We start from the raw sequence: 112720 nt of genomic DNA on the forward strand, positions 1-112720 counted from the left end.
TGCTTTGTCAGCAATTTTAACTAAAAACAAAAAAAAAAGCACCAAAAAAAGTAACAAAAGCACCAGAAATACACAGTCCTTCATTCAGTGCTACATGTTGTAACAATTCAAGGACAAAAGCTCAATATTTGACTTGGACTCTGTAACTATTGGTAATTCTACTGATGAAACTATATGAGTTAATGTCTTTCTGGCTAAATTTAGATATGTAGATATCATGCTAATGCTAATAAAGTCGTCAGTTAGCCTCAGGAGGAGAAAAAAAAGATTATGACAGAGCAATGGAAAATCTACCCAGGACAAGGTTAGTTTGACTGATGTGCCCTTCCGACTCTGGCAGTCACTTATCCCATTGAGTTACTATTTCTTTTAAGTGGCAGTTTGGAAGCCAGCTCCTAAATGTAAGGCATTTGTGAGTCTCCAAGGAGCTCCAGACATAGGCAGAGGCTTACATCTTAATTACCTTTGGCTTTTGTGTGACACCTTCCTTTCTAGTAGCTTTTTATTTCATAAAATCCTTGCACAGTTTCAAAACTTTTACCTTTTAAATTTTCAGTCAATCATACTATAAAATGAAGGAAATAATTTATTTTTTCTTTTAAAAATAAACCTTTTATTTTATATTGGCATATAGGCTCAGACAGTAAAGAATCTGCCTGTAATGCGTGAGACCCAGGCTCGATCCCTGGGTTGGGAAGATTCCCTGGAGAAGGGCCTGGCAACTCACTCCAGTATTCTTGACTGGAGAATCCCATGGACAGAGGAGCCTCGTGGGCTACGGTCCATGGGGTCAGGAAGAGTCAGACATGATAGACTACCACTTTCACTTTTCATGGACGATTAACAGTGTTGTGATAGTTTCAGGTGGTCAGCAAAGGGACTCAGCCATACAGATACACGAATCCAAAATGAAAGTGAAGTCGCTCAGTCGTGTCCAACTCTTTGCGACCCCATGGACTGTAGCCTATCAGGCTCCTCCGTCCATGGGATTTTCCAGGCAAGAGTGCTGGAGTGGATTGCCATTTCCTTCGCCAGGGGATCTTCCCGACCCAGGAATCGAACCCAGGTCTCCCGCATTGCGGGCAGACACTTTACCGTCTGAACCACCAGGACACGTATCCAAACCCCTCCCAAATTCCCTAAAATGCAGGAAATAATTTCTAAATGGCATTTGTGAAGAAATTTATTAGAATGGTAACATAACCCCAAGGATGAACTATCATAATCATCACCTCCTACCGGTCTCTGCCAGCAGCCTTTGCTGCTTTGACCCGATTTACAACTTTCCTGCCTTAAAGAGATTTGGCTTAGAGCATCTTCCATATCCAATCTTGGTCTCCCAATCCCACTTCCTTTCTTGCCTTTTTTGCTTGAGTGTACTCCGTGTTCCTATCAGCCTGGCAGTTCTCCAAACTCTCTGCTCTGTTTCAGTGACTTTTCACAGGTAGATCCACTGCTCAAAATAACTCATCCCCAGGCATGTCACCCCTTGTTTGTTTCTTTTCAATGTTTCAAGACGCAGCTCACACGTCACCTTCCCTGGGAAGATGAACTCCCTGGGGAAAGCTGACCCCTTTTGTGCCCTCAATCTCTGGTCTCATGTCTGTTACACAGATAGCAGAGGTTATTTTCAACGGCTGCCTCTGTACTAGACTCTGCTAACACCTCTTTCTGGAAGAACATGGGCCTTGTGTATTGGTCATCTTTCCATCATTTATCCAAGTGTCAAGCACACTGCAGAGATGTAGTTGAAGTTCACTGAATTAACTTGAACTGATGCTCCAGGAAAACCTGGAATGTACTTGGAGACTCATTTTATTGGTGATCATGGTGTGAGTTCTAAGAAAGCATTGTGTATAAACTAGTTACAAATCATGCAAACTCTGAATGAATCATATCTCTTGCATAGTGATCCCTAGCTCCTTATTACTGGGAAAAGGATGTATAACATTTCATTCTGTTATTTTTTATAGTCTTCTTTGATGTACTTCTTGTACAATAGCCATGGTTCCCTAAAGATTCTGCGATCTTTTGAAATGTTTGACAGAACATTCAATGAAAACACAAGGCTAACAACGTGAAATAAAATAGAACTCCCTTTGCTATTGTTAATCCAATTAACTTTTAAAGGTATATGACCATCCTTCCAACCTTTAAAATGTTCAGAGAACTTTGATGTGACCAATTTTGAAGCCTTAATGTAATGGATTCCCCATTTACCTATCTGATAGTCCAAAATAATAACTGTCTATATATGAATACATTGCCCTTTAATCTAAGGCCTTGAATTCTTTAATGTCTGTAATTACATTTGTAGCTTAAAATTTGTATAAGTATGATTTTTACAGAGAGGTCCTCTGAGATACAGACTGAAAATTTTTTTGTTTTTATTTGTATAGCAAATAGAGTGAATTCATTTCATTATTCTTTCTGTTATAGAAATCTGATTCCCAGAACTGAATATCTTTTTCAAAGTATGCTCTTTTGTTCTAATGCTAAAGAAAAGCCCTTGAAAAAAATAACATAATTCAAAAGGTACCAGTGTCCAGTTATAAGCATGAAGGATGTACTCTATAACATAATGACTGTAGTGACCACTGCTGTGTGATAGATAGGAAAGTTATTAGAGAATAAATCCTAAGAGTTCTCATCACACGGAGAAATCTTCTTTCTCTTCCTTTTACTGAATCTACTCAGGAAGATGGATTTTAGCTGAACTTATTGTAGTAATCATTTCACAATATATGTAAGTGAAACCATCACATTGTATGCCTTATACAGTGATGTAGGCCAATTATTTCTCAATCAAACTGGGACTAAAAAGCATATCCCAAAATGTCCTTTTTTATTTAAATACTTGTTAACAGATTTTCTTTAATCAATTATGTGGAGCTATTTATGAAGAAAGCTTAACTATATTAAAGTTAAAATATTAGAAGCTGACTTCAAATGAAAAATAACATTATGTAAAAATGGTTGGTATGCATAGATAATTCAGGAAAAGACCTTTGATTATTTTTTTTTCATTTTTCAACTGATCTTTGATTATTTTTGTTTTACATTGTTAAACTATATGCTTATATTTAAAATCTATACTTGTATATTAACTGTACATTTAATTATATGTAACTTTACTTTTTAGAATCCACCATTCCACATAATAAAATGACAACAGTCTGTGTACAACCGTGGCATGTTGGACAGCTACAGACTTAACAGACATGAAATTAGGAAGTTAATGGATATAAACATATTTTGCATTCCTGCTGTATATTTTCAAATTGCGTCTGAAAGGGTGATACTGATTTACAGTATCACTCATAATGCATCAATATATAAATTAAAATCTGCTTTTTCCAGGAATAAACATTACTAGGTAGAAAATTTAGTAGATATATGGTACATTAATTTAGTAGGTATATGGTACATATTTAGTGGGTATATGGTACATTAACCTAATCTACATTCCTACAGAGTTGAACATTTTCCTGTAAATTTAATAATTGGACTTTGTACATGTGAATCATTTGTTTATATTTTTTGGCTGTTTATCTATTGAACTCAGTGTTTTTATCATTATTCTTATGAGCTATGTGTTAAAAGCATACATATATACATATTTTATCCTTTTATTTTCTGTATTTGTTGTTTTTTCACTCTGTTGCTTCTCTTTTAAAGGTCATTTAGTTTGTTTACCCATTATTTTAAAAAACAGAAGATACTTAAATTTGCCATTTATATGTAGTTATATCTGCTGAACTTTTCCTCAATAATTGTTTTCTGAAACATCTAGAAATTCTTTTCTCACATCATTCCTCATATTGATAAATATGCAGCTCCATTATTTTCTGGGTTTTCTAATACTTGTTTTAATATAGAGTCTCAGCATTTGATTAGGATGAGACTCGGTGTTGTTTTCATCTTGTTTCTTGTGTGGGTGCTTATTGAGCTTCCTGGATCTATGGATCATCATTCTTCATAAATTTGGAAAATGTCCAGTGATTGCCTTTTCAAATATTTTTCCTACCTGCCCCATTTCTTTGGGGACTCAAATTACAAACACTTTAGTCCACTTGAAATTGTTCCATAGTTTACTGATGTTTTGTTCATTAAACAAACAAACAAAACCTCTTTTCTCTGGATGTTTCATTCTGATTACTTTCTATTGCTATGTTTTCAAGTTCTTTTCTTCTGTGATACCGGTGTGTGTGCTCAGTTGCTCAGTCATGTCCGATTCTTTGCGACCTCGTGGACTGTAGCCCGCCAGGCTCCTCTGTCCATGGGATTTCCCAGGCAAGAATACTGGAGTGGGTTGCCATTTCCTCCTCCAGGGGATCTTCCCTACCCAGGAATCAAACCCGCATCTTCTGCTTCTCCTGCATTGGCAGATGAATCCTTTACTGCTGAGTCATCTAGGAAGCCCTCTGTGGTATTTACTTTGTCATTATTCCCATGTAGTGTATTTTTCATCTCACACATTGTAGTTTCTTTCTCACTGGTGAAATGACTGAGATGACAGCCTCATGATTGGATAGAATTTCACTCCTGGTCATGTGTGAATACAGGTATTGTCCCCTCTGACTCTTTCAGACTATTCTTTCCTCAGCTTGAGGGAGTTCCCTCATCAGCAAGTGCCGACCATTACTCGAGGGGGCCCTCTGCAGGTCTCCAGAGCCTTCTCTCAGATTCTCCATACTCTTATACAAATTTCAGCCGCTGTGTCCTCCCTGCACTCTTAGGTCCATTTCTTCAGCTCAGAGAGTCCATCCTGCTCTGCCTGGGTTTCCTCTTCTTGGGCTGCAGCCAGGAGACTCACCCAAGGTGATAAACTGGGGCAACCATGAGGCTCACCTTGCTTATTTCATTTCTTTCTAGGATCACTGACAACTTAGTTGCCTGACATACAGTGTCTTGAAAAGCTTTTTGTATATTTGTCCACGTTTTGGTTGTTTCCAGCGGGAGTATAAAAACGGTACCTGTTATTCCATTCTGTTCAGAACTATAATTTCTTTAGGTATCTGGAGTCCCTTCTTGCATATGGATTGAAGAGATTATACATTTTGTTTTTTTTTTTTACTCCATTCAAATAATTTACCCCAACATCAATTAGTGAAAATTTTCTTCCCAGATTGTTTTTGATACTTACATTGTACTATTTTAAATGCTTATTAAAATTGGGGTTTATTTCTTGATTATCTAGCTCTTTGGGTAGTGGTGGCGGCGGTGGCTTAGTCACTAAGTCCTGTGCAACTGTTTTGTGACCCCATGGACTATAGCCAGGCTCCTCTGTCTATGGGATTTCCCAGGCAAGAATATTGGAGTGGGTTGCCATACCCTCCTCCAAGGGATCTTCCCAACCCAGGGATCAAACCCGCATCTCCTGCATCCCTTGTATCGCAGGCAGGTTCTTTACCATTAAGCCACCTGGGAAACCCAGCTCTTTGGGTACTGAGGATCTATTTGTCTAATTTTGCCCCAGAGCTATACTCTTTTACTGGCAGCTGCTTTGTCATATATTTGTAATATATTATAATGCTAATCTTCCCTATTATACTTTTCCATTAACTATTCCTCTGAGAATTTTTAAGATGTATTCTTTTATATCAACTTAAGAAACATTTTGTCAAATTAAAAAAAAACATTCTGGGATTTTTTCTTAAGACTGAATTAAATATGTATATTAACTCAGAGATGGCACACAGACATTTTACATAATATTTGTCTTCCTATCCAGGGGCATAATATAGCTATCAATCTTCTCCATTTCATTCAAACCTTTCATTTTAATTTTCTAATGGCTTTTATAGTTTCTTCTCAAGGACCTTATATATTTTTCTCTCAGGTACTTTTATGTGTGTGTTTTGCTTTGGAAATTGGTCTTTATTTTCTGTTTGTTTTTGTGAAATTACAGATAAAACGTTCTAGACATCACATGTATGTTTGTATGTGTATATGTACTTGCACTGATTTAACGTCCTGTATTCTATACTATATCCAATTGTTTTCAGAACTGAATCCTTGACTTTTCAAGTATATAATCATATCACTAGGAAATAGGTATTTTTGTCACTTTATTTACACTTAAATAACTCCAGAAAACTAGCCTGGCTTATTGGGTCGTGAAGCTAGCTACAGCATAGTTACACGACAAGAATATTAGTCTGGATCCCAAATAGAACTGAAAATAAATTGAATCTTCATAGAAGTCTTTTAAAAATACCAAAGGGAGAATTCAAATGTAATACAAATCAAATAAATTGTATTTTTTTCTGTTTACCTCTATCTGTCTAATATCATGTCATACAAAGAACTGGTCTTCTCTTCAATTTATCCCCCAAACTGCTCTCTCTGCCCCAAGTTCTTCTTCAAATTCGACTCACATAGAGCCAAGTCCTTCCCCCCATCCCCACTCCCACCCAAAGTTTTCTGATAGCTATTTACTTCATTTTGCTGGCTTTCCTGGTTCTCTACTTCACCATTACTCTAATAAACAAAAAATCTTTCCAGTGGCAAATATTCAATGGAATTTAACTTAGGATGGGGTGGGAGTAAGGGGACTCAGGCTACCCACACCTATCATTTAGGGTACTTCTTAAACAGATGATTGTGAATGCTTCTCATTAGCTAAGAAAATATAAACATGTGAAAGTCCCATTGCTTTCCAAAAAATGTTTAAAAACATTATTTTTATTAAAAATCTTAATTTATGTGGAAGATTTAATGAACCAATTTTTATCATTGTACATCACATTCAAACCTTAAGTTTGGAAACCGTAGCTCCTTTAAGGCACCTGGAGATACAGCTGAACGCACTCTGGGGGTCAGAAAAATGCTCTGGTGTCATCTGCTGGTTGTTAAAGATATAGCAGGTATTTGCTATAGTTTGATTTCCATTTTTTTTTCTTTTCAACTTCCTACCAGTGCCTTTCAAAATAACCAGAAAAAAATAGTTGTAATTTTGGGTGGCAAGATCACAAGTGCTCAGATTCATAATAATGTATATGACTTTGTGCAGGACACAACATGAAGAAACAAATTCTTCTCAGTTCTCACTGAACCAGTCATCTATTTGTTGGCACTTGGCTAACATATAGATTTCACATGATGCATTTACAGTGTTAATTATGTACATCTTATTTTGTTTCTCATCAATAGATACATTTTCAAGGAGACAGTATGCCATCAGTCATAATACAGTGAGAATAATCCTATTTTAAGTTATTCCTGTAACAATGCTACTCTTACTTACTTGCATTCTGATACACATTTCTTGAACAGGAAGGAGATAGAGCTAGAGCTTACACGCATTTACATTCATTCATTCATTCATTTGTTCAGTTAATAAATATTTACTGTCAACCATATTGACTATGCCAAAGCTTTTGACTGTGTAGATCACAATAAACTGTGGAAAATTCTGAAAGAGATGGGAATACCAGACCACCTGACCTGCCTCTTGAGAAACCTGTATGCAGGTCAGGAAGCAACAGTTAGAACTGGACATGGAACTACATATTGGTTCCAAATAGGAAAAGGAGTACGTCAAGGCTGTATATTGTCACCCTGCTTATTTAACTTCTATGCAGAGTACATCATGAGAAACGTTGGGCTGGAGGAAGCACAAGCTGGAATCAAGATTGCTGGGAGAAATATCAATCACCTCAGATATGCAGATGACATCACCCTTACGGCAGAAAGTGAAGAACTAAAGAGCCTCTTGGTGAAAGTGAAAGAGGAGAGTGAAAAAGTTGGCTTAAAGCTCAACATTCAGAAAACGAAGATCATGGCATCTGGTCCCATCACTTCGTGGGAAATAGATGGGGAAACAGTGGAAACAGTGTCAGACTTTATTTTTGGGGGCTCCAAAATCACTGCAGATGGTGATTGCAGCCATGAAATTAAAAGACGCTTACTCCTTGGAAGGAAAGTTATGACTAACCTAGATAGCATATTCAAAAGCAGAGACATTATTTGTCAACAAAGGTCTGTCTAGTCAAGTCAAGGCTATGGTTTTTCCAGTGGTCATGTATGGACATGAGAGTTGGACTGTGAAGAAGGCTGAGCGCTGAAGAATTGATGCTTTTGAACTGTGGTGTTGGAGAAGACTCTAGAGAATCCCTTGGACTGCAAGGAGATCCAACCAGTCCATCCTAAAGGAGATCAGCCCTGGGTGTTCATTGGTATGACTGATGTTGAAGCTGAAACTCCAATACTTTGGCCACCTGATGCGAAGAGCTGACTCATTTGAAAAGACCCTGATGCTGGGAAAGATTGAGGGCAGGAGGAGAAGGGGACGACAGAGGATGAATGGTTGGATGGCATCATCGACTCAATGGACATGGGTTTGGGTGGACTCTGGGAGTTAGTGATGGACAGGGAGGCCTGGTGTGCTGTGGTTCATGGAGTTGCAAAGAATCGGACACAACTGAGCGACTGAACTGAACTGAACTGAACTGATATGCCAGGCACTTTTCTTTGGAGCAGTGATTCAGCACCAACCTTGAGAAAGTCCTGTCTTCAACAGCATCCTTGGACCAGCCTAAGGTATCCACATCGGTTCAGTTCATTTCAGTCACTCAGTCATGTCCGACTCTTTGCAACCCCATGAACTGCAGCACACCAGGCCTCCCTGTCCTTCACCAACTCCCAGAGCTTACTCAAACTCAAACTTACTCAAACTCAGTGATGCCATCCAACCATCTCCTCCTCTGTCATCCCCTTCTCCTGCCTTCAGTCTTTCCCAGCATCAGGGTCTTTTCCAATTAGTCAGTTCTTCTCATCAAGTGGCCAAACTATTGGAGTTTCAGCTTCAGCATCAGTCCTTCCAATGAATATTCAGGACTGATTTCCTTTAGGATGGACTGGTTGAATCTCCTTGCAGTCCAAGGGACTCTCAAGAGTCTTCTCCAACACCACAGTTCAAAAGCATCAATTCTTTAGCACTCAGCTTTCTTTATAGTCCAAATCTCACATCCACACATGACTACTGGAAAAACCATAGCTGTGACTAGACAGACCTTTGTCGACAAAATAATGTCTCTGCTTTTCAATATCCTGTGTAGGTTGGTCACAGCTTTTCTTCCAAGGAGCAAGTGTCTTTTAAACAAGCGTCTTTTAATTTCATGGCTGTAGTCACCATCTGCAGTGATTTGGGAGCCCAGAAAAATAAAGTCTGTCACTGTTTCCATTGTTTCCCCATCTATTTGCCATGAAGTGATGGGACCAGATGCCATGATCTTAGTTTTCTGAATGTTGAGTTTTAAACCAGGTTTTTCACTCTCCTCTTTCATGTTAATCAAGAGGCTCTTTAGTTCCTCTTTGCTTTCTGCCATAATGGCGATGTCATCTGCATATCTGAGGTTATTGATATTTCTTCCAGCAATCTTAATTCCAGCTTGTAATTCATCCAGCCTGGGATTTTCCACAATGTACTCTGCCTAGAAGTTAAATAAGCAGGGTGACAACATACAGTCTTGACACACCAGTCCATTGTTCCATGTCCGGATCTATCTGTTGCTTCTTGACCTGCATATAGATTTCTCAGGAGGTAGGTAAAGTGGTCTGGTGTTCCCATCTCTTGAAGAATTTTCCACAGTTTGTTGTGATCTACATTCAAAGGTTTTGGTGTAGTCAATAAAGTAGAAGTAGATTTTTTCTGGAATTCTCTTGCTTTTTCTATGTGTTGGCAATTTGATCTCTGGTTCCTCTGCCTTTTCTAAATCCAAATTGAACATCTGGAAGTTCTCAGTTCACATACTGTTGCAGCCTGCCTTGGAGAATTTTGAGCATTACTTTGCTAGCGTGTGAGATGAGTGCAATTGGGCAGTAGTTGGAACATTCATTGGCATTGCCTTTCTTCGGGATTGGAATGAAAACTGTCCATTTCCAGTCCTGTGGCCACTGCTGAGTTTTCCAAATTTGCTGGCATATTGAGTGCAGCACTTTCAGAGCATCATCTTTTGGGATTTGAAATAATTCAACTTGAATTCCATCACCTCCACTAGTTTTGTTTGCAGTGATGCTTCCTAAGTCCCACTTTGCCCTCCAGGATGTCTGGCTCTAGGTGAGTGATCACATCATTGTTGTATTCTGGGTCATTAAGATCTTTTCTGTATAGTTCTTCTGTGTGTTGTTGCCACCTCTTCTTAATATTTTCTGCTTCTGTTAGGTCCCACAAACTGCACAACAATTATACCAAAAAAATTCTAGCACTGTTAAGAAAGTTCTAGGACTCACAACAGGTTTCCCAACGTGGGGATCTAGCAAAGGACTGAGAAACCATCCCCTCCCCCCACCAGGGAATTTGACTTTGGAGGCCAGTGGGATTTGATTACAGAACTTCCAGAGAACTGGAGAAACAGACTCTTGGAGGGCACAAACAAAACCTTGTGCACCCCAGGAGCCAGGAGAAAAACAGTGTCCCCACAGGAGACTGAGCCAGATTTGCCTGTGAGTGTCCAGGGGTCTCTGGTGGAGGCATGGGCCGACAGTGGCCTGCTGCAGTCAGGGTCACTGAATACAACAGTGTGTGCACAAGTCCTTTTGAAGGAGATCGCCATTACCTTCATTGCCCCTACTTCAGTCTAGCCTCAGGCCAAACAACAGGGAGGGAACACAGTTCCACACATCAACAGAAAATTGGGTTAAAAATTCACTGAACATGGCCCTGCCCTTCAGAACAAGACCCAGTTTCCCCTACAGTCAGTCTCTCCCATCAGGAAGCTTCCATAAGCCTCTTATCCTTCTCCATCAGAGGGGAGACAGAATGAAAATCACAAGCACAGAAAACTAACTAAACTGATCACATGGACCACAGCCTTGTCCAACTCAATGAAACTATGAGCCATACTGTGTGGGGCCACCCAAGATGGGCGGGTCATAGTGGAGAGTTCTGACAAAACGTGGTCTCCTGGAGAAGGGAATGGCAAACCACGTTAGTATTCTTACCTTGAGAACCGTATGAAAAGGCAAAAAGATATGACACTGCAAGATGAACTCCCCAAGGTCTGCACATGAATATCACAAATACATGAGAAATTTGTTTTAAAATGTAGAAGTCTGTCCTTCAGAAACTGCCATTTAGCACTGCTGTGGCACATTCCATAACTCTGAATCAATCTCCAGTCTTTGATTTATATACTTAAGCTTCAGGGAAACAGTTTCTCGCCCTGTGTTCTCAAATAAAAGACAACCTTGTCTGAATGTTCTGAAGGTTTGTGAATTGCACTATTTCTGGACACTGCTTTAGTATAGGGGGAGGATTCAAATCCAGAAGTGCTTAAGTAAGAGAAAAGACAAATTGATGAACTCGTCACACTTTTCCTTTTAGACTGCATGTACATACTAGATTTTTGCATAGTAAAGTATAAAGTATTATTTCTAGGTAGTACCAAACACGCAATTTCTTGTTTCCTTTTGTTTTCCAATTTATGGTTCTGGAGGTACAAATGAACTACTGTAGTACATACTCTCAACAATTGGATGTGGTAACTAAAGATCCTTTAACAGCATTAAACGATTCATATGATCCTTAAATTTGAAAATAGGTAGATATAGATAAGGGTTTCCCTGGTGGCTCAGACATAAAGAACTTGCCTTCAATGTGGGAAACCTGGGTTCTATCCCTGGTTGGGGAAGATCCCTTGGAGAAGGGAATGGCTATCCACTCCAGTATTTTTGCCTTGTGAATCCCAAGAACAGAGGAGCCTGGCAGGCTACAGTCCATGGGGTTGCAAAGAGTTGTACGTGACTGAGTGACTAACACAGATATAAGTATAGAATGAATGGAAGGGAATTCTGATCTTTCCTTTTTTTGGCAGAGGGGATGTGGTGGGATATTGATTCTTTACACTGGCAACTAGATAGACATGGAATGACAAACTTGTGAATAACTTTTATGAATATTTTATTATAATAAGGTAATAATATTTTCCAAAAATAAAAATTAGCTTTATTTAATTTTAGTTAAAATGTTGACATTATAACCTGTGCTTTTGCCTTGTTGAGGATAATTCTTTTGAAAACACTGAGAATAAGTGAAAAATATAATCTTTGGATTTTTTACATAATTTATATTTTTATGAAAATACATTCAAATTTTGTACACTTTGAATGTAATTACATTTTATTTTTTAATCTTTTCATTCATTTTTGTCAATAGGACACAATTTGTGAAAGTCTGAATTAAACAACATAATTGATAATTATGCTGCTATGAAGGCAAAATTCTATGGGCTAAATATATAGGAAATCCATTAACCCTCAGTCAATCAATATTGTATCCAGTGTGTATGCTTAGTCACTCAGTTGTGTCCAGCTCTTTGCAAATCTATGGACTGTAGCCCACCAGGCTCCTCTGTCCATAGGATTTCCCAGGCAAGAATACTGGAGTGGGTAGCCATTTTCCTCCTCCAGGGGATCTTCCCAACCCAGAGATTGATCCTGCCTTTCCCGTATTGCAGGCAGATTTTTTACCGCTGGGCCACCAGGGAAGCCCGTATTGTATCCAGACAGGTATGATAATAATTAAATGCTGTCATATTTTGTATTTTGCTGTCTTTCAGTCATATGAAAATATTTTTGTTTTGTCATTATACTTGTTTTTTTTTTTTTTTATCAAAGTTAAAGTTTATATCATATTGGAGGTTACCGTGTGTTAGGTTGATTTATATCTCTTAAGTACTTTACACTGACAGCTGTGTTTCCCTCTGCACCTTTGCCTTGGTTCCAAAATCTTAGGGATGGGCTCCATGCCAGTGTGAAGACAGTATTCTATGAGTGGATACAAGAAATAAATAGGTAAGCAAACAAATCAGATCATTCCAAGTAGTTGTAACTCTGTGAAGAAAATACAAGCTTGGTATACTTGGTAGGCAGAAAAAAGCCTTGCTGTGATTGGAGTGAACATCAAGACTGATCCTGTCTAGGGTATTTCCAGTTTATCAAGACTGGTCATTCAGGTCTTGGCTTAAATGTTCCCTCCTCAGAAGGTCCTTCTCCAAAACACTGAAATTAATGATGCCCTCCCTCTTTTACCCCTATCCTATGGCTTTTTATTATTGCCAGCAGAGCTTTTATTACATTACCTAATGTTTTTCTGATTTATCTATTTGCCTTTTACCTGTCACTTCCTGGTGGGATGTAAATTCCACAAGAGCAGAGAACTTAACCTGTCTTGTCCACACTGTATGCCTAGCTTGGTATAAAGTGCATATGGAATGAAAGTATCTGTGCTCTGGAGTAAAGAAGAATGGGGTGAGGGAGGGCTTTCAAAAGCCCTTTTAAAAAAAGCTCATTTATTCAAGTCACTCTTATAAACTTGTTTTTTGGGGGTTAGAGTCCTTGCCATGAATAGTGATTGAAATAAGCAGCAGAATCGATCACTCTGCCATGTGACATTTCCCATCAAATGAATGAATGAATGGTTAATATACCATGTCTGAAAACAATGCTTACCCTTGCGTCAAAAAATACATATCACTATGGCTAAAATTTTGGATTTAATGTGTGTAAAATGGCAAAATGCATTAAAAGGGTTATTAAGAGGAATTGCAGAGCAACAGGTAATCTATGACCAATATTTTAAATTCAAGTAACAACAGAAAAGAAGTTTGCTCTGGTCCTCAGCTGAATAATCAAACCAGGAGATAAGTTTATAATCACAAAAACCGAGGAGGTTGTAATCAGAAAACAATCAGGAATACATCCAAACAATTCTTTTTAAATGGAGAAAAATACACAATTCAAGGTCACAGCATGTTTTTTAAAACAGATATTATATTTACGAATCTCTGTCTTGTTCTTTTTACTTTTCTAGTTTAAAATTTTTTTTTCTTCTCATTTACTTCTAAAGTAAAATTCAGCACAGTACCATATATCATTGGAACTAATATAAACATGTTGAACCAAACACTTGTGGCATCTCTCTGTTTATTTGCATGTTGATGAGGCTTGTAAAAATATGAGGATTTTTTTAGGCGAGAAAACTAATATGTCTTGAGGATAAAAATAGGCCTGATTTTCATTTCTCACTATTTTCATTTCTCCCAAAGCTAATCATTTTTGTAAAGAACAACAATAAAAATTCCTTTGAGAGATCTGTTTTTAAGGATGAAAGAGATATCCCTGGAACTTATAAAAACCACATCATTCTCTGCAAGGCAGTCAATACCCCATGCAAAAGATGATTAGCTATCTCTGGAAGTAACTGAGAAGTTTTGGTTGTTGTAGATGCTGTTAAGACAAAACAAAAATGAAAGGTTGTGTTCACAAAAAAGAGAGATGTGCATGGAGTAGAGAAGGGAGCCCCTCAAACTGTTTCCAACAATCTTCAAGAAAAAAGACTGACACTCTGCATCAAAGAGAGCTCCACATCCTAAGAGAAAGGAATGCATCTAAAAAATATAGGTAGGATATCCGATCTCACTCCCGCATCCTGTGCAGCTTCTTGGAGGGGCCAGTTCACTCCATTTGGGCACATACACTTGCTTGGGGAACAGACTGTGGTATACTCATATAGGACACTCTTTAGCAGCACCAATCTATAGTGATACTAAGATGTCTAGTGGTTATCTGGGACCAGGAGTGGGGCGGGCCACACAGCAAAGGGACCAGAGGGAACTTTTGCGAGTGACGGCAACTTTTTAAGTCTTGAATGGACAGATAGTGATACCCACTTATTCCTTTGTTAAAACTCATCGAACTGCTAAACGGAAGTGTGCGATGTAGTTTGTAAATTGTATTTCACCAGGGTTAGTGAAAAACAAAACAACAAAACACACAGGGCGTGTACTCCGGAAATACAGTGGCTGGCCCCAAGCTTCAGGATAGTGGTAGCCAACATTTTATTTGCAGAGCGGCTCGCGCTGCGATCAGTAGGTCATCTGATGAAATTCTCAGCCTGTTTTCATTTTATAGAGGAGATACCGAACTCCGAGAGATGAGAATTCAGTGTAGCTCACACAGCCCAAAGACCCTAGAGCGGGTATATCAACCCAGGCTCTGACTGCATGGTTCAGTTTTAACCACTGCACCATGCTGCCGGTATGTAGTAAAAATCTGGATAAGTATGTTGAATGAAAGATTCCTGCTGCTGCTGCTACTGCTGCTGCTGCTAAGTCACTTGAGTCGTGTCCGACTCTGTGCGACCCCATAGACTCCTGCTAAGGAACGTCAAAGATCACAAAAGGCCCAGTCAGAAACTGAGACCCAGCACCGAGCCAAGTACAGACCTCAAGCCTCCAACAGATCAGGACCGCGCGGCGGAGGGGCGGGGCTTCGCCGCCTGGGGGCGGAGTCATCGTTTCACTTTCCGGCAAGCTTGTACCTCTTCTCTTGCCGTAGTGCCTGAAACCGGAAGTTCGCGCGAGGCGTGCTCTACATTTCCGGCCGAGAGCTGGGCTTCTTGGTACCCATGTGGGAGCTGCTGTGAAGATTCATTGGCTTCTGAGTCCAGTCCAGAGTCGAGCTCTGGGTGAGCAGGGGCTGTGAGTCGGGGCGGTATGCAGGGGAGGGTAAGATGTCCTCGGCTTTTCGAGTCTCCGCGGAGTTGGAGCTGAGAAACGCTTGGCGCGGCCCTCGGGGATGTCATTGTCTATTATCGCTGTTGCTTTAGGGTTTGCACGTTTGGCGTCTGGGGGTTCCTGGACAGCAGGTGATGTGTCCGCAGCCGCGCTGAGTGCGGAGGAAAGTTGCTTATACGTGAGACATTTGCTGTTTGCCCGTTACGCCGTCTTACTATTTTGTAGAGGGTTCTCACGGTGGATCTGTTTCTTAACCTGTGTTTTTAGAAGTCTGCCAACGTGAACGATGACGTCCTTAGCGCAGCAGCTCCAACGACTCGCCCTCCCTCAGAGTGACTCCAGTCTCTTATCTAGAGATGAAGTTGCCTCTTTGTTGTTTGACCCCAAGGAAGCGGCCACCATCGACAGAGACACCGCCTTTGCCATTGGTGAGCTGCCTTTTAACTTAGGAAAAGCCCTGGGAAGCTTGCGTTACCCGGATGTTGCTGTGTTTTCTGATCCGCTCTCTTAGCGGTTTGTAACTTGCTAACTCGACTTATGTTGTTAAGGGAAAGAGAATGGCAAATAACTACGTTCTAGATACATAAAATGTGTATAGGTAGCCGTATCTGAATTTCACACCAAGGTTGGGGGGAGTCATCTAAGGTGTAGAAAGGAAGAGGCTAGAAGCAGAGGTTAGGGGGTCAGGGAGGGGTCTTCCAAGGACTGGCCTAGTTATTGTACTGAAATTGTATTGGAAAAAAAGAAAAAAGGCCCCCTGCCTGGAGGTACTTTTTCTTCTCCTTGGTGAGATGAAATTTATTTTTTATGTTGGATAGAAATCTATGTTTGGGACTGTATTATTCTAAAAGAGAGAGTGTTAGAGAAAACTAAAACTGTAAAAGAAGTGCGAGGTGAGTTTACTTGCTAAGAATTGTTAAATAAACTGGAGTTTTCCTAGGATGCACTGGCCTGGAAGAGCTGCTTGGAATTGATCCTTCCTTTGAGCAATTTGAAGCACCGTTGTTCAGCCAGCTAGCAAAAACCTTGGAGCGCAGCGTTCAGACCAAAGCAGTGAACAAACAGCTGGATGAAAATATTTCATTGTTTCTTATTCACTTGTCTCCTTACTTCCTGCTGAAGCCTGCACAGAAGTGTCTGGAGTGGTTGATCCACAGGTAGCAAATGAAATTACAGAAATAATTATGGGATGATAACATTGATGTTTTTAAGTAATGAGAACATTTATTAATTTAAATATTGAGATAAATATGGTTTGTATTGGGTGAGATAAGCATGTCCTTCTATGTTGAACTCATTTTTATTGATAGTGAAAAGTAAAACTACTTTTTAGAAGATCTTGAGTAAATAGTCTAACCTCATTAGTTCTAAGGGGCTTATGTCACTTCGCTATTACAAATTGCTACTGCATATTTGGGGCAATGAGTGTTATTGAACTTCTTGCCAAAATAACAAAAATGGTGGCTTGGGAAGAGAATAATAACTTAAGAAAAGCAATAATAGCTAATGTGTATGGAACACTTTACACCAGGCCGGATGGTAAGCATATATGTGTTACCTCAGTGCTTACAACATTCCTCTGGGGGAGGTGCTTCTTTTTTCCCTATTATACAATTGAGAAAACAGGTGTAGAAAGTTAAGCTGGCAGAGCCACATGACTGGTAAGCGGTGATATAAATTTGTTTCCAAGGCCTGATCTTTCATCTCCTTTTGAAATTGTCTTAAGTTTACTCAGTTTATTTTCTCATTTATTTACATCACATTGGTATCACATCATAGTTAATACATTTTTTCCTTATGTATGTTTTAAAAGTAGAAAGGCTTCCACTTCATTAACTGGAGGCATGGGGTTAAGGGAAGCCAGTGAGTCACTGAGAAAACATAGTTTAACGTGGGTCTTCTGATTATCACATCATTAGATTCTTCAGACAAAAAAAGAGTCAAATTTATACTATTTCCCTCTGTCTTCTAGCATTTAATTTCCCCCAAATAGATCATTATTGTAAGGAGTACTTTTTGCCTTTGGTTTTGTATTTATTTATTCATGTAACTTATTTATTTAGCAAACATTAAGTTCAATACCAGGATAAATATGCTGCCCTTTCTTACCATTGTGAAATAAATGCCACAGTAAGGGTGTATACAAGGTTTTGGGAGTGTATGGTGATGCCTAAAGTAGTTGAAGAAAGTTTCACGGAGGAAATGATGTCTTGGCTAGTACTAAAGCCCTAATACAGAACTAATAAAAGGCAAGAGATATGGTGCTATAAGAGAGAAGGGATAGGAGAGCTTAGACAGAGGGATCACTTGGCTGGGAGAATTAAGAAAAACATCTTGAGAAAGAAGCCTGGAAAGGATTTAGATCTTAAAGGCTGCTGCTGCTGCTAAGTCACTTCAGTCGGATCTGACTCTTTGCGACCCCGTAGACGGCAGCCCACCAGGCTCCCCCGTCCCTGGGATTCTCCAGGCAAGAACACTGGAGTGGGTTGCCATTTCCTCCTCCAATGCATGAAAGTGAAAAGTGAAAGTGAAGTCGCTCAGTCGTGTCCGACTCTTAGCGACCCCATGGACTGCAGCCTACGAGGCTCCTCCATCCATGGGATTTTCCAGGCAAGAATATCTTAAAGGCTAGAAAGGATTTAATGAATCTGACAGAATTAATAAAACTCTTATGTTAATTAGGTGGCATGACCAATATCAAGTTTTGTAAAATTCATGGACAAATTCAATATGCTTGTAATTACATAATTTTTTTATTCAAAGAAGGCAATATGATTTTGTATGTAATTAGTCTTCTGGTTTTAGGATCATGATATTAATAGTCAGGTAAACTGAGGAAACAGCTGTGGAAGGTGGACTTTGGAGAACAGAGAGGAATTGAGTGTTGCCTAGTTGACCCAGTTTGGTTTTCTGTTGGTTTGACTGCAGTGATCCCAAAATCATGTTAATGTAATAAGTAGGTTTTTTTAAAGTTGAGAAAAAGTGAATGGATGTCAATTTTGATATTGAATATTTAAAAATATTACTGCATAAGAATTGGCCAACCCTATTGAATACTTTAATGCCTGTGCTTTAAGTGTGCTATACCTTGCTTCTAGTTTTATCGTTGTTTTAAGTGGGTTCAGGTCACTGATGTACCATTTGGGCACGTAAGGAAATATATGCTTGTAAGTTTTGTATCAGTTTGAATTGTTTGCTTCTTTTTTCTCCAGGTTCCATATCCATCTTTATAATCAAGATAGCCTCATTGCTTGTGTTCTGCCATACCACGAGACAAGAATATTTGTGAGGGTTATACAGCTTCTAAAAATAAATAATTCAAAGCACAAATGGTTCTGGTTATTACCAATTAAGGTATGATTGTTGAATGACATGTATCTGTATTAATTGCAAGGCTTCATAAAAGGTATTTGGAAAAAATAAAGCCATTGGTGTTCCTAAGAGTACACCAAGTATTACCTCCATCACTTTTATTTCCTAGCTTCCATTTGAAAGTATGGTAAAACAGCTGGCTAGTATGAATAATAGCTGGCTTTTGTTTGGTATGTGATAGTAGAATAGGCAGTTTGTATTTTATTATCTTTGATTCTCACACAAAAAAAACTTTTTACAGATGAATAACAGGCTCAGAGAATTAAGTTACTCACCAAAGTTCAAGCAGCTCTAAAGTGGCAGAGTCAAGATTTGAATCTAGATCTGATTCTAAAGCTTGTCTTTCCATTATACTATGCTGTCTGGCATTTAGAATTTTGGAACTGAAAAGCTTAAAAAAGCCAGGTGAAGAAAAGCATAAAATACTTAGAAAAAGTAAAAAAAAAAAAAAAAAAAAGACTTGAAGGACGTCAGGAAATTATTATTGTGAAGAAGATGCTAAGAATTAATTTACAGATAAATAATAGGATGATTGCCTTACAGGAAGGCTCTGGCTGAGATCAGATAGTGTAATTTTGTAGGAAAACAACTGACTTGCCATTACCACCTTGTTTGTAACTATAGTAAAGAAAGTAGATGTATGTTGTTAGCAAGAATTTTTTAAATGTTGAGTGGTGATTTGGGCCAGCAGGCAGCAAATGGGATGAAAGTAGGCTAATAGGCTGTGACCTTGGGATGAGTAACTTTCTGGTTGATGTCAGATCGTCCATGATCAGAATAGTAAAGAGAAAGGAATGGGAATTTTAATTAAAGAAGAAAAGAATTTGGATGTAAAGCATTTAAAGAATATTCAGGAAGAGAAGGCCAATCTGTTGTAAAGCCTATCAAACTTTTACTCATTTTGCTAGTAACATTATTTTTTTCCCTAATCTACACACAGACCCTGCTGTTCTCTAGACACACTTGTTTCGGGTATCCAAACCACACTTATCTATTACAATTTGCTGCAAATTATCTTTTCATTGATCTATTCAAAATTTGTTGAGCACTTATATGTGCCATGCCCAGTGCTAGGTCGTGGGAAGAGCAGTATAAGTTGACTGGGTTCCTGGTCTATTTCTGTTACTAGTGTTACTGTAAAGCAGTGACAAAACCATACCCCATTGACTGAAAAACCAAGTCTAAATGGTAGAGTTACTAAGAACCTAGAGAATCTGGATTTAGATAAATACATATCAAAATGCAACACATGATAAGTAACCATTTTTCACTGAGTACCTCCACACACATTGCTGGCCCTTCTCTTTTGAATTTCTTAAGTTTGCACAATTTTATATGTTAATCTCTTCTTTACCACCAGTTATAATGGAAGACTATATTTTGTATTAATGAACTGTAGCAGTTTGAAGCTGTTACTTTGGTAGGTACTTAAATGATGAGTTGGTGAATTATCCTTAGTTAACAGTTGGTTCTTCCTGTCTGTAACAGCAATCTGGAGTGCCCTTAGCTAAAGGAACTTTGGTTACCCACTGCTACAAAGATCTTGGCTTCATGGATTTCATTTGTAGTCTGGTGACAAAATCTGTGAAGGTGAGTAGTAACACTGTTTCATGAACGTGTGATTCCATTAGAAGGTTGTTTCCTCGGCCTGGAGAAAGCAAATGGCCGTTTGTAGTAATAGTGGGACTTTGAAGAAGTGCCTTTTGTTAAGTGATCTCCTCTTTTCTTCATCTTTCTGATGAGCAGCTTGATCAGTCTTTCATCATCAAAGCTGTTTTTCTGCAAAAATAAATTATTGTCTTCCTTACCAAATTCTTTACAATGACTGTTTAAACAAAGACACCATCTAAAAATGTCAGAAAGCTTGTTTATTCTTGCCATGTTTAATTGAACTGTTAAATGTATTTGTCTAATATGGTAAAATTAGTGTCAGCCTGAAGTACTTGAGAGCTATAAATATTTTTATACTTATATCTCATTAGCTTTTCACTCCTGAATGTGTTTGGTTTGTGGTTTTTGTTCCAGGTTTTTGCTGAGTATCCTGGGAGTTCCAGTCAGTTGAGGGTGCTCTTAACTTTCTATGCCTCTACCATCGTGTCTGCTCTGGTGGCTGCCGAGAACTTATCCGACAATATAGTTGCCAAGCTGTTTCCATATATTCAAAAGGTTTGGCCCTGCTTATGTGTAAAATAGATTATTTTGTACTGGAAGAAATTTTCTTGCTTTTGAAAATTTCACTTAGGCATAAATGTTTTTACATTGGCAGTTTATTTCAGATGGTTTATGAAATTTAATTTTTAGGTAAAAAAGATGACTTCTTAAAAACTTAGCAGAGTGGAATCTTGGTTAGGAAGCTCCTTAAGAATGAACGTTGGGGACATCCTGACTGGTCCAGTGGTTGAGATTTGGCCCTCCAACCCAGAGGGTGCAGATTCAGTCCCTGGTCAGGGAGCTAAGATTCCACATGCCTTGTGGCCAAAAAACCCAAAACAGAAGCAATATAGTAACAGATGTAGTAAAGGCTTTAAAAAATGGTCTAAATCAGAAAATCTTTGAGAAAAAAAAAAGAAAAAGTGAAATTGTTTTTAAAAGAGAATGAATTAGAAAATTTCTTCAAGGCAGAGGCTCTCTTTTCATTCCTTTTGTATTGACTTCTTGATGTTTCTCCTGCCTGAGTGCCTCATAGCCTCCTGCCTTTCCAGGTCCCCCATAGACGAACTGCAAAAGCCCCCCCACCAGAGTCCCCAAATTATTGTCTTTAATCAGATACTGTTTTGTTTCTGAAGTCTCCCTTACACAGGTGGATGTTTGCAAATAAAAGAAGACTCCTTTGCTCCTTTTAGCATGTGTAGTGGATGTTTGAGTTAGGAGACCTTCTGAGATCCCTTCTGTCATCCGAGAGTCTTGTCTCATTTCCATGTCCCCTCAGGAAAGGGGGCCAGCATCTTGATTTTTCACTTCTGAGGAGTGTTGACTCTCAGTGTGCATTAGGTTGTATTCATCTCTAATTTATGACACTTGGAATTTGTCAAAGTAGAGTAACATTTTCCAGTAGGCTAAAATAACATAGTTTGTCGCTTTTCCTTATATTTTAAAAAATATTCAGGGATTGAAATCATCTTTACCAGATTACAGAGCTGCAACATACATGATAATATGTCAGATTTCCGTGAAAGTGACCATGGAAGATACCTTCGTTAACTCCTTGGCTTCACAGATTATCAGAACACTGATCAGAATTCCCTCTCTGATCAAGGATGGATTGAGTTGCTTGATAGTGCTCCTTCAGAGACAGAAGCCAGAGAGCCTGGGGAAAAAGTACGTACAATTGAATTGTGAATGATGATAATTGGAGGTGAATGAAGTTATTTTGAGTAGTTTTTTTCAAAGGATAAATTTTATGCTATTTTTAAAAATTGCCATTCATTGTCTTCTAACATGTAAAGTCAACATCTTACGTCCTTGTTTCTTCAAAGGCCATTTCCACACTTGTGTAATGTTCCTAATCTTATTACACTACTTCATGGGATTTCTGAAACATACGACATTAGTCCTCTTCTGCGGTACATGCTTCCCCACCTGGTCGTCTCCATGATTAATCAGATTACAGGTAAATGGTTTTACATGTTGTGTCCAAAAACTTACTTTCTCATATTTAATTTTCTTAAGATAAAATCACACCCTGGTTAATATCTTTTAGATATCTAGAGTTTTCTGCTGTCCAACTCTTTTTGTGTAATTTGTCTGTTTTTCTGACATGAGAAACATTTAGGGTGGGGAGCAGATTGGTTGAAGGGAGAACCTTGTTAATTGAGTAATACACTCAGTATTTTTTTAAATTAATTTTTATTGAAGTAAAGTTGCTTTACAGTGCTGTGTTAGTTTCTCCTGTACAGCAAAATGAATTAGTTATAACTGTACCTGTATCCTTTTGGATTCCCTTCAGGTTACCACAGAGCATTAAATAGAGTTCCTTATGTATACAGTAGGTTCTCATTGGTGGTGGTGGTTTAGTTGCTAAGTCGTGTCTGACTCTTGTGATCCTGTGGATTGTAGCCTGTCAGGCTCCTCTGTCCATGGGATTCTCCAGGCAAGAATACTGGAGTGGGTTGCCATTTCCTTCTCCAGGGGATCTTCCCGACCCAGGAATCGAAAGTGGGACTCCTTCATTGCAGGCAGACGATTTACCAACTGAGCTATGAGCGAAGCCCAGGTTCTCATTCAATTCAGTTCAGTCGCTCAGTCGTGTCCGACTCTTTTCGACCCCATGAATCGCAGCACGCCAGGCCTCCCTGTCCATCACCAACTCCTGGAGTTCACTCAGACTCACGTCCATCGAGTCAGTGATGCCATCCAGCCATCTCATCCTCTGTCGTCCCCTTCTCCTCCTGCCCCCAATCCCTCCCAGCATCAGAGTCTTTTCCAATGAGTCAACTCTTCGAATGAGGTGGCCAAAGTACTGGAGTTTCAGCTTCAGCATCAGTCCTTCCAATTAGTTACCTGTTTTATACATAGGGTCAGTAGTGTGTATGTGTCAGTCCCAGTCTCCCAGTTCCTCCCACCTGCCGCCTTTCCCCCTTGGTATCCATACATTTGTTATCCATATCTGTTCTATTTCTGTTGCAAACAAGATCATCTATACAATTTTTCTAGATTCCACATGTATGTGTTAATATACAATATTCGTTTTTCAGACTTTACTCTGTGACACCCTCTAGATAGTACTTTTTTTTAATATGTGTTCTTTTACATGTTTCTACATGAAAAAAGATGATGGAATTACTTTAAAATAGTTAAAACACATTGTTGAGTCAAACTTTCCCTTTTCATGTAGATATTTAATAAACTTTAGTGATTCCTTTATAATAAATATCTAGTTGCCCGAAAAAGTTTTTCTCTCTTGAGTCATTGAAAATATAAGATGAAAAATCTCATGTGTGAAAATCCAGATTTAAAAAAAGCCCAGAAGTTAATTAGAAGGTGATTATTTGCAGTATATGTTTTTCGCCTTTCAATAAATATGGAAAGACAAGGAAGACATTCTTGGTGCTGTTGCTACTAGACTAAGAAAGACGTTCTAAGAAAGTTGTCTCTAAAGTTACATCCATTTATTGGAAAACAAGGTTTACTTAACCCAATCTCAATTTAAACATGAGTTTTAGAAACATGACTAGCACAAAAGAAAGGGTACATTTCCTGTTCAGATGGTGAGTAATGAAGTCAGGGCCAACATTCATTCTTACATAATGGAAGATGACAGCTCTTGCTTCAGTAAGGAGGCATTGAGATGAAAGTGTAGCCTGTATTCAGGTAGTTTATTGAAGTGTAGATTCAGGTCCCAGCTCCACCGCTTGTAATGTGGCTTGGGGAAAGACTGTATTCTTTGGACTTCTGTTTCATTAATGAGAGAGGCATGATAGTACTTGTTTTTAAAAAATTTAGAGGATTTCAAGTAAAGGATAAATGAGAGTGATGTATACAAAATGATTTTAAAAGATACAAATGACCAAATAGGTGAAGTAAACTTGAAAATAGGTATAAAGCTGGATGTGGATATATGTCTTAAAGTTATTCCTGTAGAAAGATTTTCTGCTATAAAAAACCTAATAGCATGCACATGCAAAAACATTTTTCTCCAGTCAATTTTAATTTGTTATGTATGCTAAGGAGAAGAAACTGAAGAGATGGATGGTCAAGTCTATAGGAGACTCTTAGAAGCCATACTTACAAATATATCGCTGAAGAACAACTTAGACCATTTGTTGGCTGGGTAAGCTCTTACTTTTGACATGCTTTTGATATTTGTATTTCTGTGGCTAAGTATACTTCTCAGGGTTGGTTAACAGTTTTCCAGTATCCCTTTATAATGTATTTTTTGCTTTGTCCATGTTCATTTAATTGTAAGTACTTAGTCAAGTGATTGTGGCAACAGAAAAGAAGTAATTTCTCTTGTTTATCTTTAATGTATATATGTGATCATGCAGAGTTAATAGTGAAGATAAATTTGGGTTATATTAAATGTAATTTGTGGTTGTTTAAAATTTCCTCATACTAAGTGGACCAAAATGCAAGAAACAATATATCACAGTTGGTAATCAGTAAATGTCATTAAGAAACTTAAACCACTAAGTAAAGATAGTTGAGAGTCTCCCGTTTTCTTTTCTTAGTAGAAGGGCAACTTGATACAATGAAAAGAATGTAGTCATAGTAGTCAGAAAAAAAGTGGAGGTGTTAGTTGCTCAGTCACTCTTTGTGACCCCATGGGCTATAGCCCGCCAGGCTCCTCTGTCCATGGAATTCTCCAGGCCAGAGTACTGGAGTGGGTTGCCATTTCCTTCTCCAGGTGATTTCCCAACCCTAGGGATTGAACCTGGGTCTCCTGCAGTGCAGGCAGATTCTTTACCATCTGAGCCACCAGGGAAGCCCAGACATAAGTTAAATCCTTCCTCTTATCACCTCCAGGCAAGTAGAGTAGTAAGTTCTGAAGGTCAGGCTGTGTGGATCTGGTTTTGTCATTGTGTATCGTTGGGCAGGTACCTGTCTACAGGGTGTGTTATTTATTTGTGCACCCTGCTCCCATGTTGGCTTGTGAATTAAATGAGGTTAAATATGCAAAGTACTGTTGAGAGCTTGGCTGTGGATTCAGACAGGGCTTGAACACTGTGCTCCACTTTTTATGATATAATAGTGCTCACTGGAGAAGGAACTGGCAACCCACTCCAGTGTTCTTGCCTGGAGAACCCCAGGGACAGGGGAGCCTAGTGGGCTGCCGTCTATGGGGTCACACAAGAGTCGGACACGACTGAAGTGACTTAGCAGCAGTAGCAGTGCTCACTGAGTATTGCCTCTTGTTGCTCTTCTTGTTTAACTTCAGGCAAATTAGAAGACTTCTTAGTCCGAGTTTTTGTACCCGTAAAATTAATCTAATTTTTACCCTGTGGAGGTCTGACAGAGATAATACATTCTAAAGCACGTAGTATGTAGTAGGGTTCAATACATAGTAACTCTCATGCCTGCTAGTATTTGTTTTGTTTTGCAGCCTTCTTTTTGAAGAGTATATTTCATATAGTTCCCAGGACAAAGTGGATTCTGATAAAGTATCTTTGCTTAATGAACAGTTTCTTCCACTTATCAGACTTTTAGAAAGCAGGTAAGCTGTGTGTATATGTGTGTGTGCGCACTTATTAATGTGTACCTCTGGTTTTATAAAGAGATGATTTACAAGTTACTTAATAAAGTGAAGGAATTATAAAGGGATTGTTTTTCTTTTCTACCTTTCAGGAAGGGACAATTATAGGATTTAAATATATTTGAAATATAAGAGGGAATAAAGGTATGGGGACTATGGAGAGTATAATTTTTTATATAGACTGTTGTTGAAATAGTCATAATAACAAACTCAATTAGTGTCATTTGGTTTTACATATTCCGTTTGTCAAAAATTTGAGTCTTAATCTCAGTAATTTTTTAAAAAGTTAAATTTTTTCCTTTTATACCTGGATGGTCTGTGTAGTTAATAACTTTATTAAGAATAATGAACTGACTCTTTAATTTCATCCCAGATACCCCAAAACATTAGATGCTGTGCTAGAGGAACGCCTAAAGGAAATTACAGACCTGAAAAAGCAGGAGCTTTTTCACCAATTTATCTCTCTTTCTACAAGTGGAGGAAAGTATCAGGTAACTTTTTCTTCAGGGGATTTGTGACACGGATATTCATGGGATTATTTGAAGAGCTTGGGAAGGAAATTTGCTACTTCACTCCTCTGTTTGAGAAGTTCCATGGAGAGAGAAGATTTACTCAGTTTGCCTTAGTTACCAGAAGTAAGACTCTGAGGCAGGAATTAAGTAATTGCAGAAAGGTACAGTAATTTTTAAATAACTGTGAACCTGATGCTTATTTCAGGAAAAGTGTTATTTGGAAATTTTATGTCTAATGCTCATTAGCAATCACCAAAAGATGGCCTAACTTAGATTTCTAGAGATCCTTATCTTTCTCCTGCATCTTCACTTCTTAGCACAGCACCCACCAGCCACATGTGGCTATTTAAGTCATTGATTAGGAAAAGGGAAATAGATTTTATTTCATGATTATGTTCGGACTTCAGAAATTTTCTAGGGACAATTTGCCCCAAGTCTTTATGCTAGAAGTTAGACATTTATGTAGTTCTTATTGTTTGCCTTGAAAACAATTGTTATGAAGAGAAATGTGATTGTTTTGGTTTTTCTCTTCCATAATTAGACTTTCATCTTTAGTGGTATTTCATTTCCAGATCACAGGTTGATAGACTTCCTTCTTAGTCTAATTACATAAATAAATGAAGTTGTCAACAACTCCAGTGTCACATCATTTTCTTAATAGATGAAATGCAGTCCCTCTTAAGTGATCAATTTTTTTGATACATATTTTCATTTAGGTGCTAATACCCAGTGGTTTATCTTAGGTGTTTTTCACCTTGCCATCAGACATACATAAAGAACACAGAATCACTTCATAAGTTACTTCACTGATTTAAACCTACATATAGACACAACTATAAACGAAATCCCACTCCAGTACTCTTGCCTGGAAAATCCCATGGGTGGAGGAGCCTGGTAGGCTGTAGTCCATGGGGTCGCTAAGAGTTGGACACGACTGAGCGACTTCCCTTTCACTTTTCACTTTCATGCATTGGAGAAGGAAATGGCAACCCACTCCAGTGTTCCTGCCTGGAGAATCCCAGGGACGGGGAGCCTGGTGGGCTGCCGTCTCTGGGGTCACACAGAGTTGGACACGACTGATGCCACTTAGCAGCAGCAGCATACACGAAATCACAGCATTCACAGTACAGATTTTTGTATCTATTTACAAATCATACTGTGTTTTGGAGGCAAAGATCTTGCTTTACTCTTTACTTTTGGTTTACTTTACATTTTGCTTTCTGAAATTAGATGGTTATTGAATATGTCAGCGTGGTGTGGTTTTCTTTGATTCTTGATTATATGCTGCTCAGATTTAATGGTGAGATCATTTGCTAATTATGATGAATCCTATAGTTTTTAGCAGATTCTGATACCTCCCTGATGCTCAGTCTGAATCATCCGCTTGCTCCTGTGAGACTTCTGGCCATTAATCATCTGAAAAATGTCATGACAACACCAGAGGTTTGTGTCAAATAGCTTTGATTTTTGATGTTTTTATCCTTGAGATGAACAGTGTAATTCTAGAGTAAGAAATTGAAGTTACCACCTAGAATCAATATTGTTTAATTATAGAGGTAAAGCTAATAAAGCAGATGCGAGTTCATTGGACAAAGATTTAGGACCATACGTACTGGAAGCCACCATTTTTAACCTGTATATGTCCTAGCTGGTAAAGAATCCACATGCAATGTGGGAGACCTGGGTTCAATTCCTGGGTTGGGAAGATCCTCTGGAGAAGGGAAAGGCAACCCACTTCAGTATTCTGGCCTGGAAAATTCTATAGACTGTATAATCCAGGGAGTCGCAAAGAATCGGACACGACTGAGCGACTTTCATGTCCTAGTAGCAATTTGTTATCAATATGTTTCCACATTGCAGATGATTAGGTTAGCTTTAATTGAGAGTTTTTCAAACTGGTATTAGGGATGAATTTATAGAGGGTCACAAATTATCTGAGTTTTCAGTTTTGAAATTTGAATTTGACAGTCTTACTTAACATGAACATATTTGAGGATATCAGAATGATAGCTTTTGGGACCCTGTTCAGTTTTGGTACCTGCCAGTCTCATTTGTGTTTAAAATTTAAGTACAGAAGCTGACGTAATTTGTAAATAAAGCTTTTATGCCCAAATAGTATTTTACAAAGACTTTGCAGTGATTCGAGTAGAGTGGTATTTTCCAAACTTTAGTCATTCAGCCACATTTTTTTGCTGTATTAGCTTACAACTGATGTTATTTTGTAGCTTCTTTTAAATGGACTCACTGCTTTTCACATAGCCTTGATTGTTTGTTTTCTTAAAATATGGTGGATTGGGGCTTCCATGGTGGCTCAGTAGTAAAAGAATCTGCTTGCCGATGAAGGAGACTTGGGTTTGATCCCTGGGTTGGGAAGATCGCGTGGGGAAGGAAATGGCAGCCCACTTCCATATTCTTGCCCGGGATATCCACTGGACAGAGGAGCCTTGTGGGCTGCAGTCCATGGGGTCACAAAGGAGTCGGACATGATTTAGTGACTAAGCTACAACAATAATGGTTGATTTAAGTATTATATTTCTTTTTTTTTTTAACTTCTGATTTTGTTTTGGGGTATAGCCGATTAACCAACAATGTTGTAATAGTTTCAGGTACGGTATTATATTTCATGTGAACAGCTTAGTAATTCAGTATTTTTATAGGTTATGCTTCATGCAAAGTAAATATAAAATATTGACCATGTTCCCTGTGCTATGAATTAACTGCTTGTAACTTACTGAATTTATGCCTAGTAGGCTTGTACTTCTTTATCCTCTTCATCTGTTTCACATAGCTTTTACATCATGAGTTTGAAGTGCTAATTGTATGTACATTTTATTATAGTTAGTACAGTTGGAAATAAGAATGTGCATCTATGTAATATCTAAAATCACCTCATGCTCTACCGCTTGCATATTTGGGAAATTTTTGGACTAGAGAAAAACAGTAGGAGAAATTTCTTCACAGCACATAGCAGTGTGAACAGGCTGAACTCTATAAACTTGTGTCGTGGCCGTTAAAACCAGATTCATAGTGCACGTAGAATTTAATTTCAGCTAATCATAATTACTGCTTTAAATTTATTCACGACTGGTTTTTTTTTTTTTTTTTTTAGTTTTTTAGCTTTTAACTTACAACTTTATAAATATTTTGAAAATGTTCTAATTCAGATTTTTAAACGGTTATACTTACTTTTGAAAATGGTTGATCTACTCATATTTGAAAAATACTGCTTTGCTTGATTCATTCCTGATCTGGTACAAATTATGTTTCTTTCATAAATTGCTGGTAGATTTGTCTTACTGACTGGTTGGATAAGTAAACTCAATGAATACTGTTCTTTGTTGTAATAGGAAGATTTTAGTGAGTAGAATAAGAAAGGAGTTCCTGAAATCTCCTAATATTCTTGAAGTCATTCGCATCCTTCTTTTACTCTTAATCCAGTCCTACCCTGGATTTGTTAGTTTTTCAGTGAAGGGCAGTGTATACGTACGTTCAACTTACAGGCTTAGGTACTGTAATTGCAGTTAATGTCTGTCTTCGCATGCATTGATTTCCTTTCACTTCTCCATTAATGTCTGGACACAAGTAGGTTCTGTTCTCGAATTCCAGATTGAGCTATTGGGCTACTTGTTAGCTTTTGAGGAAAATTTGACATTATACTTTGACTTAGTTTTGTGGATTTGAAGGATTTTACTTTTTCTCTCCCAACCTTCCCTTCTGATCTACATTTTTCTTCTATAGGATTATTTACTTTTTTTTTTTTTTTTTTAACTACCTACAGGGAGAGCTATATTCAGTTGGGTTCAGTTCAGTTCAGTTGCTTAGTCGTGTCCAACTCTGCAACCCCATGAATCACAGCATGCCAGGCCTCCCTGTCCATCACCAACTCCCGGAGTTTACTCAGATTCACTTCCATCGAGTCAGTGATGCCATCCAGCCATCTCATCCTCTGTCGTCCCCTTCTCCTCCTGCCCCCAATCCCTCCCAGCATCAGAGTCTTTTCCAATGAGTCAACTCTTCGCGTGAGGTGGCCAAAGTACTGGAGTTTCAGCTTTAGCATCAGCCCTTCCAATGAACACCCAGGACTGATCTCTTTTAGAATGGACTGGTTGGATCTCCTTGCAGCCCAAGGGACTCTCAAGAGTCTTCTCCAACACCACAGTTCAAAAGCATCAGTTCTTCAGCGCTCAGCTTTCTTCATAGTCCAACTCTCACATCCATACATGACCACTGGAAAAACCATAGCCTTGACTAGATGGAGCTTTGTTGGCAAAGTAATGTCTCTGCTTTTGAATATGCTATCTAGGTTAGTCATAACTTTCCTTCCAAGGAGTAAGTGTTTTTTAATTTCATGGCTGCAGTCACCATCTGCAGTGATTTTGGAGCCCAAAAAAATAAAGTCTGACACTGTTTCCCCATATTATTTCCCATGAAGTGATGGGACCTGATGCCATGATCTTCATTTTCTGAATGTTGAGCTTTAAGCCAACTTTTTCACTCTCCTCTTTCACTTTCATCAAGAGTCTTTTTAGTTCCTCTTCACTTTCTGCCATAAGGGTGGTGTCATCTGCGTATCTGAGGTTATTGATAGTTCTCCCGGCAGCCTTGATTCCAGCTTGTGCTTCCTCCAGCCCAGTGTTTCTCATGATGTACTCTGCATATAAGTTAAATAAGCAAGGTGACAATATGCAGCCTGGAAGTACTTCTTTTCCTATTTGGAACCAGTCTGTTGCTCCATGTCCAATTTAACTGTTGCTTCCTGACCTGCATATAGGTTTCTCAAGAGGCAGGTCAGGTGGTCTGGTATTCCCATCTCTTTCAGAATTTTCCACAGTTTACTGTGATCCACACAGTCAAAGGCTTTGGCATAGTCAATAAAGCAGAAATAGATGTTTTTCTGGAACTCTCTTGCTTTTTTGATGATCCAGCAGATGTTGGCAATTTGATCTCTGGTTCCTCTGCCTTTTCTAAAACCAACTTGAACATCCGGAAGTTCATGGTTCACATATTGCTGAAGCCTGGCTGGAGAATTTTGAGCATTACTTTACTAGCATGTGAGATGAGTGCAATTGTGCAGTAGTTTGAGCATTCTTTGGCATTGCCTTTCTTTGGGATTGGAATGAAAACTGACCTTTTCCAGTCCTGTGGCCACTGCTGAGTTTTCCAAATTTGCTGGCATATTGAGTGCAGCACTTTCACAGCATCATCTTTCAGGATTTGAAGTAGCTCAACTGGAATTCCATCACTTCCACTAGCTTTGTTCATAGTGATGCTTTCTAAGGCCCACTTGACTCCACATTCCAGGATGTCTGGCTCTAGGTGAGTGATCACACCATCGTGATTATCTTGGTCAGGAAGATCTTTTTTGTACAGTATTTCTGTGTATTCTGGCCACCTCTTCTTAATATCTTCTGCTTCTGTTAGGTCCATACCATTTCTGTCCTTTATCGAGCCCATCTTTGCATGAAATGTTCCCTTGGTATCTCTAATTTTCTTGAAGAGACCTCTAGTCTTTCCCATTCTGTTGTTTTCCTCTATTTCTTAAGGAGGCTTACATTTTTGTTGTGAATGATTTTATGTTTTATTTTCTTTCATAATTTAAAAGAAAAACATGAACTTTTTTTGGCAGAGTGCATGTCATCATCCTTATAAAAACTATGAAAATTAATATGCTTAATTTTAACACTGCTGATGTCTAAGGCACTGTTTTAAGCATTGATATGTATTATTTGATCCTGTAGCAGCCTTTTGAGGGACGTACTGTTTGTTATTAGCCCTGTGTTATAGATGAGAATAATGAGGCTTAGGAAGGTTATGTAACTTACTCAAGATCTCATAGTTTGTCCAGTGGTAGAGCTGGGATTTCAACCTAGACAGTCTCGTTCTGTAATCTCTGCACTCCCAATATGTAGGTTTTCTCTCATTTTTACAAAATAAAAATTGCATTTCAATTACACATGTTATATTTTCAGTGGAAACTGGAAAAAGTTTGTACCAAACAATTATTCATCTAAAAAGGACTTCTAGAGATGGCCTGCTGCTAAGTCGCTTCAGTCGTGTCCGACTCTGTGCGACCCCATAGACGGCAGCCCACCAGGCCTCCCCCATCCCTGGGATTCTCTAGGCAAGAACACTGGAGTGGGTTGCCATTTCCTTCTCCAATGCATGAAAGTGAAAAGTGAAAGTGAAGTCGCTCAGTCGTGTCTGACTCTTAGTGACCCCATGGACTGCAGCCTACCAGGCTCCTCCGTCCATGGGATTTTCCAGGCAAGAGTACTAGTTCAGTGCAAATTCAATTCATGTGTGCTTAGTTTTGAATTTGCACCAGGGGCAGCAGAGCCTGTGTTCCTTGACTGGAATTCTGGAATGCCTTTCACAAAACCATACTTCCTTTCTAATTTAAAGTCTCGAGATTATAGCAACAACTAAATTAATTTTTCCCCATTGTTCAGGAGAGTATCGATGAGTCTTTCATAAAAGAAGCCATTTTAACCCGATTGGGTGATGACAGTGTGGATGTCGTTTTGTCGGCTGTAAGTGCTTTTGAGGTGAGTGACTTTGTTGTGCATGGAAGTGCATGTTTTGCTTGTCAATATTTACTTACCCTTCTCACATGAATCACCTCTAGGCAGGAATATATTTGTAAATTATTCTTTTTTGGAAATAGTTCTGTTGAGATCACAGACTTTTAATTGGGGAGAGCACATAGGAGTAGTTAGATTACACAGCTTTATATATCTGGAAGTTCTTTTAAAATGGAAAAGTGCTTTTTATTAATAGTAAATTCCCGAGGTTCATGGGAAATTGGCTCCTGAGTGCCACTTTTGAGAAACTGCTCACATACAACTTTTAAATTATGGGATTTTAAACTTGTAAATTTGGGATTCTTGGGAGATAAATTCTCTTTTTTTGGAGGGGATAAATTCTTTATAATTCATAATTTTTTAAAGTTTAATAAGACCATATTTGAAGCAAGTAAAAATTTACCCATGGTTATTTTTTTCTCTCTAGGTTTTCAAACAACACTTTAGTTCAGAAGTGACAGTTTCACATCTCCTGAATCTCTTTCAAAGAGCAGAACTTTCAAAAAATAGGGGATGGTAAGTATTTATATCTCCTCTTACAAATAAATTAGTGAAATTCTTGTATGAAGTTCACTTTTATTTGGATTTGTATGGGCCATAATATTCTCTGTGTTCGAAATTTTTCTTAATAAAATGGAAAAAGAAATATAATGTGTGACATAATGCTAAGATCTGGGAAGTAGGATGGGAGGCGACTTTAATTTTTTACTTTATATAATTTTGTGGGGTCTTTTTTTTTAACAATAATAATATACTTTATAACTAAAAACAAATACAAATACATTAAATAAAAAATAGACTCAGAGGCACATGACACTTTTTGTAATATTTGATGAGCTTTTACTATTTCATTTTTGGCATCTACGCTTTTTACATGGAAAACTGACTAAGCTCTTTAGAGAATGAGAGCGTGTCTTACAAGTTTTTATATCCTATGTAGTTGAACAGAACATAATATCTGTTCAGATATTATTTTTTGAACTTAAGAGTGAATCTTGGATTTCTAGTGGAGTTGAGACATAGTATAGTGTGATCTATGTTTTATGTTACAATTAATGATCTGTCAAAAAAAAATTGGGCTTCCCCTGTGGCTCAGCTGGTAAAGAATCCGCCTTCGATGTGGGAAACCTGGGTTAGATCCCTGGGTTGGGAAGATCCCCAGAAGGGAAGGGCTACCCACTCCAGTATTCTGGCCTGGAGAATTCCAGGGACTAAGTCCATGGGGTTTCGAAGAATCAGACACAACTGAGCGACTTTCACTTTCAAAAAAAATATGATTTGACAGAATTGATTTAAAATTCATGCTCCAAATAACCCCTTTGTTAGCATGGATTTTAAGTGATGTCTTGATGTTTCTTAGTAATGTATTTGGTAAAGAGACCAGGATTGTGTCAGTTGAGCTGGGAAAGTATAATGATGAGTTTTTGCTGAACTGAAGTCTCTAATGTATCTCAACCAAATGTGTTTATGTATCTTTTAGGTACAAGGTACTTGAGATGGCAGCAGGCATACTGGTTAAAGAGGAAGTACTGGGTGAAAACGATCAGTTGTCGAATCAGGTGGTGGTGCATCTGTTGCCATTTATGATCATCAACACTGACGATATGGAATCTGCTGAGATGAAAATGGCTGTTTATTTATCAAAATCGGGAATTTGCTCTTTGCATCCTTTATTAAGAGGCTGGAAAGAAGGTAAGAGATGAAGCTGTTTTTCAGAAAAAGTGAACAAGTGACCCTTAAAAGAAGGAAGATAATGACAAGTAAAAACGGACAGTGATTGTTACTTGAAATCGTTTATGTTACATGCCAGCAAGAATTTGGAAACTTTTTGCTAATATGAAAAGTATACTTTGAAAAGGAAGCTCACCCACTGATGAATTCTAAATTGTATGAAAAGAAAAATAAAAAGCACACCTTCACAGGAAGATTGTAAAACTTTTGCCTAAATTCCCTACTCTGCATTCAAGTGAATGCAGACACATTGATGACATAAGAGCCCCTGGTGTTTGATTCTTATATATGCATTCTTTTTTTTTTTTAAACAGCTCTTGAAAATGTGATTAAAAGCACAAAGTCAGAAGAACTAATTGGCGTAGCGAATCAGAAGATGATTGAGTTGCTGGCTGACAATATAAATTCGGGGAATCCCTCTTCAATGTTAAAGATGGTAGGTATGCTATTGAAGTCCACACCCTGGCTTTCCTTCTCAGAAGCTTTCTGGACTCTCAGTGGTTACTTTACTAGGTTCTTCTTTTATTTAAAATAACTTTTCCATTCTTGAGTACTTTGTTTTGTTTTAAAAATATATAGTGTTATTTAGTGTATCTTGCAGATGTTTGAAATCTTTAACATTTTGGAGAATTTATTTCATTGTGTTGTTTATTGGACCAGTAGGAATATAATGTATACTTTTTAATCTTTTTTCCTCTCATTTAAAGTATTAAAGTCATATTTTTCTTAAAAGAACAAAATATAATCTGAAAGAAATTTTCTTTTGCCTTAGTAAATAAACCTTTTAAAAACATAAAAACATTTATCTAGTTGGCAGGTGCAATTATGTTCATTGTAATTTCTCAAATTATTTTTATAATTAGAAGTCAATGCTTATTACTTTTTTAAGGTTTTATATTTATCATCTCTGAATATAGAACAAATGATACCCAGATAGGCAGAGGTTGAGAAAATTGTTTTTATGCAAACCGAAAGCCACCATTAATGGAGTTGGTTTATTTTTCAAGGTAGAGGATTTAATAGGTGTTGGAGAGAAGGAATCCTTTAGCTTGAAGCAGAAAGTGACTTTTCACGTAGTCATGGCTGTGCTTGTCTCCTGCTGTTCGTCCTTGAAAGAAACTCACTTTCCATTTGCAACAAGAGTCTTCAGTTTGTTGCAGAAAAAAATAAAGAAGCTTGAAAATGTCATTACTACAGTGGTAAGTAAGGAGTGCAGAGTCTCTGGAGAGTCGAATGTTGAGACCACTTTGTCAGTCACAGTAGAGCTGAAAATTGGAGGCTGAGATGCTGAGTCTTTGGATTCTAGGAGTAGAATATGAAGTGGCTTTTTGTAGTAGTAGGTAATGAATTAGGCACTCTCTTCCTTCTGCAGGAAATGTGATTAAGTAGTGGGATTTCAGGTTTGCGGTGTTTGTGTCTGATAATTGACTCTACTCTGTGTTATCTCTATTGGGCCATTTTCCGAGTTGTACTTAACTACATCTAGTGATAAGGAATTCACTAGATACATTACTGTTTGAATAATACTGTTTTGTTCTGTTGTTTACTAAAATAGATGTTTTGTATTATTTTTATTTGGATTTTGCAAGCATATTATTATCTTTGACAGTCTTACATATTGATATTTTTACCTACTACCACACCTTGAGGTTACAGAGTTTTTTCTTTTAATATCTGCCATAAATAGCGTCTTACAGTAGTGTCATTTTTATTTCTTGTGTTCCTTGTTGTAGGAGTTGCTCAACAAATCTCGTCTTTTTCACATTCATTTATACCCTTAGGATTTTATAAGTTCTATCACAGCCATTATAGCTAAATTTTTGTAAACTTTATAGAAATGAAGCTTCATATTTTAAAAAAGTGGCCCAGGGAATTCCCTGGTGGTCTCGTGGCTAGGACTTTGCGCTTTCACTGCTGGGGCCCAGGTTTGATCCCTGATCGGGGAGTTAAGATCCCACAAGCCATGAGGCTCAGCCAAAAAAAGATTAAACATAGTTCAGATGAGCCCTTCTTAACTTCTTTATTTTTTTGAATGCATGGTGACCTGGACTCTACTTGTTTCAGTGGTAAAGTATGGACAAATTGAGCATTTTATTAATGGATAGATAACATGTTGTTTTATATCTGATACCCTTTCTGAAAGTTTTGAGCATCTTTTTGGCTGTAGTAGATCCATGGACGGAGGAGCCTGGTAGGCTGCAGTCCATGGGGTCGCCAAGAGTTGGACATGACTGAGCGACTTCACTTTCACTTTTTACTTTTCATGTATTGGAGAAGGAAATGGCAACCTGCTCCAGTGTTCTTGCCTGGAGAATCCCAGGGACAGGGAGCCTGGTGGGCTGCCGTCTATGGGGTCGTACAGAGTTCGGATACAACTGAAACAACTTAGCAGCAGCAGCAGCAGCAGCACATTGAGCCAGTGAAATCCACCACCAGAGCCATTATCTTGAAAGTCTGGCTTTGAGTTATTTTACTTCCAAGTTACTACTCTGCACTTGCCTTGCGGAGTCTCATTTGTCATTTTCCTGCACCACTTCTCATGCTTCCTGTTGACATTTTAGTGTAATTCCTATGCACCTTAACTTTATGCTTCTTGTTTAGAATCATCTGCAAATCTGGGGATTTGACCATGTATTATTCTTCAGATCAGCAGTAAAAGTGTGAAATGAGAAAAGTCTCTTCAAGGATCTCTTGGAAATGCAATTCCTTATCTTCTGTTTAGAAACATGCCTACCCTTTATTTGATAAAGCATAATTAACAGGAATAACATTTGATTTAGGGATGGGTTTTAAGAAAACACAGATAAAATGAAGCCACGCTGAACTTATTTGTGTCTTTTCTTGTGAATAGTGATGGTTAGACATCTTCAAAAATCTAATTAAAACAACTAATCTCCCTACCCAAATACATGTATAGACAAAATTTTGCAAATTACACAATTGTACAGCCATTGCAGTCCATCTCTATAAGTCATGTTCAGGACACCTTTAAATTAGTGCTGTTTTTGTTCTGCTTTAACATTTAAGGAGATCTCCTCAGAATGGCATTTTGAGCTGATGATGGACAGAGGGATACCATTGGAGCTGTGGGCACATTACGTAAAACAGCTCAAAACTGCCCAGCGGATTGCCGTGGAGGACTCAGTTTTACTCTTGTTTTCACTGAAAAATTTTATTCATACTCTAAAGGCTCCTAAATCTTTTCCTAAAGGTAAGACAAGCCATGAATCCCTTGAGTGTGATACTGTGGAAAACTGAAGTATTGATTCTCCAGTGTTCTTTGTCTTGAATGAAAAGTTCCCAGGGTGTATTCACATAAGCTTATGCGCCATTTCCCATTCTCTTCGCGTCCCCATAGATGATACATGGTGGAATCCCGAACAGCTGCAAGAAGACAGCAGAGACTACCTGCGTCTGCTCATTGGGCTCTTTGAGACGGTTCTCAGTGGTGCTGATGCCATTCACTTTCGGGTTCTGATGAAACTCTTCGTAAAGGTACCAGGTCATCTTTTTCAGACATACTCTTCCCTTGAAGATGATGTTATAAATTATTTCAGTTTTGGTAGTTTTTAATGAAAAAGAAAGCAGACCTTTAAGCAGTGAAGTGCGTGATGATGGAGGCAGGCTGGTAAAGCTGTGCTGAATCATGACAGCAGTCCGGAGGTTGGACAGAGACTGACATGGCTGCCGGCCTCCTAATGTATTAGTCCTGCTCAGGTATTTAATAATCACAACAGCCCAGTGTATCTGGCTGACTAATGCCATTACCAGAGAGAAACTGTGGTTCAGAGAGGCAGTTCAGGATGTGCAGAGCCACTCGGTGGAGAGATTTCGTCACAGCACCGTGAGCTCCCTGCTGCCAGGCCCAGTGGTCAGTTCTTTATCCTGTCTTAACCTCTAAACAGCGTTTGACACAGTTGACATGGGTCACTCCGCCCTTAAAGTACTTTCTCAGTGAGGCTTCCTAACATCATTCTTGTCTGCGTTGTCTGCTTGGTGACCTCATCCTTTTCATTGTTTGAGCCCAAAATTATAGAGAAGTCCTCTGAATACCACTGCCAGTAAGTCCTCTGAACTCGTCTATATCCTTCCCAGTGGGTTAAAGTACCCAGCAGAGATGAATTTTAAAGTGACTAGACAAAGCAAAACATTGCAGTAAATTGTTTTTTGTAATTGTACACTAGAGGAAAGATCTGGAACCAACTTATTTGAGTAAAGGGCTTCCCTGGTGGCTCAGATGGTAAAGAATCTGCCTTCAATGCAGGAGTCCCAGGTTTAGTCCCTGGGTCGGAAAGATCCCGTGGAGGAAGGAATGGCTACCCACTCCAGTCTTCTTGCCTGGGGAGTCCCTCAGACAGAGGAACCTGGCGGGCCACAGTCCATGGGGTCGCAAAGAGTCAGACACGACTGAGTGACTAAGACTTTACATACTGTTTGACTAAAATTAACTTCACTATCTTTTATTTTAGGTACATTTAGAAGATGTTTTTCAGTTATTCAAGTTCCTTTCTGTTTTATGGACCTATGGTTCTAGCCTTTCAAATCCACTCAACTGCAGAGTGACAGCAGCGCTGCAGACGCAAGCTCTTTATGTGGGCTGTGCCCTGCTGTCTTCTCAGAAGGCGCAGTGCGAACATCAGCTGGCATCTGCATCTTCTCCAGGTACTACAAGTAGCCTTGTCCTGTTCTGTCATGACCAGCTGGTAATGCTTCCTCTGTGTGAGATGGATGAAGGTTGTGGTTTGGAGAATTTGTTTTTATTAGTGTGAGTGCACACTCTCTCTGTAGGGGTATGTGTGTGTGTATTTGTGTATATGTAGGAAATGGCAACCCACTCCAGTGTTCTTGCCTGGAGAATCCCAGGGACGGGGGAGCCTGGTGGGCTGCCGTCTATGGGGTCGCACAGAGTTGGACACGACTGAAGCGACTTAGCAGCAGCAGCAGCAGACTGTTTGTAGTTTGTTTGCAGTTACTTTTATATTGCTTTTAAGTTCTAAATATCAATTGCAAAATCTTGCCAAAACAGGTAACAAAAATGGTAGGTGATTAATTTTGGGTTTTTACTATCCAACTGTTCATTTTTTGAGTAGTAACAGGGCTATCTAGGGAAACCAAACCATCTTAATACAATTCAGCATTTAACTGATCATATAAAATTGGTCTCCATTCAGGCAACCCTTATGGATTTATCTGTTTTATCTGGTATAAAGTAATTTTCAGGTTGGGCACTCAGTAATGAAACAGCCAAAAATAAAACTTACGTTTTTTTATAAGTGAAATTATAAATTTTGCAAAACATGCAGAATTTCATAAAGTTGATGAATATGATTTTGAGAAGTGGATTGACTTATAAAGTTATTGACAAATGAGAGGATCTGGCAGAATCAGACCCTATAGTGACTGAAGGTGAGAAAGTTGATGAGGATGATGGAATCATTTTAGTATGAGAGGAAAGAGTGGCCCATGGGAAATCTGAACATGCTCTTGATTTTGTCTTCCCAAATCGCTCTTTATAAGTGGTCTGTGAAAGCAAACACTCTTTTTAAATGGTCTTACTTTTTTTAACTTATGTTTTGGCTCTCTGGATCTTCATTGTTGCATGCAGGCTTTCTCGAATTGTGATGAGCAGGGGCTCCTCTAGTTTCAACGCATAGGCCTCTCACTGCGGTGGCTTTCCCTGTTGAGCACGGGCTCTCAGGTGCTCCAGCCTCAGGAGTTGTAGTACACAGGCTTAGTTGCCTTGTGGCATGTGGAGTCTTCTCAGACCAGGGGTCGAACCCGTGTCCCCTGTGTTGGCAGGTGGATGTGAACTTGCTGCACATTTCTTAAACTTTTTCAATGAATACATTGTAAGCATCTTTCTATATTAATATATATAATTATATATTTTTAAATGTCTACAGAATATTTTATATGGAGATATGCCATATTTTATGAAAATAGTTATCCACTGTTAAACTTGTGAGTTTTAAAAAAAAAAGTCACAAGTAGTTAGATTTTTTAGTTAGGTATGAAATAAATGTGCTATCCTTTAGCATCAAAGGCAGTGGCTTGTGAGGGCCATGTCTCTTTGTAGGCAGCACGACAAAGGACCTAACTTTTCCTGTGGTATTGCGGCAAGATGAACTCCCTTCGTACTCCTGCTGCTTTGCTTTCTGTCACCTCCCCCTTCCTAAAGTACTTTTGCATTTATGCTCCCTAGACGTGTCACAGGACTCTGTTAAAAACAGGAGAGGCACGTTCCGTTCTACTTGAAAGCTCAAGGACCACTAGCATCGCCTAGGCCCAGAGAGAGGGCGCTTACTCATTGCACCTGTCCTCAGGCCACTCGACTGCGAGTGTCCGGTGAGCTGCTGCTGCTGCTATATCACTTCAGTCGTGTCCGACTCTGTGCAACCCCAGAGACAGCAGCCCACCAGGCTCCTCTGTCCCTGGAATTCTCCAGGCAAGAACACTGGAGTGGGTTGCCGTTTCCTTTTCCAATGCATGCATGCATGCTAAGTCACTTCAGTCGGGTCTGACTTTGTACAACCCTATGGACAGCAGCCCACCAGGCTCCTCTGTCTACAGGATTCTCTACGCAAGAATACTGGAGTGGGTTGCCATTTCCTTCTCTGCAGTGAGCTTCTAGTCATACCTTATCCATAAGGAATCTTGGCTGGTATTTGTTTTCATATAATTACAAAAAACATGATGTTTGTTTAAAAGAAAAAGAGAAAGGACTGGAAATTCTAGCAAATAGATACCTGGGCCTGAAGCTGCCCTTTGTGTGAATTCAACTCTTCAGCTCTTCATTTCTGGCTTTACTTTATAAATTAATTTTCTGGAGACCAGGAAAATTTAACTTTTATATGACCTCAGAAAGGTATGAACGCTTGTCATACTGTTTCTTGGCATTCCAGAAGTAGTATATATAGAATGGATCATTTCTAGCAAGATAAAAATTACCAAAATTTGCCCCAGTAAATAGCATGGAATAAAGCATAAATAACTAACTACTATAAAAGGAATTTAGTTCTGTTTATCCCAGAGACTTCTCTTTCAAAAAACCCTGATTCAGTTGCTTTCACAGATTCATTTTACCACATCCTTGAAGCCAGTTTATTTCAGTGTTGTTGAGCGGGGCAGGGCATAGAATGAAGGAAAGCCTCCAGATTTTGTTTAAAACCAGCACAACATGCTGACAGACAAAAGGCAGTGGGTGCTTTGAATAATAATGCAATAGTTCTAAATAAAATATTTGTTGGGTCCAGGAGCATTATTTTAGAGAATAAACATTTCCCCAGAGTTCATTCCAGCAGGACAAAATTGGTTCAAAACTAGGAACTCTATTATGTAATTGGCTAGAGAAAACTCATATAATCATGTCCAAAGATCTGAAAAGGCATGAGATAAAAATCAGTAACTGTTCCTAATTAAGTGACAGCAGAATAGGAGTAACATGATGAAAATACTTCTCAAATCAGAAGCTAGTATTTTTGCCACATAATTGGGGAAACAAAAGCATTCTTGTTAAATTCATCATTTTTGTTGAACATGGTTCTAGTTGGCAGAAATAGATGCCTTTCAAGTACTAGTGAGATGTATGAATGATAAAGCTGACGTCCCAGGTCTGTGGGGTTCTTAGGTTGAATATTAAGCAGGACATCTGGCTAGTCATTTGGAAATATTAAAGAAGTTTGACTCCAGCCTTATTCCTTAGACAAAAATGTGAGCTGAACTAAAGATTGCACATTAAAAAGAAAACTTAGCTTTAGTGTTAGAAAATGTGGAGTACATATGATGACTATCTAAATATAGAGGTAGGTACTTTTTAAAGAGAGCACCTTTCTAAGCAACATATAAAGCTAGAAGAAAGTAGTCTTCTGTAAAGCTATAAAGTTACCACGTCCAAAAGAATGTGAAAGCAAACATCAGTTCAGGACAACATATCTGCCAAGCCTGATGCACGAGCGGGTTATTTCCTCTGCACACTTGCTCAGGGGTGTATGTACAGGGCGTTTGTTGCAGCGGTTTTAATGCCAAAAGACTAGAAACAATCTAAACTTTGACTAGTAAGGTACTAGTTTTTAAAAATACGGACCACACGATCTGGCGTTTGTGTACAATTTTAAAAGGCTTTTCCTGTAGCTGTGTATGTATCAGGGGTGGTATGGGAAACACTCCCGGTGTAACTGAGATGTGAGAGCGGCTGTGCAGAGCAGGACGTGTGTGCTCTGGTCTCATGTATTTTCAGACAAGCACACCACTATACATCTAGCATTTCTCTAGGGTAGTGAAAGGATTAAACAGTGACTTCAGAGAGGGGGTTTGTGCTGGGAGGAAAGTTGCAATTTTATGCTGTTTCAGTGTTTTCAATTGTTACTTAAATGTTTTTCCCTTTGGTTTTAGTGGTGATCTCTCTACTCATTAATCTGGGTAGCCCCATAAAAGAAGTGCGCAGGGCTGCCATTCACTGTCTCCAGGCCCTCAGTGGAGTAGCGTCCCAGTTTCATCTGGTCATAGATCACGTGGTTCCTAAAGCAGAGGAGATCACCTCAGACGCCACCTACGTTGTTCAGGTAAACTCAGTGGCAGAGAAGATGGAGTGTGTGCAGACCATTGTGGACACATGAGCCATTCTCCCCTTCGTTGACGTTCTGCTTTGCAGGGCGTTTGATTGGCTAAGTCATTGAATTTAGAAATTGATATGTCAGTATCTGCACATCTTTATCCTCTGATCTTAAAAAGATAGCAGTATCATGTTGCATTTCTGCTATCTTGTCACTGGCTAAAAGACCAGTGTTGGTAGTAAGCTACCAGACGGGTAGTGATACCATTTCCTATTCAGATTTCAAGGGGAAATGAAAAATCGTGAGCTGTGTTGCATCATTTGGGAAAGCATCTTCCCTGAGTAGCACATGGAGCCCCTGCCCCTTTTTCTTTAAGCCACTTTTCTTTTTTGTATCCTAGGACTTGGCAACTTTATTTGAGGAACTGCAGAGTGAAAAGAAGCTGAAATCTCATCAGAAGTTATCTGAAACTTTGAAAAACCTCCTTCATTGTGTATATAGTTGCCCATCTTACGTTACAAAAGACTTGATGAAAGTACTTCAGGACATCAACAATGAGGTATGTGTAACTTAGTGGGCTGTATCCATTGCAGGTGATGTTAGTGAAAATTATTTTAATTAGTCATGTGTGTACAAGACTGCGTGAGAGTTATATATATACACACTCAGGCGTGAATACTTTCATATTAATGTGAGAGAAGAGCTGAGGTGGAGGGAAAAGATACAGGGTACAAAAAACAAGCAGTAGTGCATTTCTGTCCATTTTAAAATTGTGTGTTATCCCTGCCTCATCATTGACTTGATGTTAAATGAATTTTAAAATCACAGGGAGAACTGATGACAATGCATTGATGAAAAACAGTTTGTGTTTATTCTCAGGTGAAAATCTCCACAAAATAATAATATTTGAACATAAAAGTCTATGTATATTTCAAAATTGTTTACTCTTTTTTAAAATACACATGGCTGTACATTTCTAGAGAGGTCGGGGGGAGAAACAGAGCTTTATGGTTCCAGGGAAGCCTGTGTTACGAAAGAAAGAGGTTTATGAACCATTTGTGTGATGGTTTGTGCTTGTAAGCCAGAGAAAACTCCTTATCCTTGTGTTCCAAAAATTCCTCTGGACCTTACCAGTCTTGGGAATTGACTGCAAGTTGGAGAAGTAAGAGAGGGGTAGTGTTGTTATTTAGTCGCTAGGTCAAGTCTGACTCTTGTGACCCTGTGGACTGTAGCCTGCCAGGCTCCTCTGTCCATGGATTTCCCAGGTAAGAATACTGGAGTGGGTTGCCATTTCGTTCTCCAGGGGATCTTTCCAACCCAGGGATCAAACCGGAGTCTCCTGCATTGACAGTTGAATTCTTTACCACTGACCCACTAGTGATGGAGAAGGCAATGGCACCCCACTCTAGTACTCTTGCCTGGAAAATGCCATGGACGGAGGAGCCTGGTGGGCTGCAGTCCATGGGGTCGCAAAGAGTCGGACACGACTGAGCGACTTCAGTTTCCTGCATTGGAGAAGGAAATGGCAACCCACTCCAGTGTTCTTGCCTGGAGAATCCCAGGGACGGGGGAGTCTGGTGGGCTGCCGTCTATGGGGTCGCACAGAGTCGCACATGACTGAAGCGACTTAGCAGCAGCAGCAAGCCACTAGTGAAGCCCAAAAGAGGGATAAAATGGAGTAAAAGACATTTCATTACATTGTCCAGGCCAAGAAAATAGATGGCCTGTGTCAGCTCTGTGTTGTTCCTGATACAGTGTAAACTAGGAGTTGACAGTCTTGTTCTATGAAGCAGTGTCCCCAAGCTTCTTGGCACCAGGAACTGGTTTTGTGGAAGACAGTTTTTCCACAGAAGGGTGGTGGGATGCTTTCGGGATAATTCAAGTGCATTACTTTTATTGTGCACTCTCTTTCTGTTTTGTGGCCATTTGGGGATAGTCCGCCTTGACTTTAAGGTTAGGGTTCATGCTCCTGTGAGAATCTAATGCCACCGCTGATCTGACTGTAGGAGAAATTCAGGCGGTAAAGCAAGTGATGGGGAGCAGCTGTAAATACAGATGAAGCTTCACTCACTCGTCTGCTGCTTACCTCCTACCGTGTGGCCCAGTTTCTAATGGGCCACAGCCCAGCCCTGGTCCACAACCCTGGGGTTGGGGATCCTTGCTGTAAAGGACCAAATAACAACTATTTTACGCCCTGTGGCTGTATAGACTCTGTTGCAGATGCTCTGCTCTGCCATCATATTGCCAAAGCAGCCTCAGACAGTATGTAAACAGAAGAGCATGCTTGTGATTTTCAACAAAATTTACAGAAACAGATGGTCCTCTGAACGTGTCCTGCAAGCCATAATTTGCTGGCTCTGCTTTAGTTATTGAAGACTTCACATATATAATTTGAATTAATATTAATTATACCAAGTTGGAAATATTGTGTGGAAAAGCTTAATTTTATTTTTGTAGTCTAAAACTTCAGTTTGTATTTCCTGTTTTTAGAAAGTCTTAGAATGCCCACAGAGTATTACTGCTGAAAGATTCAGAGCTTTTGATTATTACAGACTGAACTGTCATGAGGGACCTGGGTGCCTTGGTTGGATTAATAGCTGTCCTTATGCCTAGGAGGTCATTACTGTTGGTTTTTTCCTTCTGTGTTAAGCTTCTAGTCTTATAACATCTCTTTGGATGTTTTTGTACAGCAAGGAAAAACTTGCATCAGTGTAAATAACTGTCTACTAATAAACTTTCCAAACTTTAGCTGGTGCTTTCTCAGCTGTTGTCAATGATTGAACAACTTTTAGAAAAGAGCCAGAAGGAGCCCGCAGCTGTCCTGAAAGATGAGGCCATTGCCCTGCATCTCATTCTGGGAAAATATACTGAATATTCAGCTTCTCTTTTACATAAGGACCCGAAGAGTCTAGATATATTTATAAAAGCTCTGCACACAACAAAGGAACTTTGCATGGGAATGCCAGCCATTCAGATTACAGCTCTCGAAAAGGTCAGTGATTTCTTTCAGAGATTAAAGCATGTTAAGCTTTTGAAAATTTGTAATGTTTACTTCGAGAAGGTAAAATGGTCTGAACATGTTTCAAAGGAATATGATCCATTTGACCCATTTTTGCAAAACTGGATAATGTACATGAGTCATTAAACTGACAAAATGGGGACCAATTTCACATTGTAAGACAATGATGGAAACGTCATTTTTAGAATCAGGTTTGTTCATAGATCTCAATTGCCTTTCTTCTACCTCTAGATTACGAAGCCATTTTTCGCAGCTATAACAGATGAAAAGGTTCAGCAGAAGCTTTTGTGCGTGTTGTTTGATTTATTGGTGAACTGTAAGAACTCACATTGTTCTCAGACTGTTAGCAGTGTTTTCAAAGGGGTAAGTTGCAAACTTGTCATTTATTAATATTTACTCTCTTCCAAGTAATGCCATGTTTAAGCCTTCTCCCTTTTGTAATTCCTTTAGGAAGTCAGATATTCCCATTAGCCAGAATCATAGAAAAGTAGGTCATAGAGAAATGCAAAATCAAAAGTTGTAAGTCCTCACTGTTACTTTTATGGTATGAAATATTTAGTTTTGAACGGTAGGGTGTGTGTTAGTTTAGGTGTTACTCACCTCCTAGGCAAGAACAGGAAGGTGTAGTGACTTGATGTTCAGCAGGGTCACGGATTATTATTCTACTTAATTTAAGTTGTTTAATGACACATAGAATGGAATTGAGAATCTGCTCATTGGTTTCTATGTATGTTGGAACCTAGCTGTGGATCTGAATAACTACCTAATTACCCTGTGTGTTGCTTTGTTGTGCTTTTTAGGGAAACTTTCTTTCACAAAAATACATAATAGCGTGGTGAAGTCCTAGTATCCAGATTCTGCAGTTCTCAGAATTATAACATATTTTCTTAGATTTCTAAGAAAATTTGTTCTAAGTGGAACAAATTAAGGTACAGAGCAGTGTGATAATGTGCTCCTGTGTGTGTCTAATCTTTATAGAGCTGTTGGTATATGGAATATTCCCCAGGAATATATAAGGGATTGTCAGTGAAGTTTCCCTTTGGGTATTGGACTGGGCTCTAGGGTCATAGGGAGACATAAAATGGGACAGAGACGTTTGCATTGTATCTCTCTAAATCTGCGTAAACTGCTCTAATGGTATCCGTGGAATCCTATCATCATGCATTCCTCCTTAATATTCTAGATTTCTGTTAATGCTGAACAAGTCAGAATAGAACTGGAGCCACCAGATAAAGCCAAGTCCTTAGGCACAATTCAGCAGACGAGGAGGCAGAAGATGCAGCACAAGTAAGCGTGGCTGTCCCCAGGCCGTGAATGTTTGGAACCATCGTGACTTTTTTGATGCCCATCAATGTGGCATAATTGGTTACAATAGTCTGTACTTAACATTGACAGTATTTGCTTTTCTTTTTGTCTCGTCCGATTCCCAGAAAATCACAAGATCAAGAATCTGTCCAGGAAGTTGGAGGTTCTTACTGGCAAAGAGTAACCCTCATCCTGGAATTATTGCAGCACAAAAAGAAACTCAAAAACCCTCAGATACTGATACCGACTCTTTTTAACCTGCTGTCAAGGTAATAACACTTGCCTTTGATCTGTGAGAGAATAAGATTCTAATTCTTGCCTGTTTTCACACTCTCTTCTTGCTCAGCTAGTCTGTAAAACAGTGCAAGTTGAATACTATAGTTGGAAGATTTAAAGAATGGTTACAGGAACCTGTTTGCCAAGGCCTGAAACTAACCTTCATCCTGTATGTGTGGTAAATGAGCACTCACCTTGCAGCCTGCTTTCCTGCTTCGTGGTCAATACCGTGTCCCTGGGGCATCATTACCTCTGTTTAAGGATGTAGTGTGACACCTGGTTCTTTTAGCCCTGCATCATTAGATAGCCATAGTGTGTGCCTTGCATGGTGGATGTGTGCTCTCGTCTGAAGAAAAATAATTCTCAAGGTTGTCCTCTAAGAAGGTTCAAAATGGGTTGATGGAAAGTTCGGTAGAAAAGAGAGGTAATGTGACGTCAGCGCCTGCCTGCAATAGAAGAATCAGCATTTGAAATCTCACACTGTGTTTACAGACACAATGTTAATATTTTAGTTCTTCGTCATTTAATATATGCTCTGGGCATTGGTCATTACTGCAGAACTGAAACTGTACAACCCTTTCATTTCCCATCGTTTCTCTTCCGGGATTCCTGAAGGTGTTTAGAGCCTTTGCCACCCGAGCAGGGAAGCATGGAATACACCAAACAGTTAATTCTTAGTTGTCTGCTTAACATCTGCCAAAAACTGTCTCCAGAAGGTGGCAGAATACCCAAAGGTACGTACATTGTTGGAAGCAAGTGGGGAAGGATCATCTGCTCTGAGTGTGAATGTACTTACCACTTGCAGATATTTTATTTCTTGCCCTATAGACGTTCTGGATGAGGAGAAATTCAACGTGGAATTGATAGTCCAGTGCATCCGTGTTTCTGAGATGCCTCAGACCCATCACCATGCCCTTCTGCTCTTGGGTACTGTTGCTGGAATATTTCCTGTAAGTGTTAATGATCTTAAGGCTTATGCAGGTATTTTGGATGTTTTCTTCCGTGGACATATATAGGCGCACATGGTTGGGATTCTGTGGGGTTCTGGACCTTACAGTGCAGGTGGGCCTCCCAGGCCTGCCTCTCTAGTTGAGGCAGTGAGCTGGTTGATCTCTCTAAGCTTTGGCTCCACCTTTTGTAAAGTGGAAAATACAGTAACCTTCATAGAATCGTGAGAGTGGGACTGGGTAATTTATGGTTAGCACTTAGCATGGCACTTGGTGCAAGGTAACTCCAGTAAGTGGACTTAAAAGTAATTTGATTATAAACTGCCTCAGTTAAAGAAATCGTGTTCCTTATAGAAATCCATCATTTAAAGATTTTTGAAGAGATGGAAATTATTTTCATCTAAGGGATATGTTCCTAACTGATGATTTTTGATTCTTCATGAGCTTCTGTGGGTCTCTTAATCTACTAAAATGATGTGTAAGATTTAATGTGTATGGGATTTTTTTTTCCCTTGGTACAGGGTCAGTAGCCCTCAAAGGGGTTGATAATCCAGAAACAATTAAGAATCATTGATATTTTTCTTTTGTTTTTATTGAAATATAGTTCATATTGTTACAGAATCTACCTATTAGAGGTGTACGGTTTAGTGGTTTTAGTGTACTCACGGTTGTACAGCTGTTACCATATGTATTTCCAGAACACTGTCATCAGCCTCAGAGAGAAACCCCATATGCATTAGCGTTCAGTCCCTGTTCCCTTTACCACCACACCACCTCCTCTGGCAGCCGCCTATCTACTCTTCTGTTCTGGACATTTCCTGTGAATGGAATCGTATAATACGTGGCCTTATTTGTGTCTGACTTTTTGCACTTCGCATGTTTTCAAGGCTAATCCATTTGGAAGCTTGAATCAATACTCCTTTTATGGCTGAGTAGTTAACCGTTGTAGGACTTTTCCTGGTAGCTCAATGGTAAAGAATCCGCCAGCAATGCAGGAGACTTGGTTCAGTCCCTGGGTGGGAAGATCCTCTGGAGGAGGGCATGGCCACCCACTCCAGTATTCTTGCCTGGAGAATCCCATGGACGGAGGAGCCTGGCAGGCTAAGTCCAGGGGGCCATAAAGAGTCAGACTTAGAGACTAAACAACAGCAACAACAGTAAACGCTTGTATGTACATTGTTTCATTTATCTGTTCAGTAATTGATGGACATTTAAGTTGTTTCCACTTTTTATCTGTTCGTTAATTGACATATTTGTTGTTTCCACTTTTTGGCTGTTCATCATGCTGCTGTGAACATTCATACAGGAGGCTTTGTGTGAACGTGTCAGTATTTTCAGTAGGAGTAGAATTGCTGGGTCTTAACTTCATGAGAAACTGTCAGGCCATTTTCAAAGTGAGGTCATTTTGTGCCCACCACGAAGTGTCTAGGGGTTCTAATTTGCCCACTCCCTCACAGTTATTACTGTCTATCTTTTTTATTATACTTGTCCGAATCGGTGCTTTCTGATTTGGATTTTGCATTTCCCTCATAACTGATGTTGATCATCTTTTCATGTGCTTATCAACTGTTTATTTGTGGAGAAATGTCTTTGTGCATCATTTGCCTGTTTTTAAGCTGGGTTATATTTTTTTATTGCTGAGTTGTAATGAATCATTGATATTTGATGTGCTTAAGATGGAAAATGTTGAAAAATGTGTTTGCTTTCAGGATAAAGTTCTACACAATATCATGTCTATTTTTACATTTATGGGAGCCAATGTGATGCGTCTAGATGATACTTACAGTTTTCAGGTCATCAACAAGACAGTGAAAATGGTTATTCCAGCACTTATTCAGGTGAGTTTTCTACTGTCATTGGGGTTATATTTTATAATTTTTAAGATTTTACATGGTGTGAGATTCAAGTAGTAGTTAATAAATGACATTAAAAGCCTCTCCAGAACGCTCAGGTATCAGTGCCCATTAAATTTTAGAGTGATGAAGCTAAGGAGTAGTCTTGGAAATAACATCTTTTCCAGAAATATCTATAAACATCCCTAGCTGATTGTGCTGTACTGCAAGGGTATAAACTAAACAAGTACCTTAACATTCTTCTGACAAAGTGAATTTATAGTCAGGTTATATCTCAGGACATTGCGTCAGTTTGATGAGACCCTTAAGTAGGTCTGTGCAGATAGGAAGTTTTAAAGATATGGTGGCAAATGTGTTAACATACAACTTAACTGACGTTTACCAAGTGTTCTCTGAAACTTAGTACACAAAGAGATGACTGAGACCTGGTCTCTAACAGCCTAGTCTCAGGAAGAAGTGAAGACTTTGAAACTAAAAAATAGCCTTGAAGATGAACGGGCATGGTTATCCACTTGGGTTTTCTCTTTACCTCCACTGCTGTTACTTTCTTTTCTCATGTTATTGACCATTTTCTCTGTGACCATACCGAGCACCTTCTCCTTTTAATCTTGCTGTAAGGTTGGTATTCTTTGTGTCCAGCAAATTAGCCAGTGTGGGACACATATATAAAAAGGAAAATAACATTATGCATTCATGTGATGTATGCCAGTGGGATAGAGAAACACTGAAGAGTACATTGTAGGGGAAGGCCCATATGGGCCAGAATGACCACAGACTTTGATAAGAAATGCACTTCAAACTGATATGAAGAGGGTAAGATTTGTCCTCTGAAACAGCTGGCGGTCCTGGCCTGGGGTTGTGCACAGTGTGTGTGAGGGACGTGGAAAGCAAAGTCGGGTGGAAGTCGGGGCGCTGGGTTAGCTGGTCGTGTTTCTTTCTTCATTCTTTCATTGATTCAGCAGTTGTCTTTCATGCACCCGTACCAGATGGTCAGAATTGTATTCTGAAAGCAGCAGGGGGCTGTTGGCTTTGTACTGCTGCGCTTGTTAGACGATACCGTCCTTCTCCAGGCATAGCTCAAATCCTGTTCGGTTTTTCTGGACGCCCCCAGAGCAGCCTTGCTCTCAGGGTCCGTCGTTGGCCTCTGCAGTCTTTTCACGGGAGCGTGGTGTCTGGCGGAGATGAGTGCCTCCTTCCGGGCAGGGCTCACGTCCTGCACTGTGTGGTCCCCTCATGGGAACGTAGTCTGTACTCCTTGATTGTTAGAATTCCTTTGATAACTGTCTTGGGGGCACATCAGAAGGCCTTTTCGAGTCTACTTAAAGCTTGTCTCATGGCGAGTTGGCTTCTTGCTGTCCCCTGCTTGCTGCCCTGCAGTCTGATGGTGGCGACTCTGCCGAAGTCACAAGGAACGTGGAGGACATCGTGGTCAAGATCATTAACGTGTTTGTGGACGCGCTGCCCCACGTGCCCGAGCACAGGCGCCTGCCCGTCCTCGTCCAGCTTGTTGACACGCTGGGCGCAGAGAGGTTCCTCTGGGTTCTCCTGGTCCTGCTCTTCGAACAGTACGTCACCAAAACTGTGCTGGCGGCCGCCTATGGAGAAAAGGTCAGAGCACAGAGCGGGGTGAGAAGAGAAAATGGGAGGTGTTTCACATAGATTTTGCATTACTTTTCACTTTAAACTTGTGGCTGGTGATGCTTAATGCGCATGAGCTCAGAAGTGCTTTTAAAGGCATTTTTTTATATTCTTTGGACCTACTTCCAGAGCCTGAGGCACTGAATATCCTTGGGAGTAACAGGACTTCTCCTGAGGGTGACTGGAATTTAAGAAACAATTGGTGCCATGCTGGGTGGGTCTGTTTTAAGCCCAACAGCATCGGGCTGTACAGGAATTAAACTGTGTCTCATTTCAGGGGGCAGGGGAGGAGAGTCAGTGTTAGAGAGGCCAGTGAGATGCAGGTAACTGTTTTGAAGAGCCCTGTTGAGAGAGATGAGGGGGGACTTACAGGTCCAAGGCTGTTTCTAAATGACTTCTTAGACAGTGGGATCCAGGAATAGATCTAGAACCTGTGTTAAGTAATTCAGTTCTACCAGAAATCATAATGCAGTTTATCCTGGACTTAAACCTCTTAATTCTTGTAAATTGGCTTTATTATGTAAGGAACTCACTACCTGATTCTTCTAGTCATACACATGACCATTCTTATGGTCTGTGTGGAGTGGCTTTGTGTGCTGAGAAGTATTTTTAAAATGTTTCCCTTATTTGTACTTGTTAAGTAATGTAAATTTGAGAGGTACAGTTTTATTACTTCTTTCTTTCCTCTACACAGGATGCTATTTTAGAGGCAGACACTGAATTTTGGATTTCTGTCTGTTGTGAGTTTAGTGTCCAGCATCAGATCCAAAGCTTGATGACTATCCTTGAGTACTTACTGAAGCTGCCAGAGGAAAAAGAAGGTAGGTGTTAGTCAGATGTTAATTATTGTTTGATCTGGAAGCTTGAGAGAAGCAGAAGATTATGCACTGTATCCTCAGAACCCATGGCATGTCTTTAGAAGGGTTTTTTAAAGTAAGTCAGTAATTTATATGTCTGTCACCTTCTCAAATCTTTGTAGAAAACAGTAAGCAGGATTTCTACCTGCCATTCCTCAAACGTTGGTTTTTGTGTCTCTGTGCTGGTATGTGGGCTGTGGAGTGTTCTGAGTGGGATGAATTATAGTAAAAAGACAGCAAGTTAGTAGGACCTTATTAGCTGTATCTTAGCTTTCCATTAAAATGCGAGCCATGTGTGGTGACAGGCTAAGTACAACAAAGCCTGAATTTTGATTCACCCTCTAGGACAGTGATTTGTAAGTGGCCACCAGTAAACACATACCCCTTTTATATTCGATACATTTGAGTATGGAATTTTACGGAGTTTAAGGACAAACGTCCTCAACTTTTAGGTTTAAATGTTGAAGGGGAGGGATGACCCTCCTCCAGTCCATTGTGGGCCATCAAAGTACATGCCTCTGTAGCTTCAGAAATGGGGCATGGAGCCAGTTTAGACTCTTTTTGCAATATCTTTGTCTTCGATTTGTTTGTCTCAGTTACCTTGTTTTTTGTTTGTTTGCTTTTGTCTTATATACTCTATTCTCAGGGCTGTTGGATATTTTATTTGAAAATATATCTTTCACTAATTTAGAAGAGGAAAAAGTAGATATAACAAATTATATATGTATATAATAGGGCTTCCCTGGTGGCTCAGACAGTAAAGAATCTGGCTGCAATGCAGGAGACCCAGGTTTGATCCTTGGGTTGGGAAGATCCCCTGGAGAAGGGAATGCTATAATACCCACTCCAGTATTCCTGCCTGGAGAATTCCATGGGCAGAGGAACCTGGCAGGTTACAGTCCATGGGGTGGCAAAGAGTCAGACATGACTGAGCAACTAACACTTTCACTTTCTTTTCATGTATATTATATGGATATGTTTAGTAATATGCATGTGTTTTATGCATAACAGAGTTCTCTCTAAAACTTGTTTGCATTTACCATGCTCATTAATACCTGTATCTATACACTAAAATATCAGGTCGAAGGTGAGTGAGGTCACTTGTTCATTGTTGTTTTTCAGAAACCATTCCCAAATCAGTGTCTAACAAGAGCGAACCACGAGAAGAAATGCTACAGGTCTTTAACGTAGATGCGCACACCAGCAAGCAGCTGCGGCATTTTAAATTTCTGTCTGTATCCTTCATGTCTCAGCTCCTGGCTTCCAACAATTTTATCAGAAAGGTGAGATGTTCTTTAAATGTATGTATGATATAATTTTGCTTGTTCTGAAGAAATTGTGGTTTAGGCTAGTAAAAATAGCTTGGCAAGTGTCTCATGGAAACATGAGGCATGCCTGTAATAGAAAGCAAATAGTGCTGTTCACTTCAACATGAACATGTGTTGGGCACGACCTGCTAAGACTGCATATGCATCAGCCCTGTGGCTCAGCAGTTCTGTCCTCAAATGGTACATACCTGCAGAAGTATGAATGTGTGCACCCAAAGACATTGAAAAGTATGTTAATGGTAGCATTACTGAAGGTGCCTGGACTGGATCAGTCCACGTGTCCATCAACAGTGGAGTGGATAAAGCGGACGGGGTGAACCTCACTGACGCACTGTTGACATTCATCAGTATAACATCGAAGGAAAGAAGGCAGAAAGAATGCATCCTGTGGTTCCTGTCGTATTAAGTTCAAAAACAGGCAAAACACACTTGTGGTTTTAGAAGTAACAACGGTGTCTGTCTTTGGAAGGAGGAGAGGGCAGGGGTCGGGGTCAGGTAGGGGAGGAATTCTGAGGTGCCGATAATACGCTGTTTCTTTACCACATATAGTGAGCTCTGCACACACTATTTGTACATCTTTCTGTTTGTGTGCTAAACTTTAAACAACAAGAGAGAAAGAAGTACATATGGAAACAAAACGAAGACATGAAGAAACAGAAAGAAGAGTCAGGGTCATGACCAGGAACACAAGAATGGCTGAGCATTTGAGTATCTCTGTCCTTTTAATGCATGATCAAGACAGGAAATCTGTGATCACTGAAGTATTCAGACAAACAGCTTAGAGAATTCTGTACTTACTCATGACTTAAGGACAATGATCATCAGCATCATGAGGTAGGTGGATCTCCTTGGCCTGATAAAGACATGGTTTATACCACACTTCATCATGAGGCCTGAACGTGTGCCCATCAGAGCTTGGAACAAGGGTGTTCTGGGTCACTGTTCACACTCAGCTAAAGAAACAAAGTGTAAGAATCAGAAAAGGACTTGGCAGACTTGCTCAACTAGTAATTAGCTAAGCAAGCTTGCTTGAGAGTGACCAGTGTAGACACTGCTTGTGTCAAGCAGAGTCTAGGCCGGTGGTGGTGCCTGATGATGCGAGTGGATCAGTGTGACTGGACATCAGCTGGCCACACCCACGTGATGTAAAAAGCACTTGCCATGTCGGGCGGCACCATGTGACAGTGGGGGGAGAGGAGTGTGCGAGCCCTAGGTCTGGTATGATTTGTGCCAAGTACGGGGGAAGGCTCAGGTCACGTATAAAGTTAGATTAAACAAAAGGTAGATTAAAAACTTCAGTGTGAAAAGGAGTGCTTGGCACTTTGAGAAGAAAATCAAAGAAAACATAACCAGAGGATGGAGAAGAATTTCTTAAAAACTTCAGTAAAAAGCCACCATAAGCAAAATGAAAAGAAAACCACAGGCTAAGCTGTTTATAAGTCAAGAGGCATCTGTTTCTATTAGAACAATCGGCAAGAAATATGAATTCACTGAAGAGGAATCTGAAATGGCCAGTGAGATGAAACAGCCTCCTTAGTAAGAAGGAAAATGCAGGTAAAAGGGGATGCCACTGTGATGTTATCAAACTGGCGGAAATTTTAAAGTTGTTAATACAGGAAGGCGCAAGGCTGTGGGGACACGGTCATTGTTCTGCGCCGTGTTGGGCAGTGGGACTCGGCACTGCCGCTTCAGGAAGCGCTGAGCAGTGTCCCGTCAGGCGAAGATGTTGGCCCCTGTGATCTAGCAGTTCCCTTTCTCTACAAAAACTTGGCTAGGTGCTCAAGGACAAAGGTTCTTTTTAGCACTGTTACTAAAGGAAAAAAGGATGAGGGGGGTGACATAAACTAAACATCCACAAAGAGAGGTGAATGAATAAGTTGTGATACATCAGGAGGAATAGTGTGTGCAGTTAAAATAAGTGAGCTAGAGCACCATGACTCACTGTAGAGAGGCCCCCCAAAATCGAATGTCATCAAGGAAAGCGTGTTGCTGCCTGGTATGTTTTATGACATTTACCTGCAGGTTGAGGTTTGTGGGGCTCGGGGTGGAGGAGATTGGGATTAGAGAGCAGCAAAGTAGGGACTGCAGCTGTACCTTCATGTTTATTACCATCTTAAAGTTAGACACAGGCCTCACAAAAGATTGCCGTTTCATAAAATTAATAGGTAAGGGTTACATCATTTGCTGTATTTTTCTGAATCTTTGTAGTATTTTATAGATAATATCTATAAAATGTAATCAAAATAAATTAAGGGAAGTGGAGTTAATACAGTATGATGGGGGTGATTTGGACCTGATTAAGTTGTAATATTAGAAATCACTGGGGAGTGAGTTGAAGAATTTCTGAAGTTTCACTTCACTTCAACTGATTTTTCATCACTGACTTCCATATTGTTGTTCTTTAAAAATCAGGTAGTTGAAAGTGGTGGTCCTCAGGTGTTGACAGGCCTGGAACAGAGGTATGTTCCCTTTCTTTTTTTAATTTGTATTCGGAAATAATTTCAAACTTTTAATCAGAAAGCTGGAAGAAGTTAAAACTCTCACACGAGTCTCCTGTGTTCCAGGTTGCTAGAAACAGTTCTTGGCTACATCAATGCTGTAGCACAGTCCATGGAAAGAAATGCAGACAAGCTAACTGGGAAGTTCTGGCGAGCACTCCTCAGTAAAGCTTACGACATGCTGGACAAGGTGGGCATTTATTTCTCTCCATCTTCTGTGTTTTGTTGCTGTGCTATATCATTGTCAAGTTATTTATCAGAAAGTTTTACTTTAAGAATAAAGTTAGTGATACCTTCTCTTAATAGAATGCAGCTCAGATTTTTCTTGGAAAAGAATTTGATGCCTAGAGATCATTTTATCTGAAAAAGTTGCTTATCTACTGATTATGAGATTGTGTATCTCAGTAAATTTAAAGCATTAGCTTTAAATGTTGAGTCATATCCTACTGTATAACGTTCCAGTTTATTCAAGTGGAATAAATGATAACCTAATAGGTGGAGTGTGTAGTTCATCAGTAAAATCACTGGCCAGGACCACTGTTTAAAATTGAGCTGAGTTGCTTATCTATGTCGCATTGAGCAGTTAGCTTAATGACAGCATCCTCTTTTGGTGTTGTGTGTTTGATAAATGTGGTTAGTCATGCCTCCCTGAAACGTGAGTGTAAGAACTAGATAAGAATGGGTGTGTGCAATCGCCTCATACTTGGAAGGTGTGCAGCGAGTGGAAGTCTGTCTTAAATGATTCATCTTCCCTTTTGTATTTTATATTTTCCTCTTTTGTTAAATGTGAACCTGCTGTTTAGGTCAACGCCTTGCTGCCCACAGAAACCTTCATCCCCGTGATCAGAGGACTGCTAGAGAACCCACTGCCGTCTGTTCGCCGGAAAGCTTTGGATCTTTTGAACAACAAGCTACAGCAGAAAACCTCCTGGAAGAAGAAAATTGTAAGTGAAGACTACTAGAGACCCATTACCCAGTCCTTGCTTCATCAGAGCTGCAGTTAACTCCTTGTAGTTTCTCTAATGGTACAGTTTAAATAAGTATGTTATTATCCAATAATGCTGTGCTGCCTGTGTGTTTAAATGTGATATGAACTCTGGAGCACTATGTATGTGTTATAAGAGCTATTAGAGTGGAATTGCAACCAAATGGAATTCTTGCTTAATATTGACCACATGTTGCCTTAACTTTGGCATGATTCTAGTCCTTTTTCACTCCAAACTGGTAGGGTGCTTTATATAAATACAGAATTGACTGCAAGCACATGCATTCATTTATTCGTAAGTAACACAAGTGGGGAGATGGTTGCTTGTGTATAATCATATGGCTTAGGACTTCGTGGTCTGATCTCCATTTAAGCAATCTCAAGCAGTAAAAATGGACAGAAGACTAGCATTTCTTTGCAGCTTTAATTGTTTGGGAATTCTGGCTGTCTTCCTCAGATTTACCATTTCCTCGACCTGGTCCCCGTCCTCGTGGCCATGGTGAAGCATAAAAGAAAGACGTTAGAAGACCAACCAATAAACAGACAGACGGCTCTGTATACCTTAAAGCTCTTATGCAAGAATTTCGGTGCAGAAAATCCAGAGCCTTTCGTCCCGGTGCTGCACACCACTGTGAAGTTGATTGCTCTGGGCGCAAAGGAGGAGAAGAACGTCCTGGGCAGTGCCCTGCTATGCGTGGCCGAGGTGGTCTCCACCCTGGAAGCCCTGGCCATCCCTCAGCTCCCCAGGTACGCCGAGGGGACCTGGAGCAGGACCGCTGCACAAGGTTTCTGCTACCAACTGGGAAGTAAAACCTTAGTGACTTTTTTTTTTGCCCGTTAGAAGAAGTTTCATAAAATTCGATTTGTTAAAGAAGTGATCTTTTCTTCAAACTGGAAACACAGCATTCTCATTTACCTTTGTGGTGTGTGCTGGCCCGTTTCTGCTCCCCTTGGACCAGCAGTCCTAGGAAGCAGCAGTGACAGCACCGTCTCATGAAGGAGCCCTTCCATGGTCAGGCCACGACTGGCCCGTGCCGGCCACGCTGGGAGTGGCCTCTCCTGGCTGTCTCGCTGGCTGTGCAGCCTTGCCAGGGTTACTTAGCCTGTAGGGCTTTGCCACCTACAAACCGAGACAGTGCCTGTCTCATGGGGTAATGATGGGGCAGTGCATGCATGGCTTTTTTTTTTGTTTTTTTGAGATTAAAAAAATTTTTTAATTGCATAGATTGCTATTTTCATAAAATACAGTAAAAATAACTAGAAAAATGAAATAACACAGGCACACAAAATTTCTTACTACTATTAGAGTCACAGACATAAAATTACTCTGCCCAACTGCTATAAATGTTTAAGAGCTTGCTGTCTCCTTACTTACTCTTTGTAGACCAGTAACAGTTTTTTTTTGGTCTTTTTTTTTAATTGGAGTACAATTGCTTCCATGCTTACCTGACACGTAGCAAGTGTTCAGCTGAAAGACATTGTCATGTTTTAAGTAAAGTGATACTGAGTTGGTACTGTGGGCCCTGGGAGAGCTCTTGCTCTTGGGAACATGAAATGTATAGCTGTTTCATGGGCTCGGACGTCAGAATGAAAGGGGCACGCATGGCGGTTTGGATTTTTTCATGGTGACTTCTGCTCCGTCTTCCATTCTCCGTTTCTGCTCTAAGTTTTGAAACTTGTGTCCTTTCTTTCCAGCCTGATGCCGCCACTGCTGACAACCATGAGAAGCCCCCGCGAGCTGGTCTCAGGTGAAGTCTACCTGCTCAGCGCCCTGGCAGCCCTGCAGAAGGTGGTCGAGACCCTGCCGCACTTCATCAGCCCCTACCTGGAAGGGGTCCTGTCGCAGGTGAGTCAGTGACCACAGTAGGGGAAGGGAAAAGTTAGAGATTCGATCATTTTATTTGTGCCTGAAGCTTTCCATTTGGCATGGAGACTCTTATTCTGACAAGATGTGCTTCTTACCAAATGTGTGCCTTTCTCACTTTCGCTGTCCCTCCAGTTCAGTCATGAGGTTGGTATGGGCGTTGCTTTGTCAGGAGACTCTTTCTTTCTTTGATTTTGCAGGATGTATTTTACTGCTTTCTTTTCCTGTGAGCTCTTTGGACTTGGGCTGATAGAGCTTCTTGTGGAAATGGGCATGACTGCTTTGTTCCTAACATGAGGGTTTCTTGACCCTACGGTGTCCTTCAGAGTGGAATGCCTGTGCTGCAATTCAGACAGTGGGCCATTGGCATTTCTAGCCAAATGAAAATGCCTGAGAATGGCCCCCATCTGTTGTGTTGTGTTGATCACTGGCCATTTATGAGGTTAGGAGCCTTAGCTGCTTGGACGCAGATGACTTGATTGATTCACATACTTTCTAGCCACACCTTGAAAGTAGACGTCATGAAGAAAGGGACGTCTGCATCTGAGCAGCTTTCTAGATTCTTTAGCAAAGAACGCAGCTTTCCTCGTGGTCCCTGGATCCCTGTCCTCTTAAGATCACTGTCCTGAGCCCTGCCCTCTGTCCTGCCTCCCACCATTTGCCTGCATCCCTGACTCCTCCCTGGAAAGAGGCATCTGTCTGTTTTCTTCCATTTTAATTTACATTAAATATTAAAAATAAGTCTTTATTTTTATTTATTCTTACGTTTGGGGTTGGTGCATGAGGAGTTCTGTGTGAGGCTAAGTGCGCTGAGCGTTCCCAGTCACTGGCACGTGGACCTGCTTCTCCATCCTCACCAGGACTTTCTGTGCGTGTGTAGACAGATGCTCTCGGTGAGGACCTGTGGTGGCCTTAATGGTGGTTGTTATTTCCTACAGGTGATTCACTTGGAGAAAATCACTAGTGAAATGGGTCCTGCCTCCCAGGCTAATGTCCGTCTCACGTCCCTTAAAAAGACACTGGCTACCATGCTGTCACCCCGAGTGTTACTGCCAGCCATCAACAAGACATACAAGCAGATTGAGAAGAACTGGAAGGTTAGACTGTACAGGGTATTAGACTTGGGAGGATGGAGATGTGGTACTTAAATTTTAGATTTTCACTTAAAAGAAGAATATGGTTATTTAATGCCACTACAGATGTATTAATGAACTCTAGGAGTATTAAAAACGGGCACATCTCCTGTGTGTTTTCAGAATCTCATGGGCCCGTTTATGAGCGTCTTGCGCGAGCACATTGGGGTGATGAGGAAGGAGGAGCTCGCCTCCCACCAGCCCCAGCTCACCACATTCTTCCTGGAGGCCCTGGACTTCCGCACCCAGCACGCTGAGGTAGGCATGTTTCCACCCGCCTGTCCTGAAGTTACCACCTAGCTCAGAGCCAGAGAAAAGTCTAGCTGTGTAACCTGCTGTACCTGCCAGAGTGAGACCTAGATGTCAGTACTCTGGCTAATAAATTAGCTCTTCTGTTTTTAGAATGATCTGGAGGAAATCGGAAAAACGGAAAATTACATCATTGACTGTCTTGTAGCCATGGTGGTCAAACTTTCTGAGGTCACATTCAGACCCCTGTTCTTCAAGGTGAGCTTTCTTCCTCCACTTCTCTTACTGACATATCAGTCACAAGATCCATAGAAGAAACTAATATTACTCTATCTTTTTAGCTATTTGATTGGGCTAAGACTGAGGATGCTCCCAAGGACAGGCTGTTGACATTTTACAACTTGGCAGATTGCATTGCTGAAAAATTGAAAGGGCTTTTTACCCTGTTTGCTGGTCACTTAGTGAAGCCTTTTGCTGACACCTTGAACCAGGTGAACATCTCCAAAACAGGTAGGTAGCGGCCTCTAGGTCAGTTGGCACGCTTGCTCTGTGTACATTACACCAGGAATAGTAAGGAAGATATATTTCTTACTTGATAGTCAGTTGTCAGACACTGTTTTAGCATGTTATTAATTGGTGCTTCCCTGGTGACTCAGACAGTAAAAGAATCTGCCTGCGATGTGGGGGATCTGGGTTCAATCCCTGGGTTGGGAAGATCCAGCCTAGAGAATTCCATGGACAGAGGAGCCTGGCAGTCCATGGGGTCGCAAAGAATCAGACATGACTGAGCAACTTTCACACACACAGTATTAATTTACTCACTTGGGAGAAAGAATAAAGGTTCATTTCTTTGCTTCTAGAATTAACTCTAAAACATTAAAATTGATTTATTCTTTAATACTAATAACAAGCAGTCCATTTGCCAGACTAAGCAATCTTAACAACCAAGAATGTTAACAACTCTAAAAGAGTGAGCCAGTCCCCTGAGACGTCTATTTTCCTTCATCCTGATTGATTTCTAGATCATTTTAGAAATACCCCTCTACTTATAGTTCTTATAATAGTGATTTGAATTTAAACACTGGAGATTTGAAACTCAGCTTTTTTTGGTTTTGTTTCCATTTTTACTCTCCCCAATCTACAGATGAAGCGTTTTTTGACTCTGAAAACGATCCTGAAAAGTGCTGCTTGCTACTACAGTTTATTCTGAACTGTTTATACAAAATCTTCCTGTTTGACACCCAGCATTTTCTAAGTAAAGAGAGAGCAGAAGCCTTGATGGTGCCCCTGGTGGATCAGGTAACCAGTGGAACCATTTGCTGTTAAAAGTTGGGACAGTCAGTGGTACGTGCCTGCAGGGTTTATGTTGACCAGAACCACAGTTTGCTGGGTTTTCTTCTTTTTATGAAATTTTAATTTCAAAATTGATTTCATGTTTCTCATGAATGTAACTGTCTTCACAGTGGCATTGACTGAATTTTTAATTTTTCAAATAAAAGGCATGATTAAGGTCTATTAAATTTTTAATTCTTAAAAACTGAGTTTCTTGAGTGTGTGTAAGGGTTTGGCTGCTCTTCTCTCAGTTTCTGCAGAGGAAAAGGGGCGATGCCATAGGCTGTGATTCCATTTGAGTTCCTCGCAGGTGGTAGATTTGCTCTAGAGAGTAATAGAATAAGTAGTACCTGGTTTTTGAGCCTGCTATTAGGAAGGATAGTAAAATACCATATACGTTGAGTATTTTTTTCAAACAGCAAGAGACCCACTGCTCAGTCCTTGTCTCACTGTCAACAGCTGGAAAACAGGCTTGGAGGCGAAGAGAAGTTCCAGGAACGGGTGACAAAGCACCTGATACCGTGCCTTGCGCAGTTCTCAGTGGCCATGGCCGATGACTCGCTCTGGAAACCACTCAACTACCAGATTCTGCTGAAGACGAGGGACTCCTCACCCAAGGTCAGGCGCAGTGGTGCAGCATGGACGCTGTGCGCGTGGCACCGTGGCCACGGCCGCAGGACCTGCACGGCTGCGTTTAGTGCTGGGGGTTGGCCTGTGTCAGGCAGAAGACTGACCCTGAGAAATCTGAATTCTACTTACAGGCCATTTATAAACAGCAGTCCTTCCCACGCCCATGGTGTGTTAGACAGGACCACTAAAATGCTTTATACTTTTAAATACTGTAAAGACTTCAGTTCCTCGTGTTTCTTAAGCACCATTTACACGTCAGTGTACTCCCAGACACATGCTGTGTTTGTCCACAGACCATTCCTTTGAGTTAGAGCAGTGTATTATCCTGTTGTATACACATCTCTGGCCTAGGACTTCGTGGAATAACGTGCATCAGCATGGGGCAGTGATGTGTGGAGGTTTGAAGTTTTCAAGCTGTCCTAGTGATGGATCACCATTTCGCAAGCTGATTATTACACTGGAATTTCAGTGGATAAAACAGACCGAAGCAGAATTCTATTAATAGATTTATTGGTTGAAATTCACAACATTTAGTTTTTTGGAAGTAATGGAAACAATGAGGCTCTTCCAGTGTACCCCTACATTTTAAATTGTAGGTTCTTACAAAGTTTCTGCATTAGATTTATTGTAACATGTTTTGATTGTACCAGATCAGGAAAATCCTGATTGAACATAGGCAGTTACAAATGTTTTTTAAACATCTCACTTTGCTGTATCCAGATATTCTTTAAATTACCCCAAACCAGAAAGAGGACTAAGATGGCTTTTGTTTCAGAGTGAATGACTAACAAAGCAAACAGCTGCTTGGGTTCCTTGTCACAGACAAGACATGTAAGCAGCACTCCAATCTTTAAGTTCCAAAACTAGGACATTTATGACACAGTCAGTGTCTTCTAGTCAGGCTGAGGAGCCTGCGGCCCCTCACCTCTCCACATGGTGACCCCAGTCGGGGTTGAGGGCAGGAGTCCTGCCTGCAGTGGCTGGGGACACACGCCCGCCAGGTGGGCATCAGCCAGGCCAGCCAGCAGCTCCAGTGCAGTCACATTTGATGACACACTCCAATTTGCATGTGGCTTTTTTTTTTTTACTGTTTTTAAGGAAAATGTTATTTTAAAAAAAAAGCATTCAAATGAAAGGCCTGCAGTACTAGAACACAGATTGAAAGGCTGTGACTTACGAGGTTGCCCATGTTATAAAACAGATCTCAAATTGTTAAATGAACTGGTATGCTAAGATGAAGCTTGAATGGAGACAGTGAAGTAACAGTTTAAGATTCAGAGCATGTCTCAAGTTAGATCATAAATTAACAGAGCTATAATAGTTCTTTGGTTTTTAAAAAATGATTCTTCATCTTTTCAGGTTCGATTTGCTGCTCTGATAACTGTGTTAGCACTGGCTGAAAAACTGAGAGAGAATTATATCGTCTTGTTACCAGAATCCATTCCGTTCTTAGCTGAATTGATGGAAGGTAATTCCCAAACTTCTAAGAAGTAATTAAACCTCTGTAGGAATGTGCCTAGTGGGAACGCGCGTTTGGAGAAACTGATGAGCTCTTGGCTCCAGCCCTTTGCCTGGAGGCTGAGCTCCTGTTTTGAGTGGGGTGGAGGGAACAGTTAGAAAGCAAACACCTCCTCCTCATTTGAGATTTGTTTACAGCATAATCCTTACTGTCTTTACCTTTGTGTTTTTTGCTGACAGTACAGACTATAATGTTGTTTTGCTTTAACCTCATACATGACTATGATTGAATATTTTGGCCCATAGATGCAGGGTTATGATGTCAAAACATCCAGTGCCACTAAGGATACAGTGGAGTAGCACTGTTAATGCCCAGCACTTACTCTCTACTCTGTGTGGATGAGCTCATTAATCTTCACCAGGCACATGCCCTTATCCCCTCTTTTTTTTTTTTAATAAAGGAAAAAACTAGAGGCTCTAACAGGATTAACTAATCTGATAACAAGTGTGACAGGTGGAACTGGGGTTGAAGTTCAGGTTTGTGCAGCTCTGCACACAGAGCAGAGTGAGCATGGTGCTACCATGCAGCCCAGGAAGTAGTACAGATACGAGCAGGGGTGGCGGAGGCAAGGACTGATGCTTTCACGCTGGCGTTCACTGCACATCCCAGCCAGGTGCCTGCGCCTTTGTTCCCCCGCCGCGGCGGGGCTGTGTGAATGACTAAACAGAGCAGCATTGCGAGGTGTCTGGAATGTTCATTTGTGCACCACTGTTTGGGGTCTTTGTCTGCTTCGTCTAAGACGGTAAGAAGGGGAGGCAGGCAGGAAGGAGAAAGGCAGGAGGGACTTCAGGATGGCTTCCGCCTCAGCACTGTGCTCACTTCTCTCCTGACTCAGGGACTCGCAGCGAGAGCAGGATGTGCAGACCAGGCTGACGAGAACCGAGGCAGGAAGACTGACCTGATTTTTTTTTTTAGATGAATGTGAAGAGGTAGAGCGCCAGTGCCAGAAGACCATCCAGCAGCTGGAGACCATCCTGGGAGAGCCTCTCCAGGGCTACTTCTGAAACTCTGGGTTTGGGTATTTCGTACTCTGGTCAGAGATCAGACTGCTCTTTCATGTCTTTATTCTGGGTGTTCAGGACCATATTACTTTTGGTGCCTTAACCCTACTTGGACTTCTTTACAAAATTCCCTCCTGATCTATGCGACCACAGAAGCCTTTCCTGCCAGTTGTACAGAATCTACAGAGAGTAAATGATACGTGGTATTTTTATACAGACTGCTGTGTTTGTTTCAGCATTGACTATGTGTGTAGTGTGTGCTCAGTTGCTCAGTCTTTGGGACCCTTTGGACTGTAGCTCGTCAGGCTTCTCTTTCCATGGGATTCTTCAGGCGAGAATACTGGAGTGGGTTGCCATTTTCTCCTGCAAGGGATCTCCCCGAGCTTGGGGATCAAACCCCAGTCTCCTGCATCGCAGGTGGATTCTTTTACCGATAAACCATCGGGGAAGCCCCAGCACCTATTACAGTCTCTCTTGATTGACGTTACTGTCACTACATACATGTTTAATGTTAGCATTCAAAGCTAACCTGCATTTGGACTATAAAACCTGAATGTTCATGGTAAAGGAATAGCTTTTGCATGGTATCCATGTCAGGGATTTCACTCAAAGCAGCTCTTTACTTTAAGAAAATGACAATTAGCACCCAACAAGAATGCTTTCAGCCCTGAAGCCACTGGATTTTAACTTTTCGTTCTGGGTGGATAACACTTCAGTCTTAATTTTTGTGTGTGCCCCACAGAGCAGGTCGTTCTGGAACGCATCTTCTACTCTGGACTGTCCTTTATCCTTCAGTCTCTTGGGGGTAGGGTGGGGTGGTAGAGGCAATAGACTGTTTACAGAACCACCACACCCAATGATCCTACAAATAGCCAGGGCCTTGAAACACTCGGTGGCAAGAAGGAGCCCCTCCAGTTAGATGTGCTCACATTTCCATTGGCAGTTAACCAAGAATTGAGGAATAAAGTAAATAAAAGAATTTTTTCAAAGCTTTAAAGTTCTCTCTATACCATGTCATGGTGAAGCTAGAAAGTGAACACTCAAGCAGAATTAAATCTGCCTTTATTTTGTTTAAGACATTAATTGATGCCTTTTAAATTTTTAAGGCATCTAAGAACTGTTCCATAGCTTTGTTAAAGTCTGAAAGCCCTTGATCTAATTTGATATAGAAATTTAGTGTGGAATTGTGACAAGCAGAAGGCTGGTTTGCGTCTGGAGACAGAGCTTGCTAGGAGTGCGTATTTCTCTTTAAGAAATGTCACAACAGGATTTATTAATAAATGGTAACAGCTTATTTTCTACAAATGATCTTAAGATTTTATATTTATCAAAGAACTCTTAGTACTGTCCACATAAAAGGAAAACGTACTGTGGTTAAGAATAAAAGAAAACAAGGTAAGGGGGCTTTTCTTTTTTTTCTAAGTGGTCCACAGTTTCTGCCATCTGCCAGGCCCTCTGATGTTCTTTTCTGAAGGAAAAAAATAACCCTGGGGAGTCTAGACCCTTCTTGCCTTGTACAGCTTTCCCAACATCCCCACCTCCACTATTTTTTTTTTTTTGAGTTTGGTGAGACTCCACATAATAAATTAACATGAAAAGATGGAAAAGAATTAAGTGCTAAAAGCGTCCACACTGAGTACCTTTAGGAGTAAGATTGGTAATAGTATTTTCTGCAATATATGGATACAAATAATATCTAACCACAAACTGTTATGAAAATATCCCCAAATCCTGGCAGAATTCAGCCCAGCAATTTAACATGATAAAATGATGCGACTGATTCAGCTTTCTCCCTCCCCCACTCACAAACCTCTGAAATTCCCTGTAACAAGATCTGACCTGTAAGAATTCTACAAAGAACTTCTGCCAAACTTGCTTCAAAGAATAATAGACAAAAATTACAGAAATGCAACAGTTTAACTTGCTGATACAGGTCCTGATTTTAATCACTAAAAGCAGAACAACGTTTTGATCTCCGTCACTAACGATGACGGACCCGTCTTCAGACGGCGGAGGCAGTGCTGGTCGCGCTGACCAGCGGCAGAATGCCAGCGCCTCTCCACTTGACTGGTCTCGGCTGCTGCAGTTTACTGATGGGGCCTGCTTTATAAACAGCCATTAAATCTGATCTTGACACTGCTTTGTTACCCACAGACATTTTACAGATTGAGACCGTCTCTTGTCTACCTTACACTCTCTGTAGAGTATGTGCATAGGAGACCTCTGGCTCACTCGAAACTCCAATATTCTAAAATATGCATTTACTGGTACAGAAATCAGTGGCCTTGAGACTGACGTCAAGTTAATTTCAACACCATTTGGTTCAGTTTTGCTTTGCTTTTTGCCTTTATCATTGTGCTGCGTTTAGAGTTCAAAGTGTTAATCATTTGGTAATGCTTCCAACTCGCAGAGCTAGATATTTATCATGCTAAAGAAAATCTCCAGACATAAATCAACATCAAACCTCCCAATTATGGGATACAATCAAACCCTGAGCCAGCACTGGAGGAAGTGTCACCTATAAATTTGTGCCCTTAGGAGACTTAATAGAATAATCCTTCTAAGTCCCTGGTGAGTCCAGTGCGTGAAGGAGCAACAGTGGCCCAGAGCTTGGCAGAACAGGGAATGTACGCGCCCCACTCTGTATCCCTGGCTCCCAGCACACGTGGAAAGATAAATGCTCAGTGCAGGCTGGCTTTCTCTGTTGCAGTGGGCACTTCCTAAATACTTGCTGAATGCAAAGTAGGTTTACAAGAGGCAGTCAAGGTGCAGAGGAGAGCAGGAAAGCCCATTATAGTAATGGCTGTGACTACTGTGGCATCAGTCTTCTCACTCGGCTCGGCAAGTCGCGCAGCAGGGACTGAGGACACCCAGCGGGACTTAAGGACTTTAACAATGTATAGAAAGCATGTCGTGATAGAGGCATTTTACCAAGGCCAGTGTTACCGAGGTCATGCTGTATTTCAGCATTTACAGCCCTCGTGTCAGCTACCAGCTCCGCACTTCCAGTAAGTGGATGTCGCCGTTGATCTCCAGCGTGTCGACTTTACTCAGCTCCTTAAACCTGTGCTTGTACTCCAGGCTGTGGACACCGTTCACCGCGACTTTGAATTCTCTGGCGTCACAGTAAATTATCATCTGGAAGGAAAGCACACACGAGGGTTCCCCAGGCTTTAGAAGGTTTTGTGTCTTGCACACAGAGTGTTAAAAAGTACACCATTTAGTTCTTCTCCCAGCCTGCCAGCGCTGACACCCTGCCACGGTTTCTAAGCTCTGACGAACGCGTATCTGGTGGTGGCACTTTCTGCCTTGTCCCACTCAGGGAAGTGGCTCTCACGTGCCTGGAACCTCACCATGGCCTGAGGCCCGCTGGTCGCTCGGTCCCCCGCTCCTGCCCCGCATGCACCCACTCCTGCCCTGGCTCTCAGTGAAGTGGGAAGTCGCCTTCCTCAAGACACATGGGAACTCAGTTGAAGGAGAGAGAGCTGCTTCTTGCCATGGGCTAGGAACCCAGGGGCTTCGGTCCTCACTTCTCTGCCTCAAACTTGGGTTTGGGGCAGCTCAGAAAATACTAAATCCCAGAGGGTTAGGGCAGCTGGAGGGGACTGCACAGCTGCCTGGTGACTCTGATTCCCACCCCGACTCAGCACACTGTTTCTGTAACGCTGGTCAAAGCTCCTTGTTCTATGAACCTCTGCATTCTGGCAGAGATGCAGTTCAGAGTCATCACTGGTGTTAGCCCTTCAGAGTTAACAGAAGAATCTGCAGTCCTTTTAAATTTCTTGTCCACCTCAACCTATTCCCTGCTACCATCCCCCATGCCAGTCCAGCCACTCACTCTACCCCGTCTCCACCCTCACTGAACAGCCCAGCAGGGCGAGTCCACGGCTCTCCCCTCGCGCCCTGCCTCTGCCCCAGAGGCAGACAGAGGCACAAAGTCTGGATCCTCAAAGCAGCAAACTGAGTGTCTTTTTTCTTTTGATACAACTAGTAGAAATGACTGCTGGGGGAGATTAGTAAGGGGGAAATTCCATGGATAACAGCAGTAACTGACACAGATGAAGGCAGAAGGGTGATGTAGAGAACTGGGGGAGCTATCCGTGACTGGGGGTCCTGTGCCCACAACGGTGGAAACCCCAGTTTGAACCAGGCAGAAAGACTTCTCTGGTGAACATTTAACAATCTCCACAGAACAGAGGACACACCACCCCAACAAGCTCAGAAGGGAAAACAGGCTGGTGTTAGGCAGACACTGTGAAGAGCTTCTATGGGACATCAGAGCAAGTGGAGAGCCAGCATGTTAACAATGGGAGATAAGTGGCCCACAGCCTGCTGGACACGATACTGTGCCAACTGAATTTATAAAAAACAAGAGCTCACAGATGAAGTTAAAGAACCGAAAGACATTTTTAAAATGAAAAAAATTAGCCCCACGAAAAACCACAATGATCCAACATGACGTCAATTACCCTTCCTGAAGTAGAAGACCAGGAAAAGACTATTTAAGAGAATTTATTATTGTCCTCTTTCATACTAATGCAGTACTCGCAAACTTGGGGCTCAAACAGGTCAAAAAAGAAGACACCAGTTCCCAGTCATCAAACACAATCCTCGACCTTCTTCCAGAGCGTCCACCGCTCCTTCAGGGAACCCACGTCACCCACACGCCGACACCTGCCAAGTGAGCAACCCTGGGGCCGCGCTTCCCACCTCCAGCGACTTGTCCATACGTCCGCAACATCTGAAAAATGCAGTGTACCCACATCCTTCTGAATCCCAAACCAGTATCCATCACTTTCAGGAGCCTGTGCTTGGCTCATTTCTGTCTGTTACTCCACACACACCAGGGCATGCCTTAGACTGGAACTTATTAATAAAACTAGTGTCAAATTGCCACCTTTTATTCAGCCTGATGTTCATGCTTTCAGCAACTCTGAGGAGTCTGGCAAGCTCCAATTGTCTAGAGCACGTGACAATTTAAAATGCGGAGGCATGACCGAAATCAGTGACCCTCAGCGACCACATGAGGAGTCAGTCACGTGAGCTATTGAGGGTACCCAGCCGACCACGTGGCATCCGACACATCGAGGAGACTGGGCTCAGCAGCCTGGAAGCACACCTGGGGAAAGGCTGTGCTGTGATACTCCACCTCTGGGGGCTCAGGACTACACGCCTTCAAGTCCTGGTGGTCTAAATGTGTCTTTCTCTGAAGGCACACAAGCAGGATCGCTTTAGAAAGTGCTGCCACCTCAGCTGCATGTCACCAAGGCGACAGGGCAAGGAGTCTCGGCTCCCATGTCCTCGTGGTCACTTAGGGTTCAACATGTTACTCAGCCCTGAGACCAGGTTCCTGTTAAAATTCCTATTAACTAATAGGGGCTACACAGAAACTGTCATCATGAAAACAAACATTGGATAATTCCAGTGTAAATAATGTGGCACTCGACTGGCTTGGCCGTTTGTGCTGATTACCTATGTTACAAAATGGCATTCAAAATAACAGTCTCCAGCTAAACAAAACCACACACAAGCTCCACATATTAAGCTGTACTTGATTTAAATAGTGAAAGTCACTCAGTCGTGTCCGACTTTTTTTGGCCCCATGGACTATCAGTCCATGGAATTTTCCAGGCCAGAATACTGGAGTGGTTAGCCTGTCCCTTTTCCAGGGGATCTTTCCAACCCAGGGATTGAACCCAGGTCTCACACATTGCAGAAGGATTCTTTACCAGCTCAGCCACCAGGGAATCCCAAGAAGATAAGAGTGGGTAGCCTATCCCTTCTCCAATGCATCTTCCCGACCCAGGAATTGAACTAGGGTCTCCTGCATTGCAGGTGGAGTCTTAACAACTGAGCTATGAGGGAAGCCCAGGATGGACAATTTATCCTACCCCTACCCCCAGGATTCTTTTTCCTGTACTGTTTTCAAAGAAGATAATCATCTCACCTCAAAGTACATCCCAGGACTAAAAGGGAAACAGGTAATATTTCTCTCTTCTTCTCCCCAGGCCTCCTGAAGAAAAGAATTTCTTACAAATGCTTTCACATTCAGGCGTGGGTTCAAGTGGAGAGCAATATCCTTGGATTTTCCTGACAGCAGATCAACAGTAAAGCTTTTGAGAGAATTAAAGAAAAAATTAATTAGCCAAGGAAAAGAGAGGGGTGCCGTTTTAACAATAAGGATTAAACTCAAAGACCCAGGAATGCCACCGAAGGTGATGTTTAAAATTGTGAGTCAGTATACCATTGGTATGTTATTTGCAAAATGAAAATATGGAAAGCTTAAAAATCAGTGTTTATAGATCCGACTGGGAAAAAATTACTGGGTTAGAATAAGTGACCCGAAGGATCACATCTGTCACTGGAATAGGGTCCCTCCAAAGCAGAAGCTCTCTCAACATTTACAAGTATTCTGTTCTTCAAAGGGTACTGTGTGTGCTCAGTCGCGTCCGACTCTTTGTAACCCCTTGGACTGCAGCCCGCCAGGCTCCTCTGTCCATGGGATTCTCCAGGCAAGAATACTGGAGCAAGTTGCCGTTTCCTTTTGCAGGGAATCTTCCCAACCCAGGGACTGAGCCTGAGCCTTGTGCTGCCGGCACTGGCAGGCGGGTTCTTTACCACTAGTGCAACCTGGGAAAATAGCTCGCACTTCAAACTTTCAGAACTCTGCACATCTCTGGAAAAGATTATAAGAGTAGGAATTTGTAAGTCCATGACAAGAGGAGTCCTGACAGAACTGATCTGCTCTCGTAGGCTGCCCTGCAGTTCAAGGCGAGGGCGTGCCTTGTGGACAAAAAGCCACCCTCCTGTCTAGCCACAAAAAGCCTAGGGCTCTGCCACCAACTTTGTCCTTAGCAGTCTAACTGCCTCTGGCTTTAACCGTCTTATTTTTCAAATGAAGCTTATGACGCTAGCCCAACTTGCACCTCACGAGACTGCCGTGACAGGGTAAGAGACGCACAGCTGCATCCGCACTTTCAAGGTCACTTAACGGTACTGACCCTTTGGCGTTTGTATTTACTTCTCCTTTTATGACGACGGTCCGTCCAGGGCCCATGGAGGAGTTCAACCTTGCTACGAACGGCAGAGTCTGCAAAGAAACCCCAGTCAGTGCCAGGCAACCTCAGAAAGAGATCTTGTGGGAGAACTGCCTGAAGACACCGGGACATGTTTAAAGGCCGTGACCCTGTGACCCCCGTGAAGGGACAGATGAGTCTGCCTTGGTCCCACGGGGGTCCCCGGCCGTCAGCACTGTGCCGGCTCCCAGCAGACTCTCCATGAGGCTGTTTCAGACCATGAAGTGAACGGATGTGGGGAGGGCCCTGAGCCTCCGAGTGACACTCCCTCTGAGAAGTCACCTCGGCTGGGGTCTGGCGTGTGCTCTGTGTCCAGCCTGGAGGGGAGGCGGCCGAGGCCGGGGCAGTTACAAAAACACACTCGGGGCTCAGGGACCTGCTCTCCGTCCATGACACACAATGCCAGCGCCAAGTGGCTGCTTCGGGCTTGGACTGAGGGTGGAGATTACACAACCAGCTAACTAACACTTAACTCGTTACACAGAATTAGGAAAATTTTGGCTCTTCAAACCTTTGACAAACAGTTGGTAGGTAGTATTTTGGCGCAAGTCAAAGTGTGATTGGCCGGCGAACCTTTGCTCTTGGTGTAGACAGTTCTGGGGACGATTTTAGAAATGTCTCCTCTATTACTAGGCTGTAGGGAAACAGTTCTGCAGTAAGGTATGGAATAAGTGAAGCTGTCTTCCAAGGTTTAAACTTCATTTCCTGGACACTCTTATAAAAAGGTTCCACATGTTATATAGCAAAAATACTTACAAGCTGTGACCCGCCAGACTTTTGTACCTATTGAAAAAGAAAGACAAAAGGAGAATGTGTGACAGGCAAGAAATAAACGGTATAACATGAGCAATCAGATGTTCCTGGCTGTACGACTCAGAGCCTGGGACAGCAGGGCCTGCCCAGCACTGGGCAGGGGACATGTAGGTGCCAGTGCCTTCTGAACACATGCAGGGAGCTGCAGATTGCCACGCAGGCTGCGGACAGTCTGCCTGTCCAGTTCATCGTCTGAATTCTGTAACCTCCACCGTGAGCTAAGCATTTTCCAAAGGCCACACACGGGGTCAAACATGTTTTACTTCTTTCCAGGGTGCTCCCCAGATGCTGAGATTAGAGTCTGCTTATGAACGTGCTGAGATCAGTTAAGACCTCACTTTTCTCCACTAATAACAGCTAAAAGGTCTGAACTGCACTTGTTTCCATGGGGAACAAGTGGAAACGTGGAAGTTGTTTACTGATGCATTGGTTGTGCTCACTAGGTATAAACACCTCCTGCCAGCCCTACTCGGCAGTTAAGAAAGTTTTTTGTACATGAGATTGGTGGGGAGTGGTCAGATGAGAGTTTAAACAGCAAAACTTAATGCAACCGGCACCCTGAAGTATATGCCTCAATTTTCAACTTCCAGCATATTATTAAAAATGTAAGTTTTCACATTAAAAACATGTTTTCATATTAAAAATATGTGTTCATATTAAAAATGTAAGTTTTCATATTAAAAACATAACTTAAAAAAAACTCAGCCTGCCTGCCACCAAATTTACATGGCAACTAAAAAAGACATTTTTAGACATTTTTAAACTTTAAGAGATTTAATATTTACATTTTCTTTACTTATCCCTGTTGGTTCCAGAGTAGATCCTTGGGTACTTCCTAAATCCTGAAAAAAAGTTCAGATTAATGTTTAACATCCATCAGAATTGTAAATATAATCTTCTTGACATATCAAAAAAATCATAAATGGTACTAAACATGGAAAATATGCAAATATCCAAAAAGGCAGGAACATTAGCATCCTTCTCCTACTACCAAACTGACAAAAGCTACAGAGGTAAGAACAAGTGTGAAGACTGAGCGAATGAATCAGAGTCTCGAGACTGTAATTTGTTTTACTGTTTGTGGAGGGCAGGTTAGCAATTTCAACTGGACATCCCACTGCTGGGAAACAGTTTTAGAGAGAACTACTCCACGGTACTCCCACGTCAAGGAAATATACCCCCACTCCAGCTATAAAAGGTTGGTTGGTTGTTTCATGGTTATCACTTTGGGTTTTTTGTTAGAACCATGCTAGATTTGAGATCTACAGGCAATAAAGCTCTAGTCAATGATTAGCATTCTACTAGTCCGAATATTTTGGAGAAGGCAATGGCACCCCACTCCAGTACTCTTGCCTGGAAAATCCCGTGGACGGAGGAGCCTGGTAGGCTGTAGTCCATGGGGTCGCTAAGAGTCGGACACGACTGAGCGACTTCACTTTCCCTTTTCACTTTCATGCGTTGGAGAAGGAAATGGCAACCCACTCCACTGTTCTTGCCTGGAGAATCCCAGGGACAAAGGAGCCTGGTGGGCTGCCGTCTATGGGGTCGCACAGAGTCAGACATGACTGAAGCGACTTAGCAGCAGCAGCAGTCCGAATATTTACTTCTAAGAAATTAACACACTAGTGAGGGATATATTTACACTGTTTTCATCTCAACAGATGATGTTAGTTAAAGATGTTTCCTACCATTTCATCAGAAAATGTCACCAAAGAAGACCCCCAGACCACCCTCCCCCCCGCCCCCTATGGAAGGGCTCTCACCGAGCTGAAGCTGAAGCCCACAGAGTGAATGATGACTTTGCCGTAAATGCCCAGCGTGTCGATCCTCTCTGGGCTGATCCTGTGGGCATACAGCAGGGTATGCCTTCCATTGACAGCCACCTGAACAAACAGAAGACAACAGCCCCCTCCAATAAAGCAGTTAATAAATGAATTTTATTAATTTATCCAAGTTTAAATCTGCTGACTCAGATTTATTTTGAGACTTTTTCCCACAGGTCTCCCCATGACACGTCTGACCAAACTGTGATGAAAGCAACCAGAGCAGACAGCACACTTAACTTCCTCTGAGTTCTTCCTCTGAGCACCAGGGACACTCTCTCCAGATGGATCACACATCGGTGAACACACGACCACATCCCCGTGTGTAGCAGGCCTGTACATGAGACACCCTGGGTGCCCATGAGCCCTGGCAGAGACCTGCCCCACGACCTCATCACCCTGCTGTCCTGAGGACCAGACTCTGGAGACCACCCCGCACAAGGTAGGTGCTCCACACACATTTGGGTAATTTGCTGAATGAATGAACCCAGGCAAATGACCCAAGTTCTCTGAAATTCCTATCTGTGAGCAGGAAGCATGCGCCCTCCAGACGCTGCTGTTGGGAGGAGATGACCCCGTCCCTCTCGTGAGACTCCAGCCCAGTGCCTGACCGAGAGGGCACCAGTGCTCCGGGCTCCTTCTTCCTCCCTCCCAGATGCCAATACACGTGTACGGAGTGTCAGGAAGACACGCAGAACACAGTATGGTCTCAGACCTCAGGGAGCTGCAAATCCCAATGGAAGGCAAAAGAAAGGCAGGAAAAAAAACCAAAGCACAACAGTACAGACAGGCGTTAAAAAAAAATGATACAGACGCAAGGACTCCAACAGCCAGAAGAGGGAGGGGTGGGGGGAGGGGGAGGTTTTGGGGAGGAGGGATGGTGGGAGCAGGCTCTGAAGGTCAGAGGGGTCTGCACCTCGGGTGGAATGTTTCCCTCTGTGCCGTCAAGTCTCTGCTCTGGGAGGCTCCACAGGCTGGAGCAGCCTCGGGACCACATTCCACCTCTGCACACACTAGGGATAAAGTGCTCAGCAGTCCTGACGATACGTGGGCTTTCTAAGATCTCCTCTGGTTAGAATCTCTGGATCCTACGGGACGAGGCAGCACAGGACGGAACTGAACAACCCCCCTGGCCCCGACTCCAACGACAGGATCCCGTGTCTGTCAGTTCAGACTCCCCCACACTCAGGGTTCTAGTGCCTGCAGTTAACTCTCCATCATCAGTGTAAGCCTGAGCCAGTTCAGAACGAACTCAGTCCTGCAAGGAGAACAATCCAGCAAAGATCCAGTCACACTGGACCTGCATGGTGACATGAGCAGGGACACAGGAGCCAGGCTGTGCCCACCTCAAGGGAAGGTACCCGCCGTGCCCTACTTCTGAGGAGAGTTATAAAGCCAAACCCTTCCTCTGGATTTAGGAGATGTATGGGCGAGTTCACGTGTGTGAAGGGCTTCCCTCATGCTCACTGTCATGAGTGAGGAGTCAACCTCCACCCTCCAAAACCTGCCTGGAACTTCTCTTTCAGGACCATGATCACGATCTCGAATGACTTCTCTTTCTTGAAAGGCATGTCGTAGGTGATCTCCTCCCAGCCCCACTTCTCATTTCTCAGAGTGTTGCAGACAACGCAGTTGGCCCTTTTGAAGCGTGGATTGAAATGGAAGGCCACATCCGCTCGGGGTTTCACACTGCTGCCACACTGCAGGTCCACCTGGAACCTGTGGAGGGAAGAGACGGGCCACGTGGGGACTCAGGAAGGCGGCCGCGTGGAAACCCAGGCCTGCTGACCCCCATCCACTCCGCTGCTCACCCACCCAGGGGGCCTGAACGGCCCAGAATAAGCACCTAATTTCCCAGCCTCCCTGCAGGAGGGCTGGCCCAGGAGTCCCAAGCTCTGCCAACGGGGTGGAAGGGAAGAATTCACGGAAAACTACAGGAAACAGCCTCAACAGTCAGTTGACATCTGTCTTCTGTCCACCCCAAATCTTCCCCCCAAAAACCACATATGGACCCAGGCAGCTACAGAAACACAACCTGAGGACCAGAGCCGCAGCTTCCAGGAACCGTGAGAAAGAAGACATCACCCTGGGACAGCGGGTGCGAGCAGGAAGGGGGTCCCGCCTCTGCCAGCTCGATGGCACGGCCTTCAGCCGTCTGGGCTGTCCCCTTTAGACGTCACATTCGCCTCTTATTTAAACCACTGTTACTCGGGCGTCAGTCATACAGAGCCAAGTCCAACTCCAGCTGATACTGCTCATCCAGACTTTGTGCCCAAGGCAAGCATTAGATAAAACCACCTGGACAGGTCTGAAGAGATGCTGTGCGAAAGTTACACTGTAACTAGGCCACGTCCTTGTCATCTGACCACAATTCCCTCCACTAGCTGTGTTTCTAATTCTGCACACTAAAGTCAGACTCACAGCAATAAAAAAATCCAAATCACCTGTATTTCAGTTTTTCATTCCAGGTTCCTCAGCACCTTGGCCAAGGCTGCTGTAAAAGCAAAATCAGCCTCAAGTACCCAGATGGTCTCTCCTACATTATTTGCTGTTGTCCCACAATCACAAAGATGCACTATACTTGTGTTCTCATCTAACACAATGACTTTACCTGTCCGAGTCACTAGGAACATGCCCACGTAGTACAATCAATGTTCCCGGCTCCAACTGCTCAGAAATGGTCCCAACATAGGGGATTACCTAGGAAAAATAATTTTAACAAATGGTCACTTACAAAAAGGACTACACTCTTAAAGGCTGCACATGAATTTGCTCAGACCCTAGCATTTTTCCAAGTCCTCAACATTCAAACAGCTGAGCAGGAACAACGTAGCTTAGAGACAGCAGGACACCTGCAAACCACTCTGGATTCTTTAGAAATAGACACATACTATTTCCAGTACTTTTTATCTGGCTGGAGTGTGTGTTCATGCTCAGTGTGTCTGCCTCTTTGTGGCCCCATGGACTGTAGCCCACCAGGCTTTGTGTCCATGGGTTTCTCCAGACAAGAATACTGGAGTGGGTTGCCATTTCCTCCTCCAGGGATCTTCCCAACCCAGGGACTGAACCCACGTCTCTTGAGTCTCCTGCCTTGGCAGGCGGATTCTTTACCACTTGAGCCACCTGGGAATATCTGGCAAAGGGTTGTATGAAATGCCACACCTTGCCCCTCTGTTTTTCCTAAGGTTCCAGGGATGATCCCAACATGATGTAGGCCAGGCCAGGCCCTACTCTAGCGCTGAAGAAGACAATGACAAGCACGCACTGCCTGCAGAGAGCACTCCACTAAGCCGCTCCACCATACCTGGGACTGGGTGCCTTACCTTACCCACTGGGCTTCCACACCGCACCCCCCATGGGAACCAGAGACCTGCACGGTCAGAAGGATACACTCAGGGTGCCTGTGGGTCTCTCAAGACATGGCATCTGCAGACCTCGCCTGGTCCAGGGTGCAGGCCTGGGCCCTGACAGGGGTTCCCACACAGGATTCGGGTCTCCCACCTGCCCCTTCCTCACCTGGAACCCAGCATTTTTGTCTGGGGCCTGACACATGATCAGATCTTCTCACTCCCCTCCCCTGGATGGCTCCACCATCCTCCTTGACCACTGGTTATGTGGCTGCATCTCCTGCACCCCAACCACATCCCACTTCCATCTGCAGCCTCTGACCGACCGAGACAAGCAGGCCAGACGCCAGCATACCAGCATACCGAGCTCACCTGGGTTATGACATCTATGCTAAAATTGATCAAGGTAGCTTTGACTGTCAAGAAGTAAGAAATGAAAAGAGGCCATATAATCCCATCTCAAACACAATCTTCTGTGTGAAGCTTTTTCCAGACTCCCTGGGCCAACTTAGTCAGCCCCCTCTGAGGGTCATCATGGTACTCATTACTCTGTTCCTGTGCAAACATATGCCTAGATTTTGAGCTGCATGGGGCAGGACCTAGCCATCATCTTTACACCCCCAGGACAGAGGTCAGGCGATGATCAACAATCACTTGGTGAATGAATGAGCTCTCACCATTCTGGAAACTGGGTTCTGACAGGCGTGGCAACTAAACAGCTGCTGAACAGAGTGTTGCTGCCTTAAGCAGTAGCACAAGAAATCACCAAAGCCAGTGACCATCTGGTGTCACAGCCATTGCTGGGGGCAGCCTGGGGGAGATGAACGGGGCATCAAACCAGAAAAGGAAAAATATAACAGATGTGTAGAGCATGGCCACAGCCACACATCAGACTGGATGGTTTCTGTGTATAGAGAACGTGGAAGTCTCTTGGCCACAGGCAAGAATAAACAGCAGCATCTTTCATGATGTATATCTTTTAATAAAATGAGAACCGTTTTTGTAACTTCAATTTTTTTTTATATTTTCAACTTATATTTTGGCTTCCCAGGTGGCTCAGTGGTAAAGAATCCACCTGCCAATGCAGGAGACACAAGAGATGCAGGTATGATCCCTGGGTCCAGAAGATTCCCTGGAGTAGGAAATGGCAACCCACCTCAGTATTCTTGCCTGGAGAATACAGAGGAGCCTGACAGGCTACAGTCCAAAAAGTTGGACATGACTAGCAACTGAGCACAACTTATATTTATGCAGAATATTTAATAACACAGAACTGTTAGTGAAATAATTATCAGTGAGAAAGTAGCCTACAAAACTCCATACAGTGTGGTCTCAACCAAGTTAATAATAAACATCAAAAAGGAAAGAGAAAACACTAAAGAAGTAAGCCAAAACTGTTACAACACTTTTCTTGAGGAATGAGATTTTAATTTTCTTCTTTATATATTTGTATATTTTCCCGATTTATATAATAAGCATTTATAATGTTTATTACCACAAATTTTTTATTGTATCAGTCTGAGAAACAACTGTGCTATAAATTTGGGCCATTTGCTGTTTGTTTTCCATATTAATGCTTTCTACTTAGGAATGCACCCTAATTTATATTAATACCACTGCTGCTGCTGCTGCTCTGTCATGTCTGACTCCTTGTGACCCCATGGACTGTAGCCTGCCAGGCTCCACTCTGTCCATGGGATTTTCCAGGCAAGAATACTGGAGTGGGTTGCCATTTCCTCCTCCAGGGGATCTTCCCGACCCAGGAAATGAACCAGGGTCTCCTGCATTGCAGGCGGATTCTTTACCTGCTGAGCCATCAGCAATACTCAACTTTTTTGGACCATATGAAGGAAACAAAAGCCCCTCAGCCCACTTACTCCCTCACAAATAGGCTCCTGTGGAAAGGGAGAAGGGTGCTGTTTTCAAGGCAATTCCAAGCTTTGAGGCTTTGATGTTTCACAAATAATTTACATAAAACAATACAACACAGACCTGAACACACTGGAGACAGTGTCATAAACTTAAGCCTTAGTCAGGTTTGGCATTAACCTGCCTGAACATCCAGCGGATTCATACTGCTTTGCCTTTTATGTCATTCATCAGATGTCTGCTCTACACCAGGGCTGGGTCAGGCAGCCTGCAGCTGGAAAGAAGTATGAGTTCCGTCCATCCAGGAGGAGCTGATGATACAGCTGGGAAGAAGTCAGATACCCTCCAAAAGATGATTAGTGGAAACGTGACACTCTGTACAGCTGTTCGAATCAGAACCTCCTTCCAGCTGGGAAACCCTCTATCTTATGAACATGAGCACTCATCCAAACTGTGATGAAGGCATACGATGCAGATCTGTCCATCAGCACCTCCAGTTCAGACTCTAAGCTGGACGTCATGACAAGCAGCAGCCAGAATCCTGCAGTGCTCACTTGGGCCGAGGGGGGCAGCAGAGGCGCCGGTGGCGCCGCCAGAGCACAGAGGACGGTTGGTCCGCTGTGGGCAACAGCCCTGAGCCCGGTTTGGGCTGCTGTCTATGATGACATCGGTGACAAGCCTGGTTCTTTGGTCCAGCCTGCTGACATCACTTAATAAATTCCTCTTCTGCTCAAATTAGCAGCTGGCTTCTGTTTTTGCAACTACCAGCCCTGGCCAAGTCCGCATCTTCCCAAAAATGGGGCAGGAAGGAAGTGTTGAATAAATGCTTCAGAAAAATATATAGAGAGCTGTAACTGAGGTGGCCACAGCTGATGAATGAGGTATGATGTGACCTGGGGAAAAAGTATAGTTAGGCAGAAAGGAGAAGGAAGCCAGCTCAGGTAGAAATGTCCAGCTACGAAGGCAGAGAGGCAGGGAAAGACAAAACTTATCCGGGAGACAGTAAACAGTAAGGGAGCAGCTAAAGACAGAGTTAGAGGTGGACTTTAGACTAACAAGACAAAAGTGGGATTGGGAACAACAATCCAGTGGGCCGGGGAATATCGGGGAGGCCGCCTGGCAGCAAGTAAGCCTGGCATAGAGAGATAAGAGCCTGATCCACGCTGATGGCAGCAGACGCTGAGGGGGTGGGGGTGGGAGAAGATAAACACTGAGCTATATCAAAGAAAACTGTCTACGTGGGGCCCCCACCTAAAATGGTAAAACTGTGGAAGAAACAAATTTCAGAAGGAAGATGACGACTTTAGCTGTGAACACCCTTAGTGTGAAAGGTTGGCAAGACATCTAAGGGGAAATACACTGAAAGGAGTGGGAGACTCAGGACCAACATTAAGGGAATGGCCAAGACTCAGCAGTCAGAGAAGAGATGATGACTTAATGAAATGAGAGGTACTAGACAAACTGAGAGAGGAAGTCAGGAGCGAAGTCTCAATGGTGGTCAGTTACGGGCTGTGCGGTGTCAACACAGCAGACCTGGCTGCTGGCTTTGAAAGGCTTCCTTCCAAGAAACGTGAATTTAGGGAGAGCACTCACCACCCTAACTGAGAAGGGGGGGTTACCCACCTCAACTGTTTGTGCAAACATGATTTATGCTGAACACCTGCTTTCCTGCTGGGAGTCTGGAGTTTTGGTACCTGCTAGGCAGATGCTACGGAGAAGGCAATGGCACCCCACTCCAGTACTCTTGCCTGGAAAATCCCATGGATGGAGGAGCCTGGTAGGCTGCAGTCCATGGGGTCGCTGAGAGTAGGAAACAACTGAGTGACTTCCCTTTGACTTTTCACGTTCATGCACTGGAGAAGGAAATGGCAACCCACTCCGGTGTTCTTGCCTGGAGAATCCCAGGGACGGGGGAGCCTGATGGGCTGCCGTCTATGGGGTCGCACAGAGTCGGACACGACTGACACGACTTAGCAGCAGCAGCAGCAGGCAGATGCTATCTACACAACATCTCTCAATAGAGACCCCAGGTGGTGAGTCTCTAATGAGCTTCCCTAGGAGAGAATCTCTCACACGGTCACAGCCAGCTGCTGGGAGATTTGACTCCATCCCCTGTGGCAGCACTGGCAGGATACCCTTGAAATCCTGTTCTGACCCCCTGGACTTGGCCCCGTGTGCCTCTCCCCTTTGTGGTTCTTGCTCTCCATCCTTTCACTGGGACACATCACAGCCACGGGCATGACTGAGCTGGTGAATCATTACAACTGAGGGTATGTGGGAGACTTCAATGCAGGGAGTGAGAAAAGAAAGAAGAAAGAAGGATCTAACAGAGCAGGGCAGGCATGTCAAAGAAGTCAATTTCAAAAAGGGGATGTCTCTAACATGGAAAAATAAGGAAGACCTCACTCCTGCCTCCACCAAAAGATAATGAAATGGATATCATACTCTCTGACACAGTGATTCCACTTTTATAGATTTCTCTTGTAAAATACTAGCACATGTACACAAATTTGCACCTCCAAGGATGTACACTACAGCCCTGGAAAATCATAAATAGATCTAGCCCTTTAACAGGGGGCTGGTTAAATAAGTCACAGTACATCCACACAGTGGGCAAATTACGCAGCCACTAAAATAAGTGAGGAAACTCTATGCTGACACCTCCAAAATGTGTTAAATGGAATAAAGCACAGTATAGCACAGCTTATCCAATATGATACATGCATGTAAAGAAACAGTATACAGAAGGCGATACACACAACATATGTTCTCTCTTGGATATTCACATACAGTCTCAGGAAGGATATACAAAAACCTGGTAGAAAAGTTACCTTTAGGGAGGGTAAATGAGCACCAAGGTAGGAGGAAAATTTATGTTTTAATGAAATCCTGAAATACTGCTTGAATTTTAAAAACGTTGTACATATCTTTTCTTTGTATTTTTAACATAATAATAAGGAAAAGTCATTTGAATTTGGGATAAATGAATTTAAAATTTTGAAGACAGATTAACTTCAAACTGTTGGGGGCTTGGCAGCATGGAAGGACACTGAAAGAAATGGACATCCACAAAAGGAGACTGGCTTGGAAAGAAGATGGGAGTTTTGTTTTGAACTCACGGTCCTGAAGGGCTGGCAGGGCATCTAAGTGAGCTGGAGGTCACAGAACGATATACAAACTGCACACATATTCAAAAGGTGATCAGTCAACACAGAAATAGATGAAGCACAGGCTGGAATCAAGATTTCAGGGAGAAATATCAATAACTTCAGATATGCAGATGACACCCTTATGGCAGAAAGTGAAGAGGAACTAAAGAGCCTCTTGATGAAAGTGAAAGAGAAAAGTGAAAAACTCAACATTCAAAAAACAAAGACCACGCATCCGGTCCCATCACTTTATGGCAAACAGACGGGGAAACAACAGAAACAGTGACAGACTTTCTTTTCTTGGGCTCCAAAACCACTGTAGATGGTGACTGCAGCCATGAAAGTAAAAGACACTTGCTCCTTGGAAGAAAGGCTATGACAAATTGAGACAGCATATTAAAAAGCAGAGACATTACTTTGCCAACAAAGGTCCGCCTAATCAAAGCTATGGTTTTAGTGGTCATGTATGGATGTGAGAGTTGGACCGTAAAGAAAGCTGAGGGCCAAAGAATTGATGCTTTAGAACTGTGGTGTTAGAGAAGACTCGAGAGTCCCTTGGACAGAAAGGAGATCAAACTGTGTTCAGTTGTTTAGTTGTGTCCAATTCTTTGTGACCCCATGGACTGTAGCCTGCCGGGCTCCCCTGTCCATGGAATTCTCTCAGCAAGAATACTGTAGTGGGTTGCCATTTCCTTCTCCAGAGGATCTTCCTGACCCAGGGATTGAACCCAGGTTCCCTGTATTGCAGGCAGACTCTTTACCATCTGAGCTATGGAGAAGTCCCTGAGATCAAACCAGTCAATCCTAAAGGAAATCAGTGCTGAGTATTTATTGCAAGGACTGATGCTGAAGCTGAAACTTCAATACTTTGGCCACCTGATACAAACAACTGACTGACTGGAAAAGACCGTGATGCTGGGAAAGCCTGAAGGCAGAAGGGGACGACAGAGGATGAGATGGCTGGATGGCATCACCGACTCGATGGACATGAGTTTGAGCAAGCTTAGGGAGTTGGTGATGGACAGGGAAGCCTGGCGTGCTGCAGTCCATGGGGTCACAAAGAGCTGCACACGACTGAATGAACTGAAAAGACAGCAAAGAAATAAAGAGAGACACTGAAGACGAGAGTGGTAAAAAGACAAGAAAGAAATGAAACTACGGGTAAAAACACAAGAGGGCAGGGAGGAATAAATTAGGAGCTTGGGATTAACATACACACACTACTACTTACAAAATGGATAATCAATAAGGACCTACTATATAGCACAGGGAACTCTACTCGGTACTCTGTGATTAGCTACATGAGAAAAGAATCTGAAAAAGAATGGATATGTGTATATTTGTAACTGAATCACTGTGCTATACACCTGAAACTAACACAACCCTGTAAATCACCAATATGCCAATATCAACTTGGAATTTCAAAAAATTAGGATTCAGAAAAAAAAGATCAAAATGCAGAGTCATGGTGCAGAAATCAATAGAGCAGAAATCGACTGTCTCAGGAAGGAAGTTAGCAAAAGAACAAGGGAACAAATAGGAAGGATCTTCAGAGATTTTTAAAAAGACATTTTTATCGTTTTGTGTTTTAAGGTTAAACTGCAAGGTAGAAAGGGAGGTCCTTAGAATACTAAGGAAAAAAGAATCAATGTGGAAGTAAGGTTCCTAAGGAAATTGGAATCATGAGCTTTTCAGGGTGGGATTAATATTAGCAAATGGCTTGTTAACTAAAAGCGAGAACCAAATGGATTAATTTCTAAATAACTTCTCAACTCACACCTGATCACATCCTAAGACCTCTATAAACAACAATAATAAAATATTTAAGCAGATTATTGAGTTGCCAAACAAGAGATTTCACTGAAGGAACTTCTGGTATGAAGATACTGTCTTCCAAATTAGTCACTCAATTTGAGTGAAAAGAAAAGTGAGCCGAACTTTCTTAAGTCTTGGAATTCTATCAACTGAACTTGTCGATGAAATATACTAAATAGGAAAAAAATTATACAGGCCAGTTATACAACTGACTTAATCTTTTCCAAGAGTGAATATGAACAGAATTTGTCTACCATAATTTTTAAATATATTTTAAGTCATTTTTATTGAACTGATTTTAATTATACTGTTTTAGCTGGTGACAGCTGCCCCAAACCAAGACAAAGCCCTTGTGAAGGCTACTCGACATCCTCAAGGCAATCCAGTTTGCTTCCGTATTTGGAATATATTGTTGAAATAGTTATACTTTTGAAATTATACAATCAAGCAAACCATGCAGACAAGTGTGGTGGCCAAAATGTTCATTTGGGTTTCTCCACAACATGACGGAAAAACCTGAATGAACTTTTGGGCCAAACCAATATATTATTCAAAAAGACATTATGCATTAAAAAATAATTTTGAAAGAAGCTTCAGTTTTATAATTGACACATTCTGTACTTCATGCTCTCAAAATAAGAAATGCCTTAAAACTAACTCTATGTTTCTTTACTGATGTGAATGAACAGAATTCGTATCAGTAGGAACTGAAATTTAACATATAAGAGACAATACACGTGGACCAAAATGTTAGAAATGTAAAGAGATAAAAATAGAAAGATGGCAGTTCTGTCTTCACAAGCTTAATGAAGAGTATAGCAGAAACTCCATAAACACTTGCCAGTTGAGTGAACTGATCACTAAGGAAATACCCAGAATGCAGGAAGATATCTACTCTGGAAACATGCTGTCATGAACCATTCTCAGAACGGCACCAGGAGTCCTGAATGCAGCATCTGTTCCAAGTGCCCTGTCCTCAGGTAATGAAACGTCAGCTGATTTTTGTTTCAACTCTGCAGTTGACGGTGCTAACCCCAGAAACCACAGCAAACATCAGTGTGCTAGTATCAAGACAGGCGAAGATCTCAGGTTATAAAACTGTTTTCTAAATAACACTCAAATAAGGTGTCTCTGTGATGCAGGGCAGAGCTGAACATTAACCCGACCATCCACCCCTCCTGGCTTGAGCAAGGGTTACATTTCGGTTCCCCTTGACAGGGAGAATATTTCTTTTTTTCTTTCAATCTCTGCAGAAAGTTAAGTCTACAACTTTGAGATGTTTTTAATCCTTGAGATGCACAAAATCTTTTAAAATGTCTAGCTGACTTCAAGTTCAGCAAGTGTTCCTTAAAAACTACTTAAGTAGTTTTTAAACCTACTAGAAATGAAGGCTATTTCTTCCAAAACTGACTTTGCTTTATATGGTGGTTGTACCTCATTCTTACACAATGACAGTAAACGTTAGGGGGAAAAAAAGAGCTAGAGCTACAAAGAAAATAACAAAAAACTGAACTCACTTACACTAATAAGACTGGCTGAAGGCCTTACTTGAAGGACTCTTACCAGGAGTCTCCTACAGAGGGTTTACCAAAAAAAAAAACCAAAAAAAAAAACCAAAAGCAAACCAAACAAGCAGCAACTCTGTCTTGGATGTAAATTCAAGATTCAGTTTCGGACATATAGAAACTAGACATTTCTAAAGATTCTCCCACCACAGGAACTGAAACCAGTTCATTACTGAAATTCTAGCAATTACATTCATGGGTTCCTGAACTGGCCTGAGGTTCACACAAGACTATTAGTTTTTCTCCTTCTCCACCTCACCACTGGCTTTGAACATTCCCCTGCTCAAGTAACAAGCGGGATTTGAAAGGCAGAGGGAAAGCTGAGAAATGAACTTCTCACGAACAGGTCTAGTTAAAAAAAGAAAATGAAAACGTGTACAGAAAGAAATCCATTCCCTCTGGAAATTACATCTTATGATGGTCTAAGCCTTCTTCCCACCACGATCAGAGTGGTTTTCCCATCGCTCTTCCTCCATGTTCTTTATTCACAGCATGTCTCATCACCCCGTACAGCTGACCTTTGAACTACACAGGTTTGAACTGCGCAGGTCTGAATCCACTTACACTTGGATTTTTTTTTTTTTTTTTTTTTTCAGTAAATACGTACTATCTATTGGCGATTGGCTGAATTCCCAGATGCCGAATTGTGGGTACTGAGAGGAGAGCTGAATATTGAATTTAAGCATCTGTGGGGCTGCAAGGGCTGGAAATGGCTTTGAGTCAGCACCCACTGCAGTTCCATCACATAGCAGCTGCTCCGTTTATGTTTACTGAACTTCACTTCTGCCCCCACCCACCCCCTGCAATGAGTAATTATTTGTTGTTGTTCATTCGCTAAGTCGTGTCCTGATTCTTTACACTGCAGCATGCCAGGCTCCTCTGTCCTCCACTATCTCCCAGGTAATAATTGGGTTGGCCAAAAACTTATTTGAGTTTTCCCGTAAGATGTTATTGAAAAACCTGAACTAACTTTCCAGCCAATCTGATATTACTCTTTGGACTTGCTCTCAACACTGCCACAGGCAAAAAGTGATTGTGGAGATCAGTTACCGGGTTATAGATGACATTCTGCAGATTGTTTAAGGACAACATCATTCTCTTCCACCTTATTGTTGACTGGGCTCTCTTCCAGGTATGGTCTAAGATTTTAAATACGTTTCACTTAAAGAATTCCCAGATTGAAGCCGAGGCACGTGCCCTATGTAAAATCAAAAGAGAGGGAAAGAAAAATAAGCATACACCATTTTTCTTCATATTATAACTATTTTAAAATATATCAATTATTTTACTGATATTTATCAAATAACAGGATGCTATTACAACCAAAGATCTGACTCCAACTCTTATCAAATGTACTCTACTAAATAATTTTGTATTATGAGGACAGGACATATTAAATTTAAAAAATATATCTGTAGAACATTTCTAACTTGGAAACTTTATTAGAAATACTTATTACTGGGAGTTCCCAGTGGCTAGTGGCTTTTACTGCTGTGGCCCAGGTTCAATCCCTGGTCAAGGAACTGGGATCCCACAAGCTGTGCAGCACGGCCAAAAAAAAAAACCCAAAAACGAAAACTTATTATTAAAATACTAAACCAAATGGTAGGAAATACCCCTATAAATCATCAGAGATATTCACTTAAACTTTCTCATCTGTACAATGAGAATAATAATAGTGTTCACCTCACAGGTTTATTCTACGGATTAAATGAATAAATAAAACAATGGAATAGCACATGCTTTAGAAGTTTTATATATTGTTATTAGTAGAAGGGAATGCTCTTCCTCCTCCAAATTAAACAAGTTGAAAGAAAAAAAAAATCCAGTGCCTCAAATATTAACTTCCCTGTGGCTTAGAAAAAAAGTGGGGTGTGGAGGATCAGCAACAGTTTTCAAGATAAAAGGACCCATCAGTACTACATTTAACAGCTCCAGGGAAGACCTGAAGACAAAGAACTAAAAGAGAAACAAAACTAAAGCTTCTGACATTTTACTTCCACTAATTCTATCATTATACCAAAGGGCAATACACACTGATCACATCTATCACTTTGAATCTATTAAGAAAAAAACCTGCATTTCCAACGCTGGATGTAACAAACTGAGTGGTTATGTTAAATCACAGCAAGAGGGATTTTGTAGGTGAAATTACAGTTACAAATCAGCTGATGTCAAGACAAGGAGATTGTCCTCCATTATCTAGTGCTGCTGCTGCTGCTGCTGCTAAGTCGCTTCAGTCGTGTCCGACTCTGTGCAACCCCATAGACCGCAGCCCACCAGGCTCCCCCGACCCTGGGATTCTCCAGGCAAGAATACTGGAGTGGGTTGCCATTTCCTTCTCCAACACATGAAAGTGGAAAGTGAAAGTGAAGTCACTCAGTCGTGTCCCACTCTTAGCGATCCCATGGACTGCAGCCCACCAGGCTCCCCCGTCCATGGGATTTTCCCAGGCAAGAGTACTGGAGTGGGGTGCCACTGCCTTCTCAGATTATCTAGTGGGCCCCATGTAATTACATGAGCCCTTAATAAAGAAGGAAGCCAGAGAGATGTGGTAGAAAAAGAAATCAGAGATGTGAAGCATGAGAATTCAACACATGATTGCTGGCATTTGAGAGGGAGTGTAGGTGGGCACACAAGGAAACTGTAAGAAAGAAACTCCGAAAACAAACTCAAGTATCCTGGAAGTGGGCTATTCCCGAGAGAATAGAGCCCAAACTGCAAACACCCGCACTTATCTTGTGACACCCTAATCACCTAACTTAGCTAGTAACACTCATCCTGGTCCCTCTAATTTCTGATCAAAGAGCTGTAAGAAATAAGCGGGTGTAATCAAAACATCAAGTTTTATGCCCTAAATATATACAATTTCTGTTTGTCACATATACCCCAATAAAGTTGGCAAAAAAAAAAAAAAAAACTGTATCCTTCTTGGCTTATAAATGTGACCGCAATCTATTAACTTGCTACGTTAGTCAAAAATCTCAAAACTTTTTGTTTTGCACCATCAAACTCGGGAAGTATCAAGAAGACCAAAAAAGAAAGGATACAGAGTTTCCACGGCCACATTCAGAATTTTCTTGCGACCAGAGAGTGATCCAATTTAAGCCATAGGCCCGTGTGAAACCAATCATTCCCGGAAACATCCACAGGCACGAGTCCTGCTCTAATTAATTAACACTTGGTTCGCATCCCAAGAAGCCATCATGATGCTGAAGCAGTTAAAGGACTTGCGTTTCCCTAACGTTTAATCCTACAGTCAATGACTCTGCATCTCACAAAAAGAGTGTTCAGAGTCCGGGAGGACCAAGGAGGTCTGCCATTCAACTTGAAGAGCCCGTCATTTAAAACACTGGGAAGGAAACGACCGCGATCCCACCGAGTGAAGGCGGCGCTCGGCCCCAGGCAGGGAGGTCAATGGTGCGAAGGCAGCCCCGAAGGAGGGGGTGGTCAGCAGCGGGGCCAGCGCCGGGGGCCCCGGGGCCGCGACCCGGGACCGCGACTCATCCCTGCGGCGCCGCGCGCCGGGCAGTGCCTGCCGCCAGCCGGATCCTCCGCGGTGACAACACGCGAGACGGGGAGACGGGAGCCAGCCCCACCTTCTGACTCTGACGCAGGGCCAAAAACGCCCGGCCCCCTGCTCGGCCGGCGCACCCACCGCGGCGACAGCCCCCCGACGACTCACCCCGGGACTGGCGTCTCAGCGCTGAGCCTTGGAAGCTGTCGGTCCGCAGCGGCGCGTCGTCCGCGTTCCCGGCCGGGCGCGCGCGGGCGGCGACCGGAAGCGAGAGGAGTCAATCCGCCGCCACTTCCCGCTTCGAGCGCCCCGGGCGTCGCCGTCGGCTTTGCGTCTGTGTCCGGGTCGCGCTCCCGGCTCCGCTGGGCTGGGGGCCCGGCCTCAATGCTGCCCGCCACCGGGCTGGGCCTCCTGCACAGCCTGGGGACGCGGAGCGCGACCGGCTTGCTGCGGGACGGCAGAGAGGGAGGGGGCTGAGTGTGTTTACAAAATTCCCAGACTCTTGCCTGCAGTCGGGACTGAGGGGCCGGGAAGTGCGGCAGAGAGGAGAGACCACCTGCTCCCTCCGCCTGCGTGTCCGCGGCCTCCAGCTCCGGTGTGGACGCCGCACAGGCCCCCCTGGACCCGGCGAAGGCCCCCTCCACGCGGACAGGGGCGGCGGGGGGGAGGCGTTTCTGACCTTCCCTGGTCGCGGGGGTCAACGGGGTAGGTGCCAGGTATTTATTTCTCTAGGTTTGCTTCCTTATCTGCCTGGGGTCAGAGTCCAGCCAGTGCAATGAAAGAGAACCTGATTTGGAAGCACCCCGTTTGGGGCCACAACTTCGGGTGTAAGTAAAGTGATGGGGAAATGGGTTCAGTATAGCTGGACTTCGTCCAGTCTGGATCCGCCAAACATTGACTCTAACTTGGACTTCAGTCCCTGCGGCTTCTCCACCAATTTTGTGTGTTGCCGTTTTCTTAGTTTTATCAGGACTTCCCTGAGAAAAATGTCAGCGGTACAGAGCCCAGTTGTAGGTGTTCACAAATAACCAGCTTTCCTGTCCAGGGCCCATACTGACTGCCAGTTTGACCTACTGGCTGTAAAAAAACGTCAGCGACAAGTACAAAGTTACGTAAGCTACCTTGAACACCTGGTCCACTTTGTTTTCTGATAGGGATCATGAAGTTATTATCTTCCTACTTGTCTCTGCTTGACTTTTATCCACGTTTCCTTTGAAAGGCAGGTTTTGCTGTCCCTGCCCTGGACCTTCTCCCCTCGGTATCCTTGGGCTTTATTCTTTTTTATTTAAATTGAGGAATTCATTACACACTTGATACCATCGAACTCACATTCTGATTCCCTATTACATTTCTCTCCTCCTATTCATTTTCCAAGTTTGCTTCACTCTTCAGGATTCAACTTCAGTAGCTGAATTTAACCTTTAAGATACACTGCCTGGAATTTGTACTTAGCCTTGTTCGATCTATTCAACACGGATTTAAATGAGAAGAGGAAAATGTCCTGTATATTCCCCAATGCCTAATGTAATAATGCTTTGCATGAAGTTGACACTCTAAATGTTAGGTTAAAATGACAGGTTATTGATAAAGTGAGGAGCAATTGAATGTCTTCACAACTTTGCCTGGGTTGATTACCTTTCTCCACAAAGTTGAAATAAATATACATCAGTGCTCTATTTCTTTGGTAAATGGAATTTAGGTATAAATGGGACTGTGTAAATGGGCTTCCCCAGTGGCTTTGGCCATCTGATGCAAAGAGCTGACTCACTGGAAAAGACCCTAATGCTGGGAAAGATTGAGGGCAGGAGGAGAAGGGAACAACAGAGGATGAGATGGTTGGATGGCATCAATCACTCAATGGACATGAGTTTGAGCAAACTCCCGGAGATAGTGAAGGACAGGGAAGCCTGGCTGCTGTTGTCCATGCGGTCTCAAAGAGTCGGACACGACTGAGCGACTAAATAACAGTGGCTTAGCAGCAGTGAAAAAAACATCTGCCCACAGTGCAGGAGACTCGGGTTCAATCCCTGGGTGGGGAAGATCTAGGAGGGCATGGCAACCCACTCCAGTATTCTTGCCTGAAAAATCCCGTGGACAGAGGAGCCTAGTAGGCTCTGGGGTCTCCAAGAGTCCAACATGACTGAAGCATGACACAGGACTGTGAAAGGGCCAGAAATCCTGGGTTGGTGCAATAATGTTGGACTAAAAGGTGTGCAAATCCAAAAAATTTATTCTTAAAAAACTTTGGTCCCTGTTTTGTTCAGTGAGCTCAGTATGTTTTTTATATCTTTAAAAATCAACAAATATATACTCAGTGCCCACCATGACAAGGCACAGTGGTGAGGAACACAAGTAGACAAAGAGCTTTGTAGTATTTGCCTTCAGGGCCCTTCTAAACGCAGAGAAGAGATATAATATATGGAAGTCCCACCTCTTTTCCTTGGATTATTACAATAGCTTCTTCATTGACTTCCCTGCTTTTGCCTTTCCCCCCTGCAGTCTGTTCTCAACACAACAGCCAGAGAGATCATGACAACACACGATCCAAACAATGTTACTCCTCTCTCAAACCTTCCACTGCTGCTGCTGCTGCTGCTAAGTCACTTCAGTTGTGTCCGACTCTGTGTGACCCCATAGACCATAGACGGCAGCCTACCAGGCTCCCCTGTCTACTTTTTGCTTATTCTTTGAGTGCAAGTCCGTTACACTTCATGTTCTGGCCCCACCCCTGTTCGCTCTGACTTTTCACTTCCTACCATGCTCCTCCTCCCTTTTTCTGTCCTGACCACACTGGCCTTTGTGGTGTTGCAATGGCAACCCACTCCAGTACTCTTGCCTGGAAAATCCCATGGACGGAGGAGCCTGGTAGGCTGCGATCCATGGGGTCGCTAGGAGTCGGACATGACTGAGCAACTTCACTTTCACTTTTCACTTTCATGCATTGGAGAAGGAAATGGCAACCCACTCCAGTGTTCTTGCCTGGAGAATCCCAGGGACAGAGGAGCCTGGTGGGCTGCCATCTATGGGGTCGCACAGAGTCGGACACGACTGAAGCGACTTAGCAGCAGCAGCACCACACCTGTGTGTTTGTCACACTCCCAGATCAGAACCTTTCCTTGTGATGTTTCCTTTACCTCCTTAAAAGTCTACTCAGTGTCAATTCTCAGTGAGGCCCTTCCTGACCACTGTATTTAAAATTGTAGACACCCTCCCAAAACACACACACACAATCCCCTATCACTCTTTCTTGCTTTATTACTCTCTAGCATTTACCATATTCTATCTAATATGCTGTATTATTTACTTTTTTATTTTACTTCATCCACCAGACTACAAGCTCCATGAGGACAGGAGCAGTTTTGACTTCTCTTGTTTATGGCAAGTAGCAATTTTTTTTTTCTTTTAGACCTCATTGTGCAGCATGGGGACATTAGTTTCCCAACCAGGGATCGAACCACATGCCCCCTGCATTGGGAGCACGTAGTCCAACCCCTGAGCCACCAGTCTTTACCCTGACTTCTTGTTTCAGTGGCTCTGCATTCCAGTGGAGGACACAGGGAGTGATGCGTTTTGGGGAAGATTAAGGTGATGTAATTGGGAGCACGTGGGTGACTACTTTAGTTGCATGCCTGGGAAAGTCTCTCCAAAAAGGTGATGTTTAAGCTACTGGTAAATCAAAGAAAGGAGACAGCTAACAAAACGAAATGACAACTTATGGACTGGGAGAAAATGTTTGCAAGCATGCGGCTGACAAGGGCTTAATGTCCAAGATATATTAACAGCTCGTGCAGCTCAATACTAAAAAAAACAGCCCAATAGTAAATTGGCAGAAGACCTTAATAGACACTTCTCTAAAGAAGATATACAGATAGCTGACAGGCACGTGGAAAGATGCTCAGTGTTCCTAATTATTAGAGAAATGCAAATAAAATAAAATGCAATCAAATCAAAATAAATGCAAATCAAATCAAAATATAATATGCTATCATCTCTCACTGGTCAGAATGGCCATCATCAAAAAGTCTACAAATAATAAGTGCTGGAGAGGGTGTGGATAAAAGGGAACCCTCATACACTGTTGGTGGGAATGTGAGTTGGTGCAGTCACTGTGGAAAACAGAATGGAGAGTCCTTTAAAAACTAAAAATAGACTTGCCATATGACCCACCAATCCCACCCCTGGGCTTATATCCACAAAAGACAAAAACTAATTTGAAAAGAAACATGCACCCCAATGTTCACAGCAGCAGTATTTACAATAGCCAACACGTGGGAGCAACCTAAGTGTCTACTGACACATGATGAGTGGATAAAGAAGGTGTAGTGTATATATACACATACACACACATGTACAACAGAACATTAACTCAGCCGTAAAAAAGAATGAAATAATGCCGTTTGCAGCATTGCATGGACCTAGAGATTATTGTACTAAGGGAATAATGTCAGAGGAAAACAAATATCTATGATATCCCTTCTCTGTGAAATCTAAAAAAAAAAATGATACAAATGGTCTGATTTACAAAACAGAAATAGACTCAGACACAGAAAACAAAGTTTTGGACCAAAGAGGAAAAGGAGGGGAGGGATAAATTAGGAGTTTCAGGTTAACAGATATGCAGCAATGTGTATAGAATGGATGAAGTTTCTACTGTATAGCACAGGAAATTATATTCAATAACCTATGATGGAAAATAATCTCTCTATATATTATACACACACACACACATATATATATACACAGCACTACTTATTTGTAGACTTTTGATGATGGCCATTCTGACCAGTGAGAGATGATAGCATATTGTAGCTTTGATTTGCATTTCTCTAATAATTAGGTACGTTGAGCATCTTTCCATGTGCCTGTCAGCCATCTGTATAATCTTCTTTAGAGAAATGTCTGTTTAGGTCGTCTGCCAATTTTTTATTGGGTTTTTCTTTAATATTGAGCTGCATGAGCTGTTTATATATATATATATATATACACACAGACTTCCTTGGTGGCTCAGTGGTAAAGAATTCACTTGCAAGGCAGGAGACAAAGAAGATGTGGGTTCAATCCCTGGGTCAGAGACCCAGGAGATTGGAGAAGGGAGTGGCAACCTACTCCAGTATTCTTGCCTGGAGAATCCCATGGACAGAGACGGGCTGCACAGGGTTGAAAAGAGTCAGACACAACTGAAGCAACTTAGCACATATATATGTATTATATATATATATATCACTTTGCTGTATACCTGAAACACAACATTGTAAATCAACTATATTTCAAATTTTTTAAAAAAAAAGAGTAAAGCAACTATACGCCAATAAAAATTTTAAAAAATAAAAAAGTAAGAAAGATGGGAGGCAGTCACATGAAGATCTTAGGGAAGAGCACTGTTGACTGAAGGAATAGATAATGCAGTCTTTTGGGCTCTTGGGAACACATTGAAGGCTTTCAGGCACAGAGACCACCAGCACGGCTAAGCAGAGTAAATGGGGGAGAAATGATATGTGATGAAGTCTTGGACTTTGATGAGGTCACATGGGAGAGCAGATAGATGAAGAAGTTGACCTGGACAGAGACCTTGGGAGAAAAAAAGAAGAAAAAACAATAAAAGAGACTTGAGAAGGGATGGCCACGGAGACCTGCTGCAAATGTGTCATAGCAGCCAAAGGAAGGAAGTGTTTTAAGAGAGTTAAACAACCAGTTGTGCTGTTAAGAGGTCAAGGAACATAGAAGTGACCAATGAATTTAGCAACATAGAGGTCACTGGTGACTGACTCTGAAGTGGATTGAGGCATGTGAGGTGGTGGAAACAATGACTATAAATATCTTAAGAAGTTTTGCTGTGAAGAGGAACAAAAAGTGCTAAGGCTAAGGAAGCAGTGAGGTAAAGGGAATATTTTTATTTTCTTATTGTGTTTCTATTTTTGTTTTTTAAGCAGAAGATACTACAGTGGCGCCTTTTATCAAGTAAGCCACAATAAGAAATGCATTTACTTTGTGACTTGTTACATGCCTATTTAAAGCATGTAAACAAAAAGTTCACAGAACCCTACTCTCATTTTTCATTTTAAAATACTGCTTATAACTCTCTAAAATGTTCACAAGACCAAATGTTACAAATTGTAGACAATTGCCTTGGACTTCCAAAGATGAGGGATCATTTCTGGTTGGATCAATTTTTTTTTCAGTCTATCTTTATTGACATCTTTCCTTACTCAAGAAGCCACATTCATAAAGTACGAATTTAAAAATAGTGTGATATAAAAATACTAAATACACACAATACTATATATAAAATAAACAAGGACCAAGGACCTACTGTATAGCACAGGGAACTATATTCAATATCCTAATAATGGAAAAGTATTTGAAAAAGAATATATATTGGGTTGACCAGAAAGTTTTTCAGGTTTTACCATGAGATGTTACAGAAAAACCCATATGAACTTTTTGGCTAACCCAATCCTATATATATACATCTCCTATATGTATGTGTGTATATATCTATATGTATATATCACATACAGCACTGAATGGCTGAATGCCAGAGATGCCTTTAAATTGTGGTGCTGAAGAAGACTCTTGAGAGCCCCTTGGACTGGAAGGAGATAAAACCATTCAATCCTAAAAAGAAAATCAACCCTGAATATTCATTGGAAGGACTGATGCTGAAGCTGAAGCTCCAATACTTTAGCCACCTGATGCAAAGAGCTGACTCATTAGAAAAGACCCTTATGCTGGGAAAGATCAAAGGCAAAAGGAAAAGCAGGCAGCAGAGGATGAGATCGTTAGATAGCATCACTGACTCAATGGACATGAATTTGAGCAAACTCTGGGAGATAGTGGAGGACAAGGAAGCCTCGCATGCTACAGTCCACGGTATCGCGGAGTTAGACACGACTTAGTGACTGAGCAACAATATATGGCACTGAATCACTTTGATATAAACCTGAAACTAATGTTAACATTGTAAATCAACTATACTTAAAGAATTAAAATATGAAGTAATGTATGTTGCCCCAATTTAAAAAAAATCACATGATTTTAGACTTATGAATTTAAACTGTATATACCATTCACAGGATTAATTGACTAAACAAACACCTGTCATATTTTGTCAATGATGTGAACTATGTTGTTTCAAGCCAGGAAACATTTCTGGTAGTGATTTTGCTTATTATTGTGCTGCTGTGTTATCTTTGTTATTATAATAATTTTTTGAAATGTTAACCCTCCAAACATTCATTAAATGGTGGTGCCACTGCTGGGAAAATATGCTCCCATATCAATAATTATGGAATACAAGTTATGTGTGATAAAACATTATAAAGAAATCTAAATAATTACTTTTTTTTTCCACCATGAATTTAGGAGCCAGAACTCTAGAACCTTTAGCAATAATAATGATAAATAAAAGCAGTATTAAAAAGTTGCCACAATACGTATAGATTTATGAACTCTGAGAACACATACCCTGGTTTCCATTTATTCTTGTGAGAAAATTAGTCTTGAATTTTGCAGGCTTTAAATTATGCAGTCTTTAGGAATGCATTCTTCACACTATCATAGCACTCATATTTCTTATACGTGTGTCTCCTTTCCAAGGAAATTTTTATGGTTGGTGTCATCTACTTCTTCTGACTCTCCCCACCCCCATTCTACATGGACTCATGTCCTCTTTGAATCCTCTAGCTTGAACTAATGTCTCCCACACCCCAATACTGGTACCACGCATAGAACTCAAAGTCTTTTCTCACCCCCTAGACCCCCTGTGTTGATTGATTAGGCTTACCTCTTATGTTCTACAGGATCATGTCCCAAATCTAGTCTTTTCAGGTCTGAGAAACAAGCTTCTAGAACTATGGCTTTGTCATAAGATAAAAGAACCTTGGAGACAGGAGAGCTCTTCAGAGGAGTGTGGATTAATTTATCCCAGTGGCTCCAAGAATGAGATGCTGTCCCATATTCAAAATACTTTTCTTGAATGCCTTGGCAGGCTATGGTATGTTAACTAGAACATGTTATACTGTTATTTGATATAAGAATATATCTGAAATTATTTAAAAGTCAAAACAAAATAGAACCCTTTAAAAATTTACGTATACACACACACATTTATATAAATTTAACAAAATGCTACACACTAGAGATACAGTGGAATATAGCTTTCCCAGGGACTTCCCTGGGGAAAAAAATATAGCTTTCCCAGGGACTTCCCTGGAGGTCCAATGGCCCAGTGGCTAAGACTCTGCATTTCCAATGCCAGGGGCAAGGTTCAATCCCAAGTTGGGGAAATAAGGAAATAAGATCCTACATGTTGCACAGTGTGGCCAAAAAAAAAAAAAATATATATATATATATATATATATGTATGTATGGATGTATGTTTGTGTGTGTGTGTGTGTGTGTGCGCACGCGTGTGTCCTCAGTCGCTCAGTCTTTGCGACCCCATGAACCGTAGCCTGCCAGGCTCCTCTGTCCATGGAATTTTCCAAGCAAGAATACTGGAGTGGGTTGCATTTCCTTCTCCAGGGTGTCTCCTACATTGGCAGATGGATTCTTTACCACTGCGCAACCTGGGAAGATGAAATGAAGTGAAAGTCACTCAGTTGTGTCCAACTCTTTGCAACTCCGTGGACTATACAGTCCATGGCAGTCTTCAGGCCAGAATACTGGAATGGGTAGCCTTTTCCTTCTCCAGAGGATCTTCCCAACCCAGGGATCAAACCCAGGTCTCCCACACTGCAGGCAGATTCTTTACCATCTGAGCCACAAGGAAAGCCCAATCTTTCCTTAAATCTAGTGGGAGTTAGACATTCAGTAATCACATATATGAATTTTTTAAAAGTGCAAAAGAGTGATATTAGTAACTGTTAATCTTCATTGTGATCTTTGTTCCTTCATAGTTGCTGCAATACATAAAATCGTTAAAAGGCCTCCCTCAGTCTCCCTCTCTCAATAGTTAACCAACCCCTCCTGCACACAGCTAATCTCCTTCCAGCTTATATTTACACAGCTCATTATAAAATAAAGTGACAAGCAAAAGCTCAAGGGAAGAATTTTTGTGACAGGTTGGAGCAAGTAAGAAATCCAGGTGGTTTTTCCAAATAGAAAAATGTTATTGAGTCCAAATACTTACAAAATAAAAAAAAATTCGTTTGAAAATTTCAAAACATACACATAAGAGGGAGTGGGATGAATTCACACCCACTCACAGTCTAGGTCCAGCATGGACATATCTTATCAGCGAGTCCTATCTTGTTTCATCTGCTCCTAACCCACTCTCTCCCCACCCCCAGATCACTTTGAAGCGAATCTCAGACTCCATTAATCTGAAAAAACTTCAAAACTCCTTGTTAGACTTTCATGTTAATCAGATCAGGTTCAGTTTCTTGCCCAGATGACTTCATAGTGGAATGTATTTCCAATTACAAGTCAGCAGAAGAAGCTTCAAGTCTGGTTGTTCTTCTCTTCTTTTTAAATATTTATTTATTTAGTTGACTGCACCAGGTCTTAGCTGTGGCACCAGGATCTCTGATCTTAGTTGCTGCAGGCAGGATCTTTAGCTATGGCATGCTAACTCTTGGTTGTGGCTTTCAGGATCTAGTTCCCTGACCAGGGATTGAATCCAGGCCCCTGCACTGGGAACACGGAGTCTCAGCCACTGAACCACTGGGGAAGTCCCCTGGTTGCTTTCCTATTAGCAATAACCACACCTCAGGGAAACCTCCGGAGAAGGCAATGGCAACCCACTCCAGTACTCTTGCTTGGAAAACCCCAGGGACAGAGGAGCCTGGTAGGCTGCAGTCCATGGGGCCACTGAGTCAGACATGACTGAGCGACTTCACTTTCATGCATTGGAGAAGGAAATGGCAACCCACTCCAGTGTGCTTGCCTGGAGAATCCCAGGGATGGTAGAGCCTTGTAGGCTGGCGTCTACAGGGTAACACAGAGTTGGACATGACTGAAGCGACTTAGCAGCAGCAGCAGCAGCAGCAGCAAGGAAACCTCATTGGCTGTGCAACACTGGTGGTTTTTCTATGTATGATATCGAGACTGGTCAGTGGTTTGAGATGTTCTCAGCCTGATCCATTGATCTAGTACAGAGTTCCCATCAGTTATTTTTCTCCCCACCACTGCCTGGATCCGTTATTTCATGAAAAACTGAAAAGTGATATATCAGTGATAACATTCCTCCTGCATTTATAAGCTGGATTTCATCTATAAGGAAATATTGTTTCCTATTTGGTAACCCCAAGCTGAAGTTTATGCCAGAAAGGCAGGTCATTTGCTTGATTCCTTCCCTTTACTTAGTTTTCTTAATAAGTTGGTTTCCTAGCCTCCACAAAAGGTAACCAATGAGTTAGTTTTCTAAAATATCATTATGAATATTAATATATTTGATATATTTCTATTTTTCCTGATACATAAGGTATCCCATCTTTAACCAACCCTTGGAGTTGGCTTCTGACTTCTTTTGACTCAACATAGTGATCTTAGCTTCCTTGCTCTCTGGTATGACAAGATGTCCCAAGCTACCATTTTCATTTCCTGCCAAACTTAGATTTAGCAGTTTCTCCAAGGAAACTTGTAGTGGGAAATGGCATATAGAGACTACAGTTTTGATGAGGGATACTCATGGCATCTGGGTTGGTTTCTAGACTGCCTAGTGAATAGAGCTAGAAGAAGAGTTTTATTTTTTAAATATCTGAGTTTATACTGATTTCTTTCACTTTAGTATTACAATGTTTTCACTGAGCTTTTTTTATATTTATACCTCACTTTTCTTGTAAAAAAGTTTCTAACAAAATCAGTATAATTACTTATTTGCTTTATCTTATATAAAGTTTCAGGGTAAAAGGATAAATATTATCATAACCATATGATTACAAAACCAAACCAAAGTTTATTTGCAATCTTTTTCTATCCTTAGGCTATATCTCATAAGATACGGATATATATATATATACACACACACACACACACATATTAATAATTACATTTCTGTGTTTTAAAGTAATTTGATAATACTACCCAAAGTGATCTATAAGTTCACTGCAAGCACTATCAAAATCCCAACAATGTTTTTGCAGAACAAAAAAAAATCCAAAAATTTATATGGAATCTCAAGGGACCCTGAAAAACCAAAACAGTCTTGAAGAACAAAAAGTTGAAGTTCTCACACTTCCTGATTTCAGAAAGTAAGTGAGTAGGCAAAATAGTGTGCTGCTGGCATAAAGACAGACACCTAGACCAACATAACAGAACAGAGAACCTTGCAATGAACCCTCGTGTGTGTGGTCAAATGATCTTTAGCAAGGGTGCCAAGACCACTCAGTGGGGGAACAACAGTCCCTTCAATGAATGATACTGGGAAAACTGCATATCCACATGCCAAAGAATGAATTTGGATGCTTATCTTACACTCTCTATAAAAATTAACTCAAAATGGATTAAAGAACTAAACACAAAAGCTGAAACCATAAAATTCCTTGAAGAAAACTTCATAACATTGGATTTTAGCAATGATTTCTTAAATATAACACCAAAAGCACAGATAATAAATTTAAAAATACACAAATAGGACATCAAACCTAAAGATTCTGTGTATAAAGGACTCAACCTACAGGATGTAAAGGCAACCCGTGGAATGGCAGAAGGTGTTTGTAAACTACATCTGACAAGTGGTTAATATCCAGAATATATAAAGAACTCCTACAACTCAACAGCAAAAAGACAAATAATCCAGTTCAAAAATGTGCATAGGACTTTAAAAGACATTTCTCCAAAGATAATATACAAATGACCAACAAACATAAGAAAAGGTGCTCAACATCATTAGCAGTTAGATAAATGCACATCAAAACCACAGTGAGATACCACCTCACACTCATTAGGATGGCTATAACAAAATGATAATAATAATGTGTTGGCAAGGATATGGAAAATCAGAATTCTTTTGCACTGTTGGGAGTACCAAGTTGTGCAACCCCTACGGAAACCAGGATGGAAGTTCCTAAAAAAATTAAAAATAGAATTACCATATGATCCAGCAATCCCACTTCTGGGTATATATCCAGAAGAACTAAGAACAGGCTCTTAAAGAGATATTTGCATACCCATGTTCATAGCAGCATGATTTGCAATAGCCCAGAGGTGGAAGCAACCCAAATGCCCACTGACAGATGAAGGGTAAACCAAACGTCACATATTCATATGATACAGTATTACTCAGCCTTAAAAAAGGAAGGAAACTTGGTCACATGCTACAACACAGATGAGCCTTGAGGACATTATGCAAAGTGAAATAACCCAGTCACAAGAAGACAAATACTGTGTGATTCTGTTTATAGGAGGCATTTAAAGTCGTCAAATTCATAGATAGTAAAATGGTAGTTGCCATTGGCTGGAGGAAGAGGAAATGGGAAGTTGTTTAATGGGTAGAGAGTTTCAATTTTGAAAGATGAAAAAGTTCTGGAGATTGGTTGTGCAACAGTGTGAATGTACTTAACACCACTGAACTGTACACTTAGAATGGTTCAGTTCAGTTCAGATCAGTTCAGTCGCTCAGTCGTGTCCAACTCTTTGCGACCCCATGAATCGCAGCACACCAGGCCTCCCTGTCCATCACCAACTCCCACAGTCTGCTCAGACTCACGTCCATCGAGTCAGTGATGCCATCCAGCCATCTCATCCTCTGTCGTCCCCTTCTCCTCCTGCCCCCAATCCCTCCCAGCATCAGAGTCTTTTCCAATGAGTCAACTCTTCGCATGAGGTGGCCAAAGTACTGGAGTTTCAGCTTTAGCATCATTCCTTCCAAAGAAATCCCAGGGCTGATCTCCTTCAGAATGGACTGGTTGGATCTCCTTGCAGTCCAGGGGACTCTTAAGAATCTTCTCCAACACCACAGTTCAAAAGCATCAATTGCTAAATTTTATGTTATGTGTTAAACACAATTTTTTTTTAAGTAATTGAAATAATGTATCTCTGTGAGTAAGCCACCACCTTAATATACTATTTACACTCATTTGTTTCATTGTGCTTTCAATTCTTGGGGCTTGCTTTGTATTTATTTAACTTTGGTTTAATTCTGGTTTATAATTTTGTGATGTATTTACATGAATTCAAAGCCAAATTTACAAGATACATTCAAGGAATTCTAACTTCTCCCCCTGTGCTCTCCATCCTAGTTCCTCCCTCTTTCTACAGGTAACATTTGTGGATGGTTACCTCTACCTATTCATATTCTCATCTTGGACAAAAAGTAGCATGCCATGAATAGTTGTGTACTTTCCTCTTTTTACTTCACATATAGCTTGAAGATCACTCCACAGTAGTACACAGAGACACTCCTCATTTCATTTCTATAGCTCCACATTACTCCATTGTGTCAACATTCCATAGTTTACTTAACCTGTGGATACCTGGGTTGTTTCTCATCTGTCATAAGTAATGCTTCAGTGATAACTTTGGGTACGTGTCTTTGAATATAGCCACACTATCTCTTTGGGATTGATTCCTAGAAGTGGCACATTTAATATTATCAAGATGTCAGTTCTTCCCTAATTGATTGATAGACTCAATGTAATCGAAATCGAATATAATCCAAGTATTTGATGGATATCAACAAACTAATTATAAAGTTTATACGGAGAGGTACAAGACCTAGAACAGCCCACACACTATTGAAAGAACGAAACAGAAGCACTGACACTCCCTAGCCTCAAGACTTGCTGTAGAGGTACAGTAATCAAGAATTCCATAGTATTTTCGAAAGAATAAACAAACAGATCAACAGAACCGAGAGCCCAGAAGCAAAGCCACATAAATAGAAGCAACTGGTCTTTGACAAAGGAGCAAAGGGAATAAAATGGAGTAAAGATATCCTTTTCAGCATGTGGTTCCGGATCAGACATCTACATTCAAAAAAATGAATCTAGATACAGACCTTACATCCTTCACAAAAATTAGCTCCAAATGGGTCTTACACCTAACAGTTAAATAGAAAACTATAAAACTCCTAGAAGGTAATACAGGAGAAAACCTAGATGACGTTGGGTACAGTGATGACTTTTTCGATACAACACCAAAGACAGGGTTCATGAAATAATTAACTGATAATCTGAACTTCGGTAAAATTAAAGACTTCTGCTAGCAAAAGACAGTATCAAGAGAATGAGAGGAGAAGCCCCAGATTGGGACAGCATGCTGGCAAAGAACACCTCTATTAAAGGACTTACACAGAATATATCAAGAACTCTTAAAGCTAAACAAAAGCAACAAAAGACACCCAACTTAAAAATGGATCAAAGACCTTAACAAACACCAAAATACTTTTACCGTGTGTTCCAGCAATTGCACTCCCTGGCATTTGCTCAAATAAGCACAAAACTTTCTGTCTACACAAAAAACTGCACATAGATGTTTACATAGCATATAACGTAACTATAACTGCCAAAACTTGGAAGCAACCAAGATCTCCTTCAGTAAGGTGAGTGATAAACTGTGTTATAATCAAATAATTAGTGCTAAAAACATGAGCTACCATCTGCGTTCCCACTGACCTCTCCCTCAACTTGCTCCTTTAGACCTAAAGATTCCTACATCTGTTAGTTCCTCCTTGGGTTCCTTTCACTCCTGTGACTAGTTCCTTTATTAAATTGTCCTGATGGAACTTACCATTTGTTCCCCCATAAAAATACTGACTGAATTCGAAATTCTAGCTATCAAAGATAAACTTTGGCTTCCTAACATAACAGATGCCTGTTTTCTTGCCTGTCTTCATTCCTGGATTTGTCGGTCCCTTGAGGGTCGGGGTCTATTGTTGTATTCTCAGAACTCAGTTGAGGGCTTGCCCATAGTAAATGCTCGGTAAATGTTTGCTGACTGACTTACTGTGATTTCCCCTATTAGTTTCTATTTAAAACTAGAAACAGAAATCATCTAAAAGAGTTATAAGCAGCTCTTCCAAATCTGTCACTCCAGAAGAATAATCCTTTTTTGATCTGGCTTTTTTTCAGAGACATACACATAGAGAAAGAACCAATTCTTGCCATTTATTTCTCTTTGTTTCCCTTTTCCGGTCAGTTCTCCCATGTTGCTACTTTATTGAGTCCACAGCAAACATGATGATTTTCTGTATCCTGGACAAATCCAACTGCTACTGCCCTGATTGCTTGGCTGTCTTGGTGTTTTGGTGTGTGTCTTCCTGGGAGAGAGGCTGAGGGGCCTGCAGGTGAAGAGGTGGGATAGATGGTGATATTTGGAACAGGGTTCTTCGCTCCACAGCCCTGTGAGAAGCAGGATCTTCAGCTCTGCAGAGGACAGCAGGGGTCCAGAGCGCTTTCAGCATCCTGGCTGTCAGGGAGACAGAAGGCACCCTGCTTGGTTGGACGCACAGAGCAATCTTCACTGGCTTCAAGTCCAGCCTCCTCCTCACTTTCCCCTCCGCCTTTGCCTGGCTTCCCTCAGCTGCTCAGAGCTGCTGTTTTTGCTTCACTCTCCCCTGTGGGGACAGCTTTATTCTTTAGGTTTGTTTTTTTTTCCTATTGGGATACAATTCACATAACATAAACTTCACCATGTGAAAAAGCACTCTAAAGCCCACAATTCAGAGGCTTTGTAGTAGGTTCACAACTCTGTGAAAGATTGATTGCCATCTAATTCCAGAAGATTTTTGCTTTAATCTTTGAAGCAGAATTAAAATAAAAGTGTCCTGTGTCCCAGAGGCATTCACGGTTTGGTATGTAAAACCCCTCATTTGGGGTATTTTCTATTTATAACATTTTTCCTCCTCAAGAACCATGATACTGTTTAAAATATTTTTTTAAGCTTTCACTTTATTTAAAGTATTACTTTCTTAGTTCCATTTCATTTCTTCAGCATATTTCAAATCACTCCAGGCCAGTTAGTGCTAATGATAATAGTGAACCACAAACAAGGCCCCATCTGTGGTTTGCAGCCCAGCGGGCTTGACACCAGTTATCAGGTTATTACGGTGATGAGTGCTGTGGGGTAAATATAACAGGAAGACAACCAAGTCTGGGAGGCAGGGGCACTTTCCTGGTAATAGCGGTGTTAGAGGCAAGACATGGGGCCTGAAGAGGCTGGGCTAGGGAAGGGCGGCGGGACCAGGTCTGAGTGTAGCTGCAGTGTGGGGAGCTGAGGACCTCAATCTAGTGCGGCTAAAGCTTCAGGTGCTGTGGGAGAGTGGACACGATGACAAGCCACACACGCAAGTCACGGGGCCTTAGAGGCCATGCTGCAAATTTGGGATTTTATCTTCAGTGGGAGCCCATCAAAGGAGTTAATGTGGGGGTGGCAGGATTCGTCCAGCGGTTGGAGACCACTTGGGAGGCTCTTGCAGGATGAGAAAGGGTGGCTGCCTGGCTTAGGACGGTTGTGAGGATGGAGTAGAGGGAAGAGATTTAGGAGACATTTGGGAGGGGGTCTACCAGCAAGGTAGATGGTCAGATAGGGAACTCTGGTGAAGAGGAAATGTGGACAGGTGAGCCATGGGTTCTCTTCAGGACGGGTTGGATTTGAGGTACCTGGGAAGCAGCTGCATGGAGATGTCAAGCTGATAGTTGGGGCGTCTGGCAGCTCAGTAGACCAGCCTGGGCCAGAGAGAGAAAGTTAGGAGAGGCAGAAGGTGACTGTGAAAACACTCTTCACATGCAGGTATTACAACATCCAAAACACTTCATCAGACTACTTATTCACCCGAGTTTCCTCCTACCTCGGCGATTCTCACTTTGTTCTGCCCGTTCCTGGGTGTGTGTGGCACCCTCTCCAGGAATGTCTCTCGTCATGTACAATGACTCTCCCTCATCTAAAACTCCCAGAGGGTAGGAAGGTGTTGCTTATCTTTGCATCCCTGGGACGTATTGTAGAAAGTCACTAGGTTTCTGACTGATGACTGACCAAGAGAACAAAGGAATCAACGACTGTGTTAGAATCTGCATAAAAGCACCAATTAGAGTTATGGTGGACACCCATTTAATTTTGTAGCACCCATTATGATAGTTTAATCTCTATTTATAAAGGAACATATAAAATCATGCAAGACATCAAAATGAAGGCATCTTCAAAAGTACAGCATGAAGACATATAAAGGATCACAAAAATTCAGTCATATAAAAGCATTGCTGAAGAAGTCCTCCATGGAGCTTTCGAGGGTACGTCTCAAAGGAAAATGGTCATTGGAGGTCACATCAAGCAGAAGAGCTCAGCTCAGCTCGGGGACCATGAGAAGCTATAATCTTTACATTTCCAAAAGGGTTGATAAACTCAATCATTTCATTTCGAGTTGCGCTGTTGACTGCTTTGATCTCTTCAACTGTGGAGTTGATTTCAGGGGTGTCCTTGGCTAAGATGGCCATGGGGACAAAGGGAACAGCCTCCCCTCCTCTGCTCTGGGTCTTCCTCTAGGCAATGGAACCCCACTTGCCCGGCACTTGGTTCAGCATCACGGCCGCAACCCTCCAAACAAATGGGAAGCAAGATTTGCCCTTGTCCATTTATACACAAGTGCACACATTTCAGAAGGTGGAGCTGGAACTCCCAGGCAAGAAATCACAGAATCAGGAGGGAGACTGTTTCTCAGTCACTTCCTCTACACGCAGTTGCAGATGTTTTGGTTACAAGGGTAGAAAACAGTTTCAATGTTCTTAGGTCCAAAGTGTCATTAAATATGAAAGACAATCCTCTATATGTATAAGCAAAAAAAAGGAAGTTAATGTTAGCAGGTCACCAGGATTAAGAAGGCCACAGGCATATAGAAGAAATCTGATTCAAAGACTAAGAACTGGCCCTAAAACAAGCAATACAGAGAGCAGAAACATGACCCCAGAGGAGAGGAAGATTCTAGAACAGGGAGGACAGAAGTGGGAAAATGTTATTAATATAAGGAGGATAGTCTTGCCTCAAAACTAAATGAAATATATTCACTCATCTGAAAGAGAAAGAAAATTTGCTAGATCTTAGTTATTAGGATTGTATTTAAAATACTGTGTTTCTTTTATGTATCACAGAGGAAGACACAGCTAGCACTCTGCCTTGAAGTCTGCTGTAATTGAAGGAGATCAATCCCTTTGCCTTTTTACACAGAAGCCACTATTCTTGTGATGTTCAAGACGAAGCATCATTAAACTGAAAGCAAGAGAGACCACAGACAGCTAACCTTAAAGTTCCACAGAGGAAAAGTCCTACTGAGTGTTTAGGGAGAATTCCCAGAGTGAGGAACTAGGGTTGACTGTTCCACATTTCATCTGAGTGATGGATGTTGTCATGTTGGGGATACCTTCAGGGGACAGGAACCCTTATCTCAATTATGCCAGCCTCATTCCATTAATATTTGTCAGTCTGTAAAATGATTGCACTCTTCCGATTTTTTAGTGGGCTACTTCTAAGGGTTCTAACATACAACCAATAATCAATAGAAGGTTGGTTCTAGGCTGGTCTTGGGGTTAGGTGGTCCCCGGTGGCTCAGAAGGCAAAGAATCTGCTTGCCAGTGCAGGAGACGCAAGAGACAGGGGTTTGATCCCTGGGTCAGGAAGACCCCTGGAGAAGGGAATGGTTACCCACTCTAGTATTCTTGCCATGGAGAATTCCATGGACAGAGGAGCCGGAGCCTGGTGGGCCACAGTCCATGGAATCACAGCTTAGCGACTGACACACACACAGGCTGGTCTTAACCAAGCCTGTAAGAATGCAAATAGATTTCATTCTCCAGCAGAGGGCAGCACCACATAAAAATTACCCTACAGGGTAACAGGCGCAGCATCTTTGTCTATGACCATGCATTTTCTATGTTATTATTTTATGGCCATGTAGCTTGTGGGATCTTAGTTTCCCAACCAGGAGTTGAACCTGGGTCCCCTGCAGTGGGAGCACAGAGTCTGACCACTGGATCGCCAGGGAAGTCCCTCTATATTATTGAATATTTATTATTTAGTGTCACAAAAATGGAGGACTTGTTCATACAAGTCATCTTGAATACTGATGGGCGATCCAGGCAAACAATTTAAGCCCTACTTAAAATCTTATGATTTTAAGATTAAGTCATTTAAATTTAACTTAATTTAAATTAAGTTATTTAATAATTTAAATAACTCTGTGCTTTATTTGTCACTCAGTCGTGTCCGACTCTTTGCGACCCCATGGACGGTAGCCTACCAGGCTCCGCGGTCCACGGGATTTTCCAGGCGAGCTTACTGGAGTGGCTGCCATTTCTTCCTTCCACGTGAGTCTTCCTCTGTGTGCATATGTCCTGGGTGTGTGTGTGATGTCTACTTTGCTTTCCATTCCCTTGCAAGTAGTAATTTTCTATTGCAACCAACTAAAATGCATATTGCCATACATAACACCATGACATTTCAGGTGAGAGTTTTGTTTAAAAGAGTGTACCTTGGAACTTAGCTAAAAAGAATTCATCCTTCTAATAGTGAAAGGACCTCATCAAAAGCAGATTAGTTCATAGTATGGTCAATTCAACATGGATTCCTACAGAACAAAGCTTTTAAGTATTAATGAATACAGTTTAACAATTATTTGATCAATCAGGCATAAAGTAATTCTCTTCCTTTCCACTTTGACCTTTGTAAAGTATCAGCATAGTCAGGCTAATACAGTATTTATCTACTAAAAATAAACTTTAAAGAAAATTATTTGGGATTATTACAGAATTGTGTTATAGTTCTATTTCAGTTGAGATTTACTTTTGCTGTTTCTGTATGTAACACAGATGAAAGTCATCCTTCATTTGGTCAAAGTCTAGAATCTGAATGAACTTTAATTAAAAACAATTTTTGGTTAAATCTCTCTCTGCTAATATCATACTGTTAATAATTACAACTTTTCCTAAGGTAAATGCCAATGAATGTAGATGTCGATGTGTGCAAATAATGATAGAGTGAAATTAAAACAACATACTTATATCAACTCCTATTTTTTTTTAATCCCTTCTACCCTGGCACTTCCGCTATGCAATTATAAAAGACACTTAAGCTTTTATAGCCAGTGATGGACATTATTAGCCATCAGGGCTTTGGAAGTAATGCTGCCAAATGGAGAGATGAGTGGGTGGTGCTCTGTGGTCTCGTGGTTTCTCTGTAATTCCTGAACATAAAGATAAAGGAGCATTCTTAGCTCTGCCCATAGCTGAACCATCTGCACTCTTGTGTCTTAACATTTCTGATCCAACTCAAAGGTAGTTTCAGCTGACATTTATGAACCATAGCCACATTCAGGTATCTATGAGGGTAAGTTCTGTCTAAGCTTGGGGGGAATTCCCTGGTGGTCCAGTGGTTGAGACTTCGCCTTCCAATGCAGGGAGTACGGGTTCAATCCCTGATCAGGGAACTAAGATCCCACACACTGCTTGGCCAAGAAACCAAAATATAAAACAGAACAATATCATAACAAATTCAATAAAAACAAATTTTAAATTCAAAATGCTTTAAAAATGGTCCACATTAAAAAAAAAACCTTGAAAAAATGTCAGCTTTGACATTGAAATCTGCAGTTTGGAAATTTGGAAACATGTCCCACGGGACATTTGTCATGCTGGGACCCCCTCCTTCTATCACGAAGGGGTGTCAGGATCCAAGGAGAGATGACCCTCTGACTTGAGGGTCTGGAACCACAAAACACTAAATAAGCACACCCTTTTGGTTCCATTTCCCTAAATGTCCATAATAAATGTGAAAGGCTCATCTGCACTTTCCCATAGTACATTTTGGGCTAACGTATGAGAACACGTCACACGCAGCCTAACGAAAACACCGTGTGTACATGCTTGTGCACGCTCAGTTGTGTCTGACTCCTTGTCACACTATGGACTGTAGCCCACCAGGCTCCTCTGTCCATGGGATTCTCCAGGCAAGAATACTGGAGAGGGCTGCCATTTCGTACTCCAGGGGATCTTCCCAACACAGGGATAGAACCAGAGTTCTTGCGTCTCCTGCACTGGTAGGCAGATCCTTTACCATCGCTCCACCTGGGATCCCGAACATGGTGCAAAATCAAATGTTCTGTACGGTGCCGAGAACACAGCAGACAATCAACATGTAACAACCGCCCCATTGGACATCAAGTTGCAAAAGAACCCAGTTTTTAAAACTTACCTTTTATCTCTGACTGCTGCTTTGGGTACATCTTTTGATAAACGTGGCATTTATCTGCTAAATCTGGCGAGCTAGATGTGACTAACACTGACTAAATCAGAAGAGATCAGTAGGTCTCTACAGTAATTTTGCAAGTTTAGAGATAACATTTGATGACTACATACCAGCAACCTCTGTAACTGCTGTAAACAGTGGGGAAAAAATGTCAGCGGTTTAGAAAATAACTTTTTGAATTAATCCTAATCTTTCTTGAACTCCTATCAATGTTAGTCATCATTTTTGCTTCTTTTAGTCAGGGATTTATACAGAATCCTCTCAAACTAGATGAAGTACCTTAATTTTCTAAACCTACAGCCAAAACCAAATAGCACTTTTATGAAACTGTCAAGTAAACCAAGGCTCCCATCCTCCACACCTTCCACAGTAAACCATCAAACAAGAATTCTGGATATTCTTTGGATCTAATCTTTCATTTGGTTTTAAATCCTCTAAAATTTGGATTTTAAAGCACAGTTCCCCTTACAATATCGTCATTAAATATTTCTCTTTCTTGGCTAATGTGCTGGGTAATACTGAGGCTCTGTCTTAAGCTGAGATAGTAGGTTTTAGAGGGGGTTGCCTTTCACCCATGGGCTGAATTGTGATGTACAATATCTGAATTGTACAATATTGAGATGGATTTTGCCATACATCAATATGAACTGGCCACAGGCATACATGTGTCCCCTCTATCCTGA

At 41.5% G+C, this 112720-nt stretch overlaps 2 protein-coding genes and 1 long non-coding RNA gene across 10 annotated transcripts; 2 read left to right on the forward strand and 1 right to left on the reverse strand.

The window, feature by feature from the left end:
- Positions 1-15305: 15305 nt before the first annotated feature.
- HEATR1 (HEAT repeat containing 1) lies at positions 15306-66104 on the forward strand. 2 transcript variants are annotated; one of them, XM_086382798.1, is made up of 45 exons: positions 15306-15472; positions 15789-15949; positions 16462-16678; positions 18734-18875; positions 20382-20483; positions 20919-21059; positions 22000-22211; positions 22370-22503; positions 24561-24663; positions 25933-26043; positions 26456-26573; positions 27930-28037; positions 33044-33139; positions 33603-33691; positions 34656-34867; positions 35221-35342; positions 35914-36105; positions 37934-38117; positions 38265-38401; positions 39376-39568; positions 43298-43467; positions 43859-44017; positions 46208-46450; positions 46709-46840; positions 47661-47764; positions 47908-48051; positions 48674-48792; positions 48887-49008; positions 50715-50843; positions 52236-52466; positions 53191-53317; positions 54476-54636; positions 57094-57140; positions 57246-57369; positions 57983-58123; positions 58622-58911; positions 59860-60010; positions 60967-61125; positions 61285-61419; positions 61564-61668; positions 61752-61920; positions 62555-62709; positions 63202-63360; positions 64732-64840; positions 65807-66104. In XM_086382798.1, the coding sequence occupies exons 2-45, from the start codon at positions 15808-15810 to the stop codon at positions 65893-65895; spliced, it is 6429 nt and encodes a 2142-aa protein (XP_086238924.1). In that variant the 5' UTR covers positions 15306-15472; positions 15789-15807; the 3' UTR covers positions 65896-66104. The 2 variants fall into 2 exon arrangements, with proteins under 2 accessions (XP_086238924.1, XP_086238925.1); XM_086382799.1 differs by having other exon boundaries at positions 15343-15472; positions 15792-15949.
- On the reverse strand, positions 63866-91114 carry LGALS8 (galectin 8). Of its 6 annotated transcripts, none has more exons than XM_086382800.1 (11): positions 91035-91114; positions 88400-88547; positions 78216-78304; positions 77113-77323; positions 75545-75664; positions 74567-74623; positions 73725-73751; positions 73480-73602; positions 72894-72982; positions 71840-72005; positions 63866-69030 (listed from the first exon to the last, which is right to left on the reverse strand). In XM_086382800.1, exons 2-11 carry the CDS (start codon positions 88442-88444, stop codon positions 68881-68883), a joined length of 1077 nt encoding a protein of 358 aa, XP_086238926.1. In that variant the 5' UTR covers positions 88445-88547; positions 91035-91114; the 3' UTR covers positions 63866-68880. The 6 variants fall into 6 exon arrangements, with proteins under 6 accessions (XP_086238926.1, XP_086238927.1, XP_086238928.1 ...); XM_086382801.1 differs by having other exon boundaries at positions 90949-91114; XM_086382802.1 differs by having other exon boundaries at positions 90729-91089.
- LOC147343139 (uncharacterized) lies at positions 75664-81555 on the forward strand. 2 transcript variants are annotated; one of them, XR_015157126.1, is made up of 2 exons: positions 75664-76046; positions 81055-81555. It is a non-coding gene; the product is annotated as an uncharacterized LOC147343139 (long non-coding RNA). The 2 variants fall into 2 exon arrangements; XR_015157127.1 differs by lacking the exon at positions 81055-81555 and adding an exon at positions 76137-78053.
- Positions 91115-112720: the final 21606 nt, after the last annotated feature.

Source organism: Bos grunniens, chromosome 28, assembly GCF_055505025.1.
Source record: "Bos grunniens cultivar Pamir isolate PY7600 chromosome 28, Bosgru_T2T1.0, whole genome shotgun sequence".
Classification (NCBI taxonomy): Eukaryota; Metazoa; Chordata; class Mammalia; order Artiodactyla; family Bovidae; genus Bos; species Bos grunniens.

Coding starts and splice junctions, on each gene's coding strand:
- HEATR1 (XM_086382798.1), top strand. CDS start 15,808: ATGACGTCCTTAGCGCAGCAGCTCCAACGACTCGCCCTCCCTCAGAGT. Junction 38,402..39,375: donor TGATGAAACTCTTCGTAAAG/GTACCAGGTCAT, acceptor CTTTTATTTTAG/GTACATTTAGAAGATGTTTT. Junction 43,468..43,858: donor ACGCCACCTACGTTGTTCAG/GTAAACTCAGTG, acceptor TTTGTATCCTAG/GACTTGGCAACTTTATTTGA.
- LGALS8 (XM_086382800.1), bottom strand. CDS start 88,444: ATGATGTTGTCCTTAAACAATCTGCAGAATGTCATCTATAACCCG. Junction 75,665..77,112: donor TCCTGAAAGAGAAGTTCCAG/GCAGGTTTTGGA, acceptor CTGTTTGTTCAG/GTGGCTGTCAATGGAAGGCA. Junction 73,752..74,566: donor CAGGGATAAGTAAAGAAAAT/GTAAATATTAAA, acceptor CTTTTTCAATAG/GTACAAAAGTCTGGCGGGTC.